Here is a 112500-nt window from a genome sequence, read left to right as displayed (position 1 = left end):
AGCTCAAGAGAATGCATGGCTGGTACAGTTGATGAGTGATCTACATCAACCAGTAGATTATCCAGTACCATTGTACTGTGATAACCAATCGGCAATTCGCTTGGCGGAAAATCCAGTCTTTCATGCAAGAACTAAACATGTGGAAGTGCATTACCACTTTATCAGAGAAAAGGTTCTACAATAAGAGATTGAGATGAGACAGGTCAAGACGAATGATCAAGTTGCGGACTTGTTCACAAAAAGTTTAAGTACAGGCAAGCTCGAAAATTTTCGCTGTCTGCTCAGGACAGTGCAAAGAATGAGAGCTGACATTGAGGGGGAGTGTTGAGAATCAATGTCAATTGTAGGTGAAGTAGGTGGATGTTGTAGGTGAAGTAAGTGTGTGAGGTTGGTGAAGTAAGTGTGTGAGGTTGGTGAAGTAAGTGGAGGTTGTAGGTAAAGTAGGTGGATGTTATAGGTGAAGTAAGTGTGTGGTGTAGCTTTCATTTGGTTTGCTATAAATACCCAAGTCCTCAAGCATTGTATATCATCCAAGGAAAAACAAAGCCTAGAGCTAAAGAAGAAAAGCTTTGCTAATTAGTTTGTTTTTGTAAGCTTTCTTTAAGAGTGTGCTCTATTTTCTTCTTCTTGGGATCATTAGACTTATCTTGTATACTCTTCTTATTCAACATTTCCTGCATTGTATCCTCTTACTTATCATATACTTGTAAGGTTAACTGTGTTTTAGGAAGTTAATATGTAATATACATGCATTTTTAGGTGATAAACATTTGCTACAAAGTTTCAGAATAAAAAATTTCACGTTTTGAACCACATTTTCATCGACGGTTAGCGATATCAATATTAAATATCATATTGTCGATATTTTCACAAAAACCGATTATTTAAAACTTCGTTTGAAACAGGATGAACTTCAAAATTAATGCATACATTTTATTGGAAATAGGGGACTTATAATTACCTCTCCTATGCCAGAAGAAGCTCCTGTAATTATAACCACCTTATCTTCGACAATTTCACTGTTGAACAAATTGTAAAGCCACTCACAACCACTGATGAAGGTCAACGCTGGCCAAGCAAACGCCAGCATCACTAAACTTGCCGGTGGCACCACCCAATTCAGCACCGAGTTAAACAAATCCATCGGTTCGGTTCACCAAACAGCCTTGATTAACCCTTGTTAAACACACAACAGCTTTGTTTCTTTTTTGTTTTGTAACCGATGCTGGTCCAAAATGTGACCGATCAAATTCAGATAGGAAGAGATAAGATCCAGAGAGAGAGAGAGAGAGGTTGATGAGTTTAAAATAATACGGTGGGCAGTGGTAGTGGCAGAGATGATGATCAACTTCAGCACCAATATCATTACATGTAAGGAGGGCACGTGTTGGTGGCAAGCTCTTGTACTAGTGACGGATGGAAGGATTTTTGGATTTTCCTGCATGAGTGTGTGCTGCTCCAACTTTGCTATTTGGTGATGAAATGTAGCACCACGGTCAGGACACCTGTTCTCTTCACTTGGTTATTTCGCCCTTTTTTTTTTTTTTTTGGGAAACTGAAAAATAAAAAAAACAAATAGAACGTTCTTAGGGCAACATTGCAAAGGTCATCAAAGTGTAAGGCATTTTTTGCACCACGAGTAAGAGAATTAAGCCAAATACAACTCCAAGAAAGCGTATGCTTTAAACCTATCAGTTGATTCGCAACAAAATTTACTCCTCTAAAAATACCTTAAGGCTAAAGTCCTAGAGATTTTCATTCATTTGAATCCTCCATGGAGGACTACATGAACATTCACTGGCGTCAAAGGTTTAACCTTCATCGCAAGAGGAGCGCTGACATGAAATCTAATAATAAACCATACAGCTGCAAACTCAGAAACTGTGACATCCTACATCGCCTAGGGAAGTAATCCTTATATGTATATTCTCATCCCTATCTAGAACGAGGCCTTTTGGGAGTTCACTGGCTTCGGGTTCCATAGGAACTCCGAAGTTAAGCGAGAAGGGGGCTAGAGCAATCCCATGATGGGTGACCCACTGGGAAGTTGCTCGTGAATTTTCAAGAACAAAACCGTGAGGGAATGGTAAGCTCAAAGCGGACAATATCATGCTACAATGGTGGAACGGGCCCGGAAAGTGATCCGCCCCGGACCGGGATGTGATAGAAACCACATAACCATCAAAGTTGAGTTTAGCAAAATTAGCTTACTTTCCTTGCCTTAATTGTCTCTTCCTCCTCTACGTACAGCTAGCTCAAACCTCCCAAGGTTTCCATCGGTACTCCTTTTGTACAAATGGAGGTTTTATTTGGGTAGTTAATGCGCAAATGCACATCAATCTGACAAATTGTATGCAAAGAAAGGGAAAGAGAGGGTCTAATTGTTGGGAAGTCAACTATATCCCAAGTTCCTTGGCTGAAAATTTTGTAATTGGTTGTATAGAAGAATCAACTTTCCATATGTTTGCTTTGATTGTAGAATAAAAAGTTTTGTTTTTTGGTATAAAGTTACGTTTTGTAAGTCAATGAAAGCACTTTTGGTTAATACATTGAACTAGCCTTCTTTTACATGGTGTCTGAAAAAGTTGGATTCCATCCTAAAATTAACTAGCATATAAAGGATAGTTCAACTTATATGTAAACTCATACAGGTTTTTTTTTTTTTTTTTTTATCAATTTACTTTTGACATAATATATTAAACCGTGTTTCCAGCACATTGAAATATTTCTCTATCACTTGAAAGTTTGGAGGTGCGAGCAAAAATATTTTCAAAAAAAAAAGATGCATTTTTGCTGACCATTTAAATGGTGATGATGCCTATCATTCTACTTGTTATTATTAAATAAGTTTAAATTTTAAAATTTATATTTATTCACAGTAAAATATCTCAAAACCAAACTCATCTACTAATAATAATAAAATAATAAACGTCACCTTCACTTCAAGGTTGAAATAAAATACCCAAAAAAAGGGTTCATTTTCCGGGCCACTTGTTACCGTTGGATGATGATCCTTACTTAGCTCTCTTGCCGCGCCGCCGCCACCACCAGGTAGAAAGCGCATGTCGACGCCAACTCCACCAACTTTCTCCCAGGAGTCCACCCGCATCCCCTCTCATTTATTCTTCAGTTTAACCGGCCTCCTCCAATTTCACTGGGATGAGATAAGGTGCCAAGCCTCTCATCCGTTCTTTCTTCATTGTAACAAGTAACAACCATATGGTAAACATTTTCTTCATGTATTTAGATTGTGCTTTTTCCTATTCAAAATTTTCGCGTAGTTAATTTTTGGGTTTTTCATTTTATTATTAGTTTAGGGTCCACCTCCGGCGAAACATCGATCCAAACATGCGCTTCTTCTTATCAAGTATGACATTTGTTTCAGAATTTTCATTTTTGAGTGATGATTAGTTCGTCTGGGCATCTTTGTACTATCTTATGAATGATGCTTAAGTTATTTCTAAAGAAAAACATTTGTAGTTTTAACCCAAAAAGAGGAAAGAAACAATTATTGTCACTTTGTGGAGAAGGTGCCTAACAAGGAAAGAAACTAATATATTATTTTAGTGGCACCACCGATAGTATAAATGATTTCTATGTTAGTATATCGCGTTTTTGTTAATAGTTGTCACTTGGTGTCACCGGTTGCACAAAGAATCGCACCATTTTCTAGGATTTCTGTTGGATTTAAAATATATGCTCAATTTGCAGCACTAAAACGTGGTTTAGAAATTCACCATAAAATTTATTGAAGTGCTAATTAATTGGGTTCCGAATCATCATAGGACACTTGCCTTTTTCCATAGAGGATCGCTGAATTCAACAAAGTAATCGAAACATGACTTGTTCATTATTTGTACATTAAAGTAATTCAGCTGATTAAATGAATTCATACGAAATTCTGGATTTGTTTTCTTCTTTTTTCAAGATTTGTTTATTATTTGTACATTCAAACAATTCAATGAATTCACGCAAAAGTCTAGATTTGTTTTTCTTTCTCTCCTTATAACGAGGTCTCAAATTCAGCTTACGTCTTTTTCAATATTAAAAAGATGCAACTCCAGTCCTTTTTTAGGAGGTTAAAGTCGTATTGTAAATCATAACCAGTCTGTTTCCATTTTTTGGCATAGCTAGACTTAGTCTTACGGTGAGTGTGATACAGTGCTACCAAATCTACCCACAAACACGTGGATAGTTCTAGTTATTAACTTTATGCTAACACTGCTAAAACTTCCATGGACCAAAATCATAGTTACAAACGATGATGGGTTGCTCTGATGGTTAGAATCTTTCTCTACCATCATACAGCGTCCTGAGTTCAAATTTGTTCCGTAAACCAGCACAGAATGTCATTTGTAATAAAAAAAATAAAAAACCGTATAACTTTGACTGACGACACTTGATAATTAGATTTAGAGATCATAATCTTCAACGGAAATGCTCAAGCACCCCTGATGATCACCGCCATTGCCAAACCCATGTCCTCCTCCCCAGCTGCTCATAGAAGTAGAAGTAGAAGTCGAAGTCTCTCCCACATAACCATTTTCCCAAAACTCAGTCGTCTCAACCGCATTGCTTCCAGTTCCAGCTGGCTGCTGCGGCGGGGACTTGTTGGCAATCGGCTGAGCATCCACTGCCATGCCAACATCGGAAGCTGCCTTCTGCACCGACCTGGGCGACATATCATCCCTCACACAAGACGGTAACATCAACGGGAAGTTAAGGCCTTCCAACTTGGAAGGTCGACGCAAGCAATAATACCCAACGTCTCGAGCCACCGCTGCCGCCTCTGCGGTGGAGAAGCTGCCTAACCAAAGCCGGTCTCGGGTCCCCGGAACTCGGATTTCGGACACCCACTTGCCCCATTTTCGTTGGCGCACCCCCTTGAGTTTTCTGTTTGATGTGCTGCATGGAGTACTCCCGCTTTCTTCCGAACTGTAACTCATTATGATGATGATATATATATGTAAAATATGAACTTTCTCTTCTGAGTTCTGACTTGTCTGCGTAAGTAGCTAGTAAGGAAGATGTGGGAAACGTTCCGACTCAATCTGTGAATGAAAAAGGCAAATGGGAGGAACTGTTTATATAGGTTGAACAACTACGAAAGTCAGAGGTGCAATAATTAATTAATTGGGTAGCAGTAGCATTTCATGTGCGAGGGAGGGGAAGGTCAAAGTATAAGAGGGGTTTCCACCAATACCAGAAACTAGAAGCGGTATGGACAGTGAGAGACACCGAACTGGACTTGGCTGCTGAATTCTTCAGTAGCCAAGTTATTTCCGAGAGACACCGAAGCAACAGAAGGATATATGTCAACTGGATTCAGTGTAATGATAGGGATATATATTGAATGGATTCGTAATATAGAATAATACATTGTTAGGTTTTGATATCATGAATAAAATTGAGATTTAATTATAAAATTAATATTAGAGAAAGTTAACTCAACTATTTTTTATGATAGATTTATACTCTTAATACTTTCATCACGTATGATAAATTTTTAAATTTCATACGCGGATACAACAATTGAGTGATGTGAAACACGTATAATTATTGGACTTCACGTGATAATAACCTACTTGATATCATAAGTAATTTTAATTGTTTATAAATAATTAAACTATTTATTAACCACTCGTAACTCTTCATTATTAGACTAAAACGGTAAAGATAAACACCTTTTATGTCAATTGGGCTACTAAAGTCTAAAACAGAGTATATAGAAGGTATTTTATTTCCTACAGAAAAACACACGTGGTTAATTAAGGTGAGCATGAAAGTTGAGCTTTGAGAGAAATTTTATTCTGTCATAAACACAGGTGGTACATTATGTGTTATTATATAAGTGGTGATATGTTTTATTTTTAAGTTGTTAATTTTTTAATACAAGTATCTTACCATTTGTATAGTGACCCACAATGTATCACCCCGTATTCTGAGCACACTAAAAAAATCTCGCATGGCTGAGATTTATGATTAGAAATACACGTTAGGAATGAGTAATCGACTTTGGGGAAGTTTAATAAATATGCAATGAGTAATCGAGTTTGGGGGAGTTTAATAAAAATGCAACTTTCACTATATATTTATATTATCTTTATAATAGAGATAAGATTCTTCTTTAAGTATTGATTGATGTGCTTTTTCTTACACATAATTTTACTTGCAAAATTGATCAATAAATTTGATCTACCTAACGTTACTCCTATTACAGAAATAATACAAATAATCGTGCAAACATGTGTTAAATGGGAATTGGATCCTCTCCTGAGTAGGAGATCAGGATCCTCCTGATCCACTAACACGGACCGTTAGATTTTGATCCAACGTCTACAATTATTATAACTTTTAGAAAAGCTTCTTGTTGAATTTTAATTCAACAATTCGTGTTAATGGGTCAGGAGGATCCTGATCTCCTGATCAGGAGTGGATCCAATTCCTGTTAAATGTAGCATGTACATGTAGTTTAAGTATGAGAGGAAGCCAAGTCAGAAAAGATCTTGGAATCTTTGAGAATTTGGTTTGACGACGGTTTGGCGCGCCAGGTTGGCATTCAATGCATATTACCTAAGCCATGATGTCACGAGTCCTCAACCAGTTTACCGAAAGGACCAAGTCCAAGGAAAATCCTCTGCCAGTTCAAAACAAGAAAAGATCAGGTTTGGTCGGTAAGTGAACCCAAAAATTACCCAAAATTCACAATCTTGTTTGCACGTGCTAACCCTTGAAACGCACAGCGTTGAAATTCAAATATGTTTTGCTCGTAGCTGGTTTCCCCCTCCTACAAACACACTCCTTCCTAATTTTATCTTTCCAATATTGTGTGAATCCCTTTGACCAAATTGATGCTTCTCTACTATATATATATATATATATATATATATATATATATATATATATATATATATATATATATATATATATATATATATATATCAATTTTATAAACCATGTTTTAAATCCACATGTTGTCCTTAAAATGTAGTTTTATTGAAGTTGTCACGTGCACAACATGTTATTTGTTTCTGGTTGCGTAATACTAGTAAGAAATATTTTTTAGTGTACCGAAAACACGATCCGATACACCAAGGGTGTGTAGTCAATTTGGATTTCAAAGGATTTTAATAAATTCTACAATTTCATATGAATTGTAATGATTTCTTTCATGGATTTGTTAGGATTTCTTTTTTGACTCCTATGACATAAATTCTTTTTTCAGTGCACAATCTGAAAAGAATATAAACATATATATATATATATATATATATATATATATTGATATGGAAATATAAACCAATCAAATATGTCTTTTCTTTCCCTTTCTCATTTGAATTGTGATTTCTTTACAAAAAATAATTTTAACTAACCAAAACAAGTAGTGCTTCTTAAATCAAATGTCTCAAAATTAACCCTTTTTCCTCAACAATTGATTAGTTCATAATGTGTTGTTCAGTCTAAGTGCAGCTACCAATATAGATAGCCTTTGGAAGATGCTTGCACTCTTACCCAAACATGATTACACAAAAAAGAACAGAAAGCTTGAATTGGCAATAAGATTCTTAGTTGTAATTTCCAAGAGTTCAATTAACATGGTAAAAAGTTAACATCTTCAGATAGAATGCATAATCATTACAAGAACTGCTAGCAGTCATTAACATTTCTCATCAAAGCACAACAAGAAATACTATTGCACAGTCCAAAATAAAGGAAATGAAAAAATAATAAAATATTGTACAATTCAAAAGATTCAAGTTTGCAACTGGAACGATGAAGGATGAACGTGAAAGGAGATCAGGTTGGCAAATTCTATATTTGGAAGAAAATGGAGAGTGAGAAAGAAAGATCGAGTTGTAAAATGGAGAGGGAGAAAAAGCAAGGGGGTTGAAAGGAAATTCGAAAGATAGAGGTTGGATTTTGTTATGCTTATGCAATTTTGACTGGGTCCATGACATCATGTCAAGAGGAAAAGTGTTTGAACAAGTCAAGCTGATTCTATCCATAAACGGACAAAAACCTCCTTTTTAGTGTTTATGCTTGTCAACTATTTGTGGGCATTGATTGATACTGCTAAAGGTCTTGCTTTGGCCTTCATTAACAAACCATGCGAATTTGAATTTTGCATTCATCAAAATTCTTGGCGTTTAATACAAAGAGTAGATTTTTTGTGAATTTGAATTTGAATTCTGCATTCATTGAAATACTTGGCATTTAATACAAAGTGTAGATTTTTGACTCGAAATTCCATGGAAGACTTCCGTGTGGCTTTTGGGGATTTAAAGAGTTAATGGGTTGGCCTAATCAACGTATTTTCTAATATGTTTGAAGAAAATTTTATGCACCAAAATTTCGTTGGAAATTCTGGTGAAATAACTTTTAGTATGTTGTTAATATATAATTAATTTTCAAAAAGTTGATGGGTTAGCCTAAACAACATATTTTCTAGTATGTTTCGAGAAAATCTTATGCATCAGAATTTTCAATTGTTAAATTTTTATTTAACAATTTAATAACTAAGATTTACTCGCTGGAAATTCTGGTGAAATGACTTTTTAGTATGTTGTCGATATATGATTAATTTTCAAATCTCAATTGCTGAAATAATCACTGTTTAGTATGTTATCGATATATGATCACTATATCGTCAATCTTTTATTTCTATTTTATTGATATTTGATCATTATGTCTTTGATATTTAATTTTTGATAATTTCAGCAATTAGGAATTGAAATTAAAGATCATTTCAGTCAAAAGTCCTCAGTTAAAAGAACATATAGGGTACGTTGTTTTGGAGGAGGATTCTCTACCCTCCTAATCTCTCTACCTTTCCATGTCCTTCTATTTGAATGGTCACAGTTAAGCCACGTCAATATCTTATATTGATTTTTTTTGTAGAGATAATAAGACAAAAAGCAAAGTGTGAGAGGAGGGGATGGAAGGGGATGAGAATAGGAGGGTAGAGAATCCTCCTCCTGTTGTTTTGGTACACTTGAGTTATCGAGTTTCGTGAAACACAACGTTGAACTTCAAAATTTGTTTGGTTCTTGTTAGAGTTTCTGGTTTCCACATTTAGGTATTTGCCATTTTAATCCTTGACCAATTTGTTGGTCCAACTATCCTCTTAAGTACATTCCAGCGACAATCATTTCATCTTTGTTCGTTGATTTTTACTTTTTGTGCTTGAGATATGAGGAAATGGGAGATGAAGAATGGCACCAAGAGAGGACGAAAAAAAAAGAAAAATGAAAGAAAATAAAATCTTAAAAGTGTACACAACTTAAAATAAATTTTAATTTTGAATGCTTTCATCGATTAAATAGTTATCAAACTGCCCTTGAATATATATCCTAGAAAGTTTGAGTGTCTCTGGACATTATCCGTCTTTTTTGAAACCCTTTTTGGAACCCTTTTTTTTGAACTACTAGTTTACAATTATGACAGAGTTTGGTCCTACAAGTAAACAGATCGCATCGTAACTATTTAACATTCAAAGTTCAGACTTGACGAGGTAAACCTACTTTTATCAATTTTAGCATTCTTAATTTTTATTTTCTCTGAATGTCGTGCAGATTACCGTGGATGTTGATGGGGATCCACGAGCTGCCTATTTCAGACAAGCAAAAACGGCTTATATATAAGGGTGGCTCTCTTGAAACTCCTACTTGTATGGTGGTGACTGATGCCGTTTTGTTTTCAATTTTTAAGTTTTGGTTCGGCTCAGAAGAAAAACTCTTCAAAATTTGGCACTTGCTTTCTTCCTTGATTATTTCGAAAAAGATTTTGTGACAAAGTCTGGCGAAGTTCAAACTCAAAAAATAAGCGGGTAAGTTGGTTTCATTTGACTAATTCTTTGAAATTTCAATTTTGGTTTCCCTTGGGTCATGATTGTAAGTATGTAAGAACAGATTCCATGAGTGTAAAACGTCTTCAGCTGAATTACCCCTTTCGTGTACATACATAAAATGCATGGAGATGATTGTAAACCAAACCGTATAAGACCAACATAAAATGGAACACAGTGCAAACAAGTACTTCTAAGCTTAAAGGGAATCAGCAGATCCTCCGAAATTGGCAACGGGATGTTGAAGGAAATCAACAGATCGAGAAACAATCTTGAAGCTAAGTTGCGGCCAAACATTGATCCAAACATGCGCTTCTTCTTATCAAGTATGAAATTTGTTTCAGAATTTTCATTTTTGAGTGATGATTAGTTCATCTGGGCATCTTTACTATCTTATGAATGATGCTTAAGTTATTTCTAAAGAAAAAAATTTGTAGTTTTAACCCAAAAAGAGGAAAGAAACAATTATTTTCACTTTGTGGAGAGAAACTCGGTTGAAACTAATATATTGTTTCAATGGCACCACCGATAGTATAAATGATTTCCATGTTAGTATATCGCCTTTTCGTTAATATTTGTCACTTGGTGTCACTGGTTGCACAAAGAATCACACTATTTTCTGGGGTTTCTGTTGGATTTCAAATATATGCTCAATTTGCAGCACTAAAATGTGGTTTAGAAATTCACCATAAAATTTATTGAAGTGTTAATTGGGTTCTAAATCATCAATAGGACACTTGCCTCTTTCCATAGAGGATCGTTGAATTCAACAAAGTATCTGAAACATGACTTGTTCATTATTTGTCTGGTGGTACTACATTTTGAGACAAAGGGGAGTAGTATTAGTAGAAGTCTTAAGATCGGCAAGTGGCAACATTATTTCCATGGGTGAGCACGACACTGTAGTGTCTGCCGCTAGTTCTGTGGGCAGCGATGCTGCTTCTGTTGGCTGGGCTGGCAGTGCAGCCACTGCGAGCTCGGCTAATAGTGGCAATGGAAGATCAGTGGTAGCAGCAGCCATGGTCCAAACCTACTCGTCATGCAGTGTCTCCCTTTGAAGAGGAAGGTTGGAAGATGTCGAAGAGTAATACATCTCAGACTCGGGAAAAGTAACATCCATTGTAGTATACATCTGACATGAATGAGGGTGGTAGCAACGATACCCTTTCTGATGTAATCCATACCCCATGAAAACACACCGGAGAACACATGGGTCAAGTTTTGTCCGTTGATTTTTATGTAGATGAACAAAGGCAACACATCCAAAAACTCGCGATGGGAGCACCAAAACGGACGGTAGAGGCACGAATGTAGAAAAAACTTGCAAAGGTGTAAGAAAATTCAATACTTTGGATGACATACGATTGATAAGGTAAGTAGCAGTCTGAAGAGCAACATCCCAAGAGGAGCGGGGAACATCTGCCCCAATCAATAGTGATCGAGCTGTTTCTAATAGATGGCGATTTTTGCGCTCAGCCACCCCATTCTGTTGAGGAGTCTGAGGACAAGTAGTCTTGTGGAGGATTCCGTGATTAGTTAAATAATGTGTAAAATCATTATTAACATATTCACCACCATTATCAGAACGCAAAATCCGGATTTTAGTATAAAATTGTGTCTGAACCATGGTGTGGAATGTCTTAAATGCCAGCAACACATCACTTTTATGCTTAAAAAGGTATAACCATGGCATCCGTGTGCAATCATCTATGAACGTTACAAACCACCTAATACCAGATGAAGTAGTAATCGGAGATGGTCCCCAAGCATCCAAATGAACAAGACTAAAAGGAATATCACTTTTATTAAAATTCAACGGATAAGAGACACAGTGACTCTTGGCAAGTACATAAGTGTCACATTTAAAACTTGAAATCGAACAACCAACAAATAAATCCAGAAACATATGTTGTAAATAACTTAAAGACGTATGACCCAAACGGTGATGCCATAACCATATCTGACGCCGTTTGTGATCAATGGCTTTTTGGACGAGATTGACTCGTCCTATACTGACATCGTCCACAAAATAGAGATCCCCCCTCTTAGTACCACGACCAATTATCTCCTTCGTGAGAATATCCTGAATAAGACAAAACTTCGGATACAATAGTACACAACAATTCAATTGCTCAGTAGCTTGGCCAGGAGACATTAATTTATGCTTTAGTGAAGGTACAAGTAGTGTATGCTGCAACGAGAAGGTAGGCGTGAGACGTACAATGCCAGCACCAGTTACCGATGAGGTAACACCATTTGCATTAGTAATATTTCGTCGAAGTGGAACAGTATCACAAGATAAATCAGTGGGGTCATAGGTCATATGATCTGTGGCACTAGAGTCAATAATCCAATCGGACTAAGTATCACAATTATTCATATTAAAAGCATAACCATAGTTACCTGAGGACTCCGGAGGCATGTCGGAAGAACTCAAAACAGGAGGATTCATGGTAGGGTCAGTTAGAGTAGTAGTGTTTAGGGTTGTAGTGTTTAGTATAGGGGTAGGATCGGTTAGGATGAAATTGTTTCCACCGTGGAATGGTGGTAGGTTCTTCATGGGAGGGCTGAGTTTGCTTGAGGGAACGGTCATACAAAAAGAAAAGTAACAGTTTAAATATCCTAACCCCACTCTAACTAACACCGAGACCTTTTGTGATAAAACCTCACACCTGACGAATTGTGCAGGTGGTAATTACCAAGTTGGAGACAATATCTGTGTCGTTGGAAATGGGCCGTATGGCTCGTCTTTCTGATATTTCTATAATTGATGGGGATCCACGAGCTGCCTATTTCAGACAAGCAAAGAACGGCCTATATATAAGGGTTGCTATCTTGAAACTCCTACTTGTATAGTGGCTGATGCCGTTTTGTTTTCAATTTTGAAGTTTCGGTTCGACTCAGAAGAAAAAATCTTCAAATTTTGGCACTTGATTTCTTCCTTGATTATTTTGGACAAGATTTTGTTACAAAGTCTGGCGGAGTTCAAACTCAAAAACAAGCGGGTAAGTTGGTTTCATTTGACTAATTCTTTGAAATTTCAATTTTAGTTTCCCTTGGGTCATGATTGTAAGTATGTAAGAACAGATTCCATGAGTGTAAAACGTCTTCAGCTGAATTACCCCTTTTGTGTACATAAATAAAATGCATGGAGATGATTGTAAATCAAATCGTATAAGACCAACATAAAATGGAACACAATGCAAACAAGTACTTCTAAGCTTGAAGGGAATCAGCAGATCCTTCGAAATTGGCAGCGGGATGTTGAAGGAAATCGGCAGATCGAGAAACAATCTTGAAGCTATGTTCCGGCCAAACATCGATCCAAACATGCGCTTCTTCTTATCAAGTATGGCATTTGTTTCAGAATTTTCATTTTTGAGTGACGATTAGTTCATCTGGGCATCTTTGTACTATCTTCTGAATGATGCTTAGTTCACATCTGTTTTACATAAAAGTTTACCAAACATTATAATACTGTTTTTTTTTTTTTTTTTCAAAAGCACTTTTACAAAAAAGTTTACCAAACACTCTGCTGCTTTATTTCACAGCTGTTTATTCTCACAGCACAACAAGAGCAGCTTTTTTTCAAAGCACAGCAATACCAAACCAGCCCTTAGTCTTACGATGAGTGTGATACAGTGCTACATATATATTCTACCAAATCTACCCACAAACACGTGCAAAGTTCTAGTTAATAACTTTATGCTCGCATTGCTAAAACTTCCATGGACCAAAATCATAGTTACAAGCGGTGATGGGTTGCTTTGATGGTTAAGATCTTTCTATGCCACCATACCGCGTCCCGAATTTAAATTTGTCTAGTAAACTAATAAAAATATCATTTGTAATAAAAAATAAAAAACCGTATAACTTTGACTGACGACACTTAATAATTAGATTTAGAGATCATAATCTTCAACGGAAATGCTAAAGCACCCCTGATGATCACCGCCATTGCCAAACCCATGTCCTCCTCCCCAGCTGCTCATAGAAGTAGAAGTAGGAGTAGGAGTCGAAGTCGAAGTCTCTCCAACATAACCATTTTCCCAAAACTCAGCCGTCTCAACCGCATTGCTTCCGGTTCCAGCTGGCTGCGGCGGCGGGGACTTGTTGGCAATCAGCTGAGCATCCACTGCCATGCCAGCATCCGAAGCTGCCTTCTGCACCGACCTGGGCGACATATCATCCCTCACACAAGACGGTAACATCAACGGGAAGTTAAGGCCTTCCAACGTGGAAGGTCGACGCAAGCAATAATACCCAACGTCTCGAGCCACCGCTGCCGCCTCTGCGGTGGAGAAGGTACCTAACCAAAGCCGGTCTCGGGTCCCCGGAACTCGGATTTCGGACACCCACTTGCCCCATTTTCGTTGGCGCACCCCCTTGAGTTTTCTGTTTGATGTGCTGCATGGAGTACTCCCGCTTTCGTCCGAACTGTAACTCATGATGATGATGATATATATGTGTAAAACTCTATATATATATATATATATATATATATATATATATATATATGTATAATATGAACTTTCTCTTCTGAGTTCTGACTTGTCTGCGTAAGTAGCTAGTAAGGAAGATGTGGGAAAACGTTCCGACTGAATCTGTGAATGAAAAAGGCAAATGGAAGTGTTTATATAGGTTGAACAACTACGAGAGTCAAGAGGTGCAATAATTAATTAGTTGGGTAGCAGTAGCATATCATGTGCGAGGGAGGGGAAGGTCAAAATATTCAAAGGTCAAAGTATAAGAGGGGTTTTCAACAATACCAGAAACTAGAAGCGGTATGGACGGTGAGAGACACCGAGGCAAGATACGGATATACGTCAACTGGATTCAGTGTAATGATAGGGATATATATTGAATGGATTCGTAATACATAATAATACATTGTTAGGTTTCCATATCATGAATAAAATTGAGATTTAATTATAAAATTAATATTAGAGAAAGTTAACTTAATTATTTTTTATGATGTTAGATTTATACTCTTAATACTTCCATCACGTATAATAAATTTTCAAATTTAATACGCGGATAACACAATTGAGTGATGTGAAATACGTATGATCATTGGACTTCACGTGATAATAACCTACTTGATATCATAAGTAATTTTAATTGTTTATAAATAATTAAACTATTTCTTAACGACTCGTAACTCTTCATTATTAGACTAAAACAGTAAAGATAAACACGTTTTATATCAATTGGGCTACTAAAGTCTAAAACAGAGTATATAGAAGGTATTTTATTTCCTACAGAAAAACACACGTGGTTAATTAAGGTGAGCATGAAAGCCAAGTTTTGAGAGAAATTTCATTATGTTCCAAACACGGGTAGTACACTATATGTTATTATATAAGTGGCGGAATGTTTTATTTTTAAGTTGTTAATTTTTTAATACAAATATCTCATCACTTGTATAGTGACCTACAGTGTACCATCCCGTATTCTGAGCACACTAAAAAATCTCGCATGGCTGAGATTTAGGATTAGAAATACATGTCGGGAATGAGTAATCGACTTTGGGGCAGTTTAATAAAAATACTACTTTCACTATATATTTATGTTATCTTTATAATAGAGATATGACTCTTCTTTAAGTATTGCTTAATGTGCTTTTTTCTACACATTATTTTGCTTGCAAAATTGATCAACAAATTTGATTTACCTAATGTTACTCCTATTAAAGAAATAATGCAAATAATCGTACAAACATGTGTTAAATATAGCATTACTTGTAGTTTAAGTACGAGAGGAAGTCATGTCAGAAATTATCTTGGAATCTTTGAGAATTTGGTTTGACGAGGGGTTGGCGTGCGAGGTTGGCATTCGATGCATATTACCTCAACCAGTTTATCACGGCGGTGTTTTAAATTTAACTAAAGGACCAAGTCCAAGCAAAATCCTTTGCCGGTTCAAAACATGAAAATATAAGGTTTGGTCGGTAAGTGGAATCCAAAAATTACCCAAATTGCACAATCTTGTTTGCATGTGCTAACCCATGAAACGCACAACGTTGAAATTCAAATATGTTTTGCTCGTAGCTGGTTTCCCTCTCCTACAAACGCACTCATTCCAAATTAGATCCCTCCAATGTTGTGCGATCCCCTTGACCAAATTGATGCTTCTCTACTATATATATCAATTTTATAAACCATGTTTTAAATCCACATGTTGTCCTTAAAAGGAAATTTTATTGAAGTTGTCACGTGCACATCATGTTATTTGCTTTTGGTTGCGTAATACTAGTAGGAAATATTTTTCAGTGTACTGAAAACACGATTCGATACACCAAAGGTGTGTAGTCAATTTGGATATCAGAGGATTTTAATAGACTTTTTTAAGTGACAGATTTCAAAAGGATTTTAATAGATTCTACAATTCCATATGAATTTTGACAGATTATTATGGATTTCTATTATAGATTTCTATGAATTTGTAATGATTTCTTTCATGAATTTGTTAGGATTTCTTTTTTTACTCTTACGACATAAATTCTTTTTTCAGTCCCTTTCTCATTTGAATTGTGATTTCTTTACGAAAAATAATTTTAACTAACCAAAACAAGTAGTGCTTCTTAAATCAAATGTCTCAAAATTAACCCTTTTTCCTCATCAATTGATTAGTTCATAATGTGTTGCAGTCTAAGTACAACTACCAAAATAAATAGGCTTTGTAAGATGCTTGCACCCTTACACAAACATGATTACACGAAAAAGAACAGAAAGCTTGAATTGGCAATAAGATTCTTAGTAGTAATTTCCAAGAGTTCAATTAACATGGTAAAAAATTAACACATTCTGATAGAACGCATAATCATTACAAGAACTGCTAGTAGCCATTAACACTTCCCATCAAAGCATTACAAGAAATACTATTCCATAGTCCAAAATAAAGGAAATGAAAAAAAATAAGAAAATATTGTACAATTCAAACATTCAAGTTTGCAACTAGGACGGTGAAGGATGAACATGAAAGGATATCAGGTTGGCAAATTTTATGTTTGGAAGAAAATAAAAAGTGAGACAGAAAGATCGAGTTGCAGAATGGAAAGAGAGAGAGCAAGAGGGTTGAAAAAAATTTCTAGGGGTGAAGGTTGGATTTTGTTATGCTTAAGCAATTTTGGCTGGGTCCATGACATCATGTCAAGAGGGAAAATGTTTGAACAGGTGGAGCTGATTCTCTCCATAAACGGACAAAAACGACCTTTTTAGTGTTTATGTCAACTATTTTTGGGCATTGATTGATACTGGTAAAGGTCTTGCTTTGGCCTTCGTTAACAAACCATGTGAAATTGAATCCTGCATTCATTGAAATACTTGGCATTTAATACAAAGAGTAGATTTTTGTGAATTTGAATTCTGCATTCATTGAAATACTTGGCATTTAATACAAAGAGTAGATTTTTGACTCAAAATTCCATGGAAGACTTCCGTGTGGCTTTTGGGGATTCAAAGAGTTAATGAGTTGGCCTAATCAACATAAAAATGAAATACTTGGCATTTAATACAAAGAGTAGATTTTTGACTCAAAATTCCATGGAAGACTTCCGTGTGGCTTTTGGGGATTCAAAGAGTTAATGAGTTGGCCTAATCAACATATTTTTTAGTATGTTCGGAGAAAATTTTATGACCGAAATTTCGTTGGAAATTATGATGAAATGACTTTTTGATATGTTGTCAATATATGATTAATTTTCAAAGAGTTAATGGGTTAGCCTAATCAACATATTTTCTAATATGTTTCGAGAAAATCTTATGCATCGAAATTTTCGATTGTTAAATTTTTATTTAACAATTTAATAACGAAGATTTACTCGCTGGAAATTCTGGTGAAATGACTTTTTAGTGTATTATCGATATATGATTAATTTTCAAATCTCAATTGCTGAAATAATCACTGGAAGTGAAATGACATTAGAAGGAGAAAAGAACAAACGTACCCCAGTTCTTCTTGCTACCTAGAATTCCATGCAGAAAAACAGCCGTTGGAGGCTCAGGTAACGACCTGTCCACAACCACAGCCGGACTCCATTTTACCTGCAAACTATGACTATTCAGATATGTGATTATGCAAAAACAATAAACATAAACTATGCGGCACCTCCTCATGATTTCTCATCTTCACTGACTAGCGCATTTGAGATTGCTCCTCAATTTAGTTTGTTAAATTTTAACATAGGTAGTGGGGCAGAACAAAAGTACGCAATTTTTATATAAATGGGTTAGAATCTGAACAACAATTGCATCAAGTTCTCAATCATAAACTCACTATGTGTCACCGTATCAGGAGATTAAGGAATACAAAGCCTTATGTGTGCTCCTTGAACAAGATCAAATGCCTGCCAAATAAAAACAAAACAAAAAAAATGTTATTAAGTAGCCTGAAATTTCATAACATAATCTACATTCCAAAGAAGACAAACATTTACAATTTGTTTTAAGTCACTGTGGAAAAGTAGTTTTATATGGGTTTTTTAGCCAAAATGGTATCTGAGATTTGCATAATTCCTTACTTTGGTCCCTGAGATTTCAAATCACTAGAAATGGTCCCTGAGATTGTCCACCATCCATCGTTTTGATCATTCCATTAAAAACTCCGTTAAGTGTTTCGGAGCTCTTGGCCGGAAGTTTGGGCAATTTTCAAAGTTTCGTAACTCAATCGTTTCTTAACCAAATTCGACCCATAATATATCAAAATGAAGATAAGAAAGTAGAGAATAAGCTTATATCATTTGGAAGCCTAATGGTTGCTGATGCGTGATTTACTTGACACTCAAATTAAACCCTCGTTTGACAATTGTAGTAGAATGGATAAGTGAGGGATCGTTCTAGACCGGGGATTAGGAGGGCTTGCTAAAACCTTCTAAATTGACTTAAAAACATAAAAACACAATATAAAACACTATTTAATGCTCGAAGAAGGCAAAACTAAAAATAAGAAAGATTAAGACTAAGACTTCAACGAAATAGGGGGGAATTGGATTTGGACGAATTTAAACTAAAATGAATACTTGGAAACAAAACAAATTGTAAATATGGATTTGACGGAAATGAATGGATGGGAAGCTAGCTAAGGGTTTTTTCTCTACACATGATATTTATGCATATGAATCAATTTCCAGTTATTCCTTCATTGAATTATGAACGACAATGCCCCAAATTAACCGTGACATCACTAGTTAACCCTCAGATTTTCCTTATATTATTAGATTGGATGGCATCATTCGACAACCCAAAACATTCTCAAAAGTTCCCTACATGTCATCATAATAGAGATACAATCGAAGATCATTAAGAATAATGAAAACCATAAGCATTGACAAAGCATTTGCAACTATGACATCATGTTACTCATGCTAAGAATTAAACTTAACGCGATCGTGACAAGCGACCTTCACTACTTTCAAGTATAAGTTAGTAACGATTATGTGAAACCTTCTTAAACTTTAGCCACATATTCATGCATGCTAATTAAGTGTCGACCCTCAATCAACAAACACAAATAAGTTAATCATCAAATAGTTAAGCCAATTGCATTCACGAATCAAGAGTTCATAACCGGAATTCATCAATTCATATCACATAAATAAACATGGTATTGAAATCACCCCTAGCCAAAAAGGGTTTAGTTCCTCATAACTTTGAAATCAAAGAAACACCTAAACATTCCAACAACTCAAACTTGAATTGTATGAACGTTTAGGCACTCTTCTCTTCCATTCCTCATATTACAAAACAGAGAGAATTGAATTTAAACATTGAAATCAAAGAAACGCGTAAACATTCCAACAACTCAAACGTGAATTGTATGAACGTTTAGGCCCTCTTCTCTTCGTCTTCGTTGTAGCATAAGGACTAAGGGATGTTGTTGGTGTGTTGAATGGATTGGGGGATTATGGAAATGGAAGAAATGGAGGAGAAAGGGAAGGGAATGGTGCAGAAAATGGAGAGACTCACGGCTAGGGAGAAGATGGAAGTGTTTTGTGGTGTGTTGTGTATGAAAATGAGATGATTCCTAAATGAATGAATGCAAGGGTATTTATAGGAGGAGTGGAGGTGTAAATGGCTGTTTGTTTAATGTGTTTGTGTGGAGGAATGATGAGAAAACACATGTGAAAATCTGGAAAGCAAATGGAGTGCACGGCATTGATGTTGGAATTGCATGTGTGTGCTGAAAATAGTGTGTGTATGCATGTGTTTGGGAAGCTTTCTTGCTCATTTTCTGGATGCAATGATGAAGATATTAATAATTAATGCATGTAGGTGGCTGAAATGATGAAGAATGAGTGATGGAAATGAAAGGGAAAGCTAGAAAAACATGTGAAGATGCTGGAATTTCAAAGGGAACTCACGGCATTGAAGGTTTTTGTGCATGTGTTGGCTGTTTTGTGTTGTGAATTATGATGAATGCATGTGAGTTAAAGAGGGAGAATGTGGTGAAATGATGAAGTAGGAAGGTGGAAATGCATGTGAGATGTTTGGAAAGGAAATGGGAACCCACGGCATTGAAGTTGTTTTGTTGATGTGTGAATGCATGTGACTTGTTTGTGGAATAAAGAATGAATGGTGGAAATGTGAGTGAATGATGTGCATGTGTGAGAATGCATGTGGAATTAAGAGGAGTATGGAAGTGAAATAAATGAATGATATGTTAAGTGATAAGTGAATGATATGTGGTGAGTGATAAGTGAATGGTTTGATAAGTGATAAATGAACTAGTTTAAAGGGCTAGGGTTTAAGTACATAGAATGGGCCTAAAATAGGTTGGTTTGTATGGCATAATGTGTTTGATTGGGCTAGGCCATTGTTTTGTGTCTTCAAGTGCATACAAGGCCTTCAAATTCGTCCATCCTCTTGGCTCCATGGATAAGCTATCCAATCCATGCCCAAAAATGCTCCAAATGGCCTCAAAATGCACTTTCTTGCTCCCTAGGCCCTTAGAACCTGAAAACACACAAAAGAAGCATAAAGGACTAAAATAACGAGAGAAACATAACGTAAATGCACGAGAACAAGCCATTTAAGTCGCATGAATATGCTCCTATCAAATACCCCCACACTTAGCTTTTGCTAGTCCTCGAGCAAAACAGAATAAAAACAAATAAACAAAACGACACTAAATACGTAAAACACAACCTAAACCTTCCAACAACCGTCTTAGGGATTTCCAATGCACATGACATGTTAAAAATCATCATTCTCACAGATTTTAGTCATCTTCACACTTGAGTACATTCTTAATCATAGTCACCATATACTAGTTCACAATTAAGCATTTAAAACCATGTTTTGAATGTAGTAACATGCCTTAGAGAATTTGCTCAATTCCTTTCAAGATATGCACTCGATTTTCACTCAGAATTTCTAACTACACACCCTAATCTAGTCATATGTGAGAAGATTGATGTAACATGAAAACGAACACTCACATATAAGTATCACAAAGAACGCAATTTCTGGAGTTAATAAGCATGTTTAGATATGATCTCATGAATGGAATGCTACTACTTAGACGCGAGAACCAGTGACACCATAAGCTCATACCAAGTTCAAACTCCACAAATTGAAATACATAACACTCAAGATAGAAGTCAAGGGTTGTAACGGGGCTTGGGGTATGTGGATAACAAAAAAGGGATATGGAAAACAAAGGTTCTTAAAGAAATAGTGAGCAAAGCATTTGAATCAACTTAGAATTCACTTTTGAATGAAAACTCAACTTTTGAACAAAAAGGGAGAATTTAGACAATTTACGCCCAGAATTGGTGTTTTGGAACCTTTCTTCAATCACTTATTCTTTTCTCTTTTTTTTTTTTTTTTTTTTTTTTTTCTTTTGAATCTCAAAACATAAACACTTAAACATTCTCTCCCCCACACTTATTTTCTTTCATAATGTAACTCAAAAGGAATTCAATTAAGTCATGCTCACTATCTTTTAAGAACGAGGGTGGGGATTGTCCTAAACTAGGCTAGGTGAGGAAAAAGTGGGTTAACAAAGAACATGGGCTAACACGGCTCAACGGGGGTACAACTTACAACATATACGAAATATGGGAAGTGAGGCTATTTGGCTATGGTGGCAACTACACAACTTCATCTTGATATATGTTATGCAAATCAATAACATGCTTTGAATGAAATGGGCATGAGTTCTAGCATTTGGAACTATATGATGAAACGCCTTCTAAGTAGTAACCAAGCAAAGAATAATGAGATCATGCAACGATTTTAGAAAACAAGAAATCACAGATTATACTCTCCAAAGAACGTTATAGGCTCAAGTCTCTCAGGGTTGTAGCATTTGTTTGAGTTCCTTCCTTCAGGCATGTTACAAAAACTAAATTTTCTTTTATGATTGCATGTGAAGTCATACATTATAACCATAACCAAGCATATACCAAGAGTAAATCAAACTTTTCTCTATGTTAATAACTCTTTTTAACCGTCATGCAATTATAAACCAAATCCTTATCATTGTGTTGGAAGGTACCCTAAGACACAAACACACACACAAAAACAACTTTAAAACAACTCTTTTTGGGTTTTTCAAAACAATTTTTCAAATTTTTATGGGATTTTCGAATTTTTAAGACAAAACACACTAAAACAGTTTTAAAACAGTGAGAAACAACATGTGAAGTGATAGGTGAATAAATCCCATGAATTTGCATCAAATATACTTAGTTACCCCCCCACACTTAAATCAAACATTGTCCTCAATGTTTTAAGCATAGATTCACACAAAGCATAAGTAAATACACAAAAAGCACTTAAACATACTAAACATGGCATAATGTAATTAACAAAGAGAAGAGTTTAGAGACGCAAATCTGGTTATAGAGTGTAAATTCCATCTTCTCCTTGGTAATTGCATTGAGGCTTTGATCTTTGTGATTCCACAGGCTTACTCTTGAACTGGTTTCTGCCCATCGTTGATTTTCCTTTGTGCTACTGGGCTGGAGGATTCTTTTGGTCTTCCCCGAAAGTCTGAGCATACCCTTTTGGTCTGTTTCTTTGTTCAATCTTTCCAATTCGTATTGAAAAGGGTTGGAGGATAACTCAGCCTATGTTTGTCTCCACATGCTTCAATGTATCATTTTCACTTGCCTTACTCGCTCCCCTTTGCAGAAGTGGTCCCTTCTCCGGAAGTGTATCAACCGTTGAAGATGACTACTCGAGAGCAACGCTAGGTAAGCAATCAGGAATAGATTCCAGGCAGTTGGCTCCAGAACGGAAGACTGACTCCAAGTGCTAGCTGATTGCTTGTTTTACTTTGCCATGCGAGTAAGAACAAGGACAAAGAAAAAGACAGGGAAAGAGCATGATATGAGATACATTTGCTTTTGACCTTGATGATATGAGATACCTTTGCTTTTGAAGAAGCGGTGAATGAATCAGCACATGTATTTGTTGTGCTGTTTCCTCCTGGGTCATATGTACTCCAGGCATCTGGTATCATCTTTGGGGAAGAAGAAAGAATTGAGTATTTCGAAAGGCTTGGCTGGGAGTGCACCCTCAGAGGTGAGGGAGAGTTGGGCATTTTCTTCAGGTTTGCCCTACCATAAAAGACGAAGGTCGACATATATAGAGATAATAGCAAGTGGTGGTACTTTTTACCTTTGTCGACAAACGTTTTGATCCCGCAACTCTGGCTTTTTGAAATAGTGGCGCCTCTTCGATTTCTGAATACGCCTCTTCGATTTCTGAGCAGGCGCCCCTTCGATTTCTGAGCGACACGTGGTAGTGCAGATGCGGCTCCTTTTGACAAAGCTGCACGCGTCTTCTGAAAAGCAGAGAAAGCGTCGCCGAACTTTGCGCTTGTCGGCTAAAGATGTGTAGTTGTGATGATGGTCTCCACGTGTTGTCTGAAAAGAAGAAATCTTTTGACAAAGTTGAACGCGCCTTCTGAAAAGCAGAGAAAGCGTCGCCTAAATTACGCCGGAAATTCCGGCTTTTTGAATTGGTGGACGCGTCGCCTTGGCTTTTTTATTGAGCTATCGATCACCACAACAAACACACTCTGAAGACTTCCCAATCTTGAAAATCGACTCCGGCCCTTTGAAATTTAACTCCATCCCTTCTCTTTGAACACTTTTGAAAAAATGGCAAACTCATCGAACCTTAGCTTGGAATTGAGCCTTAGCAGTGATACGGGCGCGCCGCGTCAAGGTAACGTATGGCGCCCTTCTTTCTTTTCTTCTAACGGTCCTCTTTCAGGTGAAGACTCTGTGATGCAGGACGCCACAACAGCTACAATAGTAGCTAGGAACCTCCTCACACCAAAAGATAGTAGGCTGCTGTCAGGACGGTCCGATGAGTTGGCCGTTCAAGAGTCCCTCGCACTTAGTGTTCAGTGTGCGAGTTCTGTGTCCAATATGGGCCAACGCCTGCTTGCCCGCTCCCGTCAGGTGGAATCATTGATGGCAGAGGTGGAAAGTCTCAAGCAGGAGATCCAGCAGCTGAAGTATGAGAATAGAAGTTTGCACGTGCTTGCAAACAACTATTCGACGGGCATGAAGAGGAAGCTTGATGAGCTGCAAGAGTCTGAAGGTCGGATTCACAGTGACCGTCAAAGGTTCTCGTCTTTCCTCCAGAGGCACCTTTTTCCTGGCTCATCCAGCGCTTGGCCAAGTATTGAGGCCTGGAATGCTCTATCTTTGATGCCTCCCGCTCCGATGCCTTCTGCTCCTATGCCTTCTGTTCCGATGCCTTCCGCTCCGATGCCTTCTGTTCCTACGCCTTCCGCTTCAAGAGTAAAGCCACGTAGTGGGGCCTCAAGCAAACACCCTTTGTGAAGCACCATCTTTCTTTGTTTAGCAGTGCCTATCAATAAATCAAACATTTTCTCAATGTTACAATCATAGACTCACACAATTAATAAACAAACAAACAATAACAACTAAACAACCTAACAAGGCAGAAACGAAATAGCAACAAAGAGAAGAGTTTTTTAGGAATCTGGATTTGGAGTGCTTTCTAAGTCTTCCTTTGTTGAATGCATGGGTTGCCTCCCAAGTAGCGCTAAGAGACAAACAAACACCAAAATGACTCAAATGACTCTAAAAACACATATTTTTGGGTTTTTCAAAAGAATTTTTTTTTTTTTTTCATCAAATTTTCGGAGTTTTATACCAAGACACTATAAAACACACTAAAACACTCTAAAAACGCTTAAAACAGCAAGAAACAACATTCTAAGTGATAGGTGAATAAATCCCACGAAATTCATGCAAATACAAATTGTTTACCCCCCCACACTTAAATCAAACTTTGTCCTCAATGTTTTAAGCAGAAAGTCACAACAGAGCAAGCAAATAAACAAATACGAGAAAGAAAGCAAAGTAAAGGCAGTAAAGAAAAAGAAAGGAATAAAAATAAGTCTCTTAAAGGTGTTTCCAAGTTCTTCTCTATTCGGATGCATGGGTTGCCTCCCACGAAGCGCTTTCTTTTACGTCTTTCAGCCGGACGAGTACCCTCTTTTAATCTTCATTTGAGCCCACGGAATGGAAAGGAATGTCTTCCACCACTTGCCCCACACCATGCTCGTAATATGGCTTCAACCGATGCCCGTTCACCTTGAATTCTACGCCATTCCTTAAGCTTTTTATGTGGACTGCACCATAAGGTAAAACGTTAGTAACAACAAACGGGCCAATCCATTTAGAACGCAACTTACCAGGAAACAAACGTAGGCGAGAGTTGAAAAGTAACACTTTCTGCCCAACTGTGAAGGTCTTGGTTCGAATCATTTTATCATGGAATGCTTTGGTCTTGGCTTTGTACATCCGGGCATTCTCATAGGCTTCATTCCGAATCTCCTCAAGTTCATTCAATTGGAGCTTCCTATGAACTCCCGCTGCATCTATGTCCATGTTGAAAGTCTTCACGGCCCAATGTGCCTTGTGCTCTAACTCTACGGGCAAATGACATGGCTTACCATAGACGAGCCGAAAAGGTGACATCCCAATGGGTGTTTTGTACGCCGTACGATATGCCCACAGTGCATCATCTAAACGTAAGCTCCAATCCCTCCTTGTTGGTCCAACGGTCTTCTCCAAAATTTGTTTGATTTCTCGGTTAGACACCTCGGCTTGGCCATTTGTTTGAGGATGGTAAGGTGTGGAGACCTTATGGTTGACATGGTACTTTCTTAGCAACGCCTCAATGGTCCGATTGCAAAAGTGAGACCCTCCATCACTTATGATTACTCTCGGCATTCCAAACCTAGCAAAAATGTTAGTTTTCACGAAATCTGCAACCACCTTAGAATCGTTAGTACGGGTGGCTTTTGCTTCCACCCATTTAGAAACATAATCAACGGCTAGCAAGATATAAGTGAAACCATAAGATGGAGGGAAAGGGCCCATGAAATCAATGCCCCAAACATCAAAAATTTCAACATTAAAGACAGGGGTTTGCGGCATTTGGTCCTTGGTACCTATGTTACCCATTCGTTGGCAACGATCACAAGACATACAAAAGGTTCTAGCATCCCTAAATATAGTCGGCCAATAAAAACCACACTCTAAAACCTTGAGGGCAGTGCGTTGTGTGCCAAAATGACCACCACATGCATATGTGTGACAAAAGCTTAGAATTGAGTGAAATTCAGAATCATGGACACATCTACGTACAATTTGATCTGAGCAATACTTCCACAAATAAGGGTCATCCCAAACATAGAAACGTGCATCATTTTTAAGCTTATCACGTTGGTGCTTGTTTAGTTCATTTGGAATTTGTTTAGCCACCAAGTAATTCACTAAATCTGCATACCATGGTTCACTTACCTCAATGGAAAGCAGCTGCTCATCGGGAAAAGTTTCAGGGATAGGTACGGCATGTTCATGCTCCTCGTGGATCATTCGGCTTAAATGGTCAGCCACTACATTCTCGCTTCCTTTCTTATCCCGGATTTCAATATCAAATTCTTGAAGAAGAAGAATCCAACGGATAAGCCTCGGCTTTGCTTCCTTTTTCGTGAGCAAGTACCTCAAAGCTGCATGATTAGAATAAACGATTACTTTAGTACCAATTAAATATGAACGGAATTTATCTAAAGCAAAAACCACAGCTAGAAGTTCTTTTTCCGTCGTGGAGTAGTTCAATTGGGCATCATTGAGAGTCCGAGAGGCATAGTATATGACATGCGGCCGCTTGTCTCTTCTTTGTCCTAGAACAGCTCCTAATGCATAGTCGGATGCATCGCACATGAGCTCGAACGGAAGGCTCCAATCTGGAGGTACAATAATGGGGGCCGAGACTAGCTTCTCCTTGAGTTGGTTAAATGCCGAATTACACTCTTCATCAAACTTGAATGGCACATCTTTTTGAAGCAATCGGCAAAGAGGGTTGGACATCTTGGAGAAGTCCTTGATAAAACGCCTATAGAACCCTGCATGGCCAAGAAACGAACGTACCTCTCTAACCGAAGTAGGAGAGGGTAAGTGATGTACAAGGTCTATTTTTGATTTATCTACTTCAATTCCTTTTTCTGAAACAATATGTCCTAAAACTATACCTTGTTTCACCATAAAGTGACATTTCTCCCAATTCAAGACAAGGTTAGTTTCAACACATCGTTTCAAAATTAAGGTCAGATTATCCAAGCAATTATCAAATGAACTCCCAAATACACTGAAATCATCCATGAAAACCTCAATGATCTTTTCAACAAAATCGGAAAATATACTTACCATACACCTTTGGAAAGTGGCCGGTGCGTTGCATAAGCCAAATGGCATGCGACGATAAGCAAATGTTCCAAAGGGACATGTGAATGTGGTCTTCTCTTGATCATCCGGGGCTATCACAATTTGGTTATATCCAGAGTATCCATCAAGAAAACAGTAAAAAGCATGACCGGCTAACCTTTCGAGCATCTGGTCGATGAATGGCAAAGGAAAGTGATCTTTCCTAGTCATGGCATTTAGCTTCCGGTAATCGATACATACTCGCCATCCAGTCTGAATGCGTGTAGGCACGAGCTCATTCTCATCATTCTTGATAACAGTTACTCCGGACTTCTTGGGAACGACTTGAACTGGAGAGACCCAACGGTTATCGGAGATAGGGTAGATCACTCCGCAATCCAAAAGTTTGATTATTTCCTTCTTCACCACTTCCATCATCGGAGGGTTGAGACGGCGTTGAGCCTCTCGAGTTGGTTTAGCCCCCTCCTCAAGAAGTATACGGTGCATGCATGTGGTAGGGCTTATTCCTTTAATGTCGGCCAAAGTCCACCCTATGGCCGTTTTGTGCTCTCGCAGCATCCTCACAAGCTTCTCCTCCTCCATTGCCGTGAGACTTGATGAAATGATGACGGGCAATGTTTCACCTTTTCCCAAAAACACATACTTCAAATGGTCCGGCAACGGCTTAAGTTCAAGCGATGGTGCCTGAACAACAGAAGGTAGCATCTTAGTGGAAACTGAATTTGAAAGTGAGAGTGGAACCTTACCATATTGTTGTGGCAATGACTCAAGGGCTGCCACAACCTCAATTATTTCTTCACTAGAACCCATTGCAAAGAATTCCTCCTCCTTGCCGTGGCCTTGCATTGGCCCAAATCCTTCATTTTTGCGCTCTATGGCCTTAGTGATGGTTGTTTCCAGGGCGTCCTCGTTCAATTCTTCAAGGTATACCTGCGCCAAAGAATCGATAACATCAATGGAAAAACAAGAATGGTCATCAACGGGATATCTCATAGTTTCAGAAATATTAAAATCAATCACTTCCCCATCGAATTCCATTGTCAAGGTGCCTTTGTATACATCAATCTTCGTTCGGGCCGTCTTCATGAATGGCCTACCAAGGAGAATCGGCAAAGATGTAGAATGGGCTGAATCCTCCATGTCTAGGACGTAGAAATCAGCCGGAAAAATTAAATGGTTCACCTGCACAAGCACATCTTCCAAAACTCCTTTTGGATACGCGTTAGAACGATCGGCCAATTGTATAATTACACCATCTTGTTTTAATTCACCCAAATTCATAGATGCATAAATAGAATAAGGCATGACATTTATGGATGCACCTAAATCAAGCATGGCATGTTCAAAACGATTATGTCCAATCACACAAGGAATCGTGAAACTACCGGGGTCTTTGCACTTGGTAGGCAGTTTACGTTGCAAAACAGCGGACACATTCTCGCTTACCTTCACTACCTCTTTGTTTTCCCTTCTTCTCTTTGTATTGCATAGGTCCTTGAGGAATTTAGCATACTTTGGAACCTGTTTGATTGCATCGAGAAGCGGTATGTTCACTTGCACCTTCCGGAACGTTTCGAGAATGTCCTTCTCGCTTTCTTCCTTTTTTTCTTGCATGAACCTGCGAGGAAAAGGTACATTGGGCAGATTAGGACGTGAAGTACATGAATTTGAACTTAAATTACCTGATTTGGCCGAGTTAGGGTGATCTGCCTCAGGTTGTGTCGTCTCTTCATCTACTTTCTGGGCAGATTTGGGATTGTTTGGCTCGGTCCCAACTTCTTTTCCACCCCTTAGGGTGATGGCCTTGGCGGATTCGAATCCTCCCTTTGGATTGACTGTGGTTGAGCTAGGAAGCTTTCCTTGCTCTCTAATCTGTCCAAGGAACTCAGAAATCTGCCCTATTTGTTTCTTCATATCCGTCATCTCCTTCTCGTTATTTGCTATTCGGTTGTTTTGATTTTGCAACCCCTGCGAAATAGAGGTTAGTAATTGCATAGCTTGATCACTTTCCAATGACGTACCTGAATGAGATGATGCCGAAGGTTGTTGGGGTTGTTGGGGTGCATACGGCTTGGAATAAAAACCAGGGGGGTTTGGCCTAAATCCTCCTTGTTGGGCAGCTTGTTGTGGCTCCCTCCATTTGAAGTTTGGATGGTCCCTCCATCCGGCATTGTAAGTGTTCGAGTATGGGTTGTTTTGATTTTGTCCTTGGAAACCAATTGCATTGGCAGATTCCCACCCACCATTCTCGATTAGTTGAGGGCACTTGTCGGATGGATGCCCTTGAATTGAGCACACGCCACAAACTTGGTGTTCTTGTGCTTTTGGACCAATCACAACCTGAGAAACAAGAGAAGTAAGATTAGCAAGTTGTGATTGAATTTCAGAAATAGCACTCACCTCATTTACACTTTGTTGTCGTGGGGCTTCCCTTTGACCCATTCCTTCATATTGTTGAGCGTTGAGCGCTCGGTTGGCTATGAGAATCTTGGCATCCCTTGGTGTTTTGTCCACCAATGCTCCTCCCGCTGATGCATCAAGCATTTGACGTTCGATAGGAAGGAGGCCCTCATAGAAATATTGAAGGAAAAGTTCCTCCTTCATTTGATGTTGAGGACATGAAGCTACAAGGCCCTTGAAGCGCTCATAATAAGCCGGGAATGTCTCACCATGATTCTGTTGAATACCACTAATTTTCTTCCGTAGGAGAATCACTCTCGAAGTAGGGAAGAATTTCTCCAAGAAAGCACGCTTCATACTCTCCCACGAAGTCACAGTTCCCGAGGCTAGTTCGTAGAGCCAATCTTTGGCCTTGTCCATAAGTGAAAATGGAAAGGCCTTCATCTTCAATATACTCCCATCCACATTGATGGGGGTCATGCTCGAACAAACCACCTCGAACTCCTTCAAGTGTTTGTTGGGGTCTTCCATAGACAAGCCATGGAACTTCGGAATATGGTGTAACAAACTGGATTTGAGTTCAAATTCCTCAGTCTTCCCCTCTGCAGCCGTGGGGTATTGGATACAAAGAGGCAGTGCATTATCCAAACCCGAGGCCGAAAGCTCCTTGATGGTTCTATTATCTGCTGCCATGGCTTGTTCTTCTTCAAAAATCTGATCTGTGGGCTTTTCTTCTACACCTACTTCGTCTTTTTCAAGCCCAGGTTGTGGTGGAGGTTGTGGTGGCTCTTGTTGACTCCTCGTTCTCCTCAAAGTGCGTTCAAAATCACCGTCAAAGTCGGAGATGTTCTCTATAATAGGCCGAGAGCGACGAGTCATACACAGTACCTAAAAAACAAGGAAACAAACAAACTAAGAATCTGAAATAAGAATGCACGAAAAACAAAAAAAATATAAAAATAAAGACAAAGGATTAGCAAAGTTGCTAATCCCCGGCAACGGCGCCAAAATTTGATGCGTGATTTACTTGACACTCAAATTAAACCCTCGTTTGACAATTGTAGTAGAATGGATAAGTGAGGGATCGTTCTAGACCGGGGATTAGGAGGGCTTGCTAAAACCTTCTAAATTGACTTAAAAACATAAAAACACAATATAAAACACTATTTAATGCTCGAAGAAGGCAAAACTAAAAATAAGAAAGATTAAGACTAAGACTTCAACGAAATAGGGGGGAATTGGATTTGGACGAATTTAAACTAAAATGAATACTTGGAAACAAAACAAATTGTAAATATGGATTTGACGGAAATGAATGGATGGGAAGCTAGCTAAGGGTTTTTTCTCTACACATGATATTTATGCATATGAATCAATTTCCAGTTATTCCTTCATTGAATTATGAACGACAATGCCCCAAATTAACCGTGACATCACTAGTTAACCCTCAGATTTTCCTTATATTATTGGATTGGATGGCATCATTCGACAACCCAATACATTCTCAAAAGTTCCCTACATGTCATCATAATAGAGATACAATCGAAGATCATTAAGAATAATGAAAACCATAAGCATTGACAAAGCATTTGCAACTATGACATCATGTTACTCATGCTAAGAATTAAACTTAACGCGATCGTGACAAGCGACCTTCACTACTTTCAAGTATAAGTTAGTAACGATTATGTGAAACCTTCTTAAACTTTAGCCACATATTCATGCATGCTAATTAAGTGTCGACCCTCAATCAACAAACACAAATAAGTTAATCATCAAATAGTTAAGCCAATTGCATTCACGAATCAAGAGTTCATAACCGGAATTCATCAATTCATATCACATAAATAAACATGGTATTGAAATCACCCCTAGCCAAAAAGGGTTTAGTTCCTCATAACTTTGAAATCAAAGAAACACCTAAACATTCCAACAACTCAAACTTGAATTGTATGAACGTTTAGGAACTCTTCTCTTCCATTCCTCATATTACAAAACAAAGAGAATTGAATTTAAACATTGAAATCAAAGAAACGCGTAAACATTCCAACAACTCAAACGTGAATTGTATGAACGTTTAGGCCCTCTTCTCTTCGTCTTCGTTGTAGCATAAGGACTAAGGGATGTTGTTGGTGTGTTGAATGGATTGGGGGATTATGGAAATGGAAGAAATGGAGGAGAAAGGGAAGGGAATGGTGCAGAAAATGGAGAGACTCACGGCTAGGGAGAAGATGGAAGTGTTTTGTGGTGTGTTGTGTATGAAAATGAGATGATTCCTAAATGAATGAATGCAAGGGTATTTATAGGAGGAGTGGAGGTGTAAATGGCTGTTTGTTTAATGTGTTTGTGTGGATGAATGATGAGAAAACACATGTGAAAATCTGGAAAGCAAATGGAGTGCACGGCATTGATGTTGGAATTGCATGTGTGTGCTGAAAATAGTGTGTGTATGCATGTGTTTGGGAAGCTTTCTTGCTCATTTTCTGGATGCAATGATGAAGATATTAATAATTAATGCATGTAGGTGGCTGAAATGATGAAGAATGAGTGATGGAAATGAAAGGGAAAGCTAGAAAAACATGTGAAGATGCTGGAATTTCAAAGGGAACTCACGGCATTGAAGGTTTTTGTGCATGTGTTGGCTGTTTTGTGTTGTGAATTATGATGAATACATGTGAGTTAAAGAGGGAGAATGTGGTGAAATGATGAAGTAGGAAGGTGGAAATGCATGTGAGATGTTTGGAAAGGAAATGGGAACCCACGGCATTGAAGTTGTTTTGTTGATGTGTGAATGCATGTGACTTGTTTGTGGAATAAAGAATGAATGGTGGAAATGTGAGTGAATGATGTGCATGTGTGAGAATGCATGTGGAATTAAGAGGAGTATGGAAGTGAAATAAATGAATGATATGTTAAGTGATAAGTGAATGGTTTGATAAGTGATAAATGAACTAGTTTAAAGGGCTAGGGTTTAAGTACATAGAATGGGCCTAAAATAGGTTGGTTTGTATGGCATAATGTGTTTGATTGGGCTAGGCCATTGTTTTGTGTCTTCAAGTGCATACAAGGCCTTCAAATTCGTCCATCCTCTTGGCTCCATGGATAAGCTATCCAATCCATGCCCAAAAATGCTCCAAATGGCCTCAAAATGCACTTTCTTGCTCCCTAGGCCCTTAGAACCTGAAAACACACAAAAGAAGCATAAAGGACTAAAATAACGAGAGAAACATAACGTAAATGCACGAGAACAAGCCATTTAAGTCGCATGAATATGCTCCTATCAGTTGCCGGATATGGTTGGAAAATATCCTCAATGTTGACCGGTCCGAGGGAAAACTGGAAAACTCGCCGAAAACTGGGCAAACTTTAAACGTTCATAACTTCTTCAATACTCAATGAAATTAAGTGATTCAAAAATGAAAATCATACTTCTCAATGAGACGAAGATAACGGTATCTTTTTCAGTGGCTAACTCGCCATTTTTTGACCGAAAAATGGCTCGAAAGTGGCTAACTTGAGACCAAGACAACCATTTTCGAGTCGTTTTCTGACAAAACCATGGACAGTTAGCTGTTGAAAAAGGTACCATCGTCTCTTCCAGAAGTATGATTTTCATTTATGAATCACTTGATTTCGTTTAGTATTGAAGAAGTTATGAACGTTTAAAGTTTGCTAGTTTCCGGCGAGTTTTCCAATTTTCCCTCAGACCAACCAACTTTGAGGCTATTTTCTGATAATCTCTAGCAACCATTGGGCTTTCAAATAGGTATAATTTTATTTTACACTTTCCTATCTTCATTTTGATATATTATGGATCGAATTTGGTTAAGAAACGATTGAGTTACGAAGCTTTGAAAATTGCCGGACACTTAACGGAGTTTTTAACAGAATGAATAAAATGATGGATGGTGGACAATTTCAGGGACCACTTCTATTGATTTGAAATCTCAGGGATCAAAGTAAGGAGTTATGCAAATATCAGGGACCATATTGGGTAAAAAACTTTTAGATACCAGGATGTCGGAAGGCTTGGAAAAATCTCCACTTCGTGCAATCTTCGCATCAACTAATGCCATACGAACACCGGAATTCTTATCAGACTTGCCCAAGTGACCAACTGCTAATTGATTCTATATCAAGAAGAGGAAAAGAGGAAGGAAAAAAAAGTGATCGTCAAACAGAATTTTGGTCTCAAAAATAGAGAATATTAAACTACTACAAATTTGAAACTTAAACCACAGCAGGCCCACATCATAAATAGTAAAAAATGATCACTTATAAATGATAGTTTTCTTGAATGTAATCCAAATTCCTTGATTAAACCCACATAAAATATAACAAATTTGAACAAATAAATCTAAAATTAAAAATTAAAAAAAAAAAAAAAAAAAAAAAGGTGCAACACTTGGAACTTCACAACCAATCAAGGCTAAGGCATTGGGGCTCGTCCGATCACTATAGCTGAGCCTACCATGCATGAAGGTAGAAAGAAGAGATCTTCCCCGCCTGCTTAGGAGATACCGACTGAGAAAAAGCTAAAGGCTTATTCCACTGCTCGTGAAGGTTCGCCGGCTGCCCCCAAGCTCGTGATTGACTTGACTTCCTCCAAGGGCGAGAAAGAAGAGGCTGCTAGATCTATGCCAGTGACGCCTTCCGTTTATTGCTGACAGGAATGCTTAACATAGAAGTTTTGACGTGCCCCCAGTGCTCGAAATTTGTGCCAAAACGTCTGTCGAGGGCTACGTCTGCTTCACCATCATAATTGTTACCATGAAGAGTGATAAGGTGGACTCTGCTGCCAAAGTGGTGCCAAAACCCTCTCCCCTTGCTGCTGGGTCTGATTTGCCTGCTGAAAAGAAAGAGACTGCTTGTCCGGGCAGTTGTGAGAAGTCCACCAAGTTTGTTTCTGGGGAAGCTGCTAAGACTTGTGCGCTCTTGAGACTAGATATGCTCGAGCACATGGATGTGTATTCCAAGTTTGTTGATGGTGTCAAAGGGGTTGTTGACCCAAGTTCCTTTGTGAAGCATACGACCGAGTATGGGAAGATTGCTCTGCTGGCTATGATACAGAAAACGATGATTCTAACAACTGAGTCTATGCTCCTTAATCAAGAAGATACCAAGGTTGCCAAGGAGGTGGCAAGGAATGTGGCAGCCGAAGCTTACTCCTCGGTTGAGAAAGTCAAAAGGTTGGAATCTGAGCTTGCCACTTTGAAGGGGTCTAATATATTTGCCCATACTTCTCTACAGCTTGAGACTGCTCGCCAGGAGATCATGGATTTGAAGACTAGGCTTGATACGATTCAAGTTAAGTATGAAAGTTTAGAGAAAGAGATCGGGTGTTACATACCTCAGATTCAAGACCTTGAACGTGCTGTCTCTGAGCTCCGCTCTACTACTTACGCAAAGGATGAAGAATTGATTGCTGCTTATAACCAAGTGATCCACTTTAAAAAGGTCGTTGATAGGCTTGAACCTCAAGTGTTGGAGCTCCAGGGTGCTTCAAATAACAATGACAGTCTGAAGAAGGAAGTGGAGGAACTGCAGCGCGTGCTGGTCTGCTCGAGGAGAATGAGCAGTTGAAGGGTTTGAGGTTTCGCTTACTCATAGTCAAGTTGATTTCTACAAGCTGGGTTATGTAGACTGACACGCCCCGACCCCGATATTCCCCGAATACCAGGATAGGCACGTGCTAGCCGACACCCGAGGGTGACGAAAGCCATTTATTGAGTGCAAATGCTGAAAACAAGGGATAAATAAGACTTATAAATATAAAAGAATAATGAATATGCAATTAAGGAACGTGTTCAGAGCGCACATCTAATCGAGAACACTAAAAGAAATAATATCAAATTTTAATGGGTCATACGCTGAGAGAACTGGAAGATGCCGATGCGAAAGTGCCTTGGCGTCGGGATTGTATGCCTCGATTCTAAGTCCTGAAAGGGACGCAAAACAAACATAAGTGGACCAAGTTGATATATATATATATATATATATAATAAAACAGTTATCAACGTACTAACCCCCAGGTTTGATGAAAACACATATATCATGATAAACATAGGTTTTTCGAAACCTAGCATGTTGTGCAATGTCTCAAATCATAACTTGTTTATATAATAATCACTAATGAATGTCCGATAACCCCCAGGCCCCATGCCGGCTCCCCGTCTCTGAGCAGACAATCAGAGGAAAATACACTCCAGGCCCCATGCCGGTTCCCCGTTCCTGTGCTAAATAGCCAGAGGAAACACACTTCAGGCCCTATGCCAACACCAAACCGTCGCCCAGGACAGACCGGATCTATCCTTACATCCCGTAGCGGAAAGGACCACTAGGTAAGTACAAAACTAGTGAACATACATATATTGAAAAGCAACTTTATAGTATAAAGTCATCCATTATTTATACTATAAATAAGTGTTCTAAACATGTTCTAAATATCATATCGTCATCCATTGGATATTCTATAAGAACATGGGTTATAGGAAAAATAGTAATAATTCAAACTAGCTTCAATAAACATGTTATCTCATAAAACATTTCATAAAACATAGTCATCAAATCATGTTTTTCATGTATGCATTTCTACTATCAAAACATGCATTTTTAGAAGGGGTCTACTCACAGATACTTAGCCGCCAAAGAGCCACGCGACCAGCGGAGACAGAATGCCACAATAAATTGCCCCTAAGCACATAAATGGTACATTTAGTCAAACTCTACTCAAACGAATTAATTTGGGAAAACAAACATCAGAAACGGGTACAGGACGTCGAAATTAGCCTAGGAGGAGTCTCGGACGAAAACCCAAAAAGTCAACATTGACGGGTCAAAGTCAAGGTCAACGCTGACCGTTGACCAGGTCAATGGTCAGACCGGGTCAAAGTCAATGGATCTGGGTCAAGGGTTTTGGATTGGACCGGGTTGGGTCTAATGGGTTTGAGGGTTTAAATAAATGGGTTTAGGGTTTACGGGCCAAAGGCCCTAAAGGAAACGGCCCAAAGGCCTTTAATTTAACTAGGAATAAAAATAAAACAAAACTAAAAAGAAATGGGCTTCGGCTTAGTGATCCGGCCCAAAGGCCTGGGTTTGGATTTCAAACTTGGGCTTCGGTAATTGGGTTGGATTTAAAAGGATAACGGGCCTAAGGCCTTAGGTTTGGCACGACCCAAAGGGCCTAGTTCAAAAGGATCTGGGCTTGAAAGCCCGGTTTGAATTCAAAACATGGGCCGCCGAACCCAATTGAAAGAGAAGGCCGAAATTCGGCCATAAAGTTATTTAACTTTAAACGTTCATAACTTTGTCAAAACTCAATGAAATCGAGTGATTCAAAAACGAAAGTTGTAGTTCTAGAAGAGAAGAAGAGAATGCAACCTCACACGACATCTAACTCACCGTGGTTTGGCTGGAAAATGCCTCGAAAGCCTCAGAGGTCGTCGAAACTGGGTAAGATTCAAATGGATATAACTTCTTCAAGACTCCATGAAATTGGGTGAAACAAAAAGGAAAGTTGTAGTACTCGGCAAGACGAAGAGATTGATGCCTTGCACGCTGGCACAATCATCGTGGTTTGGCCAGAAATTACCTCGAAAGGGGCGGTGCTCGCCTGAAAATTGGGGAAAGCTCCCTGAGTTGTTTTCACGTCCAAACCTTCACCAAAGACCATACTTTAACAACCACTAAACCTTCTAACTACGTGGAGGAAGATGGAAGGGTGTTTTTGACTTACCTCTTCAGAAATCACGTGCACCGTGACTGTGCACAGTGATAAGAAGAGAGATCGCAGGGTGGTGAGGGAGAGAATGATGAAGGTCAGATGATGAAGATGATGGTGAAGTTCTCCTGTTGGTTGTGCATGTGTATGTATGGATGCGCGTGTGTTCTAGTTGGAGAGAAAAGCATTGAGAGGGAGAGATAGAAATGAGAGAGAGAGAGAGCTCGAGGAGAATGAGAGAAGAGAGAGAGGCGAAAAGCTCGGGGGACAAAATCAGGGGGTGGGCCTTTGGGCACACCATTTAAGACCCAAAAACTATTTTTAAAAGGAAAGTATCCTCCAAACTGAATGAAAATACAACAATACTTTTTTTGTTTCGTAAATCTCGAGACGGGTTGTTACATAAACTATCTCTTTGGGTGGCTGTCTAACTTTGAGTTTTCTAATAAAAACTTTGAGACCTTCTCCATTTCTACGGACGGGTTTTGCTCATGAGTTGCGCACGACCCGCATTTGATAGTGTTTCTACGCACACGATATCTATATACTATCAATATGATGAGAAAGAAAAAGGGTCTCTTTGTTTGGACTTTACCATTTTTGGGCTCAATTTTTTCCCAAAGAGAGAAAAATGGATAAATTGATGATTGTATGGCATTGGCATGCTTTCGGTGGAAATTTGTACTTCAAACTATCAATATTCCAGAGGGAAGGCATAGTTTTTTTTTACTCAGTTCCTCCTCCTCCTCTTCCTTCTCCTCTGCAGCAAAAGAAGATGTTGTTTCAGGCGGGAGGCCAAGGGACTCGCCCCACCTTCTTCGAGATGGAGGCGGCTCAGCAGCTTCCCGCCAGTCTCCGCGCCACCCTCACCTATTCCATCAGCGTAAGTTCATTTCCTTCCTTTCTCTGAAACTCTATTCATTGTTCCTCTGTGGGTTTTGGTGGGATGCTGCAAAAATTCGATCTTTTAATCTTCTGTTTATTAAGTTAAGTTTAAATTAATGTCGAATTAATTTCAACAACAAACCACAGGTGTTAGCTTTACGAAGACCTTCCTCCACAGGGTTCTCGACTACGAGGACGAGTTCTTCTCCTTGCTCATGCTCGTTCTCAAAACTCATAGCTTACGAACTACAGGCACGTTTTTGGAATTCCGACTCTTCTATCGATCAGTGCTGTTCTCTTCTGTTCTGTCGTTACTTTGTTCAGGAATTTGATTTTGTTTTCTGGGTTATGTTTGTTTTCTTCGGCAGATGCTTCGTTTTCCAAATCACTGTATGGGTTGAGAAGGAGGGCTGTGAAGATAACCGTGGATGTTGATGGGATCCACGAGCTGCCTATTTCAGACAAGCAAAGAACGGCCTATATATAAGGGTTGCTCTCTTGAAACTCCTACTTGTATGGTGGCTGATGCCGTTTTGTTTTCAATTTTTAAGTTTTGGTTCGGCTCAGAAGAAAAAATCTTCAAATTTTGGCACTTGATTTCTTCCTTGATTATTTTGGACAAGATTTTGTTACAAAGTCTGGCGGAGTTCAAACTCAAAAAACAACCGGGTAAGTTGGTTTCATTTGACTATTCTTTGAAATTTCAATTTTGGTTTCCCTTGGGGTCATGATTGTAAGTATGTAAGAACAGATTCCATGAGTGTAAAACGTCTTCAGCTGAATTACCCCTTTTGTGTACATACATAAAATGCTTGGAGATGATTGTAAATCAAACCGTATAAGACCAACATAAAATGGAACACAGTGCAAACAAGTACTTCTAAGCTTGAAGGGAATCAGCAGATCCTCCGAAATTGGCAGCGGGATGTTGAAGGAAATCAGCAGATCAAGAAACAATCTTGAAGCTATGTTCCGGCCAAACATCGATCCAAACATGCACTTCTTCTTATCAAGTATGACATTTGTTTCATTTCATTTTTGAGTGATGATTAGTTCATCTGGGCATCTTTGTACTATCTTCTGAATGATGCTTAAGTTATTTCTAAAGAAAAACATTTGTAGTTTTAACCCAAAAAGAGGAAGGAAACAATTATTTTCACTTTGTGAAGAGAAACTCTGTTGAAACTTATATATTGTTTCAGTGGCACCACCGATAGTATAAATGATTTCCATGTTAGTATATCGCCTTTTCGTTAATAGTGGTCACTTGGTGTCACTGGTTGCACAAAGAATCGCACTATTTTCTGAGGTTTCTGTTGGATTTAAAATATATGCTCAATTTGCAGCACTAAAACATGGTTTAGAAATTCATCATAAAATTTATTTAAGTGTTAATTGGGTTCCAAATCATCAATAGGACACTTGCCTCTTTCCATAGAGGATCGTTGAATTCAACAAAGTATTTGAAACATGACTTGTTCATTATTTGTACGTTCAAATAATTCAGTTGGTTAAGTGAATTTATACGAAATTATGGATTTGCTTTCCTCTTTTTTTATTATTTGTACATTCAAACAATTCAGCGAATTCATGCGGAAGTCTAGATTTGTTTTCCTCTCTCTCCTTATAACCAGGTCAAATTCAGCTTACGTCTTTTTCAATATTAAAATGATGCAACTCCACTCCTTTTTTGGGAGGTCAAAGTCGTATTGTAAATCATAACCAGTCTGTTTCCATTTCTTGGCATAGCTAGACTTAGTCTTACGGTGAGTGTGATACAGGGCTACATATATATTCCAGCAAATCTACCCACAAACACGTGCATAGTTCTAGTTAATAACTTTATGCTAACATTGCTAAAACTTCCATGGACCAAAATCATAGTTACAAGCGGTGATGGGTTGCTTTGATGGTTAAGATCTTTCTATTTCACCATACCGCATCCTGAATTTAAATTTGTCTAGTAAACTAGTACAAAATATCATTTGTAATAAAAAATAAAAAACCGTATAACTTTGACTGACGACACTTAATAATTAGATTTAGAGATCATAATCTTCAACGGAAATGCTCAAGCACCCCTGATGATCACCGCCATTGCCAAACCCATGTCCTCCTCCCCAGCTGCTCATAGAAGTAGAAGTAGGAGTCGAAGTCGAAGTCTCTCCAACATAACCATTTTCCCAAAACTCAGTCGTCTCAACCGCATTGCTTCCAGTTCCAGCTGGCTGCGGCGGCGGGGACTTGTTGGCAATCAGCTGAGCATCCACTGCCATGCCAGCATCCGAAGCTGCCTTCTGCACCGACCTGGGCGACATATCATCGCTCACACAAGACGGTAACATCAACGGGAAGTTAAGGCCTTCCAACGTGGAAGGTCGACGCAAGCAATAATACCCAACGTCTCGAGCCACCGCTGCCGCCTCTGCGGTGGAGAAGGTACCTAACCAAAGCCGGTCTCGGGTCCCCGGAACTCGGATTTCGGACACCCACTTGCCCCATTTTCGTTGGCGCACCCCCTTGAGTTTTCTGTTTGATGTGCTGCATGGAGTACTCCCGCTTTCTTCCGAACTGTAACTCATGATGATGATGATGATATATATATATATATATGTAAAACTATATTTATGTAAAATATGAACTTTCTCTTCTGAGTTCTGACTCGTCTGCGTAAGTAGCTAGTAAGGAAGATGTGGGAAACGTTCGGACTGAATCTGTGAATGAAAAAGGCAAATGGGAGGAAGTGTTTATATAGGTTGAACAACTATGAAAGTCAGAGGTGCAATAATTAATTAATTGGGTAGCAGTAGCATATCATGTGCGAGGGAGGGGAAGGTCAAAATATTCAAAGGTCAAAGTATAAGAGGGGTTTCCAACAATACCAGAAACTAGAAGCGGTATGGACGGTGAGAGACACTGAGGCAAGATAAGGATATATGTCAACTGGATTCAGTATAAAATTAATACATTGTTAGGTTTCGATATCATGAATAAAATTGAGATTTAATTATAAAATTAATATTAGAAAAAGTTAACTTAACTATTTTTTATGATGTTAGATCTATACTTTTAATATTTTCATCACGTATGATAAATTTTCAAATTTAATACGTGAATAACACAATTAAGTAATGTGAAATATGTATGATTGTTGGACTTCACATGATAATAATATATTTGATATCATAAGTAATTTTAATTGTTTATAAATAATTAAGGTATTTATTAACGACTCGTAACTCTTCGTTATTAGACTAAAACAGTAAAGATAAACATGTTTTATGTCAATTGGGCTACTAAAGTCTAAAACAGAGTATATAGAAGGTATTTTATTTCCTACAGAAAAACACACGTGGTTAATTAAGGTGAGCATGAAAGCCAAGTTTTGAGAGAAATTTCATTATGTCCCGAACACGGGTAGTACATTGTGTATTATTATATAAGTGATGGGATGCTTTATTTTTAAGTTGTTAATTTTTTAATACAAATATGTCACCACTTGTATAGTGACTCACAGTGTAACACCCCATATTCTGAGCACACAAAAAAATCTCGCATGGCTGAGATTTATGATTAGAAATACATGTCAGGAATGAGTAATCGACTTTGGCGGAGTTTAATAAAAATACTACTTTCACTATATATTTATATTATCTTTATAATAGAGATAGGACTCTTCATTAAGTATTGCTTAATGTGCTTTTTTCTACACATTATTTTGCTTGCAAAATTGATCAACAAAATTGATTTACCTAATGTCACTCCTATTAAAGAAATAATGCAAATAATCGTACAAACATGTATTAAATGTAGCATTACTTGTAGTTTAAGTATGAGAGGAAGTCACGTCAGAAATTATCTTGGAATGTTTGAGAATTTGGTTTGATGAGGGGTTGGCGTGCGAGGTTGGCATTCGATGCATATTACCTCAACCAGTTTACCACGGCGGTGTTTTAAATTTAGCGAAAGGACCAAGTCCACGTAAAATCCTTTGCCGGTTCAAAACAAGAAAATATAAGGTTTGGTCGGTTCAAAACATTCTTGTTTGCATGTGCTAACAGGTTTGGTCAGTTCAAAACATTCTTGTTTGCATGTGCTAACAGGTTTGGTCGGTTCAAAACATTCTTGTTTGCATGTGCTAACCCATGAAACGCACAACGTTGAAATTCAAATATGTTTTGCTCGTAGCTGGTTTCCCTCTCCTACAAACGCACTCCTTCCAAATTAGATCCCTCCAATATTGTGCGAATCCCCTCGACCAAATTGATGCTTCTCTACTATATATATATATATATATATATATATATATATATATATATATATATATCAATTTTATAAACCATGTTTTAAATCCACATGTTGTCCTTAAAATGTAGTTTTATTGAAGTTGTCACGTGCACAACATGTTATTTGCTTTTGGTTGCATAATACTAGTAGGAAATATTTTACACTGAAAACACGATTCGATACACCAAGGGTGTGTAGTCAATTTGGATTTCAAATGATTTTAATAGACTTTTTTAAGTGACAGATTTCAAAGGATTTTAATAGATTATACAATTCTATATGAATTTTGACAGATTATTATGGATTTCTATTATAGATTTCTATGAATTTGTAATGATTTCTTTCATGGATTTGTTAGGATTTCTTTTTTTACTCTTATGACATAAATTCTTTTTTCAGTGCACAATCTAAAAAAGACATAAACATATATATATATATATATGTATATATATATATATGTATGTATGTATATATATATATGTATGTATGTATATATATTGATATGGAAATATAAACCAATCAAATATGTCTTTTCTTTTCCCTTCTCATTTGAATTGTGATTTCTTTATGAAAAATAATTTTAACTAACCAAAACAAGTAGTGCTTCTTAAATCAAATGTCTCAAAGTAACCATTTTTCCTCATCAATTGATTAGTTCATAATGTGTTGTTCAGTCTAAGTACAACTACCAATATAAATAGGCTTTGGAAGATGCTTGCACCCTTACACAAACATGATTACACGAAAAAGAATAGAAAGCTTGAATTGGCAATAAGATTCTTAGTAGTAATTTCCAAGAGTTCAATTAACATGGTAAAAAATTAACACATTCAGATAGAACGCAAAATCATTACAAGAACTGCTAGTGGCCATTAAAACTTCCCATCAAAGCATTACAAGAAATACTATTCCATAGTCCAAAATAAAGGAAATGAAAAAATAAAAAATATTGTACAATTCAAAAAATTCAAGTTTGCAACTAGGGCGGTGAAGGATGACCGTGAAAGGATATCAGGTTGGCAAATTCTATGTTTGGAAGAAAATGGAGAGTGATAAAGAAAGATCGAGTTGCAGAATGGAAAGAGAGAGAACAAGAGGGTTGAAAAAAAAATTCTAGGGTGAAGGTTGGATTTTGTTATGCTTAAGCAATTTTGACTGGGTCCACGACATCATGTCAAGAGGCAAAATGTTTGAACATGTTGAGCTGAATCTGTCCAGACAAAATCAACCTTTTTAGTGTTTATGTCAACTATTTTTGGGCATTGATTGGTACTGCTAATGGTCTTGCTTTGGCCTTCATTAACAAACCATGTGAATTTGAATCCTGCATTCATTGAAATACTTGGCATTTAATACAAAAAGTAGATTTTTTACTCGAAATTTCATGGAAGACTTCCGTTTGGCTTTTTGGGGATTCAAAGAGTTAATGGGTTGGCCAAATCAACATATTTTTTAGAATGTTCGGAGAAAATTTTATTCATCGAAATTTCGTTGAAAATTCTAGTGAAATGACTTTTTAATATGTTGTCAATATATGATTAATTTTCAAAGAGTTAATGGGTTAGCCTAATGAACATATTTTCTAATATGTTTCGAGAAAATCTTATGGACCGAAATTTTCGATTGTTAAATTTTTATTTAACAATTTAATAACGAAGATTTACTCGCTAGAAATTCTGGTGAAATGACTTTTTAGTACGTTGTTGATATATGATTAATTTTCAAATCTCAATTGCTGAAATAATCACTATTTAGTATGTTATCAATATATGATCACTATATCGTCAATCTTTTATTTCTATTTCATCGATATTTGATCATTATGTCGTCGATATTTAATCTTTGATAATTTCAACAATTAGGAATTGAAATTAAAGATCATTTCAGTCAAAAGTCCTCAGTTAAAACAACATATAGGGTACGTTGTTTTGGTACACTTGAGTTATGGAGTTTCGTGAAACACAACGTTGAACTTCAATATTCTTTTGGTTCTCGTTAGAGTTTCCGGTTTCCACATTTAGGTATTTGCCATTTTAATCCTTGACCAATTTGTTGGTCCAACTATCCTCTCAGGTACATTCCAGCGACAATCATTCCATCTTTGTTCGTTGATTTTTACATTTCGTGCTTGAGATATGAGGAAAGGGGAGATGAAGAATGGCACCGAGAGAGGACGAAGAAAAAGAAAGATGAAAATAAAATAAAATCTTAAAAGTGTACACAACATAAAATAAATTTTGATTTTGAATGCTTTCATCAATTAAATAGTTATCAAAACGCCCTTAAATTTTCAAATCAAATGATTCCAGAGTTTGGATTTTACCTTTTTCTTTTCTTTTTGAACAATTTATACGTACAAACATGTACGTGTTCTCATAAATTGTAAAAATAAAACTAATCTAAGCCAAACACTTGAATCATTAAAACGTAGATATCCATCTTCTCTATAGTGATTTACACACGTTTAAAGTTATAGCTGCAACCGCAACGAGAAGGGGACGGAGGCCACGTAAAGAAATGAAAAGAACGAGGAACGATAATACACAAAAATCACTATGATATAAACGGATTTATATAATCATTTGATAGAGAACTTGACCTGTTTCTTCCGAGGACTAAAACATTGGAACCGTCTGGTGATTTCTCATTCTCAGTAGAATGCTGGTATGTCTGAACTGATCAAGAGCATGCCAAAGCTCCCCCAGGTTTTGGCAATTAAACCATTGCTTTAAAAAGAAGAGGAAAGGATCCTAAACAGCTCGTCTGGATTATCAGCACGGACCTGAAAATGAAAGGACGAAAAATGAGCACCGCTGCATATTTAGCAAATACAGTACAGTTGATATTATCCCATTCATGCAAGTTTCAAACAAATTGCGTCGAACAATTTGATATTTTAAGCAGCATCTTATGCACTCTGGACTGCATTAACAATGCCAAAGAATCACTTGTGCATGACTGTATGACAAAAGCAACTTCCCCAAAACTACGAATTCCCTTGTCCAAAATGACTACAAGCAGTTCCTATGATACCAATCAGTAGCATTGCAGCAAAGAAAGTGTCACTACTGAACGATACTAACTTTGCACAAAATTATAAATCCTAAAACTGCTAACCCAAATAACTGCTCAAAAGAAAAATACATTAATTATGATTCCCATGCCCAAAATGCTCGCCCAGGAGTCTGGGAGCCAATACTGATCTATCGGAACCTCTAAGATTCTAATATATCTTGTGAATGATTATATATATATATATATATATATATGCGTGCACATATACAAACACAAGTGTTCCATTTTGTGTGCTTCATTCTAAACTGTAAAGCAACATAACCAGTGGCCTGCATCCTCAAGGACATGCATTTCCACTCCACCTGCTTCCTCAGCAGCAAGCTCCTCAGCCGCATGAATTCTCTGGAGATCTCCTAAAGCCCATCTGTGCAAGCTCCTTTCTGCTTTCAAAAAGTTCACATGGACACCCCAAGGCACATCTTCAACAATTTTCCTACTATGATCCAATCCAATAAGAGCCAATTGCAAATTTGACATTCAAGATATGGGGAAAAAGTTGAAGCAGACGTAACTTCAAAAATGAAAATGTCCTTTTTGTTTCAATATTTGAAGGATATGTAGTTTGATGTACATCCAGAATAAAAAATAAACATAATTTAAAAGAAAATATAATTCATGAAAGAAAACCCCCAGCTCAGACAAATGGGCAGTATTTCGGTTGATTAAAAGGATATTTAACCACTAGGTATTGACTCTCCTGTGCCACATATAAAACTAATCCAACAAGATAAGGATATGAACTAATTACCATAAATTTGTTTCTTCATAAGATTTATACATTTCAGCGATTCCCTTCAGATCAAACACCCATGAAAAGGTTGATGGTGATGAACCAAGAGAATTGGTTGGTCGAAGATTAGTAACCACCCACTGCACATGAAACAGCATATAATAACAATAAAATAAAATCCTCAAGGCATGGAAGAAGAAAAAAGGGGTAAATCAATTGCACCGCAAGACAAAAAAGAACACAAGAGTATCAAACATGAAAATGATATGGTGAAATTAATGAGACAGAGTAATAGCAGAAGATGGGATTGGAACCACTTTTTTCCCACAAAGTCAGCTAACATAACGAGCAAATATGCATAACTGTTAAATTTGAAAGTTAGATAGGTGCTATCAATAAAGAAACAAAATGTAACGACCAAATATGAATTAGGCTAAGTATTAATGTCGGAAATAAGAAATACCAAGCTGATCCATACATAAAAAATTTCAAAGCCCAAACTACAAATTATTCCATTCAAGCATGTCTCACAGTTTAAAGTACCTGTGCGACATCTTTGGAGAATCCTTTATTAACTAAAGCATCCACAACATCCTGCTTTGAGGAAACCTGCCTCTAAGAAAAACTGGTAGAATGAACTTTTTATTGAAAGACAAATTGGTAGAAGTCTTTACGACAAACACAGTGAGAATGAAACCTTTCAGGTTTTGGTCACTGTAGTGGTGTACATGTATCTCTATTCAGTAGGACCCAAAAGCGTGTAATAAACTGATTAACAATGATCAGATATCAAGTTGTATTACATGAATTTACCTTAAGAGTTGTAAATGGAGAGACAAATGATGATAAAAAGGGGCAAGAAAGACATACTAAAGACAAATAATTAAATAATAAAAGGACTACAATACCTAAAGGCGCCCAACTTCGTAAAAAAAGAAAGGAAACAACTATTGAACATGTATTCACCTCGTTTGGCAGTGTACTTAGGACAGAAATCAATTCTTCTGGATGGTCCTCCCCATCCCCACCAGGATGAACTATTCCAGGCGTAGCATCTAGAACCCAAACCTAGACAAACAACTAGTGAGACGAAAATAAGGATAATGTCCAGAGACCCTCGAACTTTCTAGGATATATATTCAATATATTCCCATTACTTACTCTGACTGGTCGTGCAAGAGTTTTTGCACCATGCTCAAGGCAACTACATGAAAACCAGAAACATAGTAAGCATCAATCCATTTTAAGATGGTGCAGATGTACTGTGTACTAGCACTCTCCAATAAAGGTATGCAACATGCCAAAATAGCCTAAGATACCTTTCCCTCCAAAACTGTGTCCAACTATAACCCGAGGTGTTAATCTAAGCTGTCAAACCTATACAGGAAGAAGAAACAACATTACCTCACATAGTTGTATCTGAAGCATGAGAAGGTACTAGACAAAAATATACAAACATCTGGGAGTGTTCAAATGCTGTGCATACAACACTGTTCATGAAAATAATGATGAAGTTACAAAGAAGTGTGCAAGTACGAAAGAAAAATATAGGCATAAGAAACACAGATGAAGGCTGTGAGATTCATCTAATTCAGAACAATAACTGAAACTTTTCTTGGAAAAATAGGGTAATATATGACAATGGGGAAACTTGTCCTTCAAAAATAATGACAGCAAGTGCGCAAGAAACACGTACCAGTTTTAGGACATCTAGAGCAGTGGATGAAACACTATGGGGTCCACTTTTCTTACTTGATGCTGAATCACCATGACACCGCAGGTCCACTAACAGAAACTTTGCCAATAAATAGAAGAATAACATAAGATTGTCATCATGACCAAATATAAAAATTCCCTATTCAATATATCCAAATACACACCCCAAAAACACAGAAATTACAAGCGTAATTAGTGACAACAGGCGAAGTAGTACATATGCTTAGTTAGATCAGTCACAAAACTACAGTAAACTATTTAAAAGAACCTCAAGTGAGAGATCAATTTCTAAGTGCCGCCCAAGTTTTTATTGTTTCCATTTTTCTTCTATCCCCTTGAGACAATTAAAGTATTGCTTTAAAAACTTTTGCAAATTACCCATGGTTACAAGCGGTTATTGAGAGTTAGAAGTGTAGCGTTTAGCATGGTACTTAATAATTTGAGGTGCAGAATCACCGTTTTAGAGCTTAGGATTTTGGGTTTAGCTCTCAAACTTTGGGTGGACTACTGCTCGCCCAGGGCTGAGTAATGTGATCTTGCTTGTTAGCGATGATTTTGTGTGTGCCTTGCATGTCTTTGTGGCAGATCTGTACTGGCGGTGCTTGTGTTTGTGGTATATAGGATCACTTAGTATAATCAATTTGTCACAATACTGCAGACAAATAAATAAGCCTAGACGTTACCTGCCATGTCGGAAATTCTATAAGAAAATTAAATGTTATGAGCTTTACCACATAAATACACGTTTCATTCATGATAAGTTAAAGTACAAAAGCATACCTGCCATGTCGGAAATTTTTGTGCCAATCTCCTGGTGAAGGTTCCTGCAATATCAGATATTACGGATAAAACCGCAGACTATTTATGCACAGCAAACAATAGAAAATCCACTACCACCACTATGTTGCTAATGCTGCAAAGATATGAATTGAAAAGTAATACACGAGAAAACTCCTACATGCCACAGAACAGTACAAAAAGGGACACTTAACCGGAGAACAATAGAAAGGGAAAAGAACAAACGTACCCCAGTTCTTCCTGCTACGTACAATTCCATGCAGAAAAACAGCTGTTGGAGGCTCAGGTAATGACCTGTCCACAACCACATCTGGACTCCATTTTACCTGCACGCTATGACTATTCAGATATGTGATTATGCAAACTCAAACAATAAAAGTAAACTATGTGGCAACTCCTCATGATTTCTCATCTTCACTGACTGGCGCATTTGAGATTGTTCCTCAATTTAGTTTGTTAAATTTTAATATAGGTACTGGGGCAGAACAAAAGTATGGTACTTTTATATGAACGAGAAGCGTTAGAATCTGAACAACAATTGCATCAAGTTCTCAATCATTAACTCACTACATATCAGCTTATCAGGAGATTAAAGACAACGACTTACAAGTGCTCCTTGAACAAGATCAAATGCCTGCCAAATAAAAACAAAACCAAAAAAAAAAAATGTTAATTATGTAGCCTGAAACTTCAGACTAACATCATCTACATTCCAAAGAAGACACATTTACAATTTGTTTTAAGTCACTGTGTGGAAAAAGTAGTTTTTGATACCGGGATGTCAGAAGGCCTGGAAAAATCTCCACTTCGTGCAATCTTCTCACCAACTAATGCCGTACGAACACGGGAATTCTTATCTGATTTGCCCTATTGACCAACTGCTAACTGATTCTATATCAAGAAGAGGGAAAATGATTACGTGAAAAAAAAAATTGATCATCAAACCGAATTTTGGTCTCTGAAACAGAGAAGTATTATACAACTACAAATTTGAAACTTAAAACACAGCAGGCCCACATTGGAATTGGTAAAAAAAATCATGTATAAATTATAGTTTTCTTGAATGTAACCAAATTCCTTGATTAAACCCACGTACAATATAACAAATTTGAACAAATAAATATAAAAAAATAAAAAATAAAAAGTGCAACACTTGGAATTTCACAATCATCCATCCAATCAATTATTCGAATTGATGGTCTGAAGAAGTAGCATTGTTCAAATGGTCACTCTAACAACAACATTTCTCTGCGTAAATTTACATAATTGAGATGAAATGGAAAATATGAAAAGCAATTGAAGTAAAAATTATGTCATATGATACCTTAGAGGGCCAAGAGATCCGAGTTTTCAATCCAGGAGTTGACCGGAACTGTAGCCTCCTCTCTCCGAAAATGACTGCGTTCCCGCCGTGACTGCACCCCTCAAGATTCGAAATCGCCGCCATTGTTGCAATGACGGCGTCTCGCAATGACAGATTCAGGAATATCGGCGGGAAGGGAGAGGGAGAGGGAGCGGAACGGAGAGAGAAGAAGAAGACGGAAGTGGAGGCGGAGATACCGAGGGAAGCAGTCGGTGCTCCCGCGGACCTCCTTTTTTGCTATGGACGAATTATATGACAAGTGGAGACTTCGGCCTTTTTTTCATGGTTAACGAGATTTTGGCGTTTGGTTTGCTGCCTCCTGCGAATTTGGAAATTTGTAACTAGTTACCTGTGTTTAAAATATTGATCTAGGTAAAAATATCGATGCTTAAATTGACATTGATATTAGTTATGTTCGATTGAAATTATGAAAATTTGTAATGGGAGGGGTATATAAATTTTAAAAAAAAAATAATCGAAAGTTTAAAATCTGGAATGAATTACGGTAAAACTTATGTTGTGAATCGATAAATATATTCAGTATTTATTAATTTTTTTATATCTCACAGATAAAAGATGAAGGTTGCCATTTTTTTCTTTCAGTTTGCTCATGGAAAAGAAAACATGCGTACAACTCGTTACCCTGTCAAGAACAAACCTGAGGTGAACAGCTGCGCAGTGTGTTTTTAGCTGTTAGCTATTGATATAGCTCACAAAAACACAACACAACAAAGCCTTTTCCCACGAGTGGGGTCGGTCGTGGGGATGCAACACGAGGACTTCACAAGAGGTCATTCCATTCTAGTACTACTCTCGCCCAGACTAGCTTAACTTCGGAGTTTAGATGGGATCCGATGCATGTAAGTTGGTATGATCGTGAGGATTCGACGTAAAATAGGAGTGTCGGTTGTCCACTACCTGACGCACTCCCCTCTTCCTTTAAACGGGCTTGGGAGCGGTATAGCTCACCTACTGAAAATGCCATCGTTTCTTGTGTGTTGCCTGAAGTCCCGCTTTATCCATCCCGTCATGTCATCGCCGGTTACAGCAGCAGAAGGAACCACAACACAAGCAACGTCGTCATTGACCACACCCCCAAATACACCATAGCAACCCCTGCTATTCCAACCATCTGTCTGGACTGGTCACCCCAAGATGGTGGCATTGAGATTGTATTGCTGCATTCTTCAACCGGAACACCTCCCAGCAAAGGAAGATTCAAATTCCTACATCAGTAATGTTCCTTTGGGTCCAAATTTTCTTCGACTTGCTGCTGGTACTGCTGCTCATATTGTTGTATTCGGACAGGATTAGATCGAGCACAAATTCTTGTCACCTGTACTTGTTGATGGGGCATTGCTCATGCTGGGTTACCATAGTACAGTGTATAGCATCTGGATGGTATTAGCTATGATGCCGTACGTCGATATTGAGGAGTCAGCACAGTGGACATGAATCTTTTTATACTCAAAAAACATTTTTAAAAATACAATTTATCAAACATCCAACTACTTTATTTTACAGTTAATTATTTTAAAGCATAACAGAAACAGTTTTTTAATTAAAAAAACACAACAATCCAACATTGACCCTTTAAGTTAAAAGTCAACAAAAGCACTAGACATGTAGCTCAATTAGCTAAGAGCACCTACACTCTGCATTCAATGACATGAGTTTGATTCCCCCTCCCCAATATCACTTTGTTTTTCGAGAATTTCGAAATGAATACTCCGTTCAGTTTATATTTTCTGCATACGTATATGTGTGCCTATACATCATATTTGCTTGCTCATGCAAGTTCAAAGTAAAAAAGTGTACATATCCTCTCCTTGAGGTAAAAAGAGAGTAGAGAAAATAACTTTAAATCTGGTCGATCAGCTGAGGGAATTGTCGTAGAAGCCATGCCACACCTCTGATGGCAATCTGTAAAACATATAGGATTTGAAGTGAAACCTGACCTAGTTCTTCAAAGAATTATAGTCTTATGATTTCTGCACATCTAGTTTTCGTATCCGTAAGGTTGAAAAGCAGATAAAACAGAACAGAAATTCGAGAAATAGGACAAATTTGAACATATATTCATATTCTACATGTTCATCCAATGCCAATGGCAGGAAGGCTGCACTACAGAATTTAGACTGGAACCATCAGAGATCAGGCCCCAACCTAAACGTCTGTTTTAGACCATGTTGGTTTCGAAATAGTATATGGAATGCCCTGAAAAAAAGAAAAGAAAAAAGAGAGAGCGTGATAGTGTGGAGGTTAAGCACTTACCAACACAGTTTCTCCAGGCTTGATCGCAGGTTCGACACTATCTCGCCCGTAGCTGTTTATCAAAGACAAAATTAGTCTCCCAACAGACTATACGCACTCAACAGAGATACACAAGTACACAAGATGTTTCCTCATCTTCGGGAACGAAATTGAATGAGCGTGCAGTACTATAATCTGGTGTATGCTACGACTGCTATCTGTTCTTTTGAAGTATCCTTACATTATTTGTCTCTTGCCATCGATGACCTCCAACTTATAAAAGCTACATCCTTTGCTGAAGGGAAAAGGCTTCCCATTCCATTCTGATCCAAAATACATACTATTTCAGTGGGGATCGGATCAACATATATCTCACAGAGGAGGAAAGACGTAGTGTAACTAATTTCCATTAACATACCTAAATGCCATGTTACCCCAACTGCCGTGGAGTCCTCAGCGGATAAGTCGTCAATAACAAACTGAAGGTCTTTGCCGACAGAATCATTGAACTTTTTGAAGAATTGAAGTATATCCTGCGCATTGTTGAAGCTGGTGCTTGATCTTGAGAATAAAATACACAATAATTCGGAGCTGCTTAACATTTTTCTATAAAAAAAAATGTTTGAGAATCGAACCTAAGACCTCCTCCATCATGTTTGAAAATACAAATCCAAAAATTACTTGAAATTTATTTATATACGCAAACATTTTTCTAGACGGGCTGGAAGCATTAATACCCATAATGTTTGGGTTTTAAGTTTTGCAGGAACAACCCTACAGTTCAGTTAGTGATTTCGGACCTTAGGTTAACATGATTTTCTTTTTTGAATTTTTTTGTCTAATAAAATTATTGATGCTTAAATTTTTTTGGAAATTTTGTTACTGGAAGATCGATTTAAAAAAAAAAAAAAAGAACGTCCACGTAAATCCTCAAAGGTCAGTAATAAAAGTCTACATAAATCTTCTAAAGTTCATAAAGGATCCGTCAAAGTCTGCCAAAATCTATATTGTTATTTTAAAAAGTTTTTAAAATCCTTAAATCGCAGTTTGACTACACACGTAAATTCCACAAATTGTTCTTTCTTCTTATTATATTATTATTTTTATTTTTAAATATTTATTATAATTCTGTCAATTTGGCCTACTTTTTCTGTTTATTTTTAAGTTTAAAATTATTATATTACAGTCAAATATCAAAGCACATACTAAAAGAGCTGAGAAGTGGATAAGAGATAGAGTACCTTGCGACCAACGAAAGGACGAGGAAAAACGAGGTCCTCGTACACACATTTCTCTGCTATGAGCCCCTCCACTGAACCCAAATCTTGGCGGTTGACTCCTCCGTAGAACTTCCTCACAACGTCCGCTCCAGATTCCACCACATCAGCAGACTCATCGCCATCAGTTCCCGGCGGTGATGCAACCTCGACTGTCGGATTGGCTGATGACGATGAGACCCGAAACTGAAGGGTCTGCGGGGTCCATCTCAGAGGTGTGCTGATAGCAGTTGCTGGATTGGATATGGAGAGGTTGGAAGTGGTAATTGGAATGGAAGGAGATTTGGTGTGGTTAAGAAGGAGAGGAGGAGACGAAGAAGAAGATGAGAGGAATAAGGAGTTTATCATCAGCATGGCTGATGTTTGAAAACAAGAAACAAATCCGAAATTACTTGAAATTTAAATCGGATAATACTTGCATATATAAGAAAACTAATGAAAAGTGTGTTACTTGCATCCCCAACGGAAATGCACATTATATTCTACCATTTGCGACTAATGTATTTTTATTGTCTAAATTTATAATCCAAATTGTTCAATTCCTAATTTTCATTTAAAAATCTTCCATCCAAAATAATAAAATAAAAAAACCATTCAAATCAGTGATTGTTTATTCATCCAAATATATGAAATATATCGACAGTATGAGTATTAAAGAATATATTCATGGGGGAATATACACCTTTTACCATTTACAAATAACATATCCTTACCACATAAATTAAATAATTAGATATTGTTCTGGTCATGGATAGATCATCCAGGTTTGAGTCCATAGGCAGTGACAATTACCATATAAAGACTTGTTTTTGCTACGGCCCTAGTGGGTTCCTTAAATAAGTCACTGCCTATGAGTCACCGATTCATTATTCAACAAGCACGCGGTCAAAGCCCTGATTTGAGGATTTTAGGACAAAGTCCCACATTGAGACCAAATCATTTAAGGGCTTATAAAGAGTTGGACTACTCCATATATTATCAATTGGTTTTAAGAGTACTGAATTATTTTAGCCTAAGCTAAATATGTCTCATTGAGAAATTAATTTTTGTCATTTGGTGCTAAATAACACTTTAGCCTAACTAGGCTTTGGTTTGCATGCAGTAAACAACTGTAACTTAAATCACAAGCCCTAGGTCCAAACCCAATGGGCCTTGAAACCTAAAGCTTCATATGAGGCCTATTCAACATGTTAATCTCATGTGATTAATTATAAAATTAAAACCATTAGCTGGTTTATCTCGAAATTAGAATTCATCCATGAACAAAAGTTTTTTAAATTTATGTCCCTAAATTTAACAAAATGTGCATTATTGGTCCATGCCGTTCAAACAATTTCGTAAAAAAAGTTCGTTCATCTTATGATGCAGCCCACATGCGGATTCCCATGTCCAATTTTGTGATGTCATGTAGATTAAACAAAAATATATTAATATATTAAAAATAAAAGAAAAGGAGAAGGATTCAAGATGGAATTCGGGAGGGTGTTCACGTGTTAAGTATTAGAACATCTCTAATGTAGACAATTGAGTTGGAATACCTGTTTTAATCAAACACGTACGTAAAAACTAGCTCCAATAATAGAGGCAATTGAGTATGCAAATTCTACATACCCTCCTAAAATAGGAACGTTGCCTACACCATCATGAGTAGGCAATTCAGGCCCCACATGTGACAACCCGTTCCAAATTTTACGTTTTTATTTTATTTTAAAAGCGTGAATTTACGAAATTGCCCTAGAGGCAAGGACTTTGACTTATGTTGACCATCGTCTAGAGAGACGTATGACTTATTCTTTTAACATATTCTCGTAATACTCGTGGATGTGAACGCATAGGCGAAAGCCGTTTGCGAGTCCGGATTATAACGGTATAGTTACAGACGTTCGAAATTGGTTATTCAAGGTTTAGTGTTAATTAAATTAAATCCCCAATCAGAAATTGGTTATTTAAGGTGAAGCCCAATCAGAAAAAGGAAAGAAAGAAAAAAATAATAAAATAAAATAAAATAAATCCCAGCTTTTCCCGTGGGTTTTCCCACTCGCGACCACCCATTTTCCAAGGCCGATTCCGGTCAACTCCGGTGGAGTTTTTCGATGCCACCACCACATCTTGAAGCTCTCATTCCCCTCTACAAAACCCACCCAAGAACCACCTTGATTAATCATGGGATGTGGAGGTTTGAGGCCACGAAAGTTGACGAAAATCAATGGTGCTCCGGCCACCCTTTTCGATTTTCCGGCAAATCGGCAAAGCAATGGCCGATGCCACCACTTGGGCTTTGTAGCCCATCATCCCAGGAGCAAAACCCAACCAACCTTGACCCCGTTGGACCACCGTAGACGACGAATCGACGTCGGGAAGTTTTAGGCACCCGCCGGCTTCGTGGGCAAAATTGACCATCTTCCGTCCACTTTTGGACTTCGTGGCAGGTATGAAAGTTGCTCCACTCACTGAGATCTTCATTTCTGTGAAGTTTGAGAATTTTTGGAAATAGTTGGATTTTCCGGCGAGTCGGGGCGGCCGAACGCCACCCGCGGCGGCGCGTGGCCAGTGGGCCGCCAATGCTATTTTTAGGCTATGTCGAATGTCTTGAATTCAGTTTTGTTATTTGAATGACATAGGTTGATCGTTGGAACCTAAATTCGTTACGATACATTGCTTGATGAAAATGTGAATCGACGATCCGACCGTTGGATCGTCACCAAACTTGGGTACATTATAATACGTAATATTTAAAGATCATAGGAATTTACGGATCGGGAATCCGACTTACGGATCTTCCTGAATTGGATTTGTAAGTTAGTAAAATAAATGTTCACGGCCACTTGTTTTAGGCAATTGGCGGAGATCTGACCGTTGGATCGTAATGAAACTTTAATATGTTATTCTAGAAATATATTGTGGATCTTTGGGAGTTGCGGATTGGAAATCTGATATGCGGATCTTCCGGGTCAAGTTATACAGGGTTGTAAACCCTACCGTCGATCTTTGATCGACGGTTGACTTGTGGTCAATGGGTCTCAAACTATTTTAGAATGTCGTTGAGGTTGTGTTTTATGTGAATTACATATTCTACGGATAAGAGTTCTGAGATGTGATTTGATAATTGGTCACAGGGACCAATCATTCAGGACGCCTCGATGCGTGCGCTAGAGAATCATAGCGTGGACTCCAGGTGAGTGCATCCTTTCCTTTTTATCGTACATATTATTGAGAGTTCTATCGACACCTTTAAATTGATTAGGCATATTACTTTCATATATAATTATTGTGAATGCTTGAAGTACTATGTGAACTACGAATGGCTTGATCCCTGTTTAGGGTACGTAGGCAGTCTAACGAGACGTTAGATGCAGCCATAAAATATTTGAGACAAAAGCCTTGCTTGGGAAATTGAGTAATGCGAAGGAAATTGGTAAAGACAAGTTTTAGTTTTGTGAATTAGTTAGTTAAATTAGAGTTAATTGGGTTGTCATGGATAATTATCCCTGAAAATAAGTAGTTTGGGAGTAGGGCGTTACTGATTGTACACTTCACACCATATTGTTTATAATTGAAAATGCTACAACATGGTTGAGTAGTAGATTGCATCATGATATATCCATATGTATATTACTTGCATATAATTATTGGGAATGCTTTCAAGTGCAAAGGTGAACTCAGGACACCCAGGTAAGTTCAGGTGAGTTTATGGTACTAGTTGAATCGATTGCGTTATAGCATGACTACAGTTATGAGTTAGGCAACTTCGATACTATCGTACTGGTTGCCATGAGTTGCACATGTTATATTGAGATGCATTGAGAGCTCATAAACCTGCACCCCGGTGTTAGTGCTCCCGCCCGTGGCCAGGGCACAGTCCTTCACGTGATGTTCACCTCCCGCACTTTACGCTCACCTTGGATCCAAGGTAGGTGCACAGTCCTGTTATACAGACCACTTCAGGTGGTTCCGACTCGTAGGTGACCCGCGATTATTCGCCCAGTCTTCACGTGATCGTAGCACTTGAGCGTATTTATTTACACCCAGTCCTGTCGTACAGACCACTTTAGGTGGTTCCGACTTGTGTGCAGGTATACTTATTGAGCTATTGGCTAGCCAGGATTGATGAGATATGGATAAGTCGTACATGTCACTATAGGTGACTCCGACTTATATGCTAGCCAGGATTGACGAGATATGGATAAGTCGTACTTATATGCTAGCCAGGATTGACGAGATATGGATAAGTCGTACAGGTCACTATAGGTGACTCCGACTTATATGCTAGTCAGGATTGACGAGATATGGATAAGTCGTACAGGTCACTATAGGTGACTCCGACTTATATGCTAGCCAGGATTGATGAGATACGGATAAGTTGTACATGTCATTTTAGATGATTCTGACTGATATATCACTTTGTATTGATTTAGTTCATTTGGCCTACTTATTAATGTATGGTGGATTTGATGGCAAACCGTGGTTTTGGTCATTTCTGAGTATGGTTTGGATATATGTATATATGTTGTACTGTCTTATGGAAAACGATACGGGTTTTACATTTAGGGCATTACTTTTAGAGAGGTAATAACTTTGGGAAGCTTGGTTTTATTGCTTACTCACACCTTCTGTTTGGTGCCCTCCAGGTTTTAGCTGCTGAGTTTGTATCGACAAGAATCTGTGGTGAATCTTAGTATTAATGGATATTTCTGAGGGTATGATTCTTACCCACACTACTGTACCTTACTTATGCTCTGACATCGCGTGTGAAATGGGTTCGCTCCCACTCATAGCGCACTCTGGTACTTAGACACTTTTAGATTCAAATTTATTCACTTTTTATACACTATCACATTTTATGGCTTCGTCACCTTCCAGGTGTCGGCCAGCACAGCTCGATTCAGGGTCCAAGTGGACTTTCTGGGTCGGGGTGTGTCACCACACCCTCCTTTGATAACCAAATATTCGATGTAGAGGAAGATGACAAAACCAAAAGATAAAAATTGATGTTACACACGAAATAAAGAGTAAACGTGATGTAAATTCAATTTTTTTAGTCATTATTGAATTTAGTCCAGTTTGTTGGACTAGGTCTACTCATTGATTATCTACATCTGTTTTTTTTGTTTTTTTTTTTTAATTTAATTATTTATAATTAAATTGTAAATGTTATCCCTTATTTATAGGATTGTCTTTTACTTGAATATTGTATGTTGTAGGTGCTATATATCATCATCATATATATATATATATAGTGTGTGTGTGTGTGTGTGTGGATTTATAAATGTATAAAAGATAAAATATCTTCGACTATTTTTATGGATAATAAGTATATTAAGTTTTATTTACTTTCGTATATACTTTTCATAAAAGTGGTTCTATTTTCATATTTAAATATTTAAATTCAAATTTTGAGTAAAGATGCATAAATCAAGAAATTTAATTAAAGTATAAAAATATGGAACAAGACTAAATCCAATAGCAACTTTAAATTTTAGACTTGGATCAAAGTATAACATATAATTTTACCTTCTTAGTTTACCTAATCTATTAGAGTCATTTCAGACTATTATTATAAGACAATTCAGTAGGCAACATACTATAATATAATTTTGCCCTTTATAATATAATTTTGTTATTTTAATTGAGTATATTATTGAAATGCTTTTTAATAAGTAAATTTGTAGATCTAAATAGCATTGTATATTAGTATGTATAACATCAGAGTATATTGCCCCGCAAGATCCTTCCTTGTTTAGTCCTTTCTACTCCCAATTTTCTAATGATTATGTATGTCTCAATCAATTTGTTTCTGACCGCAGTCAGAGTAGAATCTGACTAAACCACCGACACTTGATCTTTTGTTCCCCAAAAGTCAATAGATATCGCAAATTTGCAATGTGAAAGTTGCAATTCGTGCGACCCAAAAACAAAGGAAAAACACATGAAGAAAACTTTCCAATATTGCTTTTAAACTTGAGTCAAAAGTAAAATAATGTCGTTTTTAGTATTTATCATGAGAGAAGTGTTATTGGTATTTCAAAAATCTCATTTTACACTCCTCATAAGCGTATTTTTCTTTCCTAATATAAAAAATTTAGAATATAAAATAAGATTTTTAAAGTGTTAATAACAATTCTATTTAATCTTATGTAACATCCAAGTACTCTATTGTTTTGCAGCTGTTTTCCGCATTGATTATGGGCCTTTCTAATTTAATTAACTTAATCCGTTTAATGGTTTAATTATGACATATAATAATGTCTCTCGACGTGGATCACTTTAGTCATCTTCTTCTTTTCAATGGGAGTTCGGATTCTCTTTGTGAGGATCATGGGGATCTGTAAATTGTGTTTTTTCATCATACATTGTACGGTTATAAATTATTTTAAATATTTTTATTTAAAAATAAACATAAACAGTACTTGACAAAAACTAACCACACGATGTACGATGAACGAACACGATTCATGGATCTCCAAAATCCTCACCCAAAAGATCCGGAGAGGATCCTGTTGATTTCAATGGTCCAAAAAAGTTGAGGTTGGTCGGATCTACTTCTGAGATGATGTGCTATAAGACCCAAATGATGACGTCAGTCGCCATTTCACCAATTAGCCAAAAAATAGAAAAAGGCAGCCAGACACGTTGGATTTGGAGGCCTCGCACTACCATGTACGGTAGGTGGTTCTTGGGTGAGTTTTGTAGAGGGAAGTAAGAGCTTCAAACTGGTGGTGGTGGCGACGTCGAAAAAAAGTTCGTCCACAGTTGGCCGTAATTCGCATAAAAAACTCAAAGTTGTGCGGGTCGGTAGATTCAGTGGGTCGCGAGTTATGGGTTTCGGTTGGATTTCCATTTCTAGAAACTACTTTATGGCTTTTTTTTTAATCTGGAGTCAAGTTTTTGTTTATAGTAACTGACAAAAGATCAAAATGTGAGCACTCCGTAACTTCTTCTTTTCCACTATGATTCGTAACGGTTGTTGCCCATGCGTTCTACCTATCTATTCTAAATCCGCCTCCTATCTATTCTAAATCCGCCTCAAACACTGAAGTAAAATTTAAAATAACCAAAATGCTCTTTAAAATCATTTTTCTCACAACTGTAAAATGAATCATTTCAAGATGGCGTATCATAGGGTTATGTCTTTACTGTTGGAGATACCGCAATATCTTAGAGGTCAATCAAACAGACCTCTTAGTTGTGACTTTTTCGAATCATGCTAAGATCTCACATTTCATGAATGCTTATGGTTAAGTGTTGTTAGTGAGGATATTCAGAGCATTTGTGGACCTTCTTCTGTAGTTAATTTTCCTACAACAGTTTATGAAGATAATGTTGCTTGTGTCGTCCAAATCAAGAAAGGTTACATCAAAGTAGAGAATAACAAGTATATCGCACCAAAGTTTTTCTATTCGCATCAGCAACAAGAGCCTCAAAAGATTGAAATCAAGCATATCCGATCCCAAGACAACCTTATTGATTTCTTCACCAAGTCATTTCCAAAGTCTATTTTTTCAGAAGCTTGTTCAAGAAATTGGCATGCGTAAATTATCTAAGCTACAACATTTATAGTTCTCATTTGGAAGTTTTGTCAAATTCAATGGGAGTATCTTGCAACACACTCATTTGACCGTAATGTACTCTTTTTCCTACAATTAGGACCATTTGGTCCCATTGGATTTTTGTTGCCTGACGAGATTTTGATGAGACACCTATCCTTGGTTGGTCATACCCGTTTGTGCATCCCACTGGCGTCCTATACACGTTTAGTGTTGACGGGTTTTGCATTAACTCACTTTTCTACTAGCCTATAGGCTTTGTCTCGCCTTGATTTTCAACATAGCTAGGTTTTTTTAGACTTACTTTCCATGTGCATTTCGTGTTTGAGACTTGCGTTTACACATTGTGCCGATGACTTCATTAACTATTTTTACATCATCGCTAAAAATCTAATGCACCATCTACTTGAGTATTTACACAAACAAGGAGGAGTATTGCAGTTAATATTCCATTAGAAGTGCAATTGTGTAAATCTTAGTAGATTATGTATAGGATTGTATGAGATCATTCTTTATTGTACTTGTATTACTTGGAGAACAAGATTCTTTCTTCCATATTACTATAAATAAAGAAATAAAAGGGTGAAATCACAACACATAATTCCCACTCTCTATCTATTTTCTCTCCTATTGCCGGTCCTCTCCCTTTTCTTAGCCTACAACAACTATATATCATTTTTTGTGGAATTAATGGTTTACTAATATAAAAAGAAAATAATAACTAATATTATAATTCATATCCCTATCGTTACTCATACAAACAAAAGTTGTCGGTGGTAGACAAGTTAAAGGCTCGTTGACGAACATAAATCTAAGGATAACAAAAGGCACTTGTTCTTATTTTGTTTTATTTTTTTTATCAGTAAGGCTCTTGTTCTGCATTCAGTGAATCAAAAGATTCATCAACGATTGTAGATTTTGTGATTGAAACACTAACTTTTTATAGTTGTTGTTTTTATTTTATTGGCTTTAGTTAATAGATTAATCCTTGTCGGTTTCAACAAGTAAATGTTTAAGTCTTTCTTAAGCACAAAAAGTACGGCAATTGAATTTTGCTTAATTTTAAGTAATCGTGAGTTAGACTAATCGATTAAGGTAGCGAGCAAATGTGGCTAGGCTAATCGATTAAGGTAGTGTGTCGGTCCATCTCATTTAAATTTGAATGTTCATTTTTATTAATTAGAATAATTCAGAATTGAATAACTTCTAATTGCACTTTCTTAGTTGGTAAATTAGGTGTGTTTAAGATGGAAGATTTATACGGTCTAGTGATATTCTTCTTTATATATAAGTAAATTGTTCTCTTATTTAATTCATTAGATGGCGAGACCATAGAATATTTGTGTTGTATTCAATACGTAATTAGTGACTAATATACAATGTAACTTAGTGCAATCTCCTCTTATTGTACAGTAAAATATCGCCTCCTTTAGAGTATATCGTCGTATTAAAAAAAAATAGAAATTTTAGAACATTTTTGAGCATGTAATTCAAAGTGCATGAATTGGATCATCTTCTGAGCTTGGGCTCAGGACTATCCTCCTGACCGATACACAAGGGTCGTTGGATTTTGATTCAATGACTACAATTATTATAATTTTTAGAGGACCCTCGTTAGATCAAAATCCAACTATCTTTGTGTGTCGGTCAAGAGGATCTTGAGCCCAAGCTCAGGAGAGGATCTCATTCCCAAAGGGACAAGGATTTTCTGCCCTCCCACTTTCGGTGCACTCCCGTGCCCTTCTGTTTTGTGTGGTCACAGTTAAGCCACGTCAATATTTTATATTGTTTTTTTTATAAAGATAATAAGACAAAAATGAATAGTAATATAAAATGTTAATGTGATTTAACCATGATCATACAAATAGGAGGGCATGGAAGAACACCGAAAATGAGAGGGCAACAATCCTTGTCCTTCCCAAAATGCAAACCATCTGACTTCCACATGCAGTCATAATACCTTGGGAACTGGAAGATTGAAGGCAGGAAAACTAGAAAGAAAATGATGATTTTATTACTTTACGTCCTGACAAGGGACTAGAAGAGATGATTCAAATGGTAAAGGATTCTCGTCGAATTCTTTTTCCAGAGATTTCGAAAATTTCGTGATCATAGTCGTTCATTGTATATCGTATGGTCAATTTTTGTTAGGTATTATTTATATTTAATTTTAAAATTTAAATAATTTTTTACTGTACGATATATCATGAACAATTACAATTACAAAATCCTTAAAAAAAAAGCCGGTGAGGATCCTTTTCCGATTCAAATGGCAAATTTTGAACTGCTCTGTGAATAGTGTTTTGCGGTTGTATTCCATTTGGGCTCATGATACGTTATTTGACAGAGAACCACGATACGAATTAAATTTTTCAGTTTCCTATGACTTAAGATGCATTCTAGCGTCTTAATGACGTTTAAAGGGTAAAAAAGAACACTTAAGTTTTAAGAATGTTTTCTCAGGATTATATAAACGACTTTAGAGTTATATCATGATTATATTACTCAATTGAAAATCGATATTTTCTATAAAATCTATAAAACTGTTCGTGATCCTGTATTCTATAACTTATGTTGTGTCACGTCCACAATCAAACATGCGAAACCTCGAGTGAACGCGGAGATCGTGTATCCGTACGCCGCATCAATATCATATTGTCATGACAAAAATTAAGAGAAGATATTCATGGCAGCGCTGATTATTTAAACCTACGATTATGTCAACGCTATTAGTAAATCAAATATTAAATGGGAATAAGGGGTAGAAACATCGCTTAATTATATTTTATTATCAAGATAATTGGATGATTAGCATGATCCAGCTGTTTCACTCTAAAGAAGGTCTCTCGTCCGCTGTATGGTCCCATTTGGATACATATTGCCCTTGAGCTGTTACCAATTAAATCCATTTCCTATTAGGACTGATTTCTGTGTTAGTCACTAGCCAAATTACATTAGAAATATGACACTAAGTGGACCCAATAGCTAGCTTCTACTATATCATATATTCGTGTGGTATAATTTACGAAACTTTGGTTATTTAGATGGGAGAAGATATATATTGTAATTTGTGGTTTAGGATTCATACATTGAATGAACAACGTGCATAACTTTCTAAAATTTTATAAAGTAGCTAGAAACAACCAACTTCGAATGAAAAGGTTCTTTAAAACGACTGACAAAAGAGGCAACTAAAGTGTGCTACTCTATCACATACATGCAAAGCAAATAAGAACACACAATCCTCAATCGCTTGGATCAAACTACAAAAAATAAGTGATGATAAACATATTCTCAGTTTATTTCTCAAAATAATGCCTTATAAATTCTATTCGATATGTAGTAGTATATTTTGAACAAATATTGAAAACGTAAATACCTTATATTTTCGTACTCCTCACATGTAGGTTCATAGTTGATTTCATATGGAAGAGGGTATTTCGTTCAGGGGATACTGTGGTACTTTGGGGTACCTCATCTTTAAGGTGTTATGGTTATTAAATTTTTGTTTAAAAATACAAAAATCAAAATTTAAAAGTTAAAACTAATAAGAGTATCTATATTTCGAAGCACGATGCAACCTTTGTTTCATTTAAACAGGTACAAAAGGAAGCGATCATAATGGAAGCACACAACAAATATTTTTGCATCGATTTGAGCTACTTTTAGAAACCCATGAAACCCCACGTTTCTCATTTTAATGTTAATTTTGGGTGTGCTACTATCTCCAACTACAAGTATTTTGTAGTGATAGTTTAAAGAACACGTGCATACACACGAAACAGAACTTCTTCGTCTTTTCCTGGTCAACAGAATTCTCTTCTTTTTTTCTTTTTCTTTTTTTCCTTTTTCTTTTACCAATACAGAATTTTACTTTCTTGACGACAAAAGAATTACATTCTTACAAGGATCCTGGAATAGGAAATTATAGTTTGTATCATATGATAACTAGAGTAAAGGGTAAGCTAGTTGCTGTACAAAGTAGAGAGAGATAAGAAGAGGAAAGTCAGGATGGAGAGAGGAAGAAGGTAAATCAAAATTATTATATATGAAAGTTATATTTAAACTGATTAAAGGTGTTAAAGACATTATAGTCATTTTATCCTTTTTAGTTGACAAAGAGAGTTTTCTTAAATGTGTAGGGGACGAATTCCACACAAACTTAAAATTACTCTGATATCTTTGCAACCAAGAATGAAAAGGTACAGGTGAGACCTTGCCACATGTACACCAGTGTGGTGTGAGCCAAAAGCTCTTTGATGCTTAAGTTATACTTATTGTAGGAAAATGAATACTAAGTTATGAGTTTATTAGCTAAAGGATATCCTTCATTGTATAAGCATACCTTCATATAAAGACAAACATGGGCTCAAAGGTGATTTATTAGGGCACGCGTGACGCTCCTTAAGTGGTTGGTTTGAACTCACGTTATCCCGCTCATTTAGCCAACAATTGTTGACTATATGAGAGACGTGATAAGGAGCACCAATTAATAACTTGTTTAGGAATGACTCGTTATATCGGTAATCATGCATGACCTATGTATGAGCCATGATTATAGGGATCATTATGTCTGTGTCGTTTCATAATGAATTGGTTCTCCATAAAAATAGAATGCTACGTCTCTCCAAAGAATCCACTTAGTCGATCCAAATCAAGAATTGAATTCATAATTTTGGGTAGGCTATGCTTATTTTTTTATCCTTCCATGCTCATTGAACTTGTGAGTGATTCGTAATTGCAATCCAACTCCTTATTTTGTTCTTATTAATAACTAGTAAACATGCCATCATAGTATACAATACATATGAATTTGATTCTCTTTTCTAATATTCAGCATGAATAGAGGAAATGATGGGTGACACTTAATCTTATGTAAGTTAAACTTTTGGAATTTCAATTTTTTTCTTGGACGACGTCAGTGATTAGATTGAAATCTAATGGTTTAGCTAGGATCACTTAATGTGACTATACTATGTTAAGTATATCCAACTCAAAATCATCGGAGATTTTTTTTTTAACATTTTTTATTATGTTAGGTAGAAAAATTTGAGAGATCATAAGTCATACAAATGTCTTCAGAAGCTAGGTGCTTCTTCAGGAGGACCTTCTTGTTCAACCTAATGCCTCTCCTGTTCAACCCGTTCTCCTTCCCTTAGTGTAGCTTAGAGTACTAACTTTACTTCTGATAAGTAACTTAAACGTAAAAGCACTTTTAGAAAGAACACTTATGACTCGTTTGGAAAGTACTTTGTAAATGACTGAAAACACTTTCAGAAAAAATATTTTTTTGGTTCCAAAAGCATTTGAAGTGTTTTATGCAAAAAACTAGTCATATGCTTCTTTCATGAAGCAGTTTAAATGTTTTTCCAAGAAGATTCACTTGCATTTTTACTAAGAATTGATTTCAAAAACATTTTTACCAAAAATGCTATCAATTATTTTAAAAATACTTTCAAACGAGCTTTTATAAGCATTGTGGTTCCTAGAGAAGCAGAATCCTTAAACAAGTTTCTAGTCGGTAGTAACATGTGGTTGTATTCTTTAACCAAAAAAGAATGTGGTAGTATTAAATCACACTAAAAATTTTCAATTTATATATTACACTAAAACATGGGCCCTATTGCAAAGAAAAAGCAACATAACAGTAAAAAAAATAAAAAATAAAAAAAAATAAAAAAAAGGTTGTGTGGTGATCTTAGATTCGCCATGCTGATGCTGATCACTGATCAGCTCTACATTATCCTGTCTTCTGTGAGAACGGATATTCAGTGGGTCCAGACTCCGAAAGGATTTCATAGTTCAACCAAAATGGAAGAAGAAGAATGGATATGTATATTTCATGCCACCTGGGTTTAAACCGCGTCCTCAACAGTTCAGTACATATTATTTATCTATTAATTATTCTGGTTAACTGCATCAGTCCATCCAGAATTTGGCTTAAAATATTCCCCCAACACTTGTTAATCTTCTGATTCATCATATTGCCTGAATTTTCATCCCCAACTTTTATAATTTCAAATATTTTTTGTTGATTTATTTTTTAGATTCTTCGACAAATAGAGAAGATAATTCTGCAAGCGTGCACCTGGACAAGGCAACTGCGTGGAAGCTCATTTCATGTTATGTGACCACGTATCGTTCAAAAATCGTAAGACGTTCGCATCTATAAATACGTATCAACTGGACCACACTTTCACCAACCAATGTGCTTTATAATTGTACTACCATTGCTTCAAAGCTAATTACTTTTCAAACACAAACACCAAATTTAACATTTCTGCTATCATTTCTCTGCATGCATGGGAGATCCCGCCAATTCTAGCAATGCCTACGGCCCTGCCTCTTCGACCTACAGAGGCGTCCGCAAGAGAAAATGGGGCAAATGGGTGTCGGAAATCCGCGAGCCGGGAACCAAAACCCGAATTTGGTTAGGCAGCTTCGAGACACCAGAGATGGCCGCGGCCGCATATGATGTGGCAGCGTTCCATTTCAGGGGTCGCGACGCAAGGCTCAACTTCCCTGAACTTGTCAGTAACTTGCCTCGCCCCGCCAGCTCAACCCCCGATGACATACGCATGGCGGCACAGGAAGCAGCCTTGATGCTGAGAGGTAGTGGTGCTGGTGCGGTTGAAGGTCATGATCAGGTTGAGGGCTCCAGCTCAAACGTCGGGCCAGTGACGGTGAGGCTCTCGCCGTCTCAAATCCAAGCGATCAACGAGTCACCCTTGGACTCGCCCAAAATGTGGATGCAAATGGCAGAGCCTACGATGTTCTCTAATGACTTTGAGAATCAGTGGGAGGATACGCCAAATGACTATCTTTGGGATCCTTAATTAGGTAATTAACTTTTACGTAATAGTACAATGATAAAATATCAACTATATATATTATAAAATACGAGTGTGTGAATGTAGTTAATTTGACTAAAATATATGAGCTATATATATTCAAATAAACCTTCCAAATATATACAGTTTCATTAAAAAAAAAGATGGGGACAAGTCTACCCATATAAAAAGTTTGGTAAACTTTGAGTTTAGTTTGTTTTGAATTGATTGACAAAATTAGCAAATTTAAATGATTTAAGTGTCGATGGAATAATCATATTTGGTTTGAGGAAACACCATTTGTGTACGGAAAGAGACATTATTGGTGATCAAATGTTTAAAATTGTGGATTGGAGGGACACTGATGACTGATCAAGCATTAGTTCTGGTTTGGTAGTAGGTGAGGTGGGATCGATTTGTGTTGTGTGAAGGAAGACCATAAACTCTTTGGCTACTTTTTATATCAGCTTTAGAAGAGTGTACTCGATCGTGTGATTTTATTTTTCTTGCTCTCATTGTTTACATTATTTGATGTAATGCAAATAATTTGTCATTGAGATTAATGTACGTAATAATATTAGTGTGTGTGGGCAATCATTTTTTGCTTTTTTCGAACGATAGATTCGAATGGAAACATTACATCGGAGGCCGGAGCAAGAAGTATTAAATAATCATTCTAGTTCAAAACAATTTCATCTATAAACCCTCCCTTGAAACAAAAGAAATCATTAGATGTACAAATTTTCATGTCTATTTCTGAGAGATAACAAATATGAAATTGTTGAGAAATGGTGATAAAGTATGAATGCATTTTATTCCCTTTTCCTACGATTGGTCTATTCGATAATAAAATAAACAACAAAACTATTTGAACAAAAGTAACACGTGTGTTGACACACTATCTGATAAATGTGGAATCCAGATTCTCACCGGATCTTTTTTGTGAGGATTGCAGAATTCGTGAATCATGTTTGTTCATCATACATCGTGTGGTCAGAAATTATTTTAAATATTTTTATTTTAAATTAAACAAAAACAGTATCTGACAAAAACTGATCACACGATATACAATAAACGAACACGATTTACAAATATCTAAAATTCTCACCAAAATAATCCGGAGATAATCCAATTGGATAAATGTGAGCTCCATTGTGATGTATGAGCGTCACTTGTAGTATAGAGCGCGTTTAAGTAATAGCATCATCCTAAAATAAAATTCTTTTCAGTTTTTCACTATTATTATTAGAGAAAATTTATTGGTTGAGTTATTGGCATGTCAATCTTATGAATGACAATACCAAGTAGGGGTGGGTTCAAAAAACCGAAAAAAACCGACAACCGAACCGGACCGAAACCGAAAAAAACCGAACCGAATCGAATCTGACCAGTTCGGTTTCGGTTTTTGAGGCTCGGAAACCGAACCGAACCGATATATATATATATAATTTTTTTGAATATTTATAAATAGTTTAGTCATACAATTATAACAAAACAGAACCTGTTGCCAAGTTGGTTTCAGTGAAACTTTACAAGCTGGAGGCATGGGTTCGAACCCTCATGCCTCCAGGATTTGTGAGATTATTTTTAATTTTTTAAGTTGTTGTAACCCTAACCCTCCTCCTCCTTATTTTTCATTCCCCTGGCCTGGCCTCTTATCTCTAGACTCTCGTTCCCTCCCTCTCTCTCTGAGACATGGTGGCCTCGTCCTCATCGTTGTTTGAGTACTCCTCGGACTCGTCCTCGTCGTCTTCGTCTGTATCTCGCCGCAGACATCATCCCCACCACCGCAGTCGCCGAGATAAAGACAAAGATGCCCTCAAGATCCGAAAAAAGACCAGTCGCTCCAACACTAAACGACGTCGCAGACACCGCCACCGCCACTCCTCGTCGGATTCTTACTCTTCCTCCTCTCCTTCCGATTACAGGTCAATTTACAAAACCCTTCTTTTATTTTTTGGGCTTATGTATGGTGGCTTTAATTTTGTTATCAGTTTTATCCTCTGTTTGGTTAGGGTTTTGAATATTGTGACTAATTCTGAGTAACCCTAATTTTAGTTATTTTATTCGGCGTTTAACATGGTTATGTAAATTATTGCAATTTGTATGCAATTTGGTGATTTGTGTAGTTCCCGTAGCTAACATTGGAAAGTTTCAAAACAGCCGGATGGGAAAATTAGGTTGGTTTCAGCTCAAAGTTAAGGTCTTTTATCTTCTTCTTCAGTTCAGAGTTCAGAGTTCTTCTTCTTCAGTTCAGAATTCGTTCGCAGTCTCGCGCAGCCTGAGGCCCTGAGCCTCCTTTCTCTCTCGCTCTGTCTCTCAGGCGACTCGCGTTGTCAGCAAAAGTGGAAGATCCCAACGGCGGATTCGGTTCCCAAGCTCCGACGATTCTGTCTGTGGCAAAGAGAATTCAGGAAGAGTGGAAGATCCTGGAGAAGGATTTGCCAGGCAAGTTCTTCCGTTTTTTTATTTTGAATATCCTTTTAAATAACTGTTTTGAATTAATGGTAGTGAAGTTTTCCCATACTTAGCCTATTCATTTTTATCAAATATTTTGCACTGACTATTTCATAATGCTGACTGCTGTAATTAATTTGGTTTTGTTTGGAGTTGAGAATATATGGACTATAGTTGTTGGATTGGTGTTTGTACTATAGAAACTTAGATGTGCTTACCCCCTTTTCATTGACATCCACGGATACAATAGTTGTTAGAGCTTATGAGGCAATAATGGATTGTGTGAGAGCTGTAATTGTTGGGGCGGAGGGTACTCCTTACCATGATGGTCTCTTCTTCTTTGATGTTTGCTTCCCCAGTGGCTATCCCAATGTACCACCAGTATGTGATAATTTTGAACTCCTAGAATTGATTTGTATCTGTTTACATCTTTGGCCTAACCGGGAACTCTGTTATGCGGAATGTCTACTACCACTCTGGTGGCCTTTGATTTAATCCAAATTTGTACAATTGTGGAAAAGTGTGCCTTATTCTTGGTTCTGGACAAACCAAATTCCATGTGTATTTGGTGGTTTTCTGCATTTTTTGCATCTTCATTTTCCTACTTTTGTGTGTTTGGCTCTGGAAAATTATTGAAACTCTGTAATCTGTATATAGAGTGTTAAATGAGTATATGATTAATGGGGGGAATTTTGTTTTCGAAAGGACAGTTACATGTTTTGTATCAATTTGGCTGCGATAGTAAGATTACTTCATGGAACAGTGTAATTGTTGTGGCATGTGAATGTCAATTTCTTTCAGAAGGACATTGGAATTAGGTTGCTTTCTTACGCTGTAGGTCTCTGGATGGAGCTTGTTGTTTGGGGGATCTGTTCTTAGAAAAACCAGGCACTGAGTTGGCCGTGGCTTCATAAGAAGTCTAGGCATAATTTTGGAGGAAAAAAAAAAAAAAAAAAAAAAAAAACCGAAACCGAACCAAAAAAAACCGAACCGAAAAAAAAACCGAACCGAAAAAAACCGAAATAAAATTGAACCGAACCGAAATTTCGGTTCGGTTTCGGTTTTGAGAAAAAACCGAACCGATGAGAACCGAACCCAGCCCTAATACCAAGAAGAACTAATTCAAACCTGATCAGAAGTTGACAATTAACAGTGAATTTTTCAGAGGTTAATGGCACTTAAAACTTATTAGGGAGAACACTACATGCACTAGTACAAAAACATGTTTGCGCTACGGCAACTTCAGCGACGCATCAAATTTTGTCGCACAAATGGACTTTGCACAACAACACTTTGCACGACGAAGGCTGGTGTCGCGCAAAGCTTTTTTTTTTCTTTTCCTTTTGCTTTTCTTTTAGGGTTCTTGCATTGCCTTTTTCTTTTGTGGTATCCACTTATGTAAATATTTTAAATTGACGATCGAATTGGTTCATTGTATTCATATAGGGTTAATGAGTGTAGCTGTAAAAAATCATCAAAATCGGAGTTAAAATAACTATTAAATCGTGATTTTTCGTTTATCGTCGTCGAAAAGGTTTGTTCAGTTACTTAATATTTGAATGTTTGTTTTTTGAGATTTTTGGCGTATGAGATCTTGAAGCATATACAAACAAGTTTGACGGTTGGATCGTTGAAACTAGTTTTATACAATACGTATCGCATCAAAACAATAGATTCACTAACACTTAAAGTTTATCTATACTTTCATTAAGTATAACATAAGATTTTGTGGTATCCAATAGTATAAATATTTTAAATTGACGATCGAAATAGTTCATTGTATTCATATAGGATCAAAGAGTGTAGCTGTAAAAAATCATTAAAATTGAAGTTAAAACTACCGTTAAATGGTGATTTTTCGTTTATAACTGTCGAAAAGTTTTGTCGTGTTACTTAATCTCTGAATGTTTGTTTGTTTTGATTTTTGGCGTATGCGGTCTTGAATTATGTACAAACAAGTTTGACGGTTGGATCGTCTAAACTAGTTTCGTACAATGTGTATCCCATCAAAACAATAGATTCTCTAACACTTGGAGTTTATTTATACTTTCATTAAGTATAACAAAAGATTTTGTGGTATCCACTTGTGTAAATGTTTTAAATCGATGATCGAATTAGTTCATAAGCAAATGGAGGGGGGAAAAAAAAAACACTTTGCGTGACACCAGCCTTTGTCGCGCAAAGAAATTTGTTTTTTTTTTTTTTATTCCTTTTGCTTTTCTTTTGGGGTTCTTTGGTTCTTGTATTGCCTTCTTTTGTGGTATCGACTTGTGTAAATGTTTTAAATTGATGATCGAATTAGGTCATTGTATTCATATAGGGTTAAGGAGTGTAGCTGTAAAAAATCATCAAAATCGGAGTTAAAATAATCGTAAAATCATGTTTTTCGTTTATTGCCGTCGAAAAGGTTTGTCCAATTGCTTGATATATGAATGTTTGTTTTTTGCGATTTTTGGCTTATACAATCTCGAAGCATATACAAACAAGTTTGACAATTGGATCGTTGAAACTAGTTTCGTACAATACATATCGCATCAAAACAATAGATTCACTAACACTTGAGTTTATCTATATTTTTATTAAGTATAACATAAGATTTTGTGGTATCCAATAGTATAAATATTTTAAATTGACGATCGAATTAGTTCATTGTATTCATATAGGATCAAGGAGTGTAGCTGTAAAAAATCATTAAAATCGGAGTTAAAACTACCGTTAAATGGTGATTTTTTGTTTATAACCGTCGAAAAGTTTTATCCAATTACTTGATATCTGAATGTTTGTTTTTTGTGATTTTTTGAGTATGCAATCTCAAAGTATATGCAAACAAGTTTGATGATTGGATCGTTGAAATTAGTTTTGTACAATGCGTATCTCATTAAAACGATAGATTCACTGAAACTTAAAGTTTATTTATACTTTCATTAAGTACAACATATGATTTTGTGGTATCCACTAGTGTAAATATTTTAAATTGAAGATCAAATTTATTCATTGTATTTATATAGGATCAAGGAGAGTAGCTGTAAATCATCAAAATCAAAGTTAAAATAATCGTTAAATCGTGATTTTTCATTTATAACGTCAAAAAGGTTTGTCTCGTTACTTGATCTCTGAATGTTTTTTTTTCTGATTTTTTGTGTATGCGATATCGAAGCATATACAAACAAGTTTGACAGTTGGATTGTTGAAATTAGTTTCTAGAATGCATATCCCATCAAAACAATAGATTCACTAATACTTAAGAGTTTATTTATACTTTCATTAAGTATAACATAAGATTTTGTGATATCCACTAGTGTAAATATTTTGAATTGAATTCGAATTCATTCATTGTATTCATATAGGGTCAATGAGTATAACTGTAAAAAATCATCAAAATTCAGACTTAAAATAACCGTTACATCGTGATTTTTCATTTATAACAGCCGAAAATTTTTGTCCCGTTACTTGATCTTTGAATGTTTGTTTTTTGCAATTTTTGGCTTACGCGATCTCGAAGTATATACAAACAAGTTTGACGGTTGGATTGTTGAAATTAGTTTCTAGAATGCATATCCCATAAAAACAATAGATTCACTAACACTTAAGAGTTTATTTATACTTTCATTAAGAATAACATAAGATTTTGTGGTATCCATTAGTGTAAATATTTTGAATTGAATTCGAATTCATTCATTGTATCCATATAGGGTCAAGGAGTGTAACTGTAAAAAAATCAATAAAATTCAGAGTTAAAATAACCGTTACATCGTCATTTTTCATTTATAACAATTGAAAAGTTTTGTCCCGTTACTTGATCTTTAAATGTTTGTTTTTTGCGATTTTTGGCTTATGCAATCTCGAAGTAAATACAAACAAATTTGATGATTGGATATTTGAAACTAGTTTCGTAAAATGCATATCCCATCAAGTTGAATGGTATATATATTTATTGTGACATCCCACATCGCCCAGAGGAGTGATCCTTAAATGTATATTCTCATCCCTACCTAGCACGAGGCCTTTTGGGAGCTCACTGGCTTTGGGTTCTATGAGAACTCCAAAGTTAAGCGAGAAGGAGGCTAGAGCAATCTCATGATGGGTGACCCATCGGGAAGTTCTCGTGTGAGTTCCCAGAAACAAAACCGTGAGGGTGTGGTCGGGGCCCAAAGCGGACAATATCGTGCTACGGTGGTGGAGTCGGCCCGAGAAGTGATCCGTCCCTGGCCGGGATGTGACAGTTTGGTATCAGTGCCTAACCCTGGTTGTGGTGTGCCGACGAGGACGTCGGGCCCCTAAAGGGGGGTGGATTGTGACATCCCACATCGCCCAGGGGAGTGATTCTTAAATGTATATTTTCATCCCTACCTAGCATGAGGCCTTTTGGGAGCTCACTGGCTTCGGGTTCTATGGGAACTCTGAAGTTAAGCGAGAAGGGAGCTAGAGCAATCCCATGATGGGTGACCCATCGGGAAGTTCTCGTGTGAGTTCCCAAAAAAAAAAACCGTGAGGGCGTGGTCGGGGCCCAAAGCGGACAATATCATGCTACGGTAGTGGAGTCGGCCCGGGAAGTGATCCACCCCGGGCCAGGATGTGACATTTATTAAGTAGCTTTAAATTTATTTATTTTGTACGTATAACACTTAAGAAATTAAATGGTATATATATATTTATTAAGTAGCTTTAAATTTATTATTGTAGTTCGCATCGAGTTTTTGTTAGAAAAATATATTATTGTGGGTTTTATATTAAAAAAAAATTAAATTTTAAGGAAATAAAGTTCAATTTTCAGTAATTTTTATAATATATATATAATTCTTTTTTAAATTAACTTGCGCGACGCACTAGCCAATGCATTGCGCAAACAGCCTTTGCATGATGTATTAGTTGGTGTGTCATGCAAAAACACTTTGCACAACGCGGTTATTCTGTCCCGCAAACACTCTTTGCGTGACGTATTGGTTGGTGCGTTGCGCAAAGTATGTTTGCGCGACGAATACATGCGTCGCGCAAGTTGTTAAAATTTTGGCCCCCTACCCAATAAAAATAGGTGTTGTTTTCCGTTGTTTCGTGCACGTTAAATAAAAAATATTTTTTCCAAAAAAAAACAAAGGTTTGCGCGACAAAGAAGTAACATACATCTCGTAAAGTAGTTTTGCAGGACGCATATTACTTCTTTGTCACACAAATCCTGCTGTCACGGCCTTGGCGCGACGATTGGTACGGGACGAAGATTCGTTGGGCTAATTTTTGCGTGACGGTTTTTGACTTTGCGCGACGAAGGACATGCGTTGTGCAAAATGTTTTTTGTACTAGTGATGCTTGACAAACTCAGTTTAAAAAATAAACCCTTGTGAATTTTTGGCTGTTATTGATAAATTCTCATTCCAAGATGTAGCAGTGACCCTCTAAAGAAAGAAGGATTAACGCGACGTTTGTAGGAAACGAACCTGAAAGGCAATATCTGTTGGAAAATAAAAAGAAAAGTATTTTAGGGATTTGATTTAATTAGTGATTTTATATGATTTAATCAGTAATTTAATTAGTCATTTTATATGATTTAATTAGGGTTTTGATATGATTTGATTTAGTCTAGGTTACCTTGTCTTGTAGACAAAAAGGATTGTTTTGGTTTATTTCCTAGTATTGTTCCCTTGTTACCTTATAAATACCTCCTTATGTAGAAGAATAAAATATTGAAGATGTATTTGAGAATTGTGAGATTATAGAGAATTCTAAATTTATCCTAAACTTTTTATTTTCAACTTGGTATCAGAGTAAGGTTCGATTCTTGGTTGAACTTTGCTATCAATGCTTCCATGTGGGTGCACGAAACTAATTTTCTTTGCGCACCCACATGATATGAACCTGATGGTGAAGATTGTCTACCATTGTTAGAAGAATATAAGTTTACACTGCCAAGAAGAAGAATAAAGGGAAGAAAAGTGTGGTTTTAATGCCTTGGAGGAAAAAGATTAGGAGGAAAAAAAAATTCATGTAGGATATATGTTTCCTGTCAAGTAGTTTTTTTGTGTTTTATTTTGTTTTTTCTTGTGAGTTTAGTTTTTTTTTTTTTTTTTTTTTTTTATATTTTAAATTTTAGTTTGAGGAAGGAAAAAACAAGAAGAAGAATGAAAAAAAAAAAAAAAATTTAAGGAAAAGAGAGATTTAGTGATTGGGGCTTCCGAAAAGAGATGTTCATTTTAGTTGTGTTTTCGAAAAGATTAGCATTTGATCAACTAGAATTTTGAAAAGAGGCATTAGTTCCAACACATCAAGTGATTTATTTATCGAGCTTTCGAAAAAGAAGTTACTTCCAATTGGGCTTTCAAAAAGATTAGCGTTAGTTCCAGTTGGACTTTCGAAAATAGGCGTCAGTTATGGGGATTATGATTTGTTACTAATTGAGCTTTCAAAAAGATTGGTGCTAACTCCAACTGGGCATTCGAAAAGATGCGTTAGTTTAGATGGATTGTGATTTGCTGAGCTTTCGAAAAGATTGGCGTTAGCTTTAGCATATCAATGAAGATTTCCTTCTTGGCAAACTCATGCTTTCACATCATGAGTTTTCGGGTGTTGGAAAATAAAAAGGACAGTATTTTAGGGATTTGATTTAATTAGTGATTTTATATGATTTAATTAGGGTTTTGATATGATTTGATTTGGTCTAGATTTCCTTGTCTTGTAGACGAAGGATTGTTTTGGTTTATTTCCTATTATTGCTCCTTCGTTATCTTATAAAGACCTCGTTATGGAGAAGAATAAAGTATTGATGTTGTATTTGAAAAGTGTGAGAATGTAGAGAATAATTTTAAATTTATCCTAAACCCTTTATTTTCAACTATATTCGACCGCATATTCATGAAAGAAATAGCCAATCAATGGTCTATGTTTACAGTCTGCCAACAGGACACTTTGCTATATGAGTGTTTGTGTGGGGGGTGTAACTAAAGAAAACCAAGACCATAATTTTCTTGTAGAGGGGAGGAAAACACACGTTGATTACCAGGTTATTACAGCTGAAGGAATAGCAAACCGGAAGAATTCCTTCATACTTAGAATAAAGTTAAAGAAAAAGAGATTAGATTTTGTGTTGGACTTTCATCTCTATCACAGAAAAGATATTGTTGCCTTGTTAAACCTTTACTTGAAAAAAAAACATAGTGGGACAACTAAAGCGAAGGAAAAAAGAGTACAACTTTCTTTTAAATCATTGAAATGGTGTCAGTACGCATTTATGGTGATATATTCATGAATAAAACGTGGATATTTCCTTTATATAGAAACTTGCTAGATGCTCCTCGATCCTCATGAATTAATCCTGAAACTGTATGAGTATATGTTAACTCTTCCCCTCTTTTTGGAGATTATATACATATACATATACATATATATATATATATATATATATTCATATTCTGTTCCTTCTCTCTTATCCAACTGATTCCACTATAGGTACGACCTCTTTCAGCATCCTCTCTCTTGCAAGTGAAGACTGCATCATTCCACATGAGCTTAATTAATTAACATATCATACTTGGGGCATGGTTGACATTGTTGCGATGATAAAACTGCTTCTGCCGTGCCGAGAAAATAATCAGCTGCGTGATTGGTGAACTATACTGAATAAGTGTTGTGAGTATGTGTAGTCACGCAAAAATAGTTGGTGAAAGAGGGCTTGAACCTGCTTTTGCCAATTTGTGAGACCAGTTTTAAGAGCAAGCAGGAGAGCCTGAACAGTAGACCCTGTCAATAATCCAATCCATAGGCCCTTGGCTCTCAAGTGTACAACAAAGGCAAGCACTACACCCACCGGAGTGCCAACCAAATAATATGCCCCCAGATTTACATAAGCTCCTATCTCCTGCCATCCTGTTCCTCTAGCAACCCCTAATTTGAAACAAAATCAACCGTCATGAGCGTGTCTCCTAGATTTCAGAGGCTTTATATGAATGTTTAAAATACGGCTGAAAAATGCAAGAGATACATCTCGTGCACTGTGCCAGACTCCGTGCGTGATATGTGAGCCCAGAGCCTTGGCAGAACACAATTTTATATCGGTCTCTCTTTTTTCTAGTTCCTACAGGCACCAGTGACCCTCTAAAGAAGGAATTGAAGTGAAGTTTGAGAAACAAACCTGAAAGTAGTGCTTGTAACCCATCCATAACAATGGAGAGACTAATAAGAAGACCCATATCTGCTATACGCTCCACAACCTCGTTGTCTTTGCTGAATGCATATCCGAGATTATGGCGGTAAGAGAAAAGAGTTGTGCTTACAACAACCATTTCCGCAATTGCAAGAACCGTAATAGCACAGACTGTCACTTTAGCAGCGCGAGGATTCCCGGCTCCTAACTCATTTGAAACCCTAGTGCTACAAAATCGGCAAAGAGTATTCTTGGAAAACAATGTATGTACGAATTTGAATTGAAATTTTCTTTGTCAGTTATCAGGATCAGGTTAAGAGCATACCTTGCTGTGGCTCCAAAAGCATATGGTATGTAGTAGTGCAAATAAGTAATTGTAAAGCTGCTCAAACTCCGTGGAAATGAAAAACCATTAGCATGCTGCATAATCTTCAAAATGCCGAAGACATTAGATAATTATGAAGGAAACATACCATATAGAAAGCACTGATGCTTCCGGTTTCGGATTTGCTAATAGCCCAGAAAGCAAAATGAGCACCTCATAGGACCACCATTCAAGACTACAAATGTGTACCATGTCAAATAGAAAAAAAGGCCAACAGGGAATTGCATACATGTATATGCATGCTTGTTAACATGAAATAGAGGAAGTAAGCAGAGGGAATCGAATCTACTACCCTCTTCAGTTGATTTGACTATTGATTTTTATGTGTTAAATTATGGAGTTTAAGGGGGAAACCCACACTTTTTCCGATTGCATATGTGTTAGTAACATGGGAAGTTTGAAACTGAAGTCATTTCAACACCCATGTTATAGTAGGCCCAAGGAACTTAACAATCATAATGATTCCAATTCCTATTCCAGTAAACGTGCTAGGGTAATTTTCTTGCTGCACTTAGGTTGTTCAAGAGTCAACTTCGACGATATATTCATGAACTTAAGAACCTGGTTAATAATGGTTCAGATTTACAATCTGACTGGTGAAAACTTTTGTTATATATGTGGGAAAGGCGTGCGTGCGGGCATGGGTATAAGAAACCCAATACTACTATCTTGTTAGAAAGAGGAAGAAAAGAAGAATTGATTACCAAGCCATTGCAGCTGATGGAGTAGCAAAGCAGAAGAATTCTTTAACATTTCGAATGACTTCTACTGAAAGCACACGAGCACGAGTCTTTTCACATGCCACCGAATACTTCATGTAAAACCCGAGTACAATCACATTAAACCAGTAAGAGAAGGTTATTGCTAACGCTGCTCCAACACTTCCTAAGTTCAGTTTAAGGGTGAAAGCCCAACAAAGAGGTATATGCAAACACAGAGTTGCACCTGAGCTATACAACATCGGAAGAATCAAACTCTGCGTCTGGAAATACCGGATGAGCGATTGAAGAATGGCGTAAGAGAAAAGATTAGGGATGAGACAGACTGAGTATTTGTGTGCTACTTTGGAGATTAAAGGATCTTGACCTATCAAATTTAGAAGTTTGTCTGTGAATATCCATAGAGGGATATTGGGAGACAGACGAGACAGAGACATAGGATGGAGGTGTAAGTATGAATTCCAAGCTTTTGATATTGCTGTGCCCCATATGCTTGTCCACAGAGAGTCTCCAGTGCACCAGCTAGACCAAACTGCAACATTTTCAAAGATTAATTACCTATCATGAGTAACTTAAGGTCACTTGACGACTAAGTAACAATTGAGCCAAAAGAAAAATTTATGATTTTATCAACATGTTTGAGTTTCCAGCTTGTAGAACACGATTTCTCCGGGCAACTCATATCGTTGCACAGTTTTTGGATGAAAATGTAATAAATCTATCCAAGACCCACTCTAGTGGTTGGGTTAAAACTCAAAATTTGAGTCCTAAACCTCTCAAAGTTTCTCTAATCATTGGGCTAAAAAAAGGTTTTGTGTTAAAACTTATTTTTAGCCCAAAAAATGAGCAAGGATAGTGGCTGAGACATAGCTGTTGTCATTGTTGGCCACTTGTGAAAATACCAACGACTATTTTTTTATCAGATCAGCCACGTGGCTGAGATCAAATATGATCAAATCTAGCAGTAAAAAAAAAAATCTAAACGGTCCAACGTTAAATTCAACAGCTCAAACAACTAAAAAAACAAAATTCACCAAAAAAACTCTATATACCTATACTTTCATTCAAACATCCACACAAATTTTGCTTTCGTCAAACAATTCTTCCATTTTTTTTTTCTTTCTACCCATTTTATGCGTTTATGTTTAAGAATGGGCTAGGTTGTTTGGTTTTTCATGCTCTTTCATGTACTGCATGTGTAAGGATGAGGTAGATTTAGTGATTTTTCATGTTCTTTATTGGAATTTAAATATGTTTAAGTAAAAATGTTCTGAAAAATAAATTTGGATAATCTAAATAAATTTTAAATGTTACTAAAAAAAAAAAAAAAGGTTTTAACCCCAACAAATTAGTCTGAAGGGTTAATTGCAGTCTAGTGGTATTTTTTTTTTTTTTGGTTAAATGTGGTCCAAATTGTTTGATGTAAAAAAAATTGTTTTGGGGTTATATCCTTACATCGATAGTCTGATATTATTATATTTTTGCACGATGATATCGGTAGTAGGAGAAGGGTTAGAGCTATGTCACATAATATACTAGTAATAATTTGATTATCATAGTATCTTCTAACCCCTTCGTAACCTTTTTCATTTACCTTTTCACTGAAATTTGAAGCTAGTTGTTTAAAAATGCAAGGAGCTAGAGCACAAGATATTAATACCAATATGAACAGGATGCAGGGATTGCACTTAAAGGAGAAAAAAGAGATAGGGACTTACAAGAAGACTGAAGCCAGTAACACTAGTGAAAGAGGTGGCGATGGAGACCCCGGAAAGAGAGAGCTGATCGACATGTCCAACCATCATCACGGAAACAACCTGTATAAGGTACTGCATCACCATGACAGCCACCATCGGCGCTGCCATGTAGCTCACCTTCTTAAGCTCTTTCAGGAACTCCGTCCATTTCCCTTCCATTTCCTGCAGCCTTTGCTTTCTCAACGTGGAAGATATTAGTGCCTCCTCTAAAGCGATTTCATGCTCTCCCCCTCCCATTATCGTAACTAGCAAGGAAAGTCCAAAAAGAGAGATGTGGATTTAGTGAGTGGTGGATTGTCTTTAGCCGATTCTCCTTAAAGGATGGCGCAGCGATGAATTTCTGTAAATGGATGTCATTAAAAGTTTTATTGTTTTTCTTTAAAAAGTAATTACTTGAAAAATGTGTTGTCATCGATGCGTAGTGAAACATGAATATTATTTTTTGTAACACTGGTTTGAGTTATGAAAATAGTCTTTTAGTAAAATAAGAATAAGACTAATTACGATAGACGTTCCACCCGATTCGCATAAAGCTAAGACTGACTACGATAGACGTTCTACCCAATTCTTATAAAGCAGCGAACCTTGTCAGCTTGAGGTGTACGGTGAAACCATAGTGCATTTATTAGTATATCAGGATATTGGAACTTGGGAACTGGAACAGAGTTGTGGTTAAATGTTATCCATGATGCTACCAATTTACAAGTTTGGATGGTTGAATCATCGATAAATTTAGCATGCTAACTTGTTGCTAAGATGGACCTTAGAAACAGACTAGCTAGGCGCCACGTCATATTGTGACGTGTACTTTAAAAAAGTTACTTTGCACCGCAACTCCCTATGAATGTTAACAAAACAAGCAAGATGTTATTATATTTGGTTAGAGAAAGGTTATTATACCTGGCACAAGAGAAAGGTTGTTCCTTTGTAACTGAAATATCACATGTTCAAGTCGTGGAAATAATTTATTTGTAAAACAAATGTAAGGCTGCGTGCGATAAAAGTTCTCCCTCCTCCCGCCCCCTCACCCTCACAAAGTGAGGAGACTCCATCCACCCACCCCACCCTTCCACATACTTGAAGGGAACCAACGCACCATACCTCTAATTCACTTGCTATCTAATCAAATGTCCTCTTCTTGTTTACTTTCCCTTCCCCATCGTTGTCTTGTTCCTGCAAACTCACCAATTATATTTTTTTTTTTTTTTTTTTTTTTTTGTATATATAGATGACTTATTGGGATAAAACTTCATATAACCGACTCCACTTAGTAGAATAACGTTTTGTTGTTGTTGTCCAGATGACTCATTGTTTCTCGGTGTCTGCATTGTTGCAGTTCCGAGTTTCTGTGTAGACTCGAGATGTTGAGCCGGGACTTGAACTCTCCAATGCCGTGGTGACTACTGCCCCATACAAGATCAATTGGGCTCATGCAGCAGGATGATGAACGTGTCATCACATTTATAACGCAGAAGCTGTTATGAGATGGATAGCATATCACAAGGATGCATCAACACCAATCTTGGTCAACAAATGCCTTGCCTCTTCCGACATTTCAACTTCTTGGCATCTGGTTTCCAAAATCTTATGGATTTCATCCTCTGTATAAGGATGGGTGGTAACAATACGCAGGCGATCAAGGAGATCAACAGGGATTCCTCGTGGGGATTTATAATTGTGCCTCTGGTGGTAGTTCTGTTGGTAGCAACAACTAATATCGAAGCCATCTCATCCTCCAAAGCTCGATTCAAAAATGCAAAGGACACAATGTCCAGCATGTGCATCTCATCAATAAAGAGAACACCTGGAACAATCTCTGCCTTCCTTTCCTCAGTTCCTCCCTCCACTCAACAATAATCCAACCGAAATTGCAAGCAAAAACGTATAGCATACAATTCAAGTGCACCTATAAAAGAGGAATATTCGAAAGGTAAAAGATAGAACTCGACTTCTTTCACTGTGTTGCAAATACTAAATAAACTATCTAAAGTTTCTAGACTCGCGATCACATTACATGAATGTATGTTAGACACTGAAAATGAATGGCACAAGATGCATTGAGAATAGAACAGAAATCATCATATTACTACGCCAATGTGAATCAGCGGACGATCACTCCTCAATCTGCCTAATATTGCAACCAATTCTGCTCTCCTTTGCATAGGTTTCTTTGTCGATAATGTGGAATTGCATTTACAAAACTCTGCCAAAGACTTCAAACTGGCCAATGACCAAGCCCCCAGGTACTTTACAGTACATCCATAAGATGAACACAAACACGTACAAGATTATTGACACGAAAGAAAATATGCAATTTTTTTCTGCTAAAAAGCAGAAAAATTTATTTGTAGCAAGTAGCAAGATGTCGAAACATATTTTCTTGAAAGTAGCAATATTTCTCATGTATGCAACTAATTAAGGACTCAACAGCACTTGAATCTTCTGAAACCCAAGTGAGGCATGAGCCCAAGTGTTGAAAATATTTTAAAATTGCACAAAAAATTACATATGAGAAGCAAAAATGTAGCTGACGAGGGTGTTGACTAACACAACCTAAACAACTTCCTCTGCCTGTTGTCCTTAGTTTCACCAAGAGTACATGTATGGCTGGGGGCTAAGATCTTCCTAGCTGCATTTCTAGTATTCTAAAAAGAATGCCAGCCAAACAATGGAAACTCTATAAATAAATAAAAACAGAGAGATAACAAAATGCATTACCTTTTCTTCTTTTGGAAACTCAAGTCCAACACACCAAGAAATACGGAGATAGAATGTTTTTATTCTTATAGCCTGCATAGCAACATGAAATCGTTGACGAAAATTACCAGAAAGTTCAACTGATTTGTATTAAATCTAGCAAAAATGCTTTTGAGTATCACTTCAACAATTGGAGGTTCGATAACAGGAGATTTCAACACTTCAACTGGAAAAGAACAAACAGCAAACATACACCAGAAGGTAAACTACATGAAAACAAGGCGAACGTGTTTTCTGGAATACATTATTCAGTTCCTGCTAGACTAGAGAACCTGCTTTCCAAATCTTCAGCCAAACCACTTCTGCCTGACTTGGACAGCCGTTTCAAAACTCTCACATACACTGAATAATCTGGTCTAAAACCCTTATTAATCATTTCGGTCAGAATATTTTGGGCAACAACTACATTTCCTTCTTTCATATAAAGCCTTGCAAGCAAGCTGTACACTGAACTGCTAGAGAAACTGTCTTTAGCAGCTAAATCAACAACGTAATTATATGCTTCTTTATATCTCCGCAAGTTAAAATAACCCTTGACAAAGGCAGCATGTGTTGAAACGCGAGGTTTAATGCCTTCCAATATCATTCTATCAAATAACTGTCTTGCAAAATCAAGATTTCCAACTTTAAATAAGTAACAAATAAATATTTCATAGGTTATGCCATCAGGTTGACAATTCCTTTCTAGCATTTCTTCATACAGTTTAGTAGCTTCAGCAAATTTATAGTTCTTGCATAAGCTACTGAGCAGATAATTGTAAGTTTTGGCATCTGGGTCACACCCCACTAGCCTCATCTCATCAAGCATATCAACAGCTCTGCCAAAATTTCTTCTCCGACAAGTTTCTCTGACCATTATAATGTAATAACATCTCTTCCTCTCTGTTTTCTTCATCACAAACTCAGCCATTTCAAATAAACCCTTGACACTAAACATCTCAATCAAAGAGAGCACTCCAGTTGCCCGACACAGTCCACCAACTTTATTCAAAACCTCTACCACTTTGACAACAGAAGCCTTATTTGAAGATATAAACCCAAATGCCTTTTGGGTGAGACGAATTTCCTCCGATTGAAAGTCTTTCAAAATCTGAAGCATTGCAGGGTAATCACCTACCCGCCCACAATTATCAATAACCAAGCTACATATTTCATTCCCATAACTACCAATGGGTTGTGAATCCCTAATCCAATCAAAGAAACATAAAGCAGGTACCTTTTCAGAATTCAAAACCTCGAAAACCCAAGTAATGGAGGCAGGAGATAGACTTACATTCATGGAATTCAACTTGGACTTCAAATCATTCTCACCCATTCTGATCATATCAATAATTTCCAAAACTTGATTTGAAGTCTCATCCGGTCGAATCCCATCAATACCCGCATTCCCAAATCGATTACCCTCATCGGAACCCGAAGCTCCTGGCGGCGAGGAAGATTCGAACACATCGGAAGGCGCAGTGGAAAATGGCTGAACGCGTCCGTGACATTGATGCTTGAGTGAGTAAATAGTCAGCAAAGATTGGGAATTTTGAGAAGATGGGGTTGACCCAAATAAGGAAATCAAGGAACTCAGAGAGGAGAAAGCAGCTTCTGTGTGGGGCAGATTTGAATTGGAGAAATTGCCAGGAGGAGAGGGCTCGTGTGAGACTAGGGTTTTGGGAGGAACAATGGGGGAATGAAATGGGGGTGTGGATTGTACTAAGAGAGAGTCGAGATTGTGAGGGTTGGAGAAACGCCTGAATATTTTCATGGTGGTAGGATGTTGAAGGTGAACACCGACTGAGCTCGCGACGGGGACAGGGAAGAGCTGCCAGAGGAGCAGGGTTTAGTGTTGGGATGTGAACTGTGGAGTCCGCCAGATTTTCAGAAGTGGGTTCGGCTTGGGTTTCAATTTTTATTTTAGTAAACTGCATTTTTCGCCACCATAGTTTTGGGTTATTTGCAAATGAGCCCTGAAATTTCTCTTTTGTTTTTTCCTGAATTGTCGGGTGTATTCAATTGGGATTTCCATAGATTTTAATTCTTTTAATGAATTTAGGAGTATTCAAAGATGATTTTAAATGATTCTCTGAAATTCAATGTTTATTCAATCAGGATTTTAAGATAGTTTATTAAAATCCTTATAATTCTGAATGTATTCAATTAGAATTTGAATTTAAAGAATGTATTCAATTAGAATTTGAATTTAAAGAATTTGGAAAAGTTGAGCAATTAGAGAGAATTGGCACGTTCACCAATATGCGAAGATTGAAACATCATGTCTCAATTCGCGAATGACTCTAAATCCATGTAAATAGTTAATTCTTTTTTTTTTCTTTTATAATTTTTTCTTGTCAAACAATACTTTTTATTAGATTAGATAGTAAATCAGCCACAGACGGGATTCGAACTTATGTCGTCATATAAAGGTTCAACACCTTTTTATCATTGTGGTAAGAAGCCACTTGTACTTCTCTCTCAAAAGTGTATTTTTCTTTTACGTATAAAAAATTTCAAATGCACACCGAGATTTATGAAACTCTCTATTCACTCCATTGAGATGGGGACATTGGTTCCAACTTCTCAACATCTAGAATAAACGAATTAAAATGTTAGAAATAGAGATAATATTCTGTCATAGACAATGTTTTAAAAATCTCTAGTCTTTAATCAGGCAGTTGTGAGGGGTCTAGCGCCTAGAGGCATAGGTGGGGGGCCAGTCGTTTTCTGGTTAAGAAGATGTGAAAGCGTATCTATCTATGTATATAGAATTTCAGCCCAAGTCAGTTCCAACCCATGGTATAAAGCTCAGGTTTTGCTACCGTCACAGGGCGTAGTCCTCCTATATTAAGTCCAAGGCCCATGATCCATCTTCCACTGTCATCCCTGAGCAAACCCTCTCCTGTGGCAATACCCGCAATTCTCCCCTTGCACTACCATATGTATTAAGAATTACGCCTACTATTCATTCATATGAACTCCATGGTTTGTTGGCTAGAAATGTTAGATATTTATCATATAAAACATAATATATAAAACTATTGATTAAATTGTTTAGTACTTTAATGAATTTGATAGTACAAAATAAAAATTTAAGTGATTACGAGTTATTAATATTTTACAAAATATTTTTTGAAGCTCGTATAAAGTTATAGTAAATTTTAAGAGAAATAATGGTGTGAAACATGTGGTATAATAAACATTGGCAAAGTGGAATAGGCTGGGTGCAGCGCCACACCAAATCCTAATATACATTCAGCCCATGTTAATTAGCAAGTTAGGTGGTGTAACTTGGAATTGGATCCCATTCGGATTCACTTTGTAGAGTCCTAGAGATTCTCACATCTTATTCATTTATTGTATATCGTGAGGTAAAAAATTATTTGACTTTTTTTAATTTAAAATTAAACATAACAGCTTCTGACGAAGACTAGTTGCATAATGTATGATAAATGGTTAGGACGTAGATCCCCACAAAATAGATCTGAAGAGGATCCTCTTCCGTATAACTTAATAAACATGGGATAAGCTGGGTGAAACTCTCCTTATTTTTTCCTCAATTCTTCTTCGTTGAACCAAAATTTGCAAAAGCATTTCTCTAATCATCCTTTGTCAAGTTTGAAAAACAGATGTTAAAAAAATAAAATAAAATAAAAATAAATTTTCGAATATAAATAAATAATTATTATTGGCACTTTAAAATTCTCATTTGAACTCTAAATTTTTTATATTCAAAAAGAAAAATACACTTATAGATAGGCAAAATAAAAAATTTAAAGTGCTAATAAAAGTTTCATGTAAATGAGCCAAATGATTATGGATAATTTTATTCGAACCCATATAACATCTCTTTACACTCAGCTTACTCTCTACACCCATCTTATTTCCAATTAAGCTATTAATATCTCTTTAAACCTTAGTTTACTTTCTAAACTACCCTCATAAACTCAATTTAATATGTAAATTTATTTTTACACCCATTTATAAAAAAAGTTCAAAATCAAAACATATGTTCCCTCGTCTGACATTCTATCCTTCCAATCGGTCTGTCATTTTCCCTTAGCGGTTTGAATTTGGTGCTACTGCGATAAGGCTACTAGATTGAATCATCCATAATGAAACCATCCATTTGCTTCACATTTTTTGCTGACCACAACCAGCTCTTAATTGAAATGAGTTCATTCGTTTATATATAGAATGAACTACAGCTTTAGACAAGCAATTTTACAACAGCATATAGGGCATGATAAAACTACTTATTTGGCCCACTAGCCTTCAATGGTGTACGAGGGTTCATTTGTTTATATAAATCAATTCATAACTTAGTTGAAAGGTTAAAAACTTCAAAGTTACCATTCATTCGTAAAAAAAGAGCTTGCTCTCGGCTTAGGGTTTTAGCCAAATAGAACGTTCGAAAATGATTGCGTTATGGTAAATGTTTGATTATTGAGCATGTGTTTATTGATAAATTTTAGTTTTATTGTTAATTTCATTTTGTATTTAATGGTAATTATAAAAATAGAGTAAAGAAGACAATTCACATTTAAAGGTTAAGTTGGGTGTAGAAAGAGGTTTTATAGGTTCAAATAAAATTTCTCAAAGATTTTTTTTTTTTTTTTTTTTTTTTTTTGTAGATAACCCGAACACAAATAAAGCAAATGAAAAACTAAACAGAACAGTATTTTCAATTTCTATATATAAAAAAGTTCAAATGATACCGAACTCAATTCTAAATTGACAATGCTAGGAATATCAAATTTTAAACTAAATTTACAAACCAAATTATGTGTCACCAATAGAAAATAAACACGTTAATTAACGCTTAAGTAATAATTTAATCATCAATTACCACATCATTTGGTTTGCAAATTTGATGTAAAAATTTAGTATACTTAGCATTATCCAACCTTAAGATCATTGTTGTTTTTATTTTATTTTATTAACAAATGATATTATCTACGGAAGGATGTGAGCTTATCATTATAATAAGCTAGCAATAATATAGTTCAAATTCGTTTTTAACGAAAATTGAATTTAAGACATTTTCATTTACAAATAAAAAATTTCCATTAAACCGTAATACTATGTCAACATAATCGTGTATTGAAAAAAAATAGCAACGGCACGTCGAATTTATCGGTGCGGGGAAAAGTGCATTCCGTCGGAAGACTCGCCCTTTTTCGCTCAATGTGAAAAGGCCTGAGGGGCAAAGAAAAATCTGGTCCACTCGCCACGTCTAAAGCCTTTGGGCCTGCGGCACAGCACGTTTCCCACGCTTCTTCGTCAGGAAGAATCCGCGGAAAATAAATAAATTGGAGAACGTTGGGTGCGGTGCGCTTCTGTGACCAAATCAAAATCTCTCGTCTGTAAACCCTAACCCTAACCCTAACCTCTCTCTCTCCAGATTTCTCGGGAAATGGCGTCGTTCGCCGAAGCTCCACCCGGAGATGCAAAAACCGGAGAGAAAATCTTCAAGACCAAGTGCGCCCAGTGCCATACTGTCGAGAAAGGCGCCGGTCACAAGCAGGGTAATCTTATCATCTCTCTCGCTCACCAAACCTCGTTTTTCCTTTTTGTTTGGTGATTGATTTGGATTGTTTTCTTGATCTTGTTTGTAACTGACAATTGTAGCTCCTTATTTGCATTTGGTTTTTGGATTTGTGTATTTTGATTTTTGTTTCGATTTGGTTGTTTGGATGACGGATTGATCTTTGCCCGATCTGATCGATTTCGTTATTGGGTTATTCGTGTTTCCAATTTATATAGTTTTTTGTTTGGTTTCTGAGAAAATTGACGAGGGCGAGAATTTCAGTTGATGTTGGTTTACACTATCGGAAATGAATGGTTCTAGCAGTTTTTAGGTTTAAAATGATTGGTCTGATATTATCAATCTTCCTTTCTTGTATTTGATTTTTGGATTTCGGTTACAAGTTATTTGTGTTTGTGCAAGTAATTCATAAACCCATCAACTTTCCTTTTCTGTGATTGTTAATTCGCAACTTGTGGGAGGAAAAGTTATGTTAGATCTTTAGGAGTATCCATGCTCTGAGATTTTGTATATATAGAAAGTTTTGATGCTACTCAGTATATAGGGGCACTATATATGATTCGTTAGATTGATGTGACGAGCTTGGTGATTGTATGATCTTGTGTTTATACTTTGGCGTATATGCGAACTAGCTCCATTGTTCTGTTTTTCAATCTATTGGATTTCTACATGCATTCTTTGCTAAGTTTCAGTTCAATTTGAGTTTATTAAAGTTGTTAACTTTCGATTGTTAAAACTTTCAGGACCTAATCTGAATGGACTTTTCGGGAGGCAGTCTGGTACAGGTGCTGGATACTCATACTCTGCTGCTAACAAGAACATGGCTGTGATTTGGGAGGAAAAGACCTTGTATGATTACTTGTTGAACCCCAAGAAGGTATGCAATTTTCTCTATTTGTTGTGCCTCATGACTGACGCGATTTCTTAGAGCTCGGTTCATACTAGCATTAGAGATAGACATAGATCATCACCTATCAATCATTCATGCTGACATGTAGGTGAGCTCAGTGATAGAAAAAAAATAGTTGAGATATACACGGTGCATAAAATGTGTATAGGTGGTACCTCTCACATAAAAGAACGGGTGGAAGTGTATGGGTCTGAACATCAGCACTCTTTTATTCTTAGACTGCGACTATCTCTTCATTTATAATTCTACGTAAATTCATTGTTCTTTCAAGATCTTAGAACGTTTCAAGATATTTCATGTTCTGTGTAGATGATGTAGGATTCCCTTGCATGTGTTAGGTAGTGATAGTTCATTGATGCGGACAATCAATATTGTAGACTGAGCCGGTGTAATTGTTGTTATGCAGTACATTCCCGGAACTAAGATGGTGTTCCCTGGTTTGAAGAAGCCACAGGACCGTGCTGATCTCATTGCATATTTGAAGCAATCAACTGCTTAAACCTTTGCATTTTCCTAGTCCTCGATTCCCATTTTGCAGTATATGGAGGTGGTAACTTCACACAAGGCGGATAGTACTATTTTTTTGCCAATAAATCTTAAAAGGACCGTTCGGGTCTGCAATTCTTGTTTGCATGTCTAGCTTGCTTTTTGTGTTTGTAGGAAGAGGTTGCTGTAATTGGCAACGCAACATTCAATTCGATTTAGAAGCTGTGACTAGATCTTGTGAATTTGGCAAAAATGCCAGTTTTTCTGATGATAAATTTACTGCTACATTCGTAAAGTGTGTAGCAACAACTTATAATGATCGCTACTCTTGCTGGTCACTCTTAATTTGTTTGCTTGGGTCGATATTTTACCCGTTGTTCTCTCAAATAAGGGAGGTTAGGCTCTAAATCGACGTTTACATGCATGATTTTCTCTTTTTTTTGAACAAACTATTTACACTAAAGGAGTATAGGAGTTGGTTGAGTTTCACAATGAGCTAGCAATAATGTGGTTAAAAATTCGTCTTTGGCGAGTATTGAACTTAAAACCTCACTTACGAGGAAAGATGAATACTACTAGACTGTAGTACCAACTCACGCATACAGCATTCTTCACTAAAAGGAAAAGAAATTTACTACAACTCACGCACACAGCATTCTTCACTAAAAGGAAAAGAAATTTACTACAACTCACGCACACAGCATTCTTCACTAGAAGGAAAAGAAATCGTTTGCTCTGTGCTCAACGCATGACCTCCTTGTGCGCACTTTGACCCACATGCCTCTGGGTTCAAGGTACTTGAGCACACTGTCCAAGAGCAAAATAGCATGCAGTATAAGTGAGAAAATTGAGAACTCGACTTCTGCCTTTTCACCAATTGAATGTACAAAAGTAAAATGGCATGCAGATTAGCTTCTTTGCTAGAAATCGCACTTTTATTTCTGAAGGAATGTTACCGGTTTCTAATGTCTTTGCTCGAAAATTGCTTTATTCTAAACCCACACTTCAAACATTTCCTTAACAGCTATACATCTGTAACTCAAGTGACGATTATCATTTTTGTCAATTGAGATGCCTTCCCACAACATTCCCCAAAAGAAAAATGCAAATAGAACCCAAAAGCCACTATTGATTCGCGGAACTTTTGATTCAAGGTTTGGGCTGGGATGGCCGACGGAGTCCTGGAATCTGCAACACAACATATGATGTTAAAAGGCCGGCAAACAGACCCATAAATTATACCTCAAAGGACATGGCACGATTTAGTACCAAAAAGAGACCTAAGCATCAGTTGATCATTATTAAAATAGATATGAACCTGCAAATTCCCATTTTTTATGCATCATATTATACGAATTTCGTCAAATACAACAACAACAAAGTCTTTTTCCACTAAGTGGGATCTACTGTATGAATCCTAGAACGCCATTGCACTTCGTTCTGTGTCATGTCTTCTGTTAGATTCAAGTACTCCAATTCTTTTCTTCGAATCTCTTTAAAGGTCTTCCTCTACCCCTTCGGCCCTAAACCTTTGCCTCATAGTTGCATCTTCTAACCGGACCGTTAGTAGGCTTTTGTTTCACATGTTCAAACCATTGTAACCGATTTTCTCTCATCTTTCCTTCAATTTTGGCTACTCCTCCTTTACCTCAAATATCCTCATTCCTAATCTTATCCTTTCTCATTTGCCCACATACCAACGAAGCATTCTCATCTTCGCTACTCATTTTATGTACGTGTTGGTGCTTCACCACCCAACATTCCATGTTGTAATGCATTGCTGGTCTTATTGCCGTCCTATAAAATTTTCCCTTAAGCTTTAGTGGCATATGACAGTCGCACAACACACCCGATGCATCCATCCAATTTGTATTCTATGGTTGAGGTCTCCATCCAACTCTCCGTTTGTTTGCAAGATAGAATCTAGGTAGCGAAAGCGATCGCTCTTTGGTACTTCCTGATCTCCAATCCTCACCTCTAAATTATTTAAGCCTCTATTCGCACTGAACTTGCACTCCATATACTCTGTCTTTGACCGACTTAGGCAAAGACCTTTAGATTCCAAAACTTCTCTCCAAAGGTTAAGTTTCGCATTTACTCATTGAGTTTCATTTATCAACATTATATCGTCAGCGAAAGGCATACACAAAGGAATATCATCTTGGAGATGTCCCGTTAACTCATCCATTATCAATGCAAAAAGGTAAGGACTTAAAGATGAGCCTTGATGTAGCCAATTAGCATTTCCTATGCTTATAAGAGCTTCTTGGTCCTAAGCAAAAGGATATAGCCTAAGTAAACGTCTGCGGATAGAAGCATTGCCATTAATTGCAGTGTTTGTAGCAGCTTAAACGTCAGTCTTGAGTCTGTAACTAAGAGCAGCCAACGGCACTTTGTCCTTCTTTGTATGACCTAAGCAAGCTACCCTATTGTTTTTCATTCTGAAGCCTATGTTTCTTGGATGGTTTTGAAGGGAAGAGTCCAAGAGAGAAGAGTAAGTGTAGGTGATTTTTTGGAAGAGGAGAGTTGAGTGAAATGAGAGGAAGAGGGAGATTCACAGGTAGAGCATTCTCTTGTACAAAGAAAATTATTTATTAATTTATTTTATGAACGTCAGACGTATTCACAACCATTAGATGGTGGTTAGCTAAGGGCTAAAATGTGTCCATATGTGGCTCCTGAACTGGACGAACGTATTTAAGGGTGGGACTCTGAATTTTGAAGGAATCAGAAGAGTTTCACGAATCAAAAATACCAAATACAACATATCTCCATATGTTATAATTATAAATTATACTTTCTATCAGGATGTGCATACCTCAACTCCACGAGGGCCTATGCGATTACGGGATATAAAATTAGTTACTAGCATTGCAAATTCATCAGGAACATCTTCCTGCAAAAATATGGGACATCAAAGCTCTAGTTAGCTTCTACGGATTACAAAGAGTAATTTTTTAGAAGACAAAAAAAATCCATGGAAGATAAACAGAATACATACTTGTATGGCATGCCCGGTATGTCTGATGACAACCATTTGGAACTTCCCTTGCATTTGGCCAATTGTCAGAGCTCTGTAACAAAAGAAAGAAAGACCCAGCCTACATCATTCCTTGAAAGCAGTCATGGTTCTTGACCCAAATAAATTCAATCATAGCAAGCAAGCACGCACAAAAGATAACCAAGGAAATAGAAATATTCCATTAGCATGGAAGTGCCAAAAACTATCACTTACACGCAATTCACAAATATAAGGTTATCTACCTAACCAGCCGATCAGTGCTATAACATTGTGTTTGTATGATATGTTTACACAAGGATAGTCACATAGCAGCAAGTAATATCAAAATATTGTGTAATTAAATACCGCATATAACATGCAAAATAAAGTGGATACTTAACTACAATAAGAGCATTTGACAAGACAATATCACAAATATGGACTTGAAGGTTTTCCACATTTTTTTTATTTTAATACGAAAAAAAAGGGAAATTACAATCGTTTTAGTAATTTATGAAATTTTCCAACACACTTGTATACAAGTTTCAACAAACCTCAAATCCTTCTCTTTTTGGACCCAAAAATACGCTTTATGAATTACACAATTCCTCTTGGTAAGACAATGTGAGGAAATTGCTTATATCTGTTTGTGTGTATGCAAAACGTTAAAAGTAGATGCCCTCCCGTTCATGAAGATTTCCTTTCCTAGTTTGTCATGTTTCAAAAATTAAACCTATAGTGGGACCCAAATCATAAACCGCTACGCATGCCATAAATGTGTTAATGTGCATACCATCTGCAAACAGTCAAAGTATGATAACATAGAACATCTCTAAAGATTGTGTCATCACAAAATCGATATGATTAGACAGCACCATACTGATACTTTTTATCAAAGAAAATGATTTCATTTAAACTATATGAGCAGATTATTCTGGCAAGTCAAATGGAAAGAACCTGTCTAGTCGGTCTGTTCCAGCTAACAGCAGGATCTTTGGAACGGGAGATGACAAAAACTTTTCTGAAAGGCCTTCATACCTGTATTTGAGTAAATATATTCCAACAGGAAATGATTTATGACACAAAAGTCAAACCAAACACAATGAGTAAAAGCATCTCCATGTATGATACTTACATGAGTTTTATCACTATGCTACCATGGCTATCAAATATTATGAGACATAAGGATAGCTCAAAGTGATGCAGTTTCATTTACATCTCTAACTCCTCTATCCAAACCAACTAGTGTAAATCTGAACAATATTGGTATGTGGGCCTGTTCGCCAAGGCTTCTCGAAGTTCTAAAAGAGCTTTCAGATAGCCAAAAGTATTTTTGATAGCCTTTAATAGAAATTTTAAAATGCTTTCTAAGTTGTGCACTTTCAGTGATTTCAGGAGAAGTACCAGGTGATTTTTTATAGAAATTTCCTAAATGCTTCTACTGAAAGTGTTTCCTACAGAAGCACCCTGAATCAGTCATATGAACAGGTTGTAACAACAAGCAAGCCATGCTACATTCTTGATGCAGCAACCAAACAAGAAAACTGTACACAAGTATGCACAATGAAATGTTCCAACTCATAAATGTTACATAGATGCCGGCAAGTCTGGTTTCAACTGAAATACGCACAACATGTAGTGACATGGACCCTGATCATTTGCCAAATTTTAAATGGATTAACAAGTAGTTTGAACATACCAGCTCTTCCAATATTGTTCTGTTTCTTCAAGTCGTGCTCTATAAATGTAACTGCAGAACAATACCAAAACTGTGCCTGTTATGTACAGGACTAAGATTAACAGAGACTTGACTAAAGGAATACAACAATGGATCATGGGAGTGGATAAATTATCATAATTTGCTTACAGGAATTGTAAAAGAGCAGTTACTAAAATACTTACCATTTCTTTGAATCATCATACTTTAATGTGGAAGGTATTGACACCCGAGCAGACTCAATGTTTCTTAAAGAACCTCCCCTCACACTCCATTCAATCTACAAAGGAATAAATTTTCAGTTTCAGCACAACAACTCATCCCCGTCCATTACCATTTTCATAACAACATGTATATTAAGGAAGCCATTTGGTTCTGACAAATTTCATTTTCCTTGTTTGCCCAACAATTTTATTCCATATTACTTTACTTCCCTTGAACATGAAAAAGTATAATAAATGCTTATGATCGTCCATGGATTTTAAATAGCTTTACTTCACATCATAGCCAGGCATACCAAACGAGCAAAAAAATGTAATTTTAACAGTAAAGTCCACAATAAAACAGAAGGGGAAACTTCAATATCCTCCTTGTTTGGGGCCAATTCCAGTGTCCATGTTTAACCTTTTTCTCTTTGGTGCTAAGAGGATGCTAACCTTTACATTTAATTTGACCACTGTTTCCCCTAAACTAAGTAAAATTTCAAAATGCCCTTTTCCTCAACCAAATCTGTTAATAGATCATTATGCAGGTAACACGCTCGTGGTTTTCCGTGGAAAAAATGGTAATTAGCAAATAAAACAATAAAACTGGTATCTTCCAATGCCCTACATAGCCTAGGAACTGCTAGCACTGACATCTGCAGCACCATCAGCGTTGCCACGAGATGAAATCAAATGAAAGATGCTGTAAAAGTTGACAAAGGTGATCACCACAAGAACATGATTACGTCCAATCATATTCAATGGGACTGGAATGGACTACATTTATGGTAGAGGATGTGTTTGCAGAAACCAGTTTTAGAACAAGTTATTGGAATAATAATCTGCACCGTAGGACTAATGCGTAACAGTGGATGTGGAGCTCATGTTAGTTTTGAGTTCTTAAAAGTTTAAGTCTTTTTGTTTTTAATTCATTAATCTAACATTTTTTTTCCTGGAAAGTCAGAAAAAAAATTGCAAAAATGTAATTGAATGGATTTGGTTGGCAGGAAGATTTAATGTTTAGGCTCTACATTAATCAAACCGGAGGCCAAGAAGAAATTGGTATTGACCCCTAAGTTCAAGGGTGCCCTTTGATATATTCCTTTAAAAGCCATAATGCCTTGATGTTACATATGTGCATCCTGGCATTAAGAATCTTTGTGTTAATTTGTTCATCTTCTAGTGTGATGCCCTAATTGCAGTGCAAGTTTTGAACAAAATTGTGCTTCATGCCACTCAAGCACACAAGAACGTAAACAAAAGTCAGGAATTATTAGGGTTTGAAGACATTGTAGGTACCGCTTTTTCAATGCTTGAAAAATGCTGCGCCCTGCCTGATAGGATTTTCTGCATATGAACCAATGAAGCCAAAGCTGTACCCTGAAATGTTCACAAATGCCAGTGTAATTTGACTGCATGTATGCCACTAAAGGCAACTAGTCTCAAACAAATCTGAGATACTAATTTGTCAGTAACCAAACCTCTACAACATCAACAACAACCAGCCCAGCCAAACTAGACAATGCTTTCCTTGCAGCGATGTGCACAGCAACTGACCCTCCCATACTGTATGACAGTGACATAAGTCAACAATGATTAATGTGAAAATTAGGAACACCGGGTATCCTTAGAGATTCATGGAAGTTAAAAAAAAATTAGTAAATAAAGCTTAAGAAAATGCAATTGGGATTATCATTGATATGCTCTTCTACAAAAAATTCACCAATAATATGCAATTGTCTATTCCTGCAACCGATAGCAGTATTATGATAATGAGCTACAGATTAATGATGATGAATGGAGCTTATATGTTTTGTGCTTTCAAGCCCAAAACATCAGGAGTTCTCCATAAATGTGGTAATGTAAACAGAGAAAACCCACAAATTGATTACTGAGATCTTTTTTATACATTTAGTAAGTGTTAAATTCACTTCTCTCAAGACACATGCCGGAACTAAAGGTAATGTACCACGAAAATTTCAATGGAAACTAAATCATTAAAAAACTACAACCTGTGGCCAACAAGCACAATTGCAGGAGGGCAATCTCCATACATTGCTTTCACAACAGCTACAACATCATTGCACATAGTCTGCACATAAGAGAACTACCATTTAGTTGACTGGATACTTACAGAGGAATTACAGCTTAGAAGAGCAAATCATAATTTACGTTTAACAATCCAATTTTGACCGCATTTACCTCAATAGAAAGATCGGTATCATTTTCGGTAGTTGATTTTCCATGTCCTCTCAAGTCCATGGCAACCACCCGAGCTTTCTCCTTAATTTTACTTGCTGACAAGGCAAATGAGAGCCTGCGCAAATAAATCAGGTAATCTACCATAGCATAACAGATTTTCAAAGTATCCAGGCATAAAAATAGATACAATGTGCCGATCAAACTTAAACAGATGCGTGGAAAAATGTTAGCATTCAATATTCATGAAACTATGGGCTTATTCAAATTAAGTAAACCACAAAAAAGAGTTTATTACAACAAAATGTGACTGCTTTCAAACTTCCCTGAGTTTATTATAACAGATGTTTCAGCTCAACCTGAACAACTGAAACCTGAAAAACCAAATAATCATTCAAACATACCCTGAGTAACCACCTCCGTGCAGACAGAAAACAACTGGTCCCTCCGTTCCTGCCGTGTATACATGAAAAACCTGAAACAACAAAAGGGTAACCGCATTGGAAGATCATAAACACGTAGCGGAATCAGAAAATCCAAAATTCTACACAGACAGCCTCACATCAGGCGAATCTGGAATGCTGATATCATCTTCTGTGTCGAAATACTCCTTCCAATCCAAAGCTGAGTACTTTTCTGAACTAGTCCTGCAATAACAACAGCATGTGAAAAAGCATTGAACTGTGAAGCTCTCGAGACCCAGAAGTTGAAATTTGAAACTCACTGAGTGGGAGGGCGATCGGGACGAGCGGCAAAGGCAGAGAGAGGTCGGGGTTGTGGTGGCGGTTGTTGTTGTTGGTCGTCTTCGAGTGTGTCCTCCGGAAGCGAGGTGAGGTTTGAAGAATCCATGGCTGCAAAGATCGATTCGATCGGTGAGGTGTCAGTGTGGGACGAAATGAAAACCGGGCAAGACCCAACTCTCCGTTCGATGCGCCGGTGACTGATTGTTTTCTCTGGTTTTTACAGTTTCAACCTTGTCTTACAAACTTGATAAAAATAAAAATAAAATGAGTCAAGTTTAGAAATTAGAATTGTGGTTATCAACTTTCACCTTAGTTTAATTTTTGTTTTTAAATTAAAAAAAATTCCTTAATTGAGCTCAATTAAGTTGAAATTAGGCTGATCATCTATTTAAATAATATTTTATAAAAAAATTGAAGCGATTTTGATAATTATATTATTATTTAAGTATTAATTAACGCGTTTATCTTTTTATTAGTGATAGATTACATGATTTATAAATAGCATAGGACTAAAATTGTAGACAAAATTTACAAACTAAATTATGTGTCACTGATAGAAATGAGTATCTTTATCAATGCTTAATAATCCAATCATTAACTTTTATATCATTTAGTTTACAAATTTACAAAATTAGTCTAAGGGTAATGCTAAATGACAAAATTTTATAAACTAAATGACATAGAAGTTAATAATTGGATTATTACTAAGTTTGATCCAACGTGCTTATTTATTATTAGTGACACATCACTTAATTTACAAATTTAGTCTACAAATTTAATCAACTTAACATTATTATAAAATATGGGACGCTTTGGATGCGTTCTCTAACTACTAATGTTTTTTTACTGAAACCCTTGTGCTTTTTAGTTTTTTATTGAAGTCTCTGATATTAATGTAATAATGTATTTCTATGTAGGTTATTATATTTTTAAAATAAAAGTGAAATTTCTAGTTATTTATATTAATGAAATTTTAAATAAAACCCATAATTTATGGGATTAAAAATATTAAAGATGAATTATACTCTCCAATATATTTTGTGTGTATATATATATATACACGCATACATTCATAAAAACTAACCAAAAAATTATTGTACCAAAACATGGGTACGTTATTCAACAACAAAAAAAAAAAGAAAGATATTAGGCTTAATAACATTATTAAATTTCTTCTGTTAACTAGGCATGGATACATTCTCAATTCAACGAAATAGAATGTACCCTTATAAGTTTAAAAAATAGATTAGAGAAAAGATTGAATGAATTTTATATAAAAAAATGGTTACATTTTATATTAAAAAAAGGGTACCTTTTTCATATAACAAATTTGTAACATCCCGTCCCGAAACTAACGAAACGTACGTGTGAATTTACAATTTTACCCTAATTTGTTTGTGTACGTTAAGTGTTGTGTAGTGTGGTGTTGTAGGACCACACACACACTCACACATCACTTTCACTCTCCCGGGATTCCCTCCCTCATTCCCTCACTCTGTCTTTCTCTGTCTCTGTCTCTGTCTCTCTCTCCCCGAGTTCTTCTTCTTCTTCTTCCTTCTGCAAACACACGGACATACACACAAACATACCCAATACTTCACCAATCGAGAAACTAAGATCACCATCGTGCTCGTGAGGCTGAGAGGAGTCCAGTGGTGCCATTTCCAGGTAAGAACTTTGACGTTTTCACGTCGATATCACCATGGCCGATTTGAGCACTGTTCATGCAAACCTAATCTAGCTTGTTTTAGGAGATTCTAAGCTTGTAGTTGTGTTTGTGAGGTTCCCAGGAGCTTGGGAGTAGTTCGTTGGACGAGTTTTGACGTCGGGAAGGCTAAGTTCAAAGTTGGCCGACTTTTGAAGTTGTGGACAGGTATGATCTAGCAATTTTTAGCCCTTGAAACTAGTCTATCGTGATTCTACTAGTCCTAAGCTTCATTTTGGCGTTTGAATCATGAAAAATGGTTGACAAACGAAGGAGAAAACTAAGTTTGAAATTTTCCCAGTTTTCCGGCGCCGGCGTCTCACCGGAGAAGAAAGGGGAATATTCCGTTAAGTTTAACGGAATATTCCTAACGGTAGTTAACGGTAACAGTTAGATTTAACGGAATATTCCGTTAGTTGACGGAATATTCCTGACGGCGTCAGTTGACACCGTCAGTGTGCATGGCACGTGGCCGCGCGTAGGTCCGTGCCTTGGCCGGCGCGTGCGTGGTCCAAAATTTTTTCTAAAAATATGGGTGTGATCCTGAGGTTGTGTAGAGCACGTTGGTATATTCATTTGTCCAATTTGAGCAATGTATGAGAAGTTATTACGAGAAATTGCTTAGGTGCTTTTAAATTAACGTTTTCGTAACTTTGTCGCGTTTAGGTGATTCGTACTCCGAGGACGAGCGTACACACTCGAGGCAGGGGGGCTACGACCCTTCTAATTACCAGTGAATGGGCTTTTGTTTTCCGTATATACCTATATACATATTAATTCCCAGAAATTAAATAGAAAAGGTTATTTGTTTTATGTCATGCATCATATAAATGTTGTTTACGCATCATTGCATGTATTAGTAATGGCATACATATATATATATATATGTGTATTTGGTGCTGTGGACGCACAGGTAAGTGCCAGGTAAGCGGTATTCGTGTTGTTATGCAATGGTAGTTTGAGATGTTTAGAGAGCTCATAATCTGCACCCCCGGTGTTAGTGCTCCCGCCCGAGGCCAGGGCACAGCCTTCACGTGTATGTTCACCAGCACCGCATGCTCGCCTTGGATCCAAGTTAGGTGCAAGCCTGTCGTACAGACCACAATAGGTGGTTCCGACTTGTAGGTGACCCGCGATTTATCGCACAGCTTCACGTGATCGTAGCACTAGAGCATACATATATATATATATTACACCCAGCCTGTCGTACAGACCACGTTAGGTGGTTCCGACTTGTGTGCAGATTCAGTTATTGAGTTGAGAGTGGAGCTCTAGATGCAGCCGTACAGGTCACGTTAGGTGACTCCCGGCTGCTAGATTATATGTTATTGATGTGAATTACGCTTGAGTATTTATATTTGATTATGAGTTTCCGTTATGGCATATTCTCGAGCATGAATGGCATATCATGGAGCATGATTGACATATCTATACATACGTATATATGTTCATTTTCTGGGAAGTATACAGGTTTTACGGCGAGGGGTTAGAATGTATTTTGCTAAAGAGTTTTCAAAGAACTTTGTTTTTGCCCACTCACGCTTTTGTTTTTGCGCCCCTCCAGGTTCTAGTGGTCTAGCAGGTTCGGTGGTTTATCCCAGAGGGTGTCCCGGCATTTCTGACAGACACTCACCATTGTAGGGTCACCTTCGGGTGTATTTATGTCGTATCTTTTCCTTTTGGACTGTTGTAGACTTGCTCTGAATTGTGTCTCACATACACTAGTACTTTGTATGCTAGTTAGTTTTTAATTATTCATACTTTTACATTACTATACTATCTTAATCGCTTCCGCACGCGCACATGGCTACGTCACCTTCGTGTGACGGCCAGCACGCCCTGATCTCGGTCGGGGTGTGTCAGCTTGGTATCAGAGCCTAGGTTTGGCAGTCCTATGTCTTTGTGAGTATTCTAATAGTTGGTGTCTTCTGTCAGAATCATGCCGCCTCGTCGGGAACCACGTCGCTCAGATGAGCCTAGTTTCCCCGATCTTACTCAGTTGGGGGAAGTGATTGCTACAGCCCTCCAAACAGTGATGCGCCCTCCCCAGAGGACTCCTCTGGAGACTATGTATAACCTGAAGTTGGATAAGTTTAAAGGTAGTGAGGGTCATGAAGGCGCAGAACGTTGGTTGGAACACATAGAGAAGACTTTCCGTGTGTTGCATAACCAGGGGAACCTTCCTATGGAAATGTGGGTCGAGACAACCTCTTGGTTTCTAGAGATGGAGTCTGCAGCTTGGTGGAAGCAAGAACTTCGTAGGTTGACTCCAGCTCAGAAGATCGATTGGAATGTTTTCAAAGACGTGTTTCAGAGGAGATTTGTACCCCCTGAGTATATCGATCGTAAGAAACAGGAATTCACTGAGTTGAAACAGCGAAAGATGACGGCTAACGAGTATTATCGTAAGTTCACTGATTTGTCTCGTTACTATCCTGACGTCGCTGGTAATCCGGCGGAGATGCTTCGTCGTTTTCGCTTGGGCACTAAGAAGAGATGGCGTTCTATGGCGACTACGACTCACTGTGAGTCCTACCAGGAGTTCTATGAGATACTGTTGAGGATAGAGGACTCAGAGAATATGTCGAGTGACAGTGATGAAAAGAAAGATGACAAAGGGAAAAGTCAAGTGTCGCTTGGGCCTCGCCAAACTCAGAACTTTAAAAGGGGTGGTGCTAGTTCGAGTTCGTCTAGTGGTGGTTTTAGTGCCTCTGGACAGGGACGTGGAGGTAGGTTTTATGGAGGTGCTCGAGGCCAGAGACAAGGTGATGGTGGCCGAAGCCGAGTTCCATTTTGCCGTAGGTGTAATAACCGACACTTCGGCGAGTGCAGGCAGATTAGCGGTAGTTGTTTCACGTGTGGACAGGTGGGACATAGAGCGGTGAATTGTCCCCAGGGACAGCAGCAGAAGCCGCAGCAGACCTTTATGCCGCCACCTGCACCGATTCGGCAAATCCAAGGTCCGAGTAATTATGGTCAAGCAGGTAGAGGTGGTGCCTATCACTATCAGGGTGATGTTGTTCCCTATGCTCCGGGACCGTATCAGTATCCCCAGGACCCGTATTCACAAGGTGGTTATCCCCCGTATCCCAGCAACTACATGCCGTATCCTCCAGCTCCAACGGGTGGTTCTCAGTGGTACCAAGGAGGACAGTATCAACAGGGTGAGATTGCTACTAGTAGTGCAGGGTCTTCGAGACAGTTGAGTCAGCCCAGTCAGGGAGTTGAGTCAGCCCAGTCAGGGGCGTGGAGCTCAAGGTCGCGGTGTTCAAGCGAGCAGAGGTCGTGGCGGACGACAGCAGGGCCAGGGGGGTATTCACAATATTTCCCTGCAGGATGCTCAAAACAACCCGGACTTGATTATGGGTACGTTAAACATTCTTGGTTATTTTGCTAGAGTCTTAATTGATTGTGGAGCTACACATTCTGTTATTTCTCATACATTTGCTCAAGTAACGCAACCTCGCCCCACACCTCTAGGGTACGATTTAGAATTCGCTATGCCTAGAGGAGAGAGATGTGTTGTAGATTGTATGTACCCAGGATGTCCAGTGATAGTAGAGGGTGTTGTTATGCCCGCTGATCTTATCCCATTAGATATTGTCGATTTTGATGTGATTTTGGGCACAGATTGGTTGCACTTCTATCGTGTCAACATTGATTGTTACGGGAAAGTAGTTACGTTTCACCGTCCTGGATTACCTGAGGTTACTTTTGTGGGTGAGCAGAGTGGAGTAAGACATGGTGTTATTTCGGCTTTGCGAGCGAGGAAGTTGTTGTCTAAAGGTTGTCAGGGGTACCTAGCTCATGTGGTGCTAGAGGAGACCGTTCCTAGCAGAATTGAGGATGTGAGAGTGGTCAGACACTTCCCTGATGTTTTTCCTGAAGATTTACCTGGTTTACCCCCAGATCGAGATGTGGAGTTCAATGTTGAGTTGCTTCCAGGTACTAATCCTATTTCATTAACTCCTTATCGTATGGCTCCCGCTAAGTTAAGGGAATTGAAAGTGCAATTACAGGAATTAGTGGATAAGGGATTCATTCAGCCTAGTACTTCACCTTGGGGCGCTCCAGTGTTGTTTGTGAAAAATAAAGATGGGACTTTGAGGCTATGTATCGACTACAGGCAATTGAATCGGGTGACGATTAAAAACCGTTATCCATTGCCTCGTATCGACGATTTGTTTGATCAGCTGAGAGGTGCTTGTGTATTTTCTAAGATAGACTTGAGGTCTGGGTACTATCAGCTGAAGATTAGTAGGGATGATGTTCCTAAGACGGCGTTCAGGACTCGTTACGGTCATTACGAATTTCTGGTTATGCCGTTTGGGTTGACGAATGCACCAGCAGCTTTTATGGATTTAATGAACCGGGTATTCCAGCCTTACCTGGATAGATTTGTTATTGTCTTCATTGACGATATTCTGGTGTATTCTAAATCCAAAGCGGAGCATGTTCGACATCTTACTTTGGTGTTGAAGAGGTTGAGAGAACACCAATTGTATGCTAAGTTTAGCAAGTGTTAGTTCTGGTTAGATTAAGTCGCGTTTTTGGGGCACATCATTTCTGCTCAAGGTATTCTGGTTGATCCTCAGAAGGTTGCAGCTGTGGAGAGTTGGGAGCAACCACGAACCGTCACTGAGGTGAGAAGTTTCATTGGTTTGGCGGGATATTATCGGAGATTCGTTAAGGATTTTTCGGTAATTGCCTTGCCACTGACGAGGTTAACAAGGAAAGACGTTAAGTTTGAGTGGAATGATAAGTGTGAGCAAAGTTTCCAGCAGTTGAAGCATTGTCTTACTCATGCACATGTTTTGGCACTCCCGGACGATAGTGGTGATTTCGAGGTTTATAGCGATGCTTCTTTGAATGGTCTGGGATGTGTATTGATGCAGCATGGTAGGGTGATTGCTTATGCTTCGCGGCAGTTGAAACCCTATGAGATGAATTACCCTACACATGATTTGGAGTTGGCTGCTATCATCTTTGCGTTGAAGTTGTGGAGACACTATCTTTACGGAGAGAAGTGTAGGATCTTCACAGATCACAAGAGTCTTCAGTATCTCTTCACCCAGAAGGAACTTAATCTTCGTCAACGGAGGTGGTTGGAGTTGCTCAGCGATTACGATTGCACGATTGATTATCACCCTGGTCGTGCGAACGTAGTAGCCGATGCACTTAGCAGGAAGTCACATGGCCGTATCAATGCGTTGTACGCTAGTCGTATTCCTCTTTTGGTGGACTTGCGTGCTACAGGAGTAAGGTTAGAAGCAGAAGATCGAGAAGTGGCGTTACTTGCTAATTTTCAAGTTAGGCCAATCTTGGTTGACCGGGTGCTTGAAGCTCAAGTAGCTGATGAACAGATTCAAGAACTAATTCGAGCTCGAGATCAAGGAAGGAGGCGAGATCTCAGAGTTCGTGATTCTGATGGCATGTTGATGTTAGAGGGTAGAATGTTCGTGCCTAGTAATGTGGAGTTGAAGAAAGAAATTCTCGATGAAGCACATATCTCGGCTTATGCCATGCACCCAGGAGCAACTAAAATGTATCATACCATTCGACCATTTTATTATTGGCCGGGTATAAAAAGGGAGATAGCTGAGTATGTGAGCAGTTGTGCTGTTTGTCAGCAGGTTAAAACAGAAAGAAAGAAGCCGTTTGGATTGTTGCAGCCGCTTCTCGTTCCAGAGTGGAAATGGGAAAATATCACTATGGATTTTGTGTACAAGTTGCCGCATACACATAATGGCTTTGATGGCATTTGGGTGATCGTTGATCGGCTCACTAAGTCGGCACATTTCATTCCAGTAAGAGAGAAATACTCTTTGAACCGGTTAGCAGAGTTGTTTATCTCAAAGGTTGTGAAGTACCATGGTGTCCCTGTAAGTATTGTCTCGGATCGTGATCCACGATTCACATCGAAGTTTTGGGTAGCTTTTCAGGAAGCTTTGGGTACGAAACTACTTTACAGTACGGCGTATCATCCACAGACGGACGGACAGTCCGAGAAAACTATTCAGACCTTGGAAGATATGCTGCGAGCATCAGTGTTACAGTTCAGTGATGCTTGGCACCAGCGGTTAGATTTGATGGAATTTGCTTACAACAACAGTTTCCATTCGAGCATTGGCATGGCGCCATTTGAAGCCTTGTATGGTAGATCTTGTCGCACTCCGTTATGTTGGTCAGAGGTTGGCGAAAGAGTCTTGGTAGGTCCGGAGATTGTCGAGGAGACTACTCAAAATGTTCAGGTAATTAGGTCTAACCTGAAAGCAGCTCAGGACAGTCAGAAAAGTTTAGCAGATCGACATGCTACGGACAGAGTGTATAAGGTCGGAGATTGGGTATTTTTGAAGCTTTCACCGTGGAGAGGTGTTGTGCGGTTTGGAAAGAAAGGGAAGTTGAGTCCCAGATACATCGGACCGTACATAGTCACAGAAAGAGTTGGTGAGGTAGCTTACAGATTGGAGTTGCCTCCGGAGTTGGCTAAAGTGCATAACGTTTTTCACGTGTTTATGCTCTGACATTACGTTGCTGATCCATTGCATGTGATACCTCCTCAGCCGTTAGAGATAAATCCAGATTTGACGTATGACGAGGAACCGTTAACGATCTTAGATTGGAAAGAGAAAGTTCTGAGGAACAAAACGGTAAACTTGGTGAAAGTTTTGTGGAGGAATCACTCGGTTGAAGAAGCGACATGGGAGACAGAAAATAGGATGAGGGATTTGTATCCTAGATTGTTCTTTGACCGTTAGGGGTGTAATTAGTTATTTTGAATTTCGGGACGAAATTCTATTAAGGTGGGTAGGTTGTAACATCCCGTCCCGAAACTAACGAAACGTACGTGTGAATTTACAATTTTACCCTAATTTGTTTGTGTACGTTAAGTGTTGTGTAGTGTGGTGTTGTAGGACCACACACACACTCACACATCACTTTCACTCTCCCGGGATTCCCTCCCTCATTCCCTCACTCTGTCTTTCTCTGTCTCTGTCTCTGTCTCTCTCTCCCCGAGTTCTTCTTCTTCTTCTTCCTTCTGCAAACACACGGACATACACACAAACATACCCAATACTTCACCAATCGAGAAACTAAGATCACCATCGTGCTCGTGAGGCTGAGAGGAGTCCAGTGGTGCCATTTCCAGGTAAGAACTTTGACGTTTTCACGTCGATATCACCATGGCCGATTTGAGCACTGTTCATGCAAACCTAATCTAGCTTGTTTTAGGAGATTCTAAGCTTGTAGTTGTGTTTGTGAGGTTCCCAGGAGCTTGGGAGTAGTTCGTTGGACGAGTTTTGACGTCGGGAAGGCTAAGTTCAAAGTTGGCCGACTTTTGAAGTTGTGGACAGGTATGATCTAGCAATTTTTAGCCCTTGAAACTAGTCTATCGTGATTCTACTAGTCCTAAGCTTCATTTTGGCGTTTGAATCATGAAAAATGGTTGACAAACGAAGGAGAAAACTAAGTTTGAAATTTTCCCAGTTTTCCGGCGCCGGCGTCTCACCGGAGAAGAAAGGGGAATATTCCGTTAAGTTTAACGGAATATTCCTAACGGTAGTTAACGGTAACAGTTAGATTTAACGGAATATTCCGTTAGTTGACGGAATATTCCTGACGGCGTCAGTTGACACCGTCAGTGTGCATGGCACGTGGCCGCGCGTAGGTCCGTGCCTTGGCCGGCGCGTGCGTGGTCCAAAATTTTTTCTAAAAATATGGGTGTGATCCTGAGGTTGTGTAGAGCACGTTGGTATATTCATTTGTCCAATTTGAGCAATGTATGAGAAGTTATTACGAGAAATTGCTTAGGTGCTTTTAAATTAACGTTTTCGTAACTTTGTCGCGTTTAGGTGATTCGTACTCCGAGGACGAGCGTACACACTCGAGGCAGGGGGCTACGACCCTTCTAATTACCAGTGAGTGGGCTTTTGTTTTCCGTATATACCTATATACATATTAATTCCCAGAAATTAAATAGAAAAGGTTATTTGTTTTATGCCATGCATCATATAAATGTTGTTTACGCATCATTGCATGTATTAGTAGTGGCATACATATATATATATATGTGTATTTGGTGCTGTGGACGCACAGGTAAGTGTCAGGTAAGCGGTATTCGTGTTGTTATGCAATGGTAGTTTGAGATGTTTAGAGAGCTCATAATCTGCACCCCCGGTGTTAGTGCTCCCGCCCGAGGCCAGGGCACAGCCTTCACGTGTATGTTCACCAGCACCGCATGCTCGCCTTGGATCCAAGTTAGGTGCAAGCCTGTCATACAGACCACAATAGGTGGTTCCGACTTGTAGGTGACCCGCGATTTATCGCACAGCTTCACGTGATCGTAGCACTAGAGCATACATATATATATATATATATATATATATTACACCCAGCCTGTCGTACAGACCACGTTAGGTGGTTCCGACTTGTGTGCAGATTCAGTTATTGAGTTGAGAGTGGAGCTCTAGATGCAGCTGTACAGGTCACGTTAGGTGACTCCCGGCTGCTAGATTATATGTTATTGATGTGAATTACGCTTGAGTATTTATATTTGATTATGAGTTTCCATTATGGCATATTCTCGAGCATGAATGGCATATCATGGAGCATGATTGACATATCTATACATACGTATATATGTTCATTTTCTGGGAAGTATACAGGTTTTACGGCGAGAGGTTAGAATGTATTTTGCTAAAGAGTTTTCAAAGAACTTTGTTTTTGCCCACTCACGCTTTTGTTTTTGCGCCCCTCCAGGTTCTAGTGGTCTAGCAGGTTCGGTGGTTTATCCCAGAGGGCGTCCCGGCATTTCTGACAGACACTCACCATTGTAGGGTCACCTTCGGGTGTATTTATGTCGTATCTTTTCCTTTTGGACTGTTGTAGACTTGCTTTGAATTGTGTCTCACATACACTAGTACTTTGTATGCTAGTTAGTTTTTAATTATTCGTACTTTTACATTACTATACTATCTTAATCGCTTCCGCACGCGCACATGGCTACGTCACCTTCGTGTGACGGCCAGCACACCCTGATCTCGGTCGGGGTGTGTCAAATTGGTATATTTAAGAATGTGTACATATTATATTAAAAATTTTAAATTTTTATTATAAATATTTAATGGGTACAAACTTATTCTAATTTTATTTTTTATTTTTTGGACATGTTTGAATTGAAAATTAATTAGGAGTTTAATAAGGGTGTAAGTATTAAAACTCTAAATCAGTTACTAATTTTTATTATAAAAGTTATGTAACTTACATGTAATTCATTAAATTGATAAGGTTTTAATCAATGAACATTAAAAATTAGGAACCTAATACTAATTTTTTCATAAAATATAGGTAATTGGAACAATAAGAGCATATATTTGTGAGAGCAGGGGCTAGTGGTTTTTATACTACAAAATTTGGATTACCCTATAAGAATACAAGACCAAATCCTTGTACGAGTTCTATTCTTAAGCTTATCAACACAAAGTTTCAATCCAAACCATAGTCGAATTAACTCTCATAAACATATTAAGACTTCTTTATAGTAATTTGAGGCAACAAGGATTATTACCAAACCGTATGAATCACACTCATACTTTAACATTCTCCCACTTGAGTATGATTCATAACAGTGAATAATCATCTCAAATTCAATTTAAAGGTGATCACATAAGTCATTCTTCAACACACTAGTACATAGACACAACCAGCTCACATAAACCAAAACACTGAATTTATAATTGCCTCTGCAACACAACATACAGATTTAACTTACAAATCACAATGTCCAGTTCATGTTCATAGCAATGTATCTAAGCTCAAGAGTAAACCAAGATGTCTACTCCCACTCATATAGACCAAAATTGATATAAAAAATACCAAACATTCTTGACAATAAGCTGTCAACATAAAATTATTCATAATTGTATGAATAGCACAACTATATCAATCAACAGCTTTATCATATCACCAAATCTTTTGGATAACAAAAGCTTAACCTCACATACAACTTACCTATGCATTTTAAAGTATTGAACTTAAAGAATCTTTTCTGTTACCTCGTAGAATTAACTCAAAAGTCACAACAAACTTAATTTGCACTTTGTAATTATGCAAACCAATATAGCAAAACCAAACCAATTTGCTCCCACTTATCTAGGCCATACTTAACACAACCAAGTTAAGTATAAGTTAATAACAACTATATTAACTAAAAATCATTCCAATACAATGAATGACTAATTAGAATAAGCGATATAATTAATAGGATCCTTCTCATTACTTAAACAAATTAAGTAACACAAATAATTCAACCAATTGCTTCAATAAAACCATAAACTGATTTTTAAGCATCCAAATGAATTATAATGGCCTGCCTAAATACTCATAGCCTTATGCTTACATTCGAACATGGGGTGCTTCGAGGTGCTGGTGTGGTTATACGCAGCGACCGTGGCGAGTTCATGCATGTGCAAGCTACAGATCAATCGCAGCGTTGTCTTGGATTTAGTTCGCTAATGATTATTTTTACTATTTGCTTTTCTATATCAAATAGCTACACATCGTCTGTTCAATGTCACAGGTTGAAATACTCAAACATTCTTTGCCAGACATTGAAGAACATCTTATGGGGAATAAAATAAGCACAATAAAGGTGTGCCGTCTAAACTCTTGGTGCTTGTTTTATGTCCATTTAGTAACTTGAGATAACGTGACAAATAAGTTAGGTTACATGTGTTTGATATCGTTGTCATAACTTCTACCGGTGTTATAATTATGCTATATATGTGTATGTATATGATGTGTATAAGTATAGAGGAGTTTTCACCTGCACAATGTCATCTGTCTGCTGATTTCACAGGTGATCAATGGGACGATGAATGACATTGCAACATCAGGCAGCGCCTTGTAGGTGATTTTTTATTTTTTATTTTTTTGTATATATTCACCTATTAACATCTAATTACGTATTTGTGTATGAATGCATGCTTGTATGTGTGTTACTTAGAATGGAATAAAGTACCAGCTACCTGAGAATAGGGTATGATCTGACACTGCTATTTTCAGAATGTAAAAGTTGAAACGAAAAAAAAATGACAGAATGTTGGAATACATTACAAGCTCAGTTAGGCTTTACAAAATCCAAAATCTTTATGAACGAGTAGTTAAATCTGTAAATAGGAAAGAAAAATATGCAATGGTAGGCTCATCTCAAATCATTATCTCATTCTCTTAACAAAAAAATTTAGGGGTTTCAATTTTTTTTTCTTTTACGCGATGTTTTCTTCTTAATTGCACATATATATTTCAAACAACTTAGTGCATTTTGACCGTATAATTAACTATGCTTTTGTCTTCT

At 37.3% G+C, this 112500-nt stretch overlaps 9 protein-coding genes, 2 long non-coding RNA genes and 3 pseudogenes across 12 annotated transcripts in view; 4 read left to right on the top strand and 10 right to left on the bottom strand.

Annotated features, from left to right (window-relative positions):
* The window catches only part of LOC137718810 (11-beta-hydroxysteroid dehydrogenase B-like), a 7263-nt gene extending 5712 nt beyond the window's left edge, over positions 1 to 1551 (bottom strand). The window contains exon 1 of the mRNA XM_068458347.1: positions 962 to 1551. Coding sequence (XP_068314448.1) covers positions 962 to 1144 — 183 coding nt within the window. The 5' untranslated portion in view covers positions 1145 to 1551. The remainder of the gene's footprint in view (positions 1 to 961) is intronic.
* A 2539-nt stretch (positions 1552 to 4090) lies between these two features.
* On the bottom strand, positions 4091 to 5036 carry LOC137716811 (ethylene-responsive transcription factor ERF019-like). The gene has a single exon (XM_068456183.1). It carries the CDS (start codon positions 4944 to 4946, stop codon positions 4413 to 4415), a length of 534 nt encoding a protein of 177 aa, XP_068312284.1. The 5' UTR covers positions 4947 to 5036; the 3' UTR covers positions 4091 to 4412.
* An 8522-nt stretch (positions 5037 to 13558) lies between these two features.
* Positions 13559 to 14306, bottom strand: LOC137716834 (ethylene-responsive transcription factor ERF019-like). The gene has a single exon (XM_068456203.1). It carries the CDS (start codon positions 14290 to 14292, stop codon positions 13747 to 13749), a length of 546 nt encoding a protein of 181 aa, XP_068312304.1. The 5' UTR covers positions 14293 to 14306; the 3' UTR covers positions 13559 to 13746.
* A 26135-nt stretch (positions 14307 to 40441) lies between these two features.
* Positions 40442 to 41270, bottom strand: LOC137716839 (ethylene-responsive transcription factor ERF019-like). Its single transcript, XM_068456207.1, has one exon. It carries the CDS (start codon positions 41151 to 41153, stop codon positions 40614 to 40616), a length of 540 nt encoding a protein of 179 aa, XP_068312308.1. The 5' UTR covers positions 41154 to 41270; the 3' UTR covers positions 40442 to 40613.
* A 7540-nt stretch (positions 41271 to 48810) lies between these two features.
* Positions 48811 to 50835, bottom strand: LOC137718512 (uncharacterized; annotated as a pseudogene).
* Positions 50836 to 51302: 467 nt separating this feature from the next.
* Positions 51303 to 51422, bottom strand: LOC137719333 (5S ribosomal RNA; annotated as a pseudogene).
* A 675-nt stretch (positions 51423 to 52097) lies between these two features.
* On the bottom strand, positions 52098 to 54676 carry LOC137718520 (uncharacterized). 2 transcript variants are annotated; one of them, XR_011065896.1, is made up of 5 exons: positions 54035 to 54676; positions 53212 to 53326; positions 53035 to 53133; positions 52815 to 52866; positions 52098 to 52463 (listed from the first exon to the last, which is right to left on the bottom strand). XR_011065896.1 is itself a non-coding variant. In XM_068458076.1 (5 exons), the coding sequence occupies exons 1-5, from the start codon at positions 54422 to 54424 to the stop codon at positions 52401 to 52403; spliced, it is 702 nt and encodes a 233-aa protein (XP_068314177.1). In that variant the 5' UTR covers positions 54425 to 54671; the 3' UTR covers positions 52109 to 52400. The 2 variants fall into 2 exon arrangements, 1 of the variants encoding a protein (XP_068314177.1); XM_068458076.1 differs by having other exon boundaries at positions 52109 to 52463; positions 53035 to 53116; positions 54035 to 54671.
* A 1686-nt stretch (positions 54677 to 56362) lies between these two features.
* On the top strand, positions 56363 to 58973 carry LOC137716791 (uncharacterized). The gene is made up of 3 exons (XR_011065744.1): positions 56363 to 56499; positions 57187 to 57245; positions 58699 to 58973. It is a non-coding gene; the product is annotated as an uncharacterized lncRNA (long non-coding RNA).
* An 8943-nt stretch (positions 58974 to 67916) lies between these two features.
* LOC137717250 (ethylene-responsive transcription factor ERF021-like) lies at positions 67917 to 68450 on the top strand. Its single transcript, XM_068456553.1, has one exon. The coding sequence runs from the start codon at positions 67917 to 67919 to the stop codon at positions 68448 to 68450; it is 534 nt and encodes a 177-aa protein (XP_068312654.1).
* Positions 68451 to 70013: 1563 nt separating this feature from the next.
* Positions 70014 to 71553, top strand: LOC137718807 (uncharacterized). Its single transcript, XR_011065931.1, has 2 exons — positions 70014 to 70372; positions 70574 to 71553. It is a non-coding gene; the product is annotated as an uncharacterized lncRNA (long non-coding RNA).
* Positions 71554 to 78315: 6762 nt separating this feature from the next.
* On the bottom strand, positions 78316 to 82130 carry LOC137717185 (protein DETOXIFICATION 14-like; annotated as a pseudogene).
* A 2764-nt stretch (positions 82131 to 84894) lies between these two features.
* Positions 84895 to 86403, bottom strand: LOC137717184 (pentatricopeptide repeat-containing protein At1g09900-like). Its single transcript, XM_068456485.1, has one exon. The coding sequence runs from the start codon at positions 86401 to 86403 to the stop codon at positions 84895 to 84897; it is 1509 nt and encodes a 502-aa protein (XP_068312586.1).
* A 3585-nt stretch (positions 86404 to 89988) lies between these two features.
* Positions 89989 to 91901, top strand: LOC137717992 (cytochrome c). The gene is made up of 3 exons (XM_068457521.1): positions 89989 to 90160; positions 90924 to 91057; positions 91497 to 91901. Exons 1-3 carry the CDS (start codon positions 90049 to 90051, stop codon positions 91587 to 91589), a joined length of 339 nt encoding a protein of 112 aa, XP_068313622.1. The 5' UTR covers positions 89989 to 90048; the 3' UTR covers positions 91590 to 91901.
* A 588-nt stretch (positions 91902 to 92489) lies between these two features.
* LOC137717689 (uncharacterized) lies at positions 92490 to 99717 on the bottom strand. The gene is made up of 13 exons (XM_068457129.1): positions 99421 to 99717; positions 99259 to 99343; positions 99101 to 99171; positions 98700 to 98814; positions 98510 to 98589; positions 97979 to 98063; positions 97797 to 97877; positions 96480 to 96574; positions 96277 to 96327; positions 95535 to 95615; positions 94578 to 94650; positions 94395 to 94472; positions 92490 to 92764 (listed from the first exon to the last, which is right to left on the bottom strand). The coding sequence occupies exons 1-13, from the start codon at positions 99543 to 99545 to the stop codon at positions 92726 to 92728; spliced, it is 1059 nt and encodes a 352-aa protein (XP_068313230.1). The 5' UTR covers positions 99546 to 99717; the 3' UTR covers positions 92490 to 92725.
* Positions 99718 to 112500: the final 12783 nt, after the last annotated feature.

Source organism: Pyrus communis, chromosome 15 (assembly GCF_963583255.1).
Source record: "Pyrus communis chromosome 15, drPyrComm1.1, whole genome shotgun sequence".
NCBI lineage: Eukaryota > Viridiplantae > Streptophyta > Magnoliopsida > Rosales > Rosaceae > Pyrus > Pyrus communis.
This window is presented reverse-complemented; position numbering and strand designations above follow the sequence as displayed.

Coding starts and splice junctions, on each gene's coding strand:
- LOC137716811 (XM_068456183.1), bottom strand. CDS start 4,946: ATGAGTTACAGTTCGGAAGAAAGCGGGAGTACTCCATGCAGCACATCA.
- LOC137717992 (XM_068457521.1), top strand. CDS start 90,049: ATGGCGTCGTTCGCCGAAGCTCCACCCGGAGATGCAAAAACCGGAGAG. Junction 90,161..90,923: donor AGGCGCCGGTCACAAGCAGG/GTAATCTTATCA, acceptor TAAAACTTTCAG/GACCTAATCTGAATGGACTT. Junction 91,058..91,496: donor ACTTGTTGAACCCCAAGAAG/GTATGCAATTTT, acceptor GTTGTTATGCAG/TACATTCCCGGAACTAAGAT.
- LOC137716839 (XM_068456207.1), bottom strand. CDS start 41,153: ATGAGTTACAGTTCGGAAGAAAGCGGGAGTACTCCATGCAGCACATCA.
- LOC137716834 (XM_068456203.1), bottom strand. CDS start 14,292: ATGAGTTACAGTTCGGACGAAAGCGGGAGTACTCCATGCAGCACATCA.
- LOC137718520 (XM_068458076.1), bottom strand. CDS start 54,424: ATGCTGATGATAAACTCCTTATTCCTCTCATCTTCTTCTTCGTCTCCT. Junction 53,117..53,211: donor TGGGGTAACATGGCATTTAG/GTATGTTAATGG, acceptor ATTTTGGATCAG/AATGGAATGGGAAGCCTTTT. Junction 52,867..53,034: donor GATGGCAAGAGACAAATAAT/GTAAGGATACTT, acceptor TTTGATAAACAG/CTACGGGCGAGATAGTGTCG.
- LOC137717250 (XM_068456553.1), top strand. CDS start 67,917: ATGGGAGATCCCGCCAATTCTAGCAATGCCTACGGCCCTGCCTCTTCG.
- LOC137717689 (XM_068457129.1), bottom strand. CDS start 99,545: ATGGATTCTTCAAACCTCACCTCGCTTCCGGAGGACACACTCGAAGAC. Junction 98,590..98,699: donor ATACCGATCTTTCTATTGAG/GTAAATGCGGTC, acceptor TCTTATGTGCAG/ACTATGTGCAATGATGTTGT. Junction 94,473..94,577: donor ATACCGGGCATGCCATACAA/GTATGTATTCTG, acceptor ATATTTTTGCAG/GAAGATGTTCCTGATGAATT.
- LOC137717184 (XM_068456485.1), bottom strand. CDS start 86,403: ATGAAAATATTCAGGCGTTTCTCCAACCCTCACAATCTCGACTCTCTC.